The sequence below is a fragment of the Salvia splendens genome, chromosome 10 (genome assembly GCF_004379255.2).
Source record: "Salvia splendens isolate huo1 chromosome 10, SspV2, whole genome shotgun sequence".
Taxonomy (NCBI): domain Eukaryota; kingdom Viridiplantae; phylum Streptophyta; class Magnoliopsida; order Lamiales; family Lamiaceae; genus Salvia; species Salvia splendens.
In genome coordinates, this window is record NC_056041.1 from 9,708,118 (window position 1) to 9,848,914 (window position 140,797).

At 38.6% G+C, this 140,797-nt stretch overlaps 15 protein-coding genes, 1 non-coding gene and 2 pseudogenes across 22 annotated transcripts; 9 read left to right on the forward strand and 9 right to left on the reverse strand.

The window, feature by feature from the left end:
• The first annotated feature begins 7,247 nt into the window (after positions 1–7,247).
• LOC121752428 (arogenate dehydrogenase 2, chloroplastic-like) lies at positions 7,248–9,739 on the forward strand. The gene is made up of 2 exons (XM_042147497.1): positions 7,248–8,560; positions 9,404–9,739. The coding sequence occupies exon 1, from the start codon at positions 7,397–7,399 to the stop codon at positions 8,534–8,536; it is 1,140 nt and encodes a 379-aa protein (XP_042003431.1). The 5' UTR covers positions 7,248–7,396; the 3' UTR covers positions 8,537–8,560; positions 9,404–9,739.
• Positions 9,740–9,921: 182 nt separating this feature from the next.
• LOC121752430 (protein SRG1-like) lies at positions 9,922–11,516 on the reverse strand. Of its 2 annotated transcripts, XM_042147499.1 has the most exons (4): positions 11,141–11,513; positions 10,825–11,072; positions 10,416–10,737; positions 9,922–10,264 (listed from the first exon to the last, which is right to left on the reverse strand). In XM_042147499.1, exons 1-4 carry the CDS (start codon positions 11,372–11,374, stop codon positions 10,028–10,030), a joined length of 1,041 nt encoding a protein of 346 aa, XP_042003433.1. In that variant the 5' UTR covers positions 11,375–11,513; the 3' UTR covers positions 9,922–10,027. The 2 variants fall into 2 exon arrangements, with proteins under 2 accessions (XP_042003433.1, XP_042003432.1); XM_042147498.1 differs by having other exon boundaries at positions 10,416–11,072; positions 11,141–11,516.
• Positions 11,517–19,270: 7,754 nt separating this feature from the next.
• LOC121752431 lies at positions 19,271–21,700 on the forward strand (annotated as a pseudogene).
• Positions 21,701–23,357: 1,657 nt separating this feature from the next.
• On the reverse strand, positions 23,358–26,301 carry LOC121752432 (protein SRG1-like). 2 transcript variants are annotated; one of them, XM_042147501.1, is made up of 3 exons: positions 25,987–26,301; positions 24,391–25,894; positions 23,358–24,254 (listed from the first exon to the last, which is right to left on the reverse strand). In XM_042147501.1, exons 2-3 carry the CDS (start codon positions 24,592–24,594, stop codon positions 24,018–24,020), a joined length of 441 nt encoding a protein of 146 aa, XP_042003435.1. In that variant the 5' UTR covers positions 24,595–25,894; positions 25,987–26,301; the 3' UTR covers positions 23,358–24,017. The 2 variants fall into 2 exon arrangements, with proteins under 2 accessions (XP_042003435.1, XP_042003434.1); XM_042147500.1 differs by having other exon boundaries at positions 24,391–25,615; positions 25,703–26,301.
• Positions 26,302–27,421: 1,120 nt separating this feature from the next.
• On the forward strand, positions 27,422–34,057 carry LOC121752017 (probable anion transporter 6, chloroplastic). The gene is made up of 15 exons (XM_042146887.1): positions 27,422–27,945; positions 28,332–28,477; positions 29,138–29,237; positions 29,437–29,489; positions 30,146–30,220; positions 30,524–30,604; positions 30,780–30,841; positions 31,298–31,365; positions 31,680–31,795; positions 32,208–32,244; positions 32,648–32,743; positions 33,127–33,268; positions 33,350–33,402; positions 33,477–33,563; positions 33,652–34,057. Exons 1-15 carry the CDS (start codon positions 27,601–27,603, stop codon positions 33,751–33,753), a joined length of 1,563 nt encoding a protein of 520 aa, XP_042002821.1. The 5' UTR covers positions 27,422–27,600; the 3' UTR covers positions 33,754–34,057.
• Positions 34,058–34,080: 23 nt separating this feature from the next.
• LOC121752016 (heparanase-like protein 3) lies at positions 34,081–37,134 on the reverse strand. 3 transcript variants are annotated; one of them, XM_042146884.1, is made up of 9 exons: positions 36,543–37,134; positions 36,206–36,242; positions 35,913–36,096; positions 35,704–35,849; positions 35,382–35,612; positions 35,109–35,298; positions 34,883–35,008; positions 34,694–34,793; positions 34,081–34,558 (listed from the first exon to the last, which is right to left on the reverse strand). In XM_042146884.1, the coding sequence occupies exons 1-9, from the start codon at positions 36,759–36,761 to the stop codon at positions 34,193–34,195; spliced, it is 1,599 nt and encodes a 532-aa protein (XP_042002818.1). In that variant the 5' UTR covers positions 36,762–37,134; the 3' UTR covers positions 34,081–34,192. The 3 variants fall into 3 exon arrangements, with proteins under 3 accessions (XP_042002818.1, XP_042002820.1, XP_042002819.1); XM_042146886.1 differs by having other exon boundaries at positions 35,913–36,079; positions 36,543–36,679; XM_042146885.1 differs by having other exon boundaries at positions 35,913–36,079; positions 36,206–36,308; positions 36,543–36,674.
• Positions 37,135–42,508: 5,374 nt separating this feature from the next.
• Positions 42,509–45,004, reverse strand: LOC121752459 (DNA-directed RNA polymerases II, IV and V subunit 6A-like). Its single transcript, XM_042147545.1, has 6 exons — positions 44,876–45,004; positions 44,690–44,723; positions 44,431–44,606; positions 44,293–44,344; positions 42,984–43,051; positions 42,509–42,891 (listed from the first exon to the last, which is right to left on the reverse strand). Exons 1-6 carry the CDS (start codon positions 44,905–44,907, stop codon positions 42,822–42,824), a joined length of 432 nt encoding a protein of 143 aa, XP_042003479.1. The 5' UTR covers positions 44,908–45,004; the 3' UTR covers positions 42,509–42,821.
• Positions 45,005–45,744: 740 nt separating this feature from the next.
• On the reverse strand, positions 45,745–48,586 carry LOC121751407 (protein PHOX1-like). The gene is made up of 3 exons (XM_042146143.1): positions 46,504–48,586; positions 46,192–46,415; positions 45,745–45,850 (listed from the first exon to the last, which is right to left on the reverse strand). The coding sequence occupies exons 1-2, from the start codon at positions 48,476–48,478 to the stop codon at positions 46,267–46,269; spliced, it is 2,124 nt and encodes a 707-aa protein (XP_042002077.1). The 5' UTR covers positions 48,479–48,586; the 3' UTR covers positions 45,745–45,850; positions 46,192–46,266.
• A 1,239-nt stretch (positions 48,587–49,825) lies between these two features.
• Positions 49,826–49,899, reverse strand: TRNAN-GUU. The gene has a single exon. It is a non-coding gene; the product is annotated as a tRNA-Asn (tRNA).
• A 4,250-nt stretch (positions 49,900–54,149) lies between these two features.
• Positions 54,150–54,581, reverse strand: LOC121752588. Its single transcript, XM_042147710.1, has one exon. The coding sequence runs from the start codon at positions 54,579–54,581 to the stop codon at positions 54,150–54,152; it is 432 nt and encodes a 143-aa protein (XP_042003644.1).
• A 29,616-nt stretch (positions 54,582–84,197) lies between these two features.
• On the reverse strand, positions 84,198–85,708 carry LOC121751581 (protein RGF1 INDUCIBLE TRANSCRIPTION FACTOR 1-like). The gene is made up of 4 exons (XM_042146346.1): positions 85,616–85,708; positions 85,286–85,531; positions 85,064–85,204; positions 84,198–84,536 (listed from the first exon to the last, which is right to left on the reverse strand). Exons 1-4 carry the CDS (start codon positions 85,616–85,618, stop codon positions 84,198–84,200), a joined length of 729 nt encoding a protein of 242 aa, XP_042002280.1. The 5' UTR covers positions 85,619–85,708.
• Positions 85,709–99,155: 13,447 nt separating this feature from the next.
• On the forward strand, positions 99,156–101,478 carry LOC121752442 (probable flavin-containing monooxygenase 1). Its single transcript, XM_042147519.1, has 5 exons — positions 99,156–99,821; positions 99,991–100,219; positions 100,286–100,332; positions 100,421–100,552; positions 100,631–101,478. The coding sequence occupies exons 1-5, from the start codon at positions 99,393–99,395 to the stop codon at positions 101,333–101,335; spliced, it is 1,542 nt and encodes a 513-aa protein (XP_042003453.1). The 5' UTR covers positions 99,156–99,392; the 3' UTR covers positions 101,336–101,478.
• A 9,626-nt stretch (positions 101,479–111,104) lies between these two features.
• LOC121751387 lies at positions 111,105–113,765 on the forward strand (annotated as a pseudogene).
• Positions 113,766–115,330: 1,565 nt separating this feature from the next.
• LOC121752589 (cysteine-rich receptor-like protein kinase 29) lies at positions 115,331–116,100 on the forward strand. The gene is made up of 4 exons (XM_042147712.1): positions 115,331–115,523; positions 115,575–115,805; positions 115,879–115,947; positions 116,024–116,100. The coding sequence occupies exons 1-4, from the start codon at positions 115,331–115,333 to the stop codon at positions 116,098–116,100; spliced, it is 570 nt and encodes a 189-aa protein (XP_042003646.1).
• Positions 116,101–116,149: 49 nt separating this feature from the next.
• Positions 116,150–117,459, forward strand: LOC121751447 (probable serine/threonine-protein kinase PBL16). Its single transcript, XM_042146196.1, has 3 exons — positions 116,150–116,238; positions 116,321–116,646; positions 116,939–117,459. The coding sequence occupies exons 1-3, from the start codon at positions 116,163–116,165 to the stop codon at positions 117,335–117,337; spliced, it is 801 nt and encodes a 266-aa protein (XP_042002130.1). The 5' UTR covers positions 116,150–116,162; the 3' UTR covers positions 117,338–117,459.
• A 3,424-nt stretch (positions 117,460–120,883) lies between these two features.
• On the forward strand, positions 120,884–122,176 carry LOC121751147. The gene is made up of 5 exons (XM_042145864.1): positions 120,884–121,166; positions 121,255–121,316; positions 121,432–121,498; positions 121,609–121,667; positions 121,824–122,176. The coding sequence occupies exons 1-5, from the start codon at positions 121,109–121,111 to the stop codon at positions 121,980–121,982; spliced, it is 405 nt and encodes a 134-aa protein (XP_042001798.1). The 5' UTR covers positions 120,884–121,108; the 3' UTR covers positions 121,983–122,176.
• A 9,096-nt stretch (positions 122,177–131,272) lies between these two features.
• On the forward strand, positions 131,273–135,583 carry LOC121750389. The gene is made up of 7 exons (XM_042144916.1): positions 131,273–131,345; positions 131,483–131,654; positions 132,351–133,322; positions 133,568–133,741; positions 134,149–134,291; positions 134,959–135,069; positions 135,187–135,583. Exons 2-7 carry the CDS (start codon positions 131,517–131,519, stop codon positions 135,230–135,232), a joined length of 1,584 nt encoding a protein of 527 aa, XP_042000850.1. The 5' UTR covers positions 131,273–131,345; positions 131,483–131,516; the 3' UTR covers positions 135,233–135,583.
• An 81-nt stretch (positions 135,584–135,664) lies between these two features.
• Positions 135,665–137,654, reverse strand: LOC121750390. 3 transcript variants are annotated; one of them, XM_042144919.1, is made up of 4 exons: positions 137,153–137,648; positions 136,285–136,986; positions 136,148–136,210; positions 135,665–136,065 (listed from the first exon to the last, which is right to left on the reverse strand). In XM_042144919.1, exons 2-4 carry the CDS (start codon positions 136,780–136,782, stop codon positions 136,060–136,062), a joined length of 567 nt encoding a protein of 188 aa, XP_042000853.1. In that variant the 5' UTR covers positions 136,783–136,986; positions 137,153–137,648; the 3' UTR covers positions 135,665–136,059. The 3 variants fall into 3 exon arrangements, with proteins under 3 accessions (XP_042000853.1, XP_042000852.1, XP_042000851.1); XM_042144918.1 differs by having other exon boundaries at positions 135,665–136,210; positions 136,285–136,958; positions 137,153–137,654; XM_042144917.1 differs by having other exon boundaries at positions 135,665–136,210; positions 137,153–137,652.
• Between the last annotated feature and the right edge of the window lie 3,143 nt (positions 137,655–140,797).

Genomic DNA, 140,797 nt, shown 5'->3' on the forward strand with positions numbered 1-140,797 from the left:
AAATAGCCCAGCCATAGCCTAGCCACATCATAAAGAGCCCAGCCACATCAATAGCCACTCACTAATAACAATTATATAAAATGACATAATTAACAATCACACAATATACGGAATTAAATTTACGCCACAAAATGAGAAAATTCACTAATATTAATAAAATTTAAAAAGTACATTAATTAAAAAAAATTACATAATTAAAAAAAAACTAACGTCGTGCAGTGTTAATACAAGTGCATCGAATGAAAATGACGGACAAGTCGCGTATATATAGTGTTTTGGAAAAAAAAAATTTAAAAATTCGCGCTAGGCGGTGCGCTAGGCGATCCGGACGCTGCAATAGCGCCTAGCGGATCGCCTAGCGCCGCGGAACCGACGAGCGCTAGGCGTTTTTTTCCGCGAAATCGGCTAGGCAGCTGCAATAGTTCGCCTAGCGCACCGCCTAGCGCCGGCGCTCGGCTAGGCGGTGCGCTAGGCGCTATTGTGGATGCTCTAAGGCAATTTATTCTTTCGAAGTAAGTGAGCAGTTTATGTCAGAAAACAAATATCGATTACTGGAGTACTAGTAAATAAGGGTAGACTTGTCATACAAAATTATTACCTGTAAGGTGAATCGATTTTAATCAAACCGTCTAAGTTTTTCAAAGAAAAACTGAATTATGTCGGGCCATAATAGGACTATTTGTAGTAGAATTAAAATATGATGCAACCTAATAATTGTGCAGGCTCTTGTCGCTTGCTGGACTATGCTGCACGAAATTTATTTTACAAAATCGCTTTTTATACCACAAACTATACATATATTGATTTATGATTCAAACTTAGCTCACTACTTTTTTGTAAATTTGTTTGATAATAGATTCAATCTTCTTGCCACATGATGTATATTTCGTGTAAGACTATCTTAATTCTTATAGGTAGTCTCTAAAATAAAACACATACGCTCCGTATATGTATATGCGGAATAATAATGTATGTAATTTAATGAATATGCCCCACCAGATTTGGTGTTTATGTTGTAGCTAGTGAGTAGTGACCCATAATTATGAATTTATGTTATACCCCCTGCATTGCATAGTAATATAATCATTTTTGAACGTTCCATAATAATAGAGTTATTTTCTTTTTTAGTAAAAGTCAACATATTTTTCCACACCTACTTTACTCTCTTACTTTTTTCTCTTTTCATCTCTCTACCTTTTTCATTTTCCACTTTATTCTCTCTTTACTTAACTCACTTAACACAAATTTTTTTAATCTCCGTGTCGAAAAGAAACGTCTCTATTACTATGGAACGAAGGGAGTACTATGTTGGACTTTTCAACAACGTTGTATGAATTTACTCAAAAATCGAAAAGAAAAAAGGAAATTAATATTTTCTCCTATGATAAAGAACAGTCCTATTATAGATGAAATTATTGACATTGGTAAAATAGCAGAGTGGAAACATAAAAATAGATAAAGTTAATAAAAGAAAAAATAATGAAATTATGTTCATACTAATGAAATGAATATTCTCTCCGTTTCTTGTTAATTGACTTGTTATTTTGTTTCATGTTTTAAAATAATGGAATCAAGAAATAAAATCCAACTAACTCTATTTCCCAAAGTTAGTTATAACCGCTGCTCGGCTAAAACCGAACTGCCATTCTTGGTTAGCAACCGAACTGCATTTCTCGGCTATCAACCGAACCGCCTTTCTCGGTTACCAACCGAACTGCCTTTCTCGGCTATCAACCGAACTGCCTTTCTCGGCTAGCTCAAGCCGAGCTTTATTTCTTGATCTCTTCTCGGAGCTGCCGAGGCTCCACCACTCGATCACAACCGGACTCAAAGCCGAGCTTCATTTCCGAGCTCAGAAGCCGAGCTCCAGTAGTTTGCATGGACACACTTTCACAGATATTAGTTTAGATTGATATACCAAATCACTAGATTAGCTTCATGTAGTGATATACGTAATTTAATTTGTATAGACTGAAATAGCAATTAATTAAATTAATAATTTTCTTATACCTTTTAAAATATTGTAACTCTATCACTTTTCGTTTAATACTTAGTAGTAATATTATATTTTTTTGCATTTACATGACGTCATCATTATATGATAAACGTCACACAAATTTTATTAAAATAAAATCCAGAACCTTGTAGTTATCATACAGTACTAAAAAACATAAAATAGAATGTGTTTATTTCAGAATTCCCAAAACATGTCAAAGTTATTAAATCAATGTGTTATTTCTAACGAATACTGTTATGCACTCAATTTTCACCTCGGTTATGTGAACAACTGGTGTGTGGTATATAGACTAAATGGACTCTCTCTCCTAACAGGCTAGTCTTTTGGGATGAGTTCTCATATTGGTCTGTATCAATTGGTGCTTTCATTGAGAGCCCAAACGGCTCGGAGTGGTGGCCGGGCAAAGAATCCGTCGTGACCAACGTGGCCGTGAGTCCGTGACCAACGAGAACTCGGAGTGGTGGCCCACGGAGTGGCCTTCTGGCAAAGAACCAGCCGTGACCAACGAGGACGTTGGCCCTTAAAGGAGGGTCGAATGTTCCGGACTCAATTCCCACATCGGTTGTGAGAACAACTGATGTGGGTCATATAGACTAAATGAACTCTTTCTCATAACAGACTAGTTTTTTGGGATGAGTTCTTATATTTGGTCTGTATCATACCTCTTAAATCTATTCAATTCATCCTTTTTCACAGTGTACAACAAAATTAATCTTAAATAATCTCATAGACAATTTCAAAGCAAGTAAATATTGAGGCGCCCGAATCTTTGATCTAAAATGAAAAAAACGAAATCAACAAATACAAAATGATCAATGAATCAGTATTAAATACATTGCATTCATATTTTGCATTAATATGACACAGCATAATACTTTTCGTATCGTTGTTGTGTGACACGATAATATTTAAATTTGGTTTGAATTTATTACTTTTTCATGTGGTGGTGTAATTATTGTGCACATATAAAAGCGTGTCACTTTAATGTTCTTCTTCGTGTTAGTACAAATTGTATTATTAGTATCACGTTGACACGACAAATATGGTCTGCGCCTTTGTTTTTATTGAAAACTGTATAATATAAATTTAATTATGGTATGGACCGCATAGAATTTTCATACGTGTGCGATTATATTATTCCCGTGTAAAATGCAAATAATCAGAAACAATTTATAAGGATTAATTATAATTTGTGATCAGATATTTATTAATGATCATTTTTAACAAAGTGTGTCTAAATTTTTTAAAAAGGCGTTAGGTGAAGATTAATTCCCATGGAAATTGCATCTACAAATTTTGCGTACACGACAATTCGCTCACTATTAGTATAGTATTTAGAACTTTGAGCAGAAATCATATAAATTTTATACTTAAGCAGCTTAAGAATACCAAGTTTACTTAAAATATGTTCTGACAAACAGCTTCAAAATATCACACACTGCTTTTAAGTTTTTATTGTTGAACTATGTATGGAATATCTACAAGTTACAAAACTGTATTCTAAGTTTCTAACCTTTTTCATTTCCATGTGATCTACTCGGTAATATCAAGTGCCAACGGATATCAATTATCAATTAATCCTAGTATTATTTATGTTCCCAATTAATAGTGTATATTTTATGCATCCAACTATAAGTTATCAAATTTTTATTTAGAGTAATTTTCAATTAAACCACTTCATCATATTTACCTAATTAATATATGGTCAACTTTGGAGTTCGGATGGTATTACAAAGAATGGCTGGAAAAAAAGCCTCTACCTACCCAATTAATTCACTATTTATCAATCATTAAAACAAAAAACGAATAAAGTTGGATCGACCAAATCGATTTTTGTATTTTACAATTTCCATATTATTATATCGGATACAATTAAATGGGCAAAATGATGAGTTGAGAATCATTAACATACTGTATATGTCGACTAATTGGGATTGCGCGTCGGGGTCATCATAATCGGCTTGAAATGCGAAGCCAAAGTTATGTTGTTGAGGAGGGGGGGTCTTCTGACTTGGTGGGTATTGTTATACTTGGTTTCATATTCGGTGTAGAGAGCATGCAAGTTAAACTCGAAGGTTTGTTGGATAATTGACCGGTCCGGGAGGTTTATTTGAAATGTTTCCAAGAGGACTACTCCGAATTCGTCACTGGTATCCGATTGCAATGTTTTAAGTGGACCAAGATCATTAGAACTCAAATTGTTATAATAAAAATCTAAAATCTTGGAGGTAGAACTCAAATTTTTATAATAAAAATCTAAAATCTTGGAGGTACCGGCTAATTTCCATTTTGGATCCAAGACCTTTGCAATCAAAAACACCGTTGGAATCTCTCTGAAATACTTAAGCAATTTCTCAATCATATAATATAAAACACACATCAATTCAGGTGAAGAGTAAGCATTTTTCATCGCAGTTTTAAAACCAAGTGATATATACATGCAATGCTCTAAAACACGAACAACAGTGCAATAATAAACACCCGATAATTCAACAGTTGTATTTTTGAAATATTTAAACAATTTAAATAAAGCCACGCTATGATCCCAACAACTATGCGATAGATATAACTCAGAAACGGGATAGGTTCTAAAAAAATCACACAAAGTATCTTTATGCGTCAAAGTAGAATTCAGACAATCGTATGTCGAATTCCATCTATGAGACACATTCATGGTAAAATTCGTATTTCTTACATTCTTTTGATAGCAATACTTCTTCCAAGCTTTGCCAATAGGTGGCTTTTGATGGAATAATCTAACTGCAGTTCTAATAGGACTAACATGCTTTTGTCATAATTCAAGCGCATCTTGCACACATAAATTCAAAATATGACATATGCATCTTTGATGAAAATACTTACCTCCAATAACCGGAGCACAAGTCGCAATCAAGTCATTAATACTTGTAGTGTTAGCAGTTGCATTATCAAAACCAACAGAAAATATCTTATTGCATAATTGAAATTCATTCAAAACTTGAATAATTAAAGAAGAAATTTCGGGTGCAATGTGTGGTGTCTCAAATTCTCTAAAATCAATTAAACGTTTGTTCAAAGTCCAACTATTGTCCACAAAGTGAACCGTAATGCCCATGTATGAATGCCTGTTAAAACAATCAGTCCATACATTTGAGCAAATGTTCACTTCGTGTCCCAAGTTTAGTAAATAACGTGATAATTCAACTTTTTTCTCCAAACATTGTCTAACGGTAGATCGTTGAACGGTCATTCGACCTACTCTTTTGATAGCTACATTCAAACCACTGTGCATAGTAACCTCAAATTTTTTGTCATCATAAACATTAAAAGGAAAATGCTTCATTGCAGCCCATCTAGTCATAACGTCAGCAAATTTTTTTTGATCATATTTAAAAAGAGGCGTACCTGACGAACCTAAGCCATTGGGTTGGAAGTTTAGTTGGGTTTGGGTAGAGGTAGTGCCACATTCTACCGGATGCTTTGTCACCAAATGACGACGGAGGGTGCCATATCCCCCACCACTCGCAAATTTGTAGACTTTATCACAATAGTTACAATATGCATGAAACGCCGACGTCTCTTCTTGAGACTGCAGATCATGAGGACTTGGAATCACCACCGGGACCTTCTTGTAGTGTTTAATAAAAATATCTGATTTCAAAGCTTTTGTAGTGTTAGTGGGTGGAGGGGGAGGAGGCATGTCCTCATTTCCGCCGGTGCTAGATGGAATACGAGAATGAGATCTATCATCTTTGTTGTCCGAGTCCGACGATATAGACACGTAGTACTCGTCATCTTGTTGGGAACCACCGCCCCCGCCCCCGCCCCCACCTTGATGCATTTCAGCGAGTAGCACGACGGTCCTATAATCTTCTTCAATCTATAAATATTATATAAGTTGAAGTTTAATTAGGAACACCAAAAAAAATTAAAAAACTCAATCTTATGAAATTATGAATTGTAAAAATAATTTTATTTTTTAGAACTTACTTGCATGCATTCAGCCGCCACTCGGGAAACCTCTTCCATTACTTCTCGACGACTAGGTCGCCTTGATTTTGAGGGAGACTACTTTGATCTTGGGCAATTCCTTTGCCCCGATCACCACGTCCCGATCCACCACGAGAAGAAGACATAGTGCAAAATGAAAGTAGTATGGAATATGGAGTATTGAATAAATGGTAAATTACGAACACAACAACAAATATAGAGAAATTAGAGAGAATGATGAGAGAATAGAGAAATTGAGATTGAGAGAAGGAAATCCTTGTTAACACACGAATGTGGTGAGTAAAAATGATGGGGGAAGTAGGGTATTTATAGGAGTAAAATTGGAAGAAATAAAAAAAATTCAAATTTCAAATTCGGTACCGCCTGAACCGGCGGTCAGTCCAAAACCGGTGTTTCACTCCACGGTTTCTGACGAAAACCAGCAGTTTCTGACTGGTTTTTAGGCTTATACACTGCCACCTATGCTTTGCCACCTGAAAAAGCACCTGAACCGGCAGAAACCAACGGTTTCTGACGAAAACTGGCGGTTTATGTCAGAAACCGCCGGTTTTTCAGCACACCTAGCCGGAATCCCACCGTTGGAACCGTTGAACCGCCGGTTACGGTTCACGATATTCCCGAACCTGAATCGGCCCGCTTGAACCTCCGAACTGCCGGTGCCGATTCCAGTACCGGTTCATGAACCGACGGTTTCGAACTGCCGATTAACCAGCGGTTCGGTTCGATTTGTGCATGTCTAGGTACTACAATAAATATGATGGATCCCTAGTCTCCACATAGTTGACATTTTATGCTTAATTTTATACGCAGAACGTGGCGGATGAATAAATTAAAGTGAAAATTTGTAATTGGTCGTATATTCTATTGTTTTTCTGGATCTCGAAATCTTTTTAATTTTAGTCATGGAATAGGCACATTGCCACTTGTGATGAAATAATTTACAAAATACAAACTGGGACGTTAATTTTAGAGTTATATTTTGTTTGGCCTTTATAACCAAAGTCACTTTTAAACTTATTATGAGAAAAAGACTAATATGGTGTGAAAATGAGAATAAGAAAAATAAAGATTCCTTTTTTTATAAAAAATGAGGCGAAATGATTATTTTAAAGAAAAATAACACTTATTTTTCATTTTGTCATGATAAATTTACAGCAAAAAAAACACATTTTAATGTGGAAGAAAAATGAAAAATTGCAACCACCTGATTTGATTCAAAGCTCAACTACCAAAGCAGCAGGACACCAAACCTCCTCAAACTACCACCAAAACCCACACGCACAAACACATTTCACTGCGGGTCAGCTTACACACATATATACACCATAATTACTCTGCTCATCCATAATCAACCGCATAAACCGTAAATAGCACCTTAATTCAGCAGCAATGGCTTCCTTCTCTTCAATCCAACCCGCCGCCGCTCAGCCGCCGTCCTCCACCGCCACCTCCTCCCGTACATCTCACCTCCTATCGCACCACCAACACCCCGACCAATTGTCGCTCCCCTCGCCGCCCCCTTCCCACCGCCGCCTCCGCCGCCGCCCGCACTGCATCCGCGCAATCGACGCCGCGCAGCCGTACGACTACGAGGCGTACCTGTTCAACCGGTTCAGCCAGTCAAGCAAGCTCAAAATCGCCGTGGTAGGGTTCGGCAACTTCGGGCAGTTCCTCGCCAAGGCCTTCATCCGCCAGGGCCACACCGTCTTCGCCCACTCCCGCTCCAACTACCACGCCGTCGCGCAGTCCCTCGGCGCCGCCTTCTTCACCGACCCGCACGACCTCTGCGAGCAGCACCCCGACGTCATCCTCATCTGCACCTCCGTGATCTCGACCGAATCCGTCCTCCGGTCCCTCCCGCTCCAGCGCCTCCGCCGCAACACGCTCTTCGTGGACGTCCTCTCCGTGAAGGAATTCCCCAAAAACATCTTCCTGCAGGTCCTCCCCCACCACTTCGACGTCCTCTGCACGCACCCGATGTTCGGCCCGGAGAGCGGGAAGGTGACGTGGCAGAATCTGCCGTTCGTGTTCGACAAGGTGAGGATCGGCAACGAGGACTCGAGAGTCAACCGCGTCGAGACGTTTTTGGACATTTTCAAAAAGGAAGGCTGCACGATGGTGGAGATGAGCTGCTCGGAGCACGATCGCTACGCCGCGGGCTCGCAGTTCATCACGCACACCATGGGGAGGATTCTCGAGAAATTGCAGCTCGAGAGCACTCCGATCAACACCAAGGGCTACGAGACGCTGTTGAATTTGGTCGAGAACACCGCCAGCGACAGTTTCGATTTATACTACGGGCTATTCATGTATAACAAGAATGCGATGGAGCAGCTGGAGAGATTGGATTTGGCGTTTGAGGCCTTGAAGACGGAGCTCTTCGGCCACTTGCACGAGGCCTTGAGGAAGCAGTTGTTTGGGAAGTCGGAGGAGGGAGGTCACCGGAGGCCCATGCTGGCCAAATTGCCCAAGAATGGGACTCCGTTGTTGCCACCTCAATCGGAGGCCGTTGCCAACAAGAACAATTAGGCTGCTTTGTGTTGTACTTATTAGGTACGCCCCTGTCTTTCGATCATCGTATATTGATGGAATCGGGCGAGAGATGTTGTGAAATGATCGAATGCAATGTATAGCATGACAAGATTCATATTGCTTGTGTAGCATTAAAAGAAAAGTAAAAGTCTGATTTCCAGTGTATGAATCTTGTTTAAAGTTGGAAGTAGATATCTCTAGTTCATTCTTGATCGTTTGTCAGTTCTAAATAAAGCAGGAGATTAATGTGCAAAGCTAGAATTTAGTAAGAACTTGTCAGATTCTGTAATTCGGAGTATTTGTCTTGAATGATAATGCAATATGTTTAATTTGAGGTATATATAGGAGAACAGTGAGAGGAACGACTAGTGTCTTTATCAGAGTGCATGGTTGTTAACAAGAGGGGTATCTTTATCTGTGCACTGTACTCTTTTTGGGTTGTTTTCGTTATCATTTACCACTTTTTGTGTACTATGTGCTATGTGCTCTGTTGGAGTTGGACCCTCCTGATAAATGGTTTGTTATTGAAAAATTGTGATTTTGAACCTTGATGTGCTCTACTTTGAAATGGAAGCTGTGCGGTAACTGTCGATCACCTTTATGCTTGGTGATATATTTATTATCTACCTTGTTACGTACTATAAAACTTGTAGTGAGTGCCTTGTGATAATAATGAACAATGCTGTAAGATCCATCATATCCATTTCCAAAGACTGGAAATGGATAACATTCAATTCTAGATTGTTTTGTTTTACAAATCATGAGAATGAGTAAATGACTTGACTAGGACTCATTTGATTTCCATAGGTACTTGCTGGTAATATGTAGCCCATATTTACAGTATCTTTTTCATTTTTACCTCAGGTGTCAAGCACCATTTCCTTGTTCTGTATGTTATCCTGCTGATAGAACTACAGACAGTGGAGAATCTAGTTGTGTACAGATGGAAGACTAACTAATCGATGAGAGACTCTATCCTTGCAATCTCTCTAGTTGTTCTTTTTTCTTCTTTTGATCTGTATTCTGTTTCACTTACGCTCTATGTCTTAATTTTACATAAGATATTGTATCGGGTGAGCTTCATCAGGATCATGCTAGCTCCCAGTGCCTTTTATCATGTAGTTCTAGATGAATAATTCTACGTTGTAATGTAATGTCTGATTATATCAGTTCCTTTCCCGGTGATTCTCTCTTCATTAATTATATCATGTTCTGGGCTTCCAAACCTGCTGTGAGGTGCTGATGATTTAGTTTTGGCGGTTCTGCTTGATTTTTTCATATGTTTGTTGGATATATTTGAATTATAAGATTTTCCTAGTGAGGCATTAACAATATGAATTGATCAAAATAACCCATACAAAAGTTGGAAGAACAATGAGAAATTTTGTAAACTCTTGAGTAATTATTTATGGATCATATGAATATATTTTTTAGGATCATATGATTATTATATGCATACTGCATATGTATACTCAAGATGAAAAACCACTATATTTTAAGTGCATCTATACCCCTTTTCTCTTGGTGATAGTAGTTGTAATAACCCCCTTTGTAGTTTGTTACTTTGTTGAACATTTTTGGTCTTTCTTCATCAACAAGTTGATCCAGTGGTCCAATCTCATCTGCAATATCAGGAAAGAAGAACATAGCCACGGAGATCCTCTCGGCCTCTGAGTTTATAACTACTCTGTGCCATGTACTTTTGAATATTCCATTACTCATTAACTGCAGGAAAACAATCAGGAAGAACATGTTACAAGATTGACTTCTCAAGAATTGCTTTACTCCCTAATCCAAGGTAATCCCACTTATTTTCCTTACATCGTAGCTTTCCTTAAGTATTACATTATATACATGTATATATGTATGCACATACCTCGAGCTGATCCCCTGGCAGAACGAACAGTGCTTGAGGTATTATAGGAACTGATAACCACTGATTGTCTTTAAGTATCTGAAGGCCTCGTACTTGGCTGTCCTGCAACAGAAGAGTTATTCCAGTGCCATCTGTGTGTGGACGGAGACCAATAACCTGATCATGTTTTGAACATGGCGGATAGTAGTTGAACTGTGCACACAAGGTGGGCATCTTTTTCACAAAGCAGTCTTCATCAGTTAAGCTTAATGTCTTTGCTATTGCCCTGAAGATTTGCTCTTCCACATGTCTTATTTTAGCAGAGTAGTCTTCCAATACTTTTCTGCAGGTACATGGAAAATTGTTCTCGATTAAATCAATTGTGTAGTCAGAACTCAATTTTATGAGAGGACCTGCATTTTTTTTATACCGGAAAGGTTCTGGATTCTGAGGCCAAAATTTGAGTTTTCTACCGTCTTCTGGAGCGACTTGAAGATGCAACCTATCGGACCATTCGAATTTTTGGGTTCTGGCAACAGGCGGACAGCTGCTGTAACCTTCAATATCATTTCCTTCCCTCGTGTATCTCTGCTTCTCCAGCTCCGGCAGGTGGAAGAATTCTGTGATAAGAAGGCGCATTTCATCCAGGGAGGCGCTTTCTATGCCATGATTAACTGCCTGCAGTCAAGAATCGGTTCATTTTTCCTGGTGAATAGCATACATATAAAAGGAAGATAAGCTAGAACCTGGAAGCAGCCCCATTTGGTGAGAGCAGAGTGGAGCGCGGTGAGCTCAGCATCACTGGAGGAAGCCAGCAGGCTAACATCAATGACTGGGATGTCTGTGGCCAAAGGTGCATCAATTTCTATTTTATTTGTCCAGATATAGCTTTCCGGTGGCCCGTAGCCGGTTTTAGACAGTTGATGAGCTGTTTTGCCAAAGATTGCTGCTTCTTCTGGAAGATCCTTTGTTTCAGCCATGTTGAGTTATCCGTGACACTTCAAAGCTCGATGTTGTGTAGATTTTAGGCCAATATCTCCCTTTTTATAGACTGAGGTTGTGCCTCAAACGTGTTAAAGTGTTTTACATGTTGATAATCATTTATGAAAAAGCAAGAGTGACTTGAGTAAAGGCCATTAAAAAATAAAATTTGTTAGTATAATCAAATAGAAAAAAGTAAGGACTACTTGAGTGAAGGTCATTAAAAAACAAAATTTATTAATATAATCAAATAGGGAGTGTAAGAGGAACTCGAGTGAAGGTCTTTAAAAGACAAAATTTGTTATAACCAAACAGGGAAAAATAAGAGGTACTTGAGTGAAATTATTTAAAAACAAAATTTGTTTGTTATAACCAAATAGAGGAAAGTAAGAGGAACTTGAGCGAATGCTTTTAAAAAACAAAATTTGTTATAACCAAACAGGGTAAAAGTAAAAGGGACTTGAGTGAATGCCTTTTAAAATAAAATTTGTTTTAACCAAATAGAGAAAAGTAAGAGCGACTTGAGTGAAGACCATTGAAAAACAAAATTTGGTAGTATAACCAAATAGGGAAAGTAAGAGGAACTCGAGTGAAGGCTTTTAAAAAACAAAATTTGTTATAACCAAACAGGGAAAAGTAAGAGTTACTTGAGTGAAAATCATTAAAAAACAAAATTTTGTTATAGTAACAAAATAGAGAAAAGTAAGAGGAACTTGTGTGAATGCCTTTAAAAAAACAAAATTTGTTATAACCAAATAGGGTAAAAGTAAGAGGGACTTGATTGAAAGTTATTAAAAACAAAATTTGTTAGTATAACCAAATAGGAAAAAGTAAGAGGGACTTGAGTGAATGCCTTTAATAAACAAAATTTGTTTTAAACAAAGGGAGAAAGGTAAGAGTGACTTGAGTGAAGACCATTAAAAAATAAAATTTATTAGTAAAACCAAATAGGGAAAGTAAGAGAGACTTGAGTAATGACTTTAAAAAGCAAAATTTGTTTTAACCAAACAGAGAAAAGTAAGAGTGACTTGAGTGAATACTATTAAAAAACAAAATTTGTTAGTATAACCAAATAGGGAAAGTAAGAGGAACTCGAATGAAGGCATTTAAAAAATAAAATTTGTTATAATCAAATAGGAAAAAAAGTAAGAGTGACTTGAGTGAAAACTATTAAAAGGAACCTGAGTGAAGCCTATAAAAATCAAAATTTGTTATAACCAAAAAATTAAAAAGTAAGAGGTACTGAAGACCATTAAAAAACAAAATTTGTTATAACCAATCGGGAAAAGTAAGAGGGTCCTGAGTAAAGGCCATTAAAAAACAAAATAATTCATGTCATCATGGCCGTCTCCTTCTGCAACGCCGCCTACAAGCGCCTCCCCTCGAGGACGACGAGGCGCCGCACTTAGATGATGAGCGATATCAACAGGGTGGAAAATCAACTTTTCCGATGAGAATTCAGCCGTGAAGTTGTCGGTGTTTAAGTCTCAGCTTAAGCAGTTGTTTGACCATTATGTTCACCAATGTCCTCTAGATTTCGTCCTAGCTCGGTCTGCTTGGATAAAATAGTTGAGAATTCCATGGAGGATAAAAACGAGCTCCGCCGCCGTGAAATGCGCACGCAACCGCTGCAATTGCTTTAACGACAATAGCAATGATAGCTCCGACGGTGAGCTCGATTTCTTCTCCATTCAATTTCTGCTAATTCCTCCTTAAGCGATCCATCGGATACTCTCTGCATACAGATTCTCCTATAACAATTTCAGCTAATTCCTCCATTCCAGCTAATTCTTCCTTGAACGCCATTTAAATTGTTTATATTAAAATATTTAATATTTTTTGAAAATAATGATTTTGATCAAACTGACGTATCGCCGTCCAAAAGGAGTAAATCTGGCCCGTTTCCAATTGTGCGGGATAAAATAATTCAAAAGATATTTTTAACCAATATCGTAAAATCATTATATGTTTACCATCACTTGTAACCCTTACTCTATTTTCTAATTTAAATTTTCAATTAAATTGGGTGCCACATGTATACAAAGAAAATCGTAGCAAAGTATGTTGGTCTACTTGTCGTGTTCATTTCAGCCGCTCATCCCATGATCACACACGTTGATTACATTCACGTTCAGCTCTTCACTTCTCCTTCAATCCAAGCTCAGATCCTCCAATTTTCTCCGAATCAAGAAATGGCGGCCCGAATTATCCCGAACTTGGATAGCAATTTCTTCAGCTTCTCATATGGAACAGACATTAAAACTTCAATCCTAAGAAGTCAGCCGTTGATCGGATTTCAAGAAAAGATTGAATTTTGAGGCTCTTTGCCGCATTAAAGAGAGAGAGAGAGGGAGCGCGAAATTGCTGCAGAGAAGCAAAGCTTAGCAAATGGGGTCGTAGTGGATGACGAGCTCAAGGAGAAGGAAGGAGTTGGGGGAGTGGGTTTTGATTTGGAAGATTCAGCGCTGAGATACAAGCTCATTGGGACAACATCCTTAACCTTCGTTTTTGCAACATGGATAAGGTCGATTTAGCTTTTATTTATACATGTGATGTCCGAATTGATTATAATTATTTATTGTAAATTTGGATGTGATTAGAAAATAATTCATCTGCTATTTCAATCCACATGCAATGTAGAATTGGGGAAAATAGTTTCAAAGTGGAATTGGGGAAAATAACTTCAGAATGTGAGCTAATGTAAAATTTATTTTTCCTATACGGCCTTAGCTAAAGGGAAAATCGGGTTTATGGGGAGTTCACACTAAAGATTACGTAAATGTACCCATTTTGTTATCTATTCCATAAATGGGAAAAACGCTAACCACATTGGCGTTTCTATTAGTAAATACGCCAACATCATTGGCGTTTTATTATCGCGTCGTATTTTAGGTGTATTTTCACAAAATACAGCCATTTAAAAACGCCAACTTAATTGGCGTGTTTTAGGATAAAACGCCAATATAGTTGGCGTGTTTACTTATTAAAACGCCATTGAAGTTGGCGTATTTACTATAGAAACGCCAATAAGGTTGACGTGTTAAACTTAAAAACGCCATTTCGGTCGGCGTGTTTCTGTTGAGCCATATACTTATCAGATCTCCCCCAACATCGCGACCCTAAACACTTTCCCTCCCCAAAACGTGAAAACCCTTCCCAAGGCAGAAAAACCTTTCGCTCGGGTCGACCCGGTGGTGGATTTAAGCGTGGATATTTTGAATTTGGCTAATTCTTCCAAACATTAGTCCTTCTAATCGGTTAGTATATCAAATTTTAGACTCATTCTTCTAAACATTAGTCTTCCAATATTTGATTGATTGTTGTGATAATATATATTGTAGTGTAATTAATATAATAGTTTGACCAATTGTTATGGGCACACTAATATTTTGATGGATTATTATGATAGTATATATTTTAATAGAAATATTTTGATGGATTGTTGTGACCTAATTTTGTTACCAATATTTAATGGATTGTTATGATAATATATATTGTAGTGTATTTAATAGAATTATTTTGTCAAGTGTTTGGCTGACTCTACATAATGATGAATGTAAAAATAATACATATTTATTTGTGTTTTACATTATTGCAGATAGTATGACGTGGTGTGTCAATTTATATTGGGGTGGAAAGATAATTCCCGGAGCAGTTATTTCGTATGATCCTCCTTTTGCTAAAGGATTCATTATGTTGGATGAAACAATTTCGTACGATGAGCTTGTGGAAAAAATTTGTGAAAAGAGTAGTTGGAGGAAGAGTAGTTCCACAGTTCCCACAGCCTGGAATCAACTACTTTCGCACCTTACCAGGTCCATATGATAGTTTTGATCCCAAAAACTTTGAGCGTGATGATCCCAGTGTGCATTATTGGAGTGAAAAAGATCCTACCAATGTCGGTTTGCATACTAAATTTAGAACGAAGTTGGAATTGAAGGCAGCTGTGACTCATTGGCATTTGGAAAAAATCCGACAATATACAGTTGTTGAAAGTAAAGGAAAGAGATGGCATGCAGTTTGTAAGTGGCCACAAGGAAATCCGAAAGATACGTCCTTACCTAAATGTTTGTGGGAGTGCCGAGCAACACTGAGGAAGCATGATGAACACTGGCAAATTAGAGTGTTCAGCACTGCTCATACTTGCATGGGGGATCGTAACTATAATGGCCACGCTAATCTTTCGTCGGGTATGATAGCGTTGAGTGTTCGCCATCAGATAGAAAACGATCCTTGCTACAAGGTAAAAGCAATTGTGGCGGATATTGAAAATAGATTTCATGTCAAAGTTAGTTACAAGAAAGCATGGTATGCTCGGAGGACAGCGATTGAGCTTGTATACGGTGAGTGGTCGTTCAAAGTTTTACCAGCTTATTTGAATGAAATGCAAAGACAAAATCCTGGCACAATTGTGGAATGGATGCACGATGACATATTAAGCAATGGTATGAACAAGGTATTCAAGTACGTATTCTAGGCTTTTGGACCAGCTGTGGAGGCTTTTCAACTATGCAAACCAGTTTTAACGGTTGATGGAACTCATCTACGTGGACGATGTCGAGGTAAAATTCTTATTGCCGTTGGATTTGATGCTAATAAGAAACGTTTGCCTGTTGCATATGCCATTGTTGATGAGGAAACCAAAGAAAGTGGATGTAGATCTAGGGATCCTTGAGGGAGGAGTATCTTGAACAACAACGTTCTCAAGATCCTCCTGCACAGACGACCGCGGTGGAGAAGCGGGGACATCACTGAGGCCAATATCTTCTCCGGTACCACCGGTATGGCTAATAGAATAACGGCCTCGAAGTGCAGAGCTCGGTGGAGGTGGTTCCTCAAAATCGTCATCGGAGTTGTGTACGAACTGAGATGACGACTCTCCGCGGGCGGTTTTCTGCTTGGTTCGTCGTTTTGCCTTTTGCCTTATGGGTACGTCCACGTCCATTGCAGAGCGCTGCGAAGGAGGGTAGTCCATCAGCTGAGGCTCCCCGGATATCTGCAGTCCTTCTTCAACCATCCTCGAAATGGTTTCCATATCCGGACAGAAATGTCCTGTCGCAGCTCGGCCACTTAGAAAGTGGCGTATTTTGTGAAGCGTCTCCACCTACAATTTTTCAAAGTTAAGTACATATCATAATATGAATTTAAATAAGTAATCAGGGTTTAGTTAAGTATAAATAATGTACCGTAAAGTTATGAGAAGATGCCGTTTCGTGGAATCCCTCTTCAGCATGCACGCCGGGTTTGGTTAAATACACCACAGTGATCTGGCGAAACCAATTCATATATTCTTCCGTTGCAACAGGCTCAGTACTGTCCTCCAGATCAGTCCATATCGTAAAGTGCCTGCTGTCCCACTCCTGTATATAATTGGCGTGCCATTGAACCCAATTTCGACCAGATTTTCCACGGCGATCCTGTTTCAAAAAATCAGAACCGTGGAACCGGGGGAGATCCGGGATATACGGTTGGACAATCCCGAATTGGCGCAACACTCGGTGTGGCAGGTGTGGCTCAGCCAGATTCCAACAAATAAGCGTTGTTATCGACATCCATATAGGACGACCGGCATCACAACTTTCCGGCAACTCCCGGTGGAGATAAGGCCTCCAAATAAACTACATGTGATACAAATTTTTCAAAATAATTTCCATAAAAACAAAAAACAAAAAACCAAAAACATTTTATAAATATATGAAGTACCTGATTAGGATGCATCATGGAGAACTGATCTCGGAAATTTTCAATACAATGTCCGGGTGCTTTTACATATGACGCCGGGCCATTCCATCTAAAAAATTTAAATTATGAGCGAAGAACACAAAAATTGATGAACATTAAGTTTCAAAAATGAATAAATGAACAACTTACGCGCTTGCACATGGTAGATAGTCTGTATGCACGGGATCTAGCATCCTCGGTCTAATATTTGGGATTCTCTCCCAAGCCCAAAGTTGTAATAGAGTTAAGGCTCCCCCTACATCCGTCCTCTTAGCAACGGCCGCTTCACACAAATTGTGGTACAAGCAAGCAAGCGTCGCCCCACCCCCAGCTATATGTAAAACACCGTTCTATATCCATGAAAAAGTGTAGGTAGAAGAACGGAATTTTATTTCCGGAGGCGTTGGGGATCATCAGACCACCAAGTAATAGCAGACAATATATACGAGCCCGCTGAGTATATATGTAGTGTTCGTGGTCACCAGACAGCTCAATCCTCAATTGGCGCGATAAGCTCGTCTGCTTAAAAGCCATTTCCTTCAACTCGGATGCGTCCGGTATGAATCCTAGAAAATCCAAACACCTGTCCGTCCAATATCCCGCTTCCGTCGGGGGGATGTAAGCTGTCAGAGCCTCTCCATCAACTTTCAGGCCCCATAAGACCTCCACGTCTTCCAGTGTCACAGTCGCTTCACCGACTGGAAAGTGAAACGTGTGAGTCTCTGGCCTCCAACGTTCAATCAGAGCTGTGATAAGATGGTGGTCAATGTCTTTTGGTTTACCACACCTTAATATACCCCCAAACCCCATCTGGTCCACTATTGCCAAGACATATTGATGGATGGGAACATCCCAAATTATTCCTTCATATCGTCGGCAGCGTACATATTCGGATGGAACTCCTGCCCATATATTGTTAGAGACGTGTTGTCTCTGAAAATATAATACAGATGGATCCGCAGGACCACATGCAAGCCGACGACGAGAGGTTGAAGATGATGCCATAATTTACCTACATAATCCAAATTCAACAATAACCAACCATAACATTTAATCCAAATTCATAATCCAAATTCAACAATAACCAACCATAAACCATTTCAATAATTAGATACAATTTAATCCAATATCACAAAATTGAACACCAACATCAAATAATTCACTTACACAACATTGCACATTCAAAATCATAAACCAATTCACCTACACAAAATTAACAATTTCAATTAACAATTCGCCCAACCTACCAATTTCAATTTTGCCTAACCTAACATTTTCAATTTGTCCAATTTCAATTTGACAAACCTAACAATATAAACAAATTTAACAATCTAAACTAATCAACATACATCAACCAAAACCCACATAAACCAAAACAATTTGCCTAATTTTTTAGCTATAACAACCCTAGGGTTTAGGTTTATAATCAAATTTATACACAAATTAACTTAAACCCAAACAATCCAACATAATAATCAACAATAATATCATTCAACCAATCTAAAATGCATAATATTTCTACTCAATTCACAACCCATTACAAACCCTAGCTATCCACCAATTACTCTAATAATGTAAAAGGTAAGCATACTAACCGAATAAAATAGATGAATTTGGGGGAGAATAGCACCGATTGATGAATGTAGGCCGAAATCACGGAGAGGAGGCGCGCCGCTGGAGAAATCGCGAAGGGTGTGTATGGTGAGATTTTCGCGATTTGGGGGAGGAACGCCTGCTATATGACCCTGAGTAAACACGCCACTCAGGTTGGCGTTTTTAATGATTTAGTAAATACGCCACTCGTGTTGGCGTCTTTTAGGAAAACGCCAATCTGTTCGTCGTTTCAACAACGATAACACGCCAATTACAAAGGCGTTTTTTTATTTATACACGCCAACCAAGTTGGCGTTTTTTATCGTAATTGCAATCGGAGAGAATACGCCCAAAATACGACACAAGTATAAAACGCCAACTACGTTGGCGTATTTACCTGAAAACACGCCATTACTATTGGCGTTTTTACTTAAAGACACGCCAATTTCATAGGCGTTTTTCCCATTTATGGAATAGATAACAAAATGGGTACATTTACGTAATCTTTAGTGTAAACTCCACCATAAGATTTTCCCTTAGCTAAACATGCTAGCGTTTTAGATGCAAGTATATAGCCACATTTCTGTGTTGCGCAGTTATGGTTATTCATTAGATTTTCTTGCCAAGATTCTGACATTTTGCAATATCATTAGTAGGATGTGTGATTTTAGGTTAACCATGAACTGATTTTAACACTGAATAGGTAAATTTGAGTATTGCTATAATTCCAATGTCGCATCAATTCGGTTGGAATGCTCCTGTGGCTGGATTGGTGCAGTCGTCTTTCTTCTGGGGCTATGCTCTTAGTCAGTTGCTATCGAAGATATTTGGTGGGAGGTTGTTGTTGAATTTGGTGGAGAACACAGCCAGCGACAGTTTCAACCTATACTATGGGCTCTATATGTATAACAAGAGTGCGATGTAGCAGCTGGAGAGGTTGGATTTGGCGTTTGAGGCGTCGAGGTTTGGGATGTCGTAGGAGGGAGGTCACCGGAGGCCGATGCTGGCCAAATTGCCCAAGAAAGGGATTCCATATGTTGCCAACAGGAACAATTAGGCTGCTTTGTGTTGTATTAGGTATGCTCCTGTCTTTTGGTCATCGTATATTGCCAACAAGAACAATTAGGATGCGGTAACTGTCGATCACCTCTATGCTTACTGATATTTATAATATAAATTGTAACGTATAAAACCTGAATGTGAGTGCCTTGTGATAATAATGAACATTGCTGTAAGATCCATCATCGACTGTGGTGTGGTCCAAAGATTGAAAATTGATATCATTTAACTATGCATTTGTCTCATTATTAGTTCTTTCTTCTTTGTGTTGCTTTACAAATCATGAAAGTGAGAATGATTTGACAAGAATTCATTTAATTGCCATAGGTACCTGCTGGTAGTATGTAGCTCATATTTACAGTATTTCTTTTCATTTTATACCTCAGGTATCACCATTTCCTTGTTCTGTATGTTATCCTGGTGATAGAGCAACAGAATCCAGTTGTGTACAGATGGCAGACTAACTTATCAATGAGAGATTCTATCCTTGCAATCTCCGTAGTTGTTCTTTTTTCTTCTTTTTATCTGTATTTTGTTTCACTTACATACGATATTGTATCAGGTGAGCTTCATCAGGATCATGCTAGCTCCAGTGCCTCTTTTGGTCATCGTATATTGCCAACAAGAACAATTAGGATGCGGTAACTGTCGATCACCTCTATGCTTACTGATATTTATAATATAAATTGTAACGTATAAAACCTGAATGTGAGTGCCTTGTGATAATAATGAACATTGCTGTAAGATCCATCATCGACTGTGGTGTGGTCCAAAGATTGTGGGAAAGTGTACCTTTAGGGACTCTAGGGAATATTTCATTAATATGTAGAGTCCCAAGTTCATTAGTTTCTAGGTACATTTACTTCTATAGTCCTATAAATAGGGATGTAATATGTATCACAAAAACAATTCAAATCAATAAAAATGTAGTCTTCAAGAGTTCTTGAGTTTTATTTTCCGCATTTCACTTTTTAACATGGTATCAGAGCGGGTTCGATCCTTGCATGGATTGACCTGTCTCTAAAAAAAATGATTAGTTGAATCTGTCTTTATCCTAAACCCCTATTCAGCCCGTCTCTAGGTCTGATAAACTCAAACAATTCTCCTGCTCCATTTCTGTGTGTAATTTACACGCACTCGAGGTGTATCGCTCCAATGGGCGAGGAAAAGCCAACTGAGGATAAAAAGGGGAAGCTCTGAAGGCGGGGGCGGAGGAGAAAGGGGAAGCTCCGAAGGCGGCGGAGGATGGGAAGAAAGAGGCCTCAGGAAATCGTTTTGAAGGTGTTCATGCACTGTGAGGGCTGCGCGAGGAAAGTCCGCAGATGTCTCAAAGGATTTGAAGGAGTTGAGAATGTGATAACTGATTGCAGAGCGAGTAAGGTGGTGGTGAAAGACGAGAGAGCAGATCCGATTAAGGTTTTCAAGCGAGTGCAGCGGAAGAGCCACCGCCATGTCGAGCTCATTTCTCCGATTCCGAAGCCTCCGACGCCGCCGGAGGAGCCGCAGAAGCAACCGGAGAAGGGGGAGGCCAAAGTAGAGGAAAAAAAGAGGAGCCTTCTGTGATAACTGTGGTGTTGGGGGATCTTATGCACTGCGATGCTTGTGCGCAGGAAATCAGAAAGCGCATTCTCATAATGAAAGGAATTGAAAGCGCAGAGCCGAATCTGGCGAACTCACAGCACCGTGAAAGGAGTGATGGGGCCCGAAAGCCCTCGCTGATTACGTCTACAAAAAAACCAGAGGAGTCCTCGGTTTGTCCGTCCGAGGGGGAGAAGAAGTATCCGACCGAACAATCCCTCTCCAAATTTATGTTGGATGACCGGAGTATGAATCACGAGAAAGCTACAACAGTGAAGCCGTCATGTCATGTCTGGAGAAGGCAGACAAGAGCCGCTTCAGCAGAGGGAGCAGCAAATGCAAGAGGCCGGCTAAGGAGGAACGAGCAGGAACCCACCAAGAGAGGAGAGGCTACTGCCAAAGAGGGTGCAGCCATGAGAGGCTAATGGATGAAGTGTTTGGTCGAGGGGGAGATATCAGCCACCGCCAAACCATTCATCTCCGAATCAAGGAGACAATCGCCGAGGACGAAGGCGGGCAGCCAGCGAGGGGGAGAGAGATAGTGTCGCCACACAGCCGGCATCAGAAAGTTTCAGATCCATTGGTAGACCCTTCATTAGGTAAATTTGAGAGGGATGGTTTAAGACGTTCTCAGACCATGATTTCTGGGAAACACGGGGATGAGCAAAGCCGCTTTTGAGAGAGATTTTCCATCACTAGGAGTAGATGAAAGAGCAATTGTGTCAGATATTGGAAGAGTGCCATCTCCTGGTTTAAGTAGTGCTATTCAGAGCTTACCTATTGCTACCTCAGCTTCTTTAGGTGGGGAAAAATGGACAGCAGCTTTGGCGGCAGGTTGCTGTTGGAGATGAAAATAGGAGGAGAAAAGAAAAGGGAGGCGCTGTTAGTCCTCTTCTCAATTTGGGTTTGCAAGAAAATTTGGGCCTAGTGTTATTGGGCTCAAGAAGGAAAAAAAGAAATGAAAAATGGGCTCATAGTTTGAGCTGGAATGGGCCGAGGAATGGTAAAAAAAAAAAAAAAAGCTCCTCGACATGAGCCAAAACTGTCTGAACGAGCTCCTCGATATGAGCAAAAACTATCAGAATTAGCTCCTCGACACGAGTAAAAACTGTCAGTCAGAAAAAAGCTCCTCGACACGAGTCAAAACTGTCCGAATGAGCTCCTCGACAAGAGTTAAAATTGTCTGAATAAGCTCCTCGACAAGAGTAAAAACTGTCAGTCAGAAAGAAAGCTCCTCGACACGAGTAAAAACTGTCAGTCAGAAAAAAATGAATTGGCTCCTAGATACGAGCAAAAACTATCTAAGATAGCTCCTTGACACGAGTTAAAAATGTCAATATAAAATTGAAGAGCTCTATGACACGAGTTAAAACTGTCAATAGAAAAATTGAAGAAACTCCTTGATAAGAGCCTAAACTTTCAATGGAAAAAAACTCTATGATACGAGTATAAACTGTCAATGAAAATTGAAGAACTCCTGAATATGAGTATAAACTATTTATCAAAGTGGAGATCGTGCAAGTTAAGTATCGAAAAGTTCGATACTCAACTTGAGGGGGAGTGTTGGAAATATAATATGAGAGTTTCAAGATTGTGGGAAAGTGTACCTTTAGGGACTCTAGGGAATATTTCATTAATATGTAGAGTCCCAAGTTCATTAGTTTCTAGGTACATTTACTTCTATAGTCCTATAAATAGGGATGTAATATGTATCACAAAAACAATTCAAATCAATAAAAATGTAGTCTTCAAGAGTTCTTGAGTTTTATTTTCCGCATTTCACTTTTTAACACCTTGTGATAATAATGAACATTGCTGTAAGATCCATCATCGACTGTGGTGTGGTCCAAAGATTGAAAATTGATATCATTTAACTATGCATTTGTCTCATTATTAGTTCTTTCTTCTTTGTGTTGCTTTACAAATCATGAAAGTGAGAATGATTTGACAAGAATTCATTTAATTGCCATAGGTACCTGCTGGTAGTATGTAGCTCATATTTACAGTATTTCTTTTCATTTTATACCTCAGGTATCACCATTTCCTTGTTCTGTATGTTATCCTGGTGATAGAGCAACAGAATCCAGTTGTGTACAGATGGCAGACTAACTTATCAATGAGAGATTCTATCCTTGCAATCTCCGTAGTTGTTCTTTTTTCTTCTTTTTATCTGTATTTTGTTTCACTTACATACGATATTGTATCAGGTGAGCTTCATCAGGATCATGCTAGCTCCAGTGCCTATTATCATGTAGTTCTAGATGAATAATTCTACGTTGGAATGTAATGTCTGCTTATATCAGTTCCTTTCCCAGTGATTCTCTCTTCATTATATCATGTTCTGGGCTTTCGCCATTTGCTTTTACTCGTCTCGTAGTCTGTTCTTCTTCCAAATATGCTTCGAGGTGCTGATGATATAGTTTTGGGTGTCCTGCTTGATTTTCATGTGTTTGTCGCGTATATTTGAATTATAAGTTTTTTCTTAGTGAGGTTTTGGCAATATGAATTGATCAAAATACCCCAGTCAAAAGTTGGAAGAACAATGACAAATTATGTAGACTAGACTCTTGAGTAGTTATTTATGGATCATATGATTATATTATTTATTGATCTTATGATTACATTATTTATGGATCATATGATTATTTTTATGCATACTGCATCACACAGTATACTGAAGATGAAAAAACACTATAATCTTAGTGCATCTATAGCCCTCTTCCCTTGGTGATGGTAGTTGTAAAAAGTCCCAGCATAGTTTGTTACTTTCTTGAACATTTTTGGTCTGTCTTCATCAACAAGTTGATCCAGTGGTTCAATCTCTTCTGCAACATCAGGAGAGAAGAACATAGCCACGGAGTTCCTCTCGGCCTCCGAGTTTATAACAACTCTATGCATAGGACTTTTGAATATTCCATTACTCATTAACTGCAGGAAAACAAGCAACAAGAACATGTTACAAGATCGTCTTCTCAAGAATTGCTTTGATCCCAAAACCGAGGTAATCCCACTTTCTTTTCATTACATCGTAGCCTTGTATCCATGTTTATATGTATGCACGTACCTCGAGCAAATCTCCTGCCAGAACGAGCAGTGCTTGAGGCATTATAGGAACTGATAACCACTTATTGTCGTGAAGTAGCTGAAGGCCTCGTACTTGGCTGTCCTGCAAGAGAAGAGTTAATACAGTTCCATCTGTGTGTGGACGGAGACCAATAACTTGATCAGGTTTTGAACATGGCGGATAGTAGTTGAACTGTGCAGACATGGTGGTGATTTTTCTGAGAAAGTAGTCTTCATCAGTTAAGTCTTATCTTAGCATAGTAGTCTTCCAATACTTTTCTGCAGGTACATAGAAAATGTTACTTGATTCAATCAATTATGTAGTCGGAACTCAATTTTAGTAGATGACCTGCAATTCTTTTATACCGGAAAGGTTCTGGATTCTGAGGCCAATATTTGAGTTTTCTCCCGTCATCTGGAGCGACTAGAAGACGCAACCTATCAGACCATTCGACTTGTTGGATGCTGGCAACAGATGGATCGCCGCTGTAACCTTCAATATCATTGCCTTGCCTCGTGTATCTTTATGGTGGTCTGTAATCTTTTTGGGTTGCTTTCGTTATCATTTACCATGTTTTGCATAATACCTTATCAGCTGGAGTTGGACCCTCCTGATAAATGGAGCTAAGGAAAGTCATGATTTTGGACCTTCATGTGGTTGTACTTTGAAATGGAAGTTGTGCAGTAACTGTGGATCACATCTATGCTTGGCAATATTGATTAAAACTTGTATGTGAGTGCCTTGTGATAATAATGAACAATGCTGTAAGATCCATCATAGTCTGTGGTGTGGTCCAAAGATTGGAAATGGATAAGTTTTACAAATCATGAATATGAGTACTTGCTGGTTATTTGTAGCTCATATTTACTGTGTTTTTTCATTTTTTTTTTACCTCAGATATCACAATTTCCTTGTTCTGTATGTGAGTAGAGAATCCATTTATGTACAGATGGCAGACTATCTTATCGATGAGAGATTCTATCCTTGCAATCTCCGTAGTTGTTATTTTTCTTCTCTTGAGCTGTATTCTGTTTCACTTACGATGTATGCCTTAATTTGACTTAATGCTAGCTTCCAGTGTGTATTATCATGTAGTTCTAGATGAATAGTTGTACGTTGGAATGTACTGTCTGATTACATCAGTTCCTTTCTCAGTGATTCTCTCTTCATTACTCGTCGCTCTTCCACTTGTCTTATCTTAGCATAGTAGTCTTCCAATACTTTTCTACAGGTACATGAAAAATTGTTCTCGATTCAATCAATAATGTAGTCGGAACTCAATTTTAGTAGATGACCTGGAATTATTTTTTACCGGAAAGATTCTGGATTCTGAGGCCAAAATTTGAGTTTTATCCTGTCTTCAGGAGATCAGACCCCATTCGATTTGTTGGATACTGGCAACAGATGGACAGCTGCTGTAACCTTCAATATTATTTCCTGGTGTATCTCTTCTGCTTCTCCAGCATCGGCAGGTGGAAGCGGACTTCATCCAGGGTGGCGCTTTCTATGCATGCCATGATTAACTGCCTGCAGTCAAGAATCGCTTCATTTTGTTGTGCTGAATAGCATACATATAAAAGGAAAATAAGCTACAACCTGGAAGCAACCCCATGTGGTGAGAGCAGAGTGGAGCTCAGCATCACTGGAGGAAACCAGTCGGCTAACATCAACGACTGGGATTTCTGTGGCCAAAGGTGCGTCAACTTCTATTTTGTTGAGCTGATTGCTGCTGGTTCCGGAAGAGCTGTTGCTTCACCCATGTTGACCTATCTATGTGTTTTCTTATCGATGTTGTGTAAATTCTGTGCCAATATCCTACTTTTATGGACTATGGTTGTGCCTCAAACGTGTGAAAGTGTTTCACATGTTGATAAAAATGATATTACATGGAATAAAATATTTGGTTTTTTGGTTTAAGCAAAAAGGGCAAAATAACAAAGACCAGACCCTGAAGAAAGGCCATTGAAAATGAAAATGAAAATGAAAATGAAAATGAAAATGAAAATGAAAATGAAAATGAAAACATGGATTCATTTTAATATATCTGCTTTAGTTTGATATGTTTGGGTTTGAGATTACCAATTATGTGTGGTTATTTTAACTTCTAAGTGAGAATAAGTTTTTGATTTGAACTTACTCTTAAAAAATATGTTTGTGAAATTCTAGAGCCTTATATTGGGATAGTTGAGATTAGTGTTTTAAAGATTGGACCGGCCAATCGAAACGGTTGGACTGACCAGTGCAACCGATTTGATCGTAAATCGGTCTGTAATCATATTAAGGTGTAATCGGATTCAAATCTTATATTTTGTCATAACATCAAAACATGGACAATTGGACATTGTATACACTCTTAATGAACATTTTATGTTTATATAATGAACTACCCCATATGATGAACATTATTATGTTCATTATTTTAATCTTCATGCTCAATTTAGTTGGGACAGAGGGAGTAATATAATATTCTCCACGTCCAACAAAATAGACTAGTTTTTGCATTTTGAATTGTACCCTAAAACTAGACAGTCTAAATAAGACAAGTTTTGAAGGAGCACTAATCACATGGACCCACAATCTACTAATACTATTCCCCTACTTTCCCCCCTCTCTTTTACTTTTTTCATTTATTTCTTAATTTACCAATTGCATATTAAAACATGTGTCATATACTCCTTTCATCTCACCAAAGATGATCAACTTTTTTTTGTCCCATCGAATATGACACATTAGTAAAGATAGAAACTCATTTATCTTTATTTTATTTTCTCTACCTAATACATAAAATAAAAATTGCATAAAATTCTTTACCACTCAAAGGGGAGTAATCTTCCTTGAAATTGAGGGAGTACAACTTTGTTATTTTTTCGAGGACGAATGGAGCAGTAATTTGATTCTTTGTCAATTTATGATGCCTTACTCCAAAAATTTATTTTAAACTTTTTATTTTATTTACTGGAAAAATTTGTATTTATTTCCTAATTCCAATTAAATTGGGCGCCACACATAAACAAGGAATATTCGTGGCAAAGTTTCGTCCGTTTCTCAAATGTCGTGTTTACTTGAGCTGCTCTTCCCTTGATCACACACACCAACACACACTGATTACGTTCACGTATCCCACGTTTCAGCTCTTCACTTCTCCTTCAATCAATGCTCAGATCCTCCAGATTTTCCTCATCTTCCCTCTAGTCGCCCCCGAATCAAGAAATGGCGGCTCGAATTATCTCCAACGTGGATAGCAATTTCTTCAGCTTTTCATATGGAACAAACACTAAGACTCCAATCCCAAGAACTCAGCCGTTGATCGGGTTTCCCTTTAAGAAAAGATTGAATTTTGAGGCTCTTTGCAGCATTAAAGAGAGGGAGCGCGAAATTGCCGCAGAGAAGCAAGGCTTAGCAAGTGGGGTCGTAGTAGATGACGAGCTCAAGCAGAAGGAAGGTGTTGGGAGAGTGGGTTTTGATTTGAATTGGCCGCCTTGGAAGAGTCTGCCTCAGAGATACAAGCTCATTGGGACTACATCCCTAGCCTTCGTTATTTGCAACATGGATAAGGTAAATTTGTTCGAGTTGAGTTATGCTTTTATGTATACATTTGATTTCCGAATTGATTAGCATTAATTGTTGTAAATTTGGTTGTCATTGGAAAATAATTCGTCGACTATTCAATGCTCAACGAATGTGGAAATGGGTAAACCAGTTTCAGAATGATATTGGAGAGATAGTTTCAGAATATGAGATAGTGTAATTTCTGTTTTTTTCTATACGGCCTTAACTAAACATGCTGCTATAGGTGCTTGCGTTTTAGATGTATATAGCTACATTTCTGCGCTGCGTGGTTATGGTTATTCATTGGATTAAGATTATTACATTTTTCAATATCATTTGTAGGACGTGTGATTTTAGGTTAACCATGAACTGATTTTTCATACACCGAATAGGTGAATTTGAGTATTGCTATAATTCCAATGTCGCATCAATTCGGTTGGAATTCTTCTGTGGCTGGATTGGTGCAGTCGTCTTTCTTCTGGGGTTATGCTCTTAGTCAGTTGCCTGGTGGTTGGCTATCGAAGATATTTGGTGGGAGGTTAGTTTCTTAGGCCAACCTACACATTGTTAGTATGTATTAACTACATTATTTTTTAGTTATCTTAATCATGGCCTGGCTGGTTTTAGAAGCCATGTGGTGAATAATCATGCATATCAATAATATTGTTATATTCTGAAATATGTTAATGCCCATGTTATATAGAGAGCCTGTAACTGACTTTTATTCTTTTTACCACAATCAGATATCTTGTCAGATTTTTATAATACAGCTTTTGCAATACAATAGTGTTCAACCAAAGTCTCATGGTTGGAAAAGGTTGACAGATTAATTATTTATAATGCTAGGAGAATTGATGTGTGATCAAATTGTTCTGACAATAGTTATTTTTTCTTTCCGTGGACCATATTCAAAATGGAAAATTTTCTACTATGCAGTCATTAGGATGCAGCGTTGTATCTTTTAGCTTTAGTAATTTTTTTTCTTTTCCGAGATGATTGCTTCTCTACCATTACCATAAAGGTTGTATAGGTTCTAATTCTCCTCTGTGCGTGTTTTATTACTACTGATAAAGGTCATCTGATTCTTCTCCATAAAGGAGGTGATGACACTCATTTTTTAGAACAGGAGGGGAAAATGTGTCATCACCCATTTACCACGAGCCTTGTTCTTCTAATTGATCACCTTATCTATGTGCAGAAGAGTTCTCGAAGTGGGCGTCCTGGTGTGGTCATTGGCCACAGCAATGGTTCCTCTACTTGCTGGCTTTATGCCAGGACTTGTTTTGTCCAGGGTTTTGGTATTTCCATGGCCACCTACTCTTCTTTATGCTATTTGTCTTATCTAAGATAAATACTGGTTTCTTATTACTTTATCGGCTATGAGAAAAATAAGATTATTTTGGCTGGCTATGACTTCATCAACTGGATTTCTTCAAATAATTGTGCTTGCAGTGTAAATTTATCTGCTCTTTCTGACTACCCTAATAAATGACCCAGGTTGGGATAGGAGAAGGTGTTTCACCATCTGCTGCAACTGATATGATTGCTAGGTACTTCTTTTTTATGTGTTTCTTGAAATCGAACCAAAAGCAGAATGGGATGAAAAATGTGTAAATTAAGAGAGGAAGTTGGAATAAAAGAAAATAAAAGTTCTATAATCTATCTATAACTATAAAAATATTTTGTCATTTCATAGTATATCTGTTTGCCTAATTTATGATGTCTCTGATAAACACCATTATAATCCACATTTTTCTCACCCAACCTAATATTTTTGTTGTTCATTGGAAGTTTTGGGGCTTCTGTTCAATTTGGTAGCTTATTCATGTGGTTATGTGGTTTCTGCTAATAACATTTAAAAAAATATTGAGATCTTTCCTCTAATGCAAACTCTCGGCTATAAAGGTTTTCAGCTAGGTGGCTATTTCATTGTATTTTTGGCTATATAATATCCCAATGCCGACCATATAAATGCTTCTACTTCATTTCCTTAATCAGTTTTTGACTGTGAAGTGGGTAAGGAAGGCCGCAATTGTGCTATTTAGGAGTACGAAAATTGGTACTGTAATTATTGTAGAGTATATGCTTTCATCTGATTTTTTTGTACTGTAACCACATCATCATGTTGTAGCTTTTGATGGATCTCTTTTTTTTATATATTTTATTTATTTGTGTTGTATGTTACATTGATATGTATTATTTTCAGGACTGTACCAATAGAAGAACGTTCCCGTGCAGTTTCATTTGTTTTTGGTGGTTTAAGCTTTGGAAGTGTCTTGGGGTAATAATCATTTAAACAATTGATTTTTCTATTTCTCTTATTACGCTCCACATTTTTAAAATTTTGGACAATCATTATCGAAAAAGAAAGATACCGCATATAATATATTCCTTCCGGGTAGAACTTAATTGATTAACAAGAGGCAGCATGAATATAGTTGGCAGCGTACAAAACTGCATGAAGTCTCTTCCTAACATGCTACTCCTACTATGCTTGCTCTCTTTACACTATTTCCTAGATTATGTTCTGTAGAGTGTTATCATTAAGCTTCTTTCTCTTCACATTTGGATCTTCAAACTGCAGACTTGTTTTGGCTCCCCCATTAATCGAGAATTATGGCTGGGGATCTGTATTTTACCTTTTTGGCTCTCTGGGTATAGCATGGTAAGTATATACAGTTCAAACAAGTTTGCTTTTGTCTCTTGAAATCTGAAAAAGTCACATAAAAAGCGAAAAAAATCCTTTGATTGCTATGGCAATCTATCTCAAGTTCCAGAGGTAGAGTATATATGCAATGCTACAATACTTCCCCCACTGATATGTTTTCACTATGTTTCAGGTATTTGATATTTCAGGTGATTAAAGAAGATGATCTTCCTTTTGCAGCTTCTCACCAATCATGTATGTCTATTTTTCTCTTTAGTGCCCAATTGTAGACTTATATTAACTGTCCTTTTTTTGTATGTAGTTGTCTTAATGTTCAAAATCTTCATGTAGCTCAAAATTATCAAAATGTCATGTTTATTGTTGATTAGAGATTTCTCACGAATCCTTTCTAATAAATAGACTAGGCACTTTTTTGGTTCATCTGATTTCCACTTGTTTAAGCTTCTTCTGCCTCACTTCATCTGACAAATACCCACTGATTTTTGTTTCATTATACAATAGATTGAGAAATCTTATGTTGGGTACATTTTATAATGGGATGCAACTGCATATATCAGTTTTTTCCTGAATGACATTGCAATTTGAGCTATTTTGTTTATTTGAATTGAATTAGTTAAATATAAAGAACAATGGATCTTAGAATAACATTTTCTCCATTCTTGCACAATTCTGACTATTTATCTTCTGCAGGGCCTCAGACTGCCCCTATGAACAAGTCATGGACTTCCACTTTGCAAGAATTGGGCGGCTCACTGACGGTAGGTCTTATTTGTTCCATGTACATGGCATCATATTATGAAATCAACAGCATTTATCACAATTTTGTATCTCATACATTAAATCTCAGAATCTTAATCTTCTATTCCAGAGTCCAATCAAATCAACAGAATTAATCATAATAACAGAGATTCAATATTTGTCTCTGGTTAACACACCTGCCCTTGTACTAATATTGCATAGAGCGAGGAATGGGTGGAAATCGAGAATCTGTTAGTCAACCTGACCAGCCGATGAGAAAAAAATAATGTTGTGGCTTGCAAGTAATGTGTTTCCATTTTTGGATGATACACAGGATGTACCTTGGGAGGAATTTTTCAAATCAAAAGCTGTATGGGCGATGATATATACTCATTTTTGTGGAAGTTGGGGGCACTATTGCTGCTTATCCTGGCTTCCAACTTACTTCAGGTGCTTCTCCAATTTAAAGTATCATCTTCGAACCTTTAATTCTTTCAGGACATTGCTGCATAATTATTTCCTCAAGAAACCTTTAGAGCTTTGCACTGATGGGTTTAAAAAAAAATGCTAATTGTATTAAACAGCAGTGAAATTGCCATGGTTAAGTTTCCTGTAGAAATAGGAAATGTAATTATACCCTATTAATGAAATTTGAAATTTAAGGCCTCATATTTGTTGAAGAAATAGGTGTATTATATAATTGTTGTTGGTAATCTTTACTATAAGATCGGAACATCAGATTGTTAAATGAAGTACTGTTCTCTATCGGTCTATCCTGTATTCTTGTGTTCTTTATCAGTTCGATAAAGATATTCATTTTGATGTCTTGTGCTGTTTAAACATCATGCAATATCCCTTGCAGTGAGGAGCTGGACCTTGACCTGACAGAAGCAGCATGGGTATGTATAAGAATCTGTGTTTAACAAATTTCCAAATGACAATATTTTCATTAGTATAAGAATATGATATTTTTTCAGTTCATCTCGAGGTATTTTTTGCAACAATCCAACAGCCATTTCATGTTCAGGAATGTCAAATAGATTAGCTGAACATTAATAGATAAAGTGGTTCATGAACTTAGACACTTAGTTGTTTACTGATCTGTATAAAATTTAGTTCTTCACTAATGACTAATATTTTTTAGGCCTAAGTAATGTCAAAACGGGATTTAGGATTACGTTTACATCTCTCCGATGTGTTGGGGAAAGATTTCTTTTTATTGTAACGGCACGAATATAAAATGATTTTTATGCTTTCTTTAACTAGGAATAGGATCTTTCTTATCTTTTTGTGAAATTACAGGTTTCAGTTCTTCCTCCACTAGCATCAATCTTTGTGACCAGCATTGCATCGCAATTGGCTGATTACTGGATCTCGAACGGGGTTGAAACAACAGTGGTAAGTTGAAGACTTGACCCTTGTTTATGTTATATGTACAAATATCAAATTCTTTCTTGAGTTCAACGAATACACTATGGGGGTGTTCGGTTGGCAAGATTAAATCTCATGATTAAATATGTATCATGTTTGGTTCATAAAATTGAACCCTTCAACTTAATCCTAGATGAATAGTCTCATGATATTAGTCATTGCAACCGAACGCCACCTATGTGAACAATCTTACTACAGTATAATGCCTAACTCGTGATGAGAATGCCTGCTCAGTTTTAAGTGTACGGTCACCAGTCCTCTGTTTTGGGTGTTCCTTTAATGAGAAAAACATCAGTCTTCTGCATTTGGGTATGAAAAACCAAAAACTTGCGCGCTTTGTGTGGAAACAGGTTCGAAAGGTTTGCCAAGCGATTGCTTTCCTGTCTCCTGCAACTTGCATGATTCTTTCTTCTCTGGACTTAGGGCTGAGTCCATGGCAAGTCGTAGCTATTCTTACGAGTGGTTTAGCACTATCAAGCTTTGCTTTATCAGGTTCGAAAGAAGACCCTTTACTTATATGGTGAAGTACATATGTATCCTTTAATCAAATATATTAACTTCATATCTAAACAGGACTATACTGTACCCACCAAGACATTTCGCCGGAATATGCAAGTGTCCTATTGGTACGTACCCGAACAAAATTGCTCCATTCGCCTGAAAAGTTTTCCTAAAATTTTCTGTTCAATCAATGTTGCAGGGAATTACCAACACCGTTGGAGCAGTACCTGGAATTGTTGGTGTTGCTCTCACTGGCTATCTTCTCGACACAACTCACTCATGGGGAGTAAGTTTGTTTTTTTCTTGAAACTTTTGACCTCTTCTGCACAATTTTTTTCTTTAGTGCAAGCATTTCATGCTGTTTCTCCATGTAGATGTCGCTGTTTGCTCCATCAATCTTCTTTTACCTCACCGGCACAGTTGTATGGTTGGCATTAGCTAGCAGTAAACCACAGAGCTTCTCGAAGAGTGATTAACTCCATCGTTGCGAAGTCTCCCATCATCCTGTTCAGAAGTATTTTTTTATCTGAACAGCAATTTTGTGCTGTAGGTTTGATTACCTAGGTTACTTATTTCCACATTTTTCACTCTACACCAAGATCATCCATATTAGGCTTTTCCACATTTCATTAGCCATTATTGTTTGCAGAATTAATGTCAATGTATAATTTGTATAGCTCTTTATGATCATTGCTTGTAAGACTACATTTCTATATGGTAGGATAATATCAAATCCATATTAATGCTGCATTATCAAGAATGTAACTCAATTGTCATAAACATGAAATCGACTCTGGTCAAACTAAGCAGGAATATTTTCCTCTGTTTGAGTTGAACAAATGGATAAAGAATTAAACACCTTAATTATTCAATCAATCAACAATGGGAATTGAATAATTCCTACTTCCATTGTATCTACATGCATGCTGGGATAGAAACATTTGGCATGCTAACAAACACAATGGAGTAAGGAGCGACTGTTATCAGCTCCGATGAATTCACCCTAACAGGTTGTAGGGAAGGTATAATCCCCGTCGAGTCGACAGTCAGCGCCTTCCCGTTCAGCAGAACTGTACGGCTCCGTATGTTGCCATCCATTGGAGTCAGATGGTACTCTTCTCTCGCAGCTTCAGACACCTGTTTCCGGTGACGCAGCAGATTCCCTCTTGATCTATGATGCCTATGCTTGTGGTGGTTGTGCTTCAACGTCCCATTGAAGTCGACTTTCGCCCTCAAGGTCGTGCTTCCATCGATATTTATGAGTAACAGTGTGACCCCTTTCTGCAAAGAGCAGGTTTCAAATATGGATTATAGCATGAAGGGTGTAAATTATAAGATTACAAATAAACCAAAAAAATAATAATTTGGGGGTGCTTGCTTGAGCCCACGCCAGCTCCCCATGGTTGTAGTACTCACAGAAAGCTTTGCACAATGTGCGTATGCTCGGATTGTCTTGTTCCCGTTGAAGGAGGTTGAGAGGACGTTCTTCCCCATCAACCGGTGCCAGAGAAGAGCGCTGCAGCACGGCCAAATGACAAACAATAAGGGGGAGACGACGCGATAGGAAATAGTAACAATTCTATGAAAAAATATTATGTAGTTGACCTATAGTAGTCTGGATTTGGTATGAATGTGGTGGTGTTGAGCAAGCCATAGTTACCCCCAATCAACGTCTGTCTGCAGTATGTTTTCGTATCGTGGGTCGAAGCTTGACCAAGTTGATCCAAGTACCTATCATCCATCAACAATGAAACCATGCTTTGTTAAGTTCAACTACAAACAGCCAAGCCCAAAGATAGTAGTTTTCTGCATATGCTGCAATGGCAATTACCAGAAACTAAACACAAAAGCATTTGTGACACCGTCGCGGCCACTGTTATAAGCCCCTCCGGCCTCACCAACCCAGGCGGCAGCTGAGTTTGGCGATGTCCTGATGACATTATGGAGGTTCCTGAACACGTCGCCTCCACTCTCCAGAACAGATGGATTTAAAATCCTATCGATAACGTGCTCGTCACTTCCTATCAAAGGAGAAAAGGATAGATGTGAAATCTGTTCAAATATGGATTATATCTTTCTTGAATTACTCTGCTTTGTAAAGTACCAGGGCCAAGGTTATAGATGTGGTGTGTGATCACATCCAATGATCCAACTGTTTTAGCCAGAAACTGCTGGAACCAGCCAGCATCGAAGAACCCTCCAGGCGCGATGATCTGTGGTCTGACATCAAGCTCCTTGTACACCTCCTTGACTAAGTCATGTAGGGCGATTGTGTCGGATGCATACTGATCCGCAGCAATTCCAACCCCGATCCCACTTCCACTCAGTTCATTCCCTGATGGAATGGAAGCAGCATGATATGAACTATTCCACTAAATACAAGTTTTCAATCAAATTCAGTTCACATGATCTCATCCCATTCTTACCAAGTTCCCAACCATAAATCTTGTAACCCTTTTTCACAGTATAACGAATGAGAGATGCAGCATTCGTGGAATCCCACGGGCCTACAGCAGTACCCGATTGTATAGACTTTCCGCGAAGAGCATTCAGTCCAAAAACAACAAGAGCCCTAGCATCAAACAAACCCATGAAATGTGTTGGTAAGTTTGAATTTTGGTTTAAAAATTCATACCCTGATTCATTGAAGAAGGAATTTAGCTCATCCCATCTAGACAATGGCAGGCAGCCTTGCGTGAAACCGAACATAATGGAGGAATTCTTGGCAAACGGAACGCATGGATGTGGATCATCTTCTGTCTCGTAGACAACTTTGTCTTGCAAGGTGCCACCCAATCTGATCTTCAATGGTGAAAATGCTACATGAATATGGGGCAAAAAAGAGCAGGTTTTGATGTATCATTTTTATCTAACATGAAAAAGTTAAGAGCTTTCTTGATAGAGAATACATTTTGAAGGATATAATACCTTTAACAGCATTTAGGAAGACTGTGTTCTTGAGATCCTGCACAAGATTTCTTCATAGTTCATGAACACAGTATACGCATTTCAAATTGGTGCCAGAAAATTCCTTCCAGTAAACATCACAGCACAACAAAAACAAATGTATTTAGTCAAACAAACCATGAGCCAGTTCCCTTTTCTTGATTCTACAATGTTATTCACATAAAGCACTTCAATATCAAACATTTCTGAATTTCAAGAACAGAAATAGATTTGTTCCTAACACCAAATCTCAACTCACACAAGACACACATTCACACACAAAACAGTAAACAAACATGAGATAGAGAGAGGGAGAGACCAAGTTGAGCAAAGAAGCATGTCCCCAGCTACAAGTCCCATAATCACACTTCTCAGGTGGCCACCAGTCCAATGTTGCACAAATGAAATCCTCATCTGTCTTTGCAATGGGCACACTCCCATCAATAAAAACACTACCTTCAATGCTCACAGTAGCCTGCACAAAGCTCACGCACACCACCAGCACCCAACACCCCATTTGCATAACCAAAAATCCCATCTTTCACAAGCCCAGAAAGATTTAAGAAATATATCTTAACACCTTTTTATAAAACATTTATAGAGTTAAGAATAAGAACAGCATTACTGGAACTAGTAAGTGAATTCAAGGTTTTCGTGATGCCTTCCTTTATGGCGTGGGAAACAACTCTGAGAATTGCGTGTATTATCTCGAAGTTGGTTGAAGTGGGGCCAGTTCAAAAGTGTGCTTTGCTTCACAAAAGTGACAAAGATTTGCAGAAGACAAGGGGAAACCAGAAAGCTATGTTTATAGAGGAATAAGAATGAGAGAAATTAGTAAAAAATAAAAATACCGAATTCAGAAACAAAGATTAGAGCTTTATTAGTGATACTTTATTTTTTTCACTGGGGAAATGTAGAGGTGGGATTTGTGCAAGCAAAATGCTGTATAAACAATTAAATTTGCGTTAATATAAAAAATACAGTAATATATTCCCAGCAACCGATGAATAGTATTATTTCAAACTAACAAACTATTACCAAAATGCCCCTTGTGACATTAAAGGTGATTAATCGGCCCCCTTAATTAAATAGAGAAAGGTATTTATGTTACTTTAACTACAAAGCAAGGTTCTCTCTCAAAAACTTTAATAACCTAGTGTAAAAATATTCGCTGTTCAGCATAATTTATTTCACAACTAATTATGTAAGTATAACAAAAGATCCTTTTCTATTCTGTTCGTGGGAATAAAATGACGTGGAAATTAAATAATGCTTTATAATTACTCTCACAAAAGTAGTTTTCATTAAAATTCTAATTTTTCATCTCACATAAGTTTGAGCACTTTCAAATGTGTGTTGGTGAGCAAGATTGGAGACAGCGAAGTTTATTGTTTAATATCGAATTTTCTAAATTTCGGAATTAGAGATTTTGAGAAGATTATTTTAAGCAATTCAATTTGGTGATAATGGCTTTTGAACAATAATTCATATATAAAATACTGAGAATTTGACAATTTTATAAATATAAAAAAATTAATTGGTTTGTGCGTGTGGGCGTGTCCACGTTTTAGTATAGGAGGTATAATATGACAGCATAATTGAGCTGAAAGATTGATTTTTGATCAAATAATTGTACTATGATTGAATTGTTTGAAGCTAAAACAAACATAGATTAGTTTTCAACAGACCTAACTCATTTATAGATATGAACATACTTGAGATCTTATCATGTGAAATGTCAGATCATTAACCTTTGTAGCCCAATTAATTATGACAGTTGAATACCTTTTACTTTTTGGTTACACAAAAAATATTCAAACCCAATTCAATAAACAAAAATACTTAAAATTATATCAAATTCATACTCGCAAACAAAGTTAGCAACTTATTAAGTTCTTAAAGAGAAATGGTGTTTATCAATATAGTACCCCTATTAGTATCCTCTCAAGTCTCACATATTAGCATTTTCCAATAATTTTGAGGGAAAGTTGTTGTGTTTACATTGTTTGGAAGACGAAAGTAATAGAAAATTGTAAGGTTGACATCATTTGCCAAATCGTAAAGTAGTTATCAGCTAATTAACAATAATATATTTATGTGAACAATCAATATCTACTATACATGAATTTGGATAATGGTCCATCTACATACTATAACTAATATTTAAACTACCTATCGTTATTTTACCGCATGGTTTTCGTCATTTAAACGTCATACTTTAATTTATCATTCCATCTCTTCTTTTAGGTTCACATCGGATTTCTACACAATACCAAACACATACTAACAAATAAGAGTACACTTTAATTTTTAGTTGAGCTAAAAAAACATACCTATTCCCAATAATAGTAATCGAAGCCAAATCACCAAACCCATGTGTTTTTTAGGTGAATCTACAACAATCGAAAAATGTCACCACACCTAATCTAAATGTGTTTTGACCCAATTTTATAAGCTTTAATAAAATTAACGGACACCAAATTATATTGGAGTGCATGCATGTTTGGTATCGTGATTATTGTGAATTCTAAGTTATTGTTTTTCAATAAAGAAAAAAGGAAATTATTCTTGGAAATAATATAACTGTAATTATAGCTTGAATATTGATTAATTGTGTAGGCTCTGTGTTTTTTAAATTGTAAAGAAAATAATCAACGCAATGCTATAGCAAAATGCTAATTTAATTCTATCATAGTAGTAAATACATAATTGTAAACTAATATAAACTTCAATTATCTGCAACAATTCATGGAAATAGAAAAGAATTAGTACTACGTGATGCCGAATGCTCATAATTTGGGTAATGAAAATAAGGCAAATTAAATGAGCAGTTTCAACAACCAAGGAAAGTGCATCTATGGATACACCTTTATTTGATTTAGAGATATTTTTTTCTAGAAAATTAGGTTACTTACTTCAACTGTAACACATTCTAAACACAGGCTTGTAGTACGTTTTGTACACACCCGCATACGCTTACTTTCTAGAAAAAGTTACCTCGAGACTAATTTTGATAGATGAATCGAAATGGAAAAGTATGATCGACTTTTTTTCCGTTATATATAATTTTATGGCATTACTCTATATTTAATTAGTCATAGTTTTATAGGCTCAAATTAATTAGATGAACTATTTCGTATTTCATGTCGTGTAGAAATTAAGGGCATACATACATTTTTAGGGACTTACAGTGAAAATGTTTGTTTCAGATTAAGCAAATTTATATAGTTGGTGCACCCAATCTGATACGATTATATCTCCCGAAATATCTCTCGTATCTCTATTAATATATTACCATATCTTTTCTGTATCTTTATTATCTTGTTCATCAAGTTAGGTTATTCATAGGAGTATTATAAATATGAGTCTTTGTTATCTTTTGAAGGGATCATAAAAGATATGTAATTATCTTTATCGTTCCGTCTTTTATTTTTCTGCAATTTACTTTTCCGTCTTTGTTCATCGGTTGCTCGACGGGAGGATCCCGCGAACGGACCTTCAATATCCGGCGAACTCTCGCCAATTATCATTGATACGGGTTTCTCCGTATCACAATCCGAACTCAACTAACTTGGTGATGAATTGTCAAACTTAGATTTTATTCTTTCTTATGAAATACACCAACAAAATGTAACACAATTAAATTTCGTAACTTCTAATGGGATATGGTTAGTTAGCACTTAGCAGTCAATGGTTTATGGGTTTTTGTTATTCCATAATTAGCTCTTAAATCTTGTACTTACTAATAATTTTTGGGTTAATTGCAAAACGAAATCACTAAATTTTGATTTTGTGAACGCTTTATAAATATAGCAAAATAGACACACCTTAAATTGTTTGGCAGCCGAAAAAATCTCTTTGATACAATTTCTACAAGATCTGATAATAGTTACTATTTCTGAAAGAATTCCAATGCAGTGAAAAAAAAAATCATATCAAAGCATTTGCGAAAAGATTTTGGGGCTATCTAATTTTCTCGGAAATGAAATAAATTAGGATATTAATGCAAGTTATTAAATGTGAAAATCAAAATCTGATTAGAGCTGGTGAACTTTTTTTCCAACTAACCTATATAATGTTTTTGATTTGATCGTTAAAATTCCTTGGATTAAAGATCGAGCAAAAGAAGAATATATCGAGTCATTGACTACGGTATGCAAATGACATATGTATAACTCACGGATCATAATCTTCTACGCAATTTCGAGTATCTAATTTATGTTGAAATTAAGGGTGTTTGGTTCAAATATGGTATAGGTTAAATTGATCAAAATGAGAGATAATTAACACTAAAATTATACTGTATGAATTTATATGGGTCAAATTTTGAACTAAATGAAAAGACATCATGGCCCACCTACTCACTTTGACCTGGCATGTGAATCTGCGCATCGGCTCGTACACCCGACTTGCATGTGAATCTGCACATCGGCTCGTGCACCCGACTTGCATTAAGACTTGGCTACAAGACCTGACATGTGAATCTGCGCATCGGCTCGTGCACCTGACTTGCATTAAGAGTTGGCTACAAGAACTAACACTTTGAATCTTTACCTCAAGCGCACCTACACACTTTTTTAACATGTTAACTCTTTCACATTAGTTAACCACATTATCATATTAACACTTATGCCTTAAGAGCCGCACTAGCTTTGATTGAGACGGAAATCTCTGGGCAAATCTGAAAAATCAAACCTTTGTGAACTGAATTTTACTAAATTTTAAAAGATATGAGACAGATTTTAATTGCAACGATCCCTGAGATAATCAAGATGAACTCCTCATTGATTTTAATGTATTGAAATATTTTAAGCTTGTGTAACTATTTTAATCTTCAATTAATCGATCTTATAATACATTCTATGATAGTATAAATTAAACGCCACCTAAATAGATAGATTGTATATTTGTTTATTGCATCCGAAATACACAAATCTAATTTAACCAGCATCATAGACTATTGTTATAGTAAAACATAACATATGCGGTTGAGGCATCTGAAAGTTATTACTCCTATGTATCCTTGCATGCGAAGTGTCAGAAGAAAATCAGTGCAGAGACTGCATGATAGTATCTCTCATGCTCAATTTAATTTTCATAAATTTCATAATCCCTCATGGGACCATTAATGCAATAAATAAATTTGGAAACTCGGCTTTTCTTTATGTTCGATACAAATAGTACTTCCTCATTTTTCAAATAAATAGTCCCTCCATCAGTGAAATGTTGTTCAGTTTTCCATTTCGATCCGTCCGCGAAACATTGTCCACTTTACTTTTTTTTCTTCTATTTTTGATAAATGGACCTCACTTTCAACTAGTAACTTATTGCACTCATATTCCCTTATTTACTTATTTGGACTGTCTCATGCATTTCATTTTCACCATTTTTAGTAATAACCCTACATTCAATTAATTTATCATCACTCGCATTTTATCATAAAACTAATATGGAGTATAAAAGTGAGATTCACATTCTACTTACTTTTTCTATCCACTTTTACTAACAAAGTAAAACAATTTCTTAAAACCCGCACAAATCAAATATGAGATATTTAATGGGGACCGGAGGGTGTATAATTCTGTAATAAATTTCATGTAGCACGTGAATTGCTAGACAAGTACAATGTGGTGGGGATGCTTGCCAAAAAGTGATTCTCTTTCTTTTCATGTTAATTGAACCATTTTTTTTATTCTGAAAAGTTTTAAGATAATTGAATCATTTTTCTTTTATGCTAGAAAGTAACTCTCTTTTTTACTTTATTTTCTTCTTCATTTCTCTTACTTTATTCACCATTCATTTAACACATAATTCTTAAACTCCGTGTCGAAAATAAATAGCTCAATTAACAAGATACGGATGGAGTATCTTAAAAGCATATATTTATAAATCAGGTTATTTTCACTTTGTAGATCATTTTAATTTAAATTAGATCGTATTTTTTTATATATCAGGTTATTTTCACTTTGTAGGTAATTTTTAATTAAAATTAGATCGTATTTTATTTATATTGATATTATAATATTTCATATTTAATTTTTCTTAAAGTTTGGACTAGATCCCCTTTTTATAGTTTAATGTATTAGTATCATCTTATTATAAAAACTGCGGTCTATTTCTTTAAAATAGACATCTCAGTACAAAAATATCAGCTCATATAAATTTGTAATAAACACATGCAGAAAACATTAAAAAATACACAACATGATTCTACTTGCATTCTCTTCTGCCCGAAGATTAACATGCTTATTTTCTTCAATTAAACCTCGTTATGCGATCCCGCAATTGATAACATTGATAACTATTAACGCAATGATCCTTCACATAATAAAATTCTCCTTTTCCTACAGAACCGTAATAAAAAAAGACACAAGAACCTAAGATTTACTAATGTCATTTAGATTCATCGGAAAATCAAGAGTTAACATTCCTTAGTAGGATAGCTGGTAAAGTGCCAAATATCAATTTGAAGATAGAAAGTTGGGTTAATGACAGAAATCAGTATCTCCTCACGGCTTAGATTTGGTTCACACATGTTTTGTTCTCTGCTTCGATTCAAAAACCAGACCCCAAATATCTTTACAGATGAACAGTTGTTTCAGTCGCCTCCAACTTGCCTTTTCCAGGAGTCCTCCACGATTAATTCATCAACCCCCCAATCTTCATAGCTGCAGTTATCCCATTAAGATAAGACGATTAATAACTAAAACCGAAGAAAGGTATGGGGGATGAACTTCTGCTAGAATAAAAAGAATCTTGCCTTCCATCAGGGAGATAACGACGGATTGTGAAAGGTATTTTTCGCTCTCGCAACTCTTTCATTGCAATCTGAATGTAGAATGGACAAAATACATCAAAACCAAATTAGCAATGTTCATCACTTTAAAAAGGAGAAACACATTCAGACCATCATAACACTTACTAGTAAAAAATAGCAGTGAGCTATATTATCACAGTTATGATTTGCTTTTAACAATCATGTGTGATTAATTTGATATGCACCCTATCATAACAACTCATATAAATCCCGGTGAGCAATTAAGAGAGAAACTGTGTATTAAATATGATATACATACTGTAAAGCTTCAGGAATCTATGTGTAGCACAAAGTCAGGCAAATATCTAAGCAAAAAAGAACTTCAGAACAATTTTATTAGAACATTGTGATGCTCACCAGACAGATGGCCAGGAAAAAGATTGAAAAAACTGCTACCAAATTGCCACCAGACAAACAACAACACAATTCAAGCTTTTGAATTACATGTTAAATCAGCCCCAAACAGAGACAATAACAGAAAACAAGGACCAGAGATTGAAGCTGGTTTACGAGTGTCTAATAACAGTAAAAAAATCAACAGAAACTTGCCTTGCGAAACAACCATATTACAACAGAAATCTGTAGCAATATGATCATCTTCTCATGAGACACTCTTACACCAGTCTAATAACTCTATCCTCACTTTTTATCAGACAAGATTATCTTACAAACTCAAAACCAGAATATCAACTAACAGTAAAAAAGAAAAAACAGCAGGGGCTTGCTTAAAAAAATGACAATATTACAACACAACAATCTAGTGATATGTAAAGTTTGAGTAGAACAAAAGAAGTTGCAGTCCTTCTCTTGTTGAAAATGGTTATTCTTTTTAACTGTCTCACATAAGCTGGATGTCAACAGAATTTCACTTTGCCACAATTTATTTTCATCTTCAAAATCACTGCTGTCTACTTATGCTACATCTTCCCTAACCTTGATCTTAAACAATTTGTGAAAATTCTAACTCCCACCTCTTCAATTATGGGTACTTTTATACAAGAACCTAACCTATATCATAATTCAGTTTTGCCTACTTATCCAGATTTAATTCTCACCAACCATCAGACACAAACAATTCCAGCCCTTCAAATTAGTAATTTTTCAGTAAGTGAAATCAAGTAAGGTCCCTCAATAACATAGAACTTTAACCACAACTCAAAAACATTAATAACTTGTCGATTCAAGATCATAGGAAAGATTACTTAACCTAAAAGAATAATTAAGTACATATCATATACATAATCAAACTAACCTCCAGTGGATCAGTTTCTCCCTCCAATTCTACCATCACCGGAGCATTCATGCTGTCAAAGCACACACCCAAATATCACATAATTATCTCAAATAATTTCAACATGAACAAGCGAAGTACTCATCTAGATAAGCGAACCTAATCTGCAGCGCCCGCGTGCCCAAAATCCGTGCCCGCTCATACTTGGTCATATACTTGGACGTTTTTCGAGGGCGTTCCACCCCCTCCTGTTCCTGTTTCTCATCTCCGTCGCCTTCGAGGGCATCCGGTATGTCCTCTGCGGCGGCGTCATCCTCCTCAACCTCTGCTCCTTCCTGCAAAATACATGATAAAACCAACACTATCAGCTATTAATAATTACTCCGGTGGTTAACAAAAATACACAGTTAGAACTCACATCGAGCTCGGGCTCCGGTGGCTCATCCTCGTACCTATTGAATATCAATACGTTTCGGTTATTTAATTTAGTTTATTTTTCGTAAGCTTAATAAAACCCTAATTTTGATTGGTAAATGTTTTTGGTTCATTTAGGGTGAGTAGAAAATTGAAAAAAATAGAGAAAAAAATCGAAACGTTTACGAACCCTCCATCCATATCATAATCTTCATCAGCCATGGCGCCTAGGGTTTTCGTCTGTTCTCAAGCGTTTGGTCTCTTTCTCTTCTCTCTCTCTCTCTCTGCTCACTGCGATGTTTTGTAGTTGCAATGCAAATCGCGTGAACAATTTCTATATATGTAGTCTTTAAAGTTTCAAGTTTGGGCTATAAAATACCGTGGTTTGGACTTTATGCTACTTATTGGGCCTATGAATCATACAAGATATAGTGTGGGCTTCTTTTTTGTGTTCGGTTAACGATATTTAAAAGTTTTTTTTGTATCTCTCTACATAATATTTTTGTCGAGTTATATATTTTGTTTGTTTAGTTTATCACCACAAACCCAAAATTATACTTACGAATTGTCAATAAAAAAATTAGGGTTAACCCCAATTTATGTCCTTGATTTAAAAAAAAACTTCTCAAACTCCGTATTCGCTTAAAAATCCCACCTTTCAGAATTGTGTCATGCGCCTCTATAACACTTCCTTTTACAACACTTCCTTTTGTTAATGTTTTTCTATCACCGGTCATTTATCTCTACGCATATTAAATAAACTAGACTCATTAAATATCTATAATGAGTAATATTCTCTACTTGAACTTGTACTAATTGGAATGGAGGTCCAAGCCAATATTGAGACAGGAAATGAAAAAAAAAATGCAACTTTAAATATACAGAAAAAATGGCATGATTCGGAATGACCTCTATACATGAAACAGACATCAAGTCTGAGAGAGAAGCACTGTCTATGATAGTTCCCCATTTGAAATGCAAAGAAACGTATGTAACACCAAAAGCATTAAAAAAAAATCAATTTTCATTAATGCAATGCTCTTAGCCAAAAAAGCATCACTTGATTCTCTGCAACAATCCCTCCAAACTGGAACACTTGTAGCCTTCACTCTGTCGTCACATCTTGCTCTCGTTAGCCAAAACGAGCACAATCAACGTTCTGTTCCTGGACAATGTACAAAGACCTTTGCAAATGAACATCAATAAACATGTACATGTATAGATGCAAGTATAATCACACCATAAAGCAGTTAGCTAAATCCAGTATTCTGAGTCTCTCATTTTGATATGATGATAATTTAATGTTGCCATTGAAATACAAACTTAATTTTCTTGAATGGTTCAGTAAGATTTTAATCTATAATTAAGACCTAACCATGCAAGTTTTTATTCACTGAAATCCCTTAAAACATTGATTTAGTATGATCAACATTTGATAGCAAGTTTCTAAGCACTGCGTATTAATAAACAGCAAAAAAAATGGCCAAGATGGATGAAAGCTCTTACTCTCGATGTAAGAGATAAGCCCAATGGAGGTGTTCAGTTGAGTAATATGTTATACTCTCTGTGGACACATTCCTTCTATGCAATTTCGAGGGCAGTATAAAGTTTGGAAACACGTCTACGGAGAAGTGGCTCCAATCGGAAGGAAGAGATGTTTCTCTGCCATTTTTTCGCTTCGTACATTTCGTTCCATGCTTGTACTATCTCATCAATGTTGAAACCACAACCTGGAACGAAGTAAAAATAGGCAAACAATTAAGAATCGACGAAAGTAAGAATTTTTCTCTTCGTAAGATGATAATAGTTGTACATTACATTCCAATCCTGTGTCATTAGAGCAATGGTTCTTAATCATGACAGCAATGTCAGCCGAAGAAGCTCCAGCTTGTTCAAATTTCTCAACAGAGACCTCCAAACATTCTTGCCACACGGGAAGTCCTAGTTTGTATTCCATGACCGATCTTTCATACAACATGGTACCCCACAATACGAATATCTGGGATCTAATGTTGTTAGCCTGTTCCTCCAGTTCGTCTGCGGATACCATTTTGAACAAGTTATCGAGCTTCATTCTCTGCAATAAACTTTCAATGCTATTCTCCTTGTGGAGCTCGGCCATACGCTGCTCTTGCAGGTCTTCCCACATCTGCATTCCCTTCTCCATGTTTTCCTCTGCATTGTTGTAAAGCATAAGAACTTCTCCCGAAGGCCACGACTCTATATTTTCCTCTGTCGCGACAGCATAATACCAAGAAAGCTTTGCTTGCTCAAACTGCCCCTGCCCGTGGGCAAGAACAGCCTCATAGAAATTTGGTTTGATTTTCAGAGCCTCTTCATATCTCTTTCCAGCGATGCTGAACTCCTTCTGCGCGTAATCAAAAGCAGTCTTGATTTGTTCGAGCACAGATTGCCTGGACGAATCATCCGTGAAGTACACTTTCTTCCTCGCCCTTGACATATGAACATTGCCCCAATTGAACATGGCTAAAGCAGCCAGCTCTTGGAACTTATCTGCAGCAACAGTGAAAAGGCCTTGAGCCTCGTCACTAGTGACAGTCTCTTCCATTGCTTCCGAGTAAAGCTTCACTCCCAGCTCATGGAGATCTATGTAAGCATCAATGTCAAAACCAACATGGTTCTTGAAGAACTGAGCAAACTGAATTATCCAATCACTGATACAACTTGATTCACTTCTCATCATCTCCTTTGATTTTGCCTCCTTTCCACTTGTGCTCGCCTGCTTCTTCTCCATCTTTTCCTGCCACAACTTCCTAAACAACGGATCTTGATCCGGGCTGACTTCAATAACATGAAGCTTTATCGAGGCATCATCTGCAGACGATTCAACCAGCCTCATCTCCTCTGTAGTGCTGATTGTCACCATATCGCCTTCTTGATCCTTATACTTGATCATGACGGCCTTTGAGGAAGGAAATCGCTCACCAATGATCTGCCTCAGCTTCAAAATATCGCACTTGACAGGAATCTGAGTCCATCTAATATCTTCCTTAAACACTAACTTCACTGTTCTCTTCAGCTCCTCCTCTTCACTACTCCTAAGTTTCTCTACCTCAACAACCACCTTATCTTCTGAACTCTTCTCAGCTCGACTACTAGTAGGCGCCCTAATAAAGATCGAACTAGCAGTTCGTTCCTCAAATTTTCCCTTTAACTCTCTCTCATTATAACCTCCCCTGCTTTCACTCGAACTTGAGGAAGGCGAGTCAGTGTAATCAGGTATCGGAACCAAATCAACGGGGATATCACAAAGCCTCGACCCCTGCCTCTCAAACACTCTCCTCAACCTCTCCTCAATCTCACAAGCCATGAGATTGTTCGGCTCCGACCTCAACACTAGTCTAATATCCCTAAGTGCCAAATCAGGCCTGTGCAAAGTCTCATGACACCTAGCTCTCTTCAAGAGGGCCTTGCAGTAGTTGGGGATGACCATAAGAGCCAAGTTACACTCGTGGATCGCCCTCGGATAGTCGGGCACGCCCAACTGCATATAGCATTCGGCCATGTTGCTCCTGAGATACGCCATATCCGCGTGGAAGTCCGGGAGCAACTTGATCGATTTCTCATATTTTAAGATGGCACCCCCATAATCCCTTTTTTGGAAAAGCCTATTGCCATCCTCTTTCAGTTTTTGAGCCATGGACATGAATGCAACTGTATCTATATCATAAGGCCTGTGGCTATTATAAGGTCTCTGGATATTATGCCTCGCAATTAGCTCTCTCCATTTGTCGCCATGAACGTCCTTGTCTCTTTCACTTTGGTTATCCATCGTGAAATCAAAATTTAAACACTAACTTCTAGCAATTCCCAATTCGAATTTCCTCTAACCCTAATAATTTGATTGAGACAAGATTCTTGAAATGCATCAATCCAAATTAGGGCAAAAACCTAATACCCAAATTAAATAAAGTAAATGTACAATGTTAAGAACTCAATCCTTACCCCAGAAAGCTGAGATTAAGGCTCCGGAATCCCACAAAATAACTTAAGTGTTGGGTTTGATGTAACATACACGAAGATAATAAAGATACAATCTTTTCTTTGTTTTTTTTTTTTGGTCACCTTTTTTCCCTTGAGAGATAATATCAAGAATATGATATATTATGTTGGGAAAGGGAATAATTATCTGCAAAAGCGCGCGCACTCTTATTCAAACCTTTCAAAAGTTTCTTGTGATTTTCATGGAAAATCAAGAAATTTGTTGGTTTGTTGAAGGAGATCATGCGGTTGCAGAGATACGAGAAAAGGTAAATTTTCACTTGTATTTTTTTGAAGCAGATGAAAATGCTGAAGCAGCAACGAAGAAAATTTTGCGAAAATTTTGTGAAGAAGGTTATGAAGGGACAAAAAGGAAAATGAGGGACCGCATTTCTCTGTGCTCCAAGATTGCAGGAGGACCACGGCGGTTGACCGTTTGACATCGTTCGTTCAAATTTCTTACCAAATTATTTTCTTTTAAATTTTTGTAATACCATCTTAAGACACGATTTAACTAATCATAACTGCTGCTGAGGTTTACATATATTCAATGAACGACATCCAAAAATATAGTAGTCCTATAAAATATGAGTTGCGGTTGTGGATTTTGATCTTTGAGTCTTTGACAGAATTCTTTACAAAATACGGTAATAACTTTTATCATTTTTTTATTATTTTATTTTTTAACTTTTATCATTTCAAAGTGCAGCTTTGAAAGAATATGTTTCTGAATCTGACATATAAGTATTTATATTCTAGTCATACATTAAGGAAAAATTTGTGCACAAATGCATGTATTTTACATTTGAATTCAACTGAGTCATTAATATTCATCAAAATTTATTAACTCTATTTTTTAATATATTAATATTAATTATAATCTATTACTTATGAGTATTAAAACAGATACACCATATCCAAGATACATATTTTAGTGTCATTTTAATCATATTTTGTAATCATTGAATATACATTTAACATGAATATTAGTTTGATTCATTATGAGACAATCTTAATTCGCACTCATAAGTTAGTGTCAATTTTTAATTTTCTCATATAAAAATTAGTAAGTTGTAATACTCATAAAATATTCACCCAAATAAATATGAAATAAAACAAAGGAAAAAAGGGAAAAAAACGCTAGAAGGAGGGCTTGAACCTCCGACCTTGTGGTTAACAGCCACACGCTCTAACCAACTGAGCTATTCCAGCATGTTGAAAGTATATTGAATTAGTGTTTACTAGACTATTTCTGAAAATTAGTTTTTCCGGCATACTATATTTTCTATTGCTTAAAATGGAGGTTAAACTCCCCAGATAAATTTCTTTGCAAAAATTAACCAGTTGATTAAATCAGATGTAAGATGAAGAACTCCGTCGAGTTAGCATAGTACTCCCTCCGTCCCGTGCTACTCGCACGTTTGCTTTTCGGCACGGAGATTAAGGAATGGGTGATTAGCAAAGTCAACAATTGTGGCTGTAGGTGATAATTTTTACTAAAAATGGAAAGAGTGCAAATAACTTGGGACGCCCAGAAAGGAAATAAGTGCAAGTAACACGGGACGGAGGGAGTAGTATTCTTCATTAAATAAAGTAAATACTAAAGTAGAGCACGCAGGCATAATGCATGCATCTAATATTAGTACTCCCTCCGTCTTAAGAAAGTTGAGACAATACTTTTGAGTACAGAGATTGAAAATTTATATTAAATAAATAGGAGAGATGAAAAAAGTAGGAAAGATAAAGAGACAGTAAAGTAAATGATGGAATAAAGGAAGAGTGATTAGATGAAAATGATGGAATAAATGAAGAGTGATTAGATGATTTATGTTTTGTTAAAAAAAATGACTTAATTTTAATGGGGTGGACTAAAAAAAAGTACTCAATATTGAAATTGTAAGCATTAGGCGCAGCTAAAAGATGAAGATACGTGCACAAAATTAGGTGTCATATGTTTGATTTGGAAAGAAACAAAATCGCAATCAAAAGCTGTTTCAAGTTGTCAGGTTTATCCAATACTGATACATCATCACATGGATTGCCGTAAATGTTACTACATCAACTTATCAACCAAATTTATGTATTATGTTGTTGGGATGCTCAATCATGGAGTATTAGATTTCCATTCGTCGATCATGGGTTTTATTCTGTGTTGGCTTCGATCATATAATAATGTACGTAATTTGAGATAGTATAAAATTAGCATGAAAGTTAAATGAACTTGTATAGTAGTAGTACGATAAAATTAGTCCTTGAGAAATTGATGGTCATAATCATAAATATGCAAATGGAACCCCAATCACCACAACTTGATCATCTCTTCAATAATCAATAATAATAATGGCCCACGTTACCGCGAGGCACCCCACCCTCACCTAATCACAACTTCCTTTTTTATTTGTTTATCGTTTCATAACTATATTCTTTAATAAAATTTCGATTGATATAATTCTCACATTACAAGTTATTGTCCGTGTCGACAACGGATTATGTTGGAATAAATTGGGTAAGATTGAGTTTCTCTTATTAATCCCATTGGAGCAGTTACTATTAAGGATCGGCCTTGCTAAATACTCTTTCCAAATGCCATTAATAAATGTCTTAGTTTGAATAGGAATGAGTTTTACAAAATGTAAAAAAAAAAAGAAAATTGAATAAAATAGACACTTTTAGGTAGGGCTGGCAATTTTTTATCCGACACGATAATCCGACATGAATCCGCACGAAATTAACCCAACACGAACACGCACGTTTAGGATTTGGGTCCTTATAGGGTCGACCCAATAAGAACCCAAAAATTTTGGGTTGGGTTGTGTTGGATTTGGGTCGGGTTGGGTTATCCGTTAAGAAAAAAAATTTATTTTGATTAATAAAAATAATATATTAAATCTTAATTTTTAATTATTTTTATTAATTAAAAAAATATTATAATTTTAATTTTATTAGTAAAAATATGATTAATACGGTTATCAATTATTTTTTATGATAAAAAAATATTACGGCATACTTAAATTTTATTAAAAAATAATTATTTTAATTATTTTAAATTTATTAGTTAGATTTAATTTTAATATACTTTAATTTTATAATTTGGATTTAAAAATTATTTAAATTAATTATTTTAATTTTGTAATATCTTATTTTATCGTGTAATATCAAATTTTAATTATATAATATCATATGTCGGTCGTTATCGTATACCGTATATATTGTGTAGTAACTTACTATTAGGGATGTCAATCGGGCCGGCCTATCGTATATTCGTGTAGCATATATATTGTGTAGTAACTTATTATTTACTATCATTAAAAGATGACCAATATTTTTTGGATGACACGAAATCCGCACGAATCCGGCACGAGCTATATTTTTTTGGATGACACGAAATCCGCACGAATCCGACACGAATCTGTTTGGGTTGAACTCGATAAGAACACGATGATTTGGGTTGGGTTGGGACCCGATAAGGTTGGGTCGATATTGGGTTGACCCGATAGCGACCAAATCCGCACGATTTGTCAGCCCTACTTTTAGGGCGGTTCTAGTTTTAATTAGTGTCATGTATCTAAATAAAATCACACTTATATAGTAGAGTAATATATATACATACATTTGAACAAATTAATACTATGGAGTAGTGAATTTTGAACATGCAATATTTCATTTTTATGGAGATATATCAGCAGTGGCGGACGCAGAAATATTTTATGGCAGGGGCTGTATAGTAATTTTTTTTAGTTAACATACACTTCTTTCGTCTTTTAAAAATAGAGATTTATGTTGCAAAACGAGTTTTAAAGTGAAATTGATATAGTATGAAACAAAAATTGATAAACTAGTTGAAACAATATTAGTCGTAGTGGAACCCACATCGTTACTAGGGTAATATGTGTGTTTTCAAAATTTAAAAATGAATAATGAATCAAAATTATAAACATTTAAACTTAATGTATACTCATATGAGTATGTATCGGTACATTTTTAACTTACAGTGCAACAATTGAACAATTTTAATACACTAAAAAGTAAGTACTAATAGAAGTAGAACACGCGATATAGCTAGGCGTAGCCTATAGGTAAGGGACTTGACCGTTGCTAATTTTACTATTATTATTAATTTAATTAGTCATGGTTTATCTCATCTTCTTCCTCAAGCAGCAACACGACAGCCATTTTTTTTAAAACTTTCTTATGCAATTTCAAACTTCAGCCCCTCCTTCTTATTCAATCTTTTGCATTTTAGACTTCATATACTATAGTTTGGTGAGGGCTAAAGATATTTTTCAGAAATTTTAAAATTTTTTAAAGTACAAAATATAAAAAAAATAATTTGGGGAGGGCTTAAGGCCTTCCTCCCTTGGCTGTGTGTCCGCCACTGTATATCAGTACTTTGGGTAATTGGAATATATCGTTGAAATTCAGATTCATACACTTCGCTGTACCACAGTTCATTGGACCAAATAAACCCAATGTGCTCTAATTAATTACTAACAACTTCAATTAAAACTAATAATGTGCCACGTGGATAGATTACTTATATGGACGGACTCGATCCACTGATTTAAGCCTATGAACTTCAGCATATCATAAATACATTGAATTTAAATACTAATGATAAAAATCATAAGATAATATGGATGCAACGTTAAATTTTCCGTCTCTTACTTGACTAACTCTAGTGGCCTTTCGCTTTCGAAACCTTATCTTAATTAACAGTTTATGAAGCATATAGATATGCACTAATGTCACATCACCTCGACAAAAAGCAATATCAGTCAGAAAAGATAACAATGCTATTTGCAAATAATATTATCATTAGTTGACAGCCCATTTTAATAATGATATAGCAGCTAACTCGCCACTGTAATTTCAATAGTTAAATCCAATTTCTCCAAGGCAATTTAGTGAATGATCTAATTAATTACTAACGTCTCTTCAAATTATTAGGAAGAAATAATGGGTGTAACGGAATCAGGTTCAAATTTTGAATTTGGATCTCCATTTTTTTGGAACCAAGAAAGATAATTAAAGGGAGGTTCAATACATCTTCACTTAAACAATTTCTCCAAATATTAATGTGTTATGTTCTATTGCTGTTTACAATTAAATTTAAAATATTTGTGGTTGATTAAATTAATTAGTTACCGGTCATTATATTGAATCGGGATATGTTTTTTTCTCCTGACATGAAACACAATAAATTGATGTAAAATCTAGAAAAGCCAAGATCCCAATTTCTAATAGATAACATAACAATACAAAACACTTAATTAGAAACGAAAACTCGTTGTAACAGAATTTAAGTCTTGTATAAATTCACTAATTTAATAACGAAATAGAATATCGGGATCTCCGGCCACCGGACTAACAAAAAAATGTCCGGCCCCGATGAGGCTGACGTCATAGCCGCCGCTCAGCAGCCTTACTCTCCACGTTCAGAATACAAAAACGGCCGCAAAAGCCTAGGACACGACGGATAGACGGGTGGGGCGGCGCCTGAACTCGGTGCGGCGGCGCTGCTGATGAGACGACGGCCGAATCAAAGCGGCGAGCGCTCTCCTAACCCATTCTCCTTTGACGGCGCCGATCCGGACGAGAGAATTCTTCATGGCGGAGCGCCTCATATTGAGCCTGCCGGAGCTCCCGCAAGGCGGCGTTTGGGGTTTAGTCGTGAGTGATTTGTGCAGGCTGCACCGGAACGAACCAGGGTGGTTCGTTGGAGAGCACATGCACGCGCGCTTCGGACCGGCGGCCGGTTTTTTATCGACTCGGCTGGTCATGGAGATGGACCGGTTGTAAAGGTCTGTGGTGGAGTAGTGGCGGTTGAGCCTGCCGGAATTGGAGGTGGATCCAAGGATAGGTCCAGTGGATCTGCGAGGTGCGTACGCCGCCATAGTTGGGGATTTTGGGGAATATTTGGAATTTTAGTATTTTCGGGTGTTGGGAGTTGAAACTGGCAAACGTAAGTTTAATTTGCGGTATGTATTTATAGGAGTGGGATCCGAATGCCGGCGGTTTAATTCTTAACTCTATCTCACGGTGTTCACTATAAGGCGGACACGCCCAATAGCTCCGTCCCAGTTTTTATCCATAGCCTCAATTTTATTGTCCATAGCCCTAAAATTTTGTGTCCGCCACTATGGTGGACACCTCCAATAGCCCCCAAATTTTATAATCAACTTTCATTTTATAATGTTTCAAGTAATTATGAACAAATTTATCGGGCTATATGTAATTAGAAGAACCTGACTATACGAATTTAAAATAAAAATAAAATACAAATTAAAATTAGAATTACACACTAAATTAAAATTTAAATTAAAATCACACACTACATTGAATCTAGTACAAATCACTACCAAGTTTACACAATGCCACCACCTCCCCTACGTGCCCACACTTCTTCAATCAAATCGGCCTGCAGTGTGTTATGTGATGTGGTCCTGCGCATATCAGCGAAACGTTAGATCAAATATTCATTGCTCCGTGGTACGCCCATCTGGATCGGCGCGGAGGCGACACCGTGACTTGTACTTGCGCCCTCTTCCGGCGCCCATCGCTCTGCCGCAAATCCTTCATCTTCTATTATCATATTATGCAATATGATACAGACTAACATAATATTCGCGACATCATCTTCGTGCCAAACTCGTGCCGGACACCGTATAATAGCCCACCGCGATTGGAGGACACCAAAAAGCCCGCTCAACGTCCTTCCTAGCACTCTATTTGTGAAAGTGTGTCCGTGCAAACTACTGATTTGATCGAGTGTTGGAGCCGAGCTGCAGCTCAAAGAAGAGATCAAGAAATGAAGCTCGGCTTTGAGCTAGCTCGGCTAGAAAGGAGTTCGGCTAGAAAGGAGTTCGGCTAGAAAGGAGTTCGGTGAAAGGAGTTCGGTAAGCTCGGCTTACCGAGCTGGAACTAGCCTGGAACTAGCCGAGAAGAAGAAGGCAGAAGAAGGAAGCTCGGCTTTGAGCTGGAACTAGCCGAGAAGGAAGAGTTCGGTTTTGAGCCGAGTAGCGGTTATAACTAACTTTGGGAAATAGAGTTAGTTGGATTTTATTTCTTGATTGCATCTTGTATAAATAGCTCGATAGAGCTCAGTAGTGAAGTAGCAGAATTACACCATATACACACACACCCAGAGAGATTAATTCTCAAGATAGCGAGCGGTTGTGAGCGGTAGAGTGTGAGTGTGAGTTCATTGTAATTGTAAAGAGTTCATCAATAAGATTCCGGTCATCTTCTCCGTGGACGTAGGTGGTTTATCACCGAACCACGTTATATCGTTTGCGTGCTTTATTTTCTCGATTACGTGTGTGAGATCAGCGGCAACGCAACCCAACAGGTGGCGCCGTCTGTGGGAATTTCCCAAAGGAGTTCTTGATTGCTTTCTGGGATAGTTAGGGTCCAAGAATTCCGGTACTTGAGCTGATCTTGGCGATTGCCCACCGTCTGTTTGAGAAATGTCTACAGCTAAGTTTGAGGTGGAGAAGTTCACCGGGAAAAATGACTTTGGGCTGTGGAGGTTGAAGATAAAGGCCATCTTGATGCAGCAGGGCCTATGGAATATCTTGAAGAATGAAGTCGATGCCGAGAAAGAAGCGGAGGTCGATGAAAAAGAGAAAGGAAAGCTTCAGGATATGCAGTATAGAGCCTACAGCACCCTAATCTTGAATTTGTCAGATAGGGTTCTGAGGGAAGTCTCCAAAGAGGAGACAGCTGCGGGAGTATGGACAAAACTTGAGTCATTGTACATGACCAAGTCCATTACAAATCGTTTACACCTGAAGCAGAAGCTCCTTGCATTCAGATTCTCAGATGCGAGAGGAATTACAGAGCAACTTGAAGAATTTGGTAAGTGTGTAGATGATTTGGAAAATATCGATGAAATGATCAAGGATGAAGATAAAGCCTTGATGCTGCTGAATTCGCTTCCTAAGAGTTTTGAACACTTCAAGGATGCGGTGTTACTTGGAAGAGAGTCCAAGGTTACATATGAAGAAATTCATTCTGCTCTGAAAATGAAGGAATCGCATAAGAATGATTATTCCACTTCTACTAGACAAAATGATCCAGTGGCTGAGAGTCTTTTCTTGAAGAAGGGTCAGAACAAGAAAGTTTTCAACAAGAAGAAACAAAACAAAGATAAGGCTGAGGGAGAGAGGGAGACTAGAAGCTGCTACTATTGCAGAAAGCCGGGTCACTTGAAGAAGGCATGTTTTGCTTGGAAAAGGAAGCAAGAACAAGCGATCAATGCAGGTTCAAATACTGCAGATCTTGCTCAGGAAGTGGAGGCCAATGAGGCCTTGAATATACTCTCAGGGGCAAGAATTGAAGAATGTTGGATCATGGACTCGGGTTGCTCCTTTCATATATGCTCCCACAGATCCTGGTTTCAAAAGTTGACAGCACACACAGGATCAGTAATGTTGGGGAATGATCAGACATGTGATGTTAGAGGGATTGGAGAAATCAAGCTGAAGGTGAGTGATGGTAGTGTAAAAACTCTCACAGAAGTGAGGTTCATACCTCAGATCAAGAGAAACTTGATTTCTTTAGGGCTGCTGGAGTCCAAGGGCTACAGGTTTGAGTCCAGTAACGGAGTGCTCAGGGTGACAAAGGGTCCCAGAATAGTCATGGAGGCCAAAAGAAAGAATAGCCTGTATTACTTGGTGGGTGAAACCGTGATCAATGCAGCAAATGTTACTCAGTCAGAGAGCCTGGATCTGTGGCATGCTAGACTTGGGCATGTGGGGGAAAAAGGCATCAAGGAGCTTGCTAAGCTGGGTGTAATGAGGCTGGGGACATCAGAGAGGCTCAACAAATGTGAGTCTTGTATTCTTGGAAAGGCAAAAAGGCTACCATTCTCTGGTGGAAAGCACACTACAACAGCTCCCTTTGTATATGCTCACAGTGACTTATGGGGGCCTTCTCCAGCAGAATCCATAGGTGGAGGTAAGTATTTCATATCTATTATAGATGACTATTCAAGAAAGGTATGGGTTTACATCCTCAAAGAGAAGTCTCAAGCATTTGAGAGGTTTAGAGAATGACATACTAGATATGAAAATGAGAAAGGGTCAGTGCTGAAGTACTTAAGAACTGATAATGGGATGGAGTTCTTATCTACTGAGTTTGATAGCTTCTGTAAAATGAAAGGGATAAGAAGGCATAGGACCGTGCCAAGGAACCCTCAACAGAACGGGCTGGCAGAGAGGATGAACAGGACGTTGCTAGAAAGAGTGAGATGCATGTTGTTCTACTCTGGAATGCCAAAGAAATTTTGGGCAGAGGCTGTTTCTACTGCAGCTGATCTGATTAACAAATGCCCCTCTTCGTCAATTTCTAATGAGACTCCTGATCAGAGATGGTATGGAACTTTGGGAGACTACTCAGGCTTGAAGATTTTTGGGTGTGCGGCTTATGCACATATCAAGCAGAATAAGTTGGAACCAAGAGCAAGAAAATGTGTGATGTTGGGATACCAAGATGGAGTGAAGGGGTATAGGTTATGGAATATGGATGAAGGGGGTCAGAATATCATTGTGAGTAGAGATGTAGTGTTCGATGAAGGAGAAATGCCATTCAAGAAAAGTAGAGCACCCCCTGGTGGTGACAGTAGCTCTAGCATTCAAGAGTTTGAGTTTGATGAGAAATCTGCTTGGTCTGATGCTGATGAGGATGTTGAAATCTCTGAACACCAAGAAGAAGGTGGAGCTTCCAGTTCTCAGTCAGATGAAAACACAAGAGGTGGAGATCCATCAAATCAAGGAAACAGAAGAAATCCAAGAAGGAATGCAGGCTTGCCCAGCAGGTTTTCAGATTATGATATGAGCTTCTTTGCTCTTTGTGTAGCAGAGGTGCTCATGTTCTCAGAGCCTTCAACCTATGAAGAAGCCATAAAATGCAAAGAAAGTCAGAAGTGGATCAGAGCCATGGAAGAAGAAATAGAGTCCTTGTTGAGAAATGGGACTTGGATTTTGGTGAATGACCCAGGGACTCAGAAACTCATAAGTTGCAAGTGGCTATTTAAGAAGAAGGTTGAAGTTGGGGAAGTTGAAAGCATACGTTTTAAGGCAAGGTTGGTAGCTAGAGGATTCACACAAGTAGAAGGTATTGACTACACTGAGGTGTTCTCTCCAGTGGTAAAACACACCTCCATTCGGATCTTATTGGCCTTGACAGCTCATTTTGATTGGGAGCTGCATCAACTCGATGTAAAAACAGCTTTTTTACATGGGGATCTAGAGGAGACGATCTATATGATGCAGCCTAAGGGTTTTGAAAGGCCTGGAGAAGAAAAGAAGGTTTGCTTACTTAAGAAAAGCCTATACGGGCTCAAGCAGAGCAGTAGGCAGTGGAACAAGAAGTTCCATGAGCAAATGGAGCTGATGGAGTTTGAGAGATCCAGCTTTGATAGCTGTGTATATGTCAAGAGAAGTGGAGATTTGATAATAGCCTACCTGTTACTGTATGTAGATGATATTCTACTAGCTGGATCAAGCTTGAGTGAATTGCAGATTGTAAAAGATGAGCTTAAACAAAAGTTTGAGATGAAGGATCTTGGGGAGGCAAAACGAATCCTAGGCATGGACATTGTCAGAAATAGGAAGAAGAAGGAACTGAGGCTTGTGCAAGCTGAGTACATCAAGAAAGTGATAAGGAAATATCAGGTGACAAATGCAAAGGCAGTCTCTACTCCATTAGCAGGCCATTTTAAGTTGAGCAAAGAACAGACGCCTAAAACCGATGAAATCAGAAGGGAAATGAGTGCGATACCATATGCGAATATAGTGCGAAGCATAATGTACTTGATGATATGTACAAGGCCGGATGTGGCTCATGCTATAAGCGTGGCTAGCAGGTACATGGCTGATCCGGGTGGAGAACACTGGATGGCTCTGAAATGGATCTTGAAATATTTGGGAGGATCTGTTATGATTGGTTTGAGATTTGGTGGAAAAGCATGGTCTGAGAAAGATGAGATTCTTGTAGGCTACTGTGATTCTGATTATGCGGCCAACTTGGATAATAGGAAGTCCCAAAGCGGCTACATATTCACTTTGTTTGGTACAGCCATTAGTTGGAAGTCGAATCTACAACCGGTGGTCGCATTGTCCACAACTGAGGCAGAATATATTGCACTAACAGAGGCCGCACAGGAGGGAAAATGGCTACAAGGAATCTTACAAGATCTGGGGATAGAGCTGGGAGCAGTAATGATTAATTGTGACAGCAATTCAGCCATATGCTTAGCCAAGCACCAAGTGTTCCATGAGATATCTAAACATATCGATGTAAGGAGGCACTTCATCAGAGACGAAATTCAGAGTGGGAAGATCAATGTGGTGAAGGTTCCCACTGAAGAAAATGCCTCAGACATGTTAACCAAGTCACTACCAACTTTGAAGTTCAAGCATTGCTTGAAGTTGGTGGAAATTGTGGAATGTTGAAGTATGGAACAGGATTGAGAAGGGAATCTAGATATTGATGGAGTTTTGCAAGGACAAGGTGGAGATTTGTGAAAGTGTGTCCGTGCAAACTACTGATTTGATCGAGTGTTGGAGCCGAGCTGCAGCTCAAAGAAGAGATCAAGAAATGAAGCTCGGCTTTGAGCTAGCTCGGCTAGAAAGGAGTTCGGCTAGAAAGGAGTTCGGCTAGAAAGGAGTTCGGTGAAAGGAGTTCGGTAAGCTCGGCTTACCGAGCTGGAACTAGCCTGGAACTAGCCGAGAAGAAGAAGGCAGAAGAAGGAAGCTCGGCTTTGAGCTGGAACTAGCCGAGAAGGAAGAGTTCGGTTTTGAGCCGAGTAGCGGTTATAACTAACTTTGGGAAATAGAGTTAGTTGGATTTTATTTCTTGATTGCATCTTGTATAAATAGCTCGATAGAGCTCAGTAGTGAAGTAGCAGAATTACACCATATACACACACACCCAGAGAGATTAATTCTCAAGATAGCGAGCGGTTGTGAGCGGTAGAGTGTGAGTGTGAGTTCATTGTAATTGTAAAGAGTTCATCAATAAGATTCCGGTCATCTTCTCCGTGGACGTAGGTGGTTTATCACCGAACCACGTTATATCGTTTGCGTGCTTTATTTTCTCGATTACGTGTGTGAGATCAGCGGCAACGCAACTCAACACTATTGTTTGCGCGCAAAATATTATTTCTTCGGTCCTACCGGTTGGCGGACAGTCTTCACGAATACGGGCCACCGCGGATATATTCCATCTGCCAAATAGTTGCCCCTACTGTACTGCGCACCGTTGGCTACAAAGCTGATTTCCCCGGCACTCCTCGTTGAAGAGCGGCGACGACTGAAGAACATTGATGTCGTTGTTCGAACCTGCCACGCCGAGGCGACACCGTGAGGCCAGTCGTCTCACCCATCTGTAGGTATTCATCGAACATGTCCGCTGGTCCGGCGTTGGCAAGCTGTCGGATTGCAGCGGTGCACTTCTGTTGTGTGGAAAGCCCGATTCGGCCAGCCGCATCACGCCGGAGGGTGAAGCACCGGTAACGCTCCGCCAAATTCGTCGCTATATAGTTGAACAGCCGCTGCGACATCCTGAATCTCCGGCGGAATATCTCGGGTGGATAACGGGGGTTATCCACGAAGTAATCATCCATTAGACGTTGGTGAGCACCGACGTGGTCTCGTGGGATTGTCCGCCGATGAGTAATGGTGCGAGGGAGCGGATCCTCCGCATCCTCCGCCAAACGGGCAGCTACCTCCTGGGCGGCCTGCTGTTGCACCTGTTGAATCAGAACATTCCAGCTGTCTCTCCACAAATTGTTCATTTCCGACCCCAAATTGTAGTGAGAGAAATTTGTATAGATGTTGTGTTGGAATGGTGTGAAAATAATGAATGGAGTGGGGTGTATTTATAGGGGAATTGAAATGTAAAAAAAAAATTGAAAATCGGCATAGCCGCGGCGGTTGGCGCCGCGCCTATAGCCGCGTCCACCCCCCCATAGCCGCGTCCTCGCCCCGGAGTCGGCGAACGCGCGTCCGCCGCATACCGCCCCCGAAATTAGGGCTGGCAATTTTCGACACGACACGATAATCCGACACGAATCCGCATAAAATTATTGGGTTGGAGTCAAGTCTTATTGGATCCGTGTCCTTATCGGGTTGACCCATTAAGAACCCGATAATTTTGGGTTGGGTTCGGGTCGGATGCGGGTCGGATACGGGTAACCCATTAAGAAATAATATTATTATTTTTATTATTATTTAAAAAAATCTATATTACTTTAATTTTTTAATTTCTTATAAATTAGGTTTAAATAGTATAAAATGAATTTTAATTGTGTAAATTAGGTTAAAAATCAAGGTTTAATCGTGTAATATCAGGTTTTAATCGTGTAATATCAGGTTCGGGTTGTTATCGTATCGTGTCAACCCATATTATATCGTGTCGATAATGGGTTCGTGTCAGGTGCGGGTCGTGTTCGGATTTGAAGGTAGCAGGTCGGGTTCGTGTTCGGATTTACAGTTTCCTTAACAGGTCGGGTTCAGGTTATACCTTATTGGGTTGGGTCATTATCAGGTTGACCCGATAACGACCCAATCCGCACTATTTGCCAGCCCTACCCGAAATGGTGTCCGCCCGTGGGGTGGACAACTCCGCCACTATAATGCGCCCGCCTACCGCCCCAACCCGCGGCTATAGCCGCGGGCGTCCCATAGTGGACACTCTCAACACGGTTGGGACTTGGGCTTTAGGGTATCCACTATAGATAGCCGCGAGTTGGGGCGGTCGCGGGGCGAACCATTCTGCGAAAGCGGGGCGAGGACGCGCCGGTCCGGGGCGGGGCAGGGCTATCTATAGTGGGGCGGCGGTCGGCGCGCCGGCAGCCCCCTTGAATTTTTTTTAATAATTTTCGATAATTTTTTGAGAGATGAAGGAAGAAGGAAGAAGGAATTTATTTTAATACACGTTTTTTTGTTATAATTGATTATAATTGGTTATAAAATTTTGGGGCTATTGGAAGTGTCCCCCATAGTGGCGGAAACAAAATTTTGAGACTATGGACAAAAAAATTGGGGCTATGGACAAAAAATGAGGCGGGGCTATTGGAGTGTCTGTCTTATAGTGGACACTCTTATGTTGAATAGTATTAACACCCGTGCATATACATGAAAGTTTTAAATTATAAATACAAAATAAATGAATATATAAAACCATAAATCATGTATGACTATATCTTTCACCCAACTATTACATTAGTATGCACAAAAATCTGTTCATTTTCATTTATGAAAAGTTATCCCAATTTATTACCCATATACACCAAGTTATTTATAACTTATACCACCATTAAAACATTACTTCAACTACTCTTCCCCCTCTCATACTTTACAAATTTTATTTTAATTTACATAGCATATTATATGTCTATATTTTTATTGAACGAAGAGAGTAATGTACATAAATATAATATTTTAAGAAGCATAAAATAGAAATAGGAATCAAAGTTATAAAGAACAAAATCTTATCTCATAAAAGAAATCAAAATCAAATAAATTGTACTTTTTCATACTACCTTTAGTGTCCACAATCTTATCTCATGACCCAAATTATTTTGTCACAATCTCATCCTATGAATATCATCACCCAAACACTATCATTTTACTTAATTAATATTTTAACATTTCTTGAATATATGTACTATGCAAGTTTAGAGAATTTGTTTTTTTTTCATCCAAAATAAAATTATAATAAAATTCTATATAGTTATACTATCTTAATAATAACTTATAAAAAAACTAAATGTCTCAATAAAAAATACTTAAATCGCAACAAATATTATAATAGTAAGTACCAAATGGATCTTTAACACTATAGGTTTTAATGACTTAGCATAACTTATGATGTATGGCCAAAGACTAAATACATGGTAATTATTTATAATAGATAAAATAAAATCAACTCAATTAAAATTATGTATACTAAATTTAACTGTAAAATTAACTGTAGAATTATGTATACTAAATTTTGTATTATCCGATAATCACATTTTAGTTGACTATTTATTTCTTCCGTTTAATTTCAGACCGTAGCATAACTTGATATATGACCAAAGACTAAATGAGTTGTTAATATTGGAAAGAATAAATTTCTAACTTCTCACCACATACACGTATGAAAAGTAAATTGCCACTTAAAATAATGATAATATTTTATGCATCTTATTTGTTTTGAATAATATGAAATTTACACTACTCTTATATTTAGAAGTTATACAAACTTTATAAGTTAGATTTAATTTTACATATATGAACTGCCTTAATTTTACACTACTCTTTATACTACTCTTTAGTAGTATTATTTAATTAATTAGAGACTAATTAAAATATATGAACTGAAAACTTTAATTGAGTAATTATAGGATGAAAATTGTAAACATTACATATTTGTGTTGTCGTTTAACTTGTGAATTAATTCAGAAAAAAAATATTACAATAAAGGATTAAATTGCAATTTTAACCTAAATAAATAGAAGGCCAACTAAACTCTATAGCACAATTCCAATTTTAATCCAAATATAAGGCTAATTAACATATACTGCTACTTTTATAACTAAATTGTAAAAAAATGAAAAATATATATGAAGTATATACTAAATCCAATTAATTAATAGTCAAAATTAAATCTAACTTTTAAGACACAATAATACCTAATTTAGGACTATATTCAATTAAAAAAAATCAATCAATAGAGTATAAATTTTCCAAAAATCCAACTCAATAAAAACCTAAATAAACCCTATCAACCCTACGATAAAAGTTGTGCCTCCCTATTCTCCATCTCTCTCTCAATCACGCATCTCTCTTCCTATCCTGCGCCTCCACACTCTCTCTCAATCGGCCTCGCACCTCCCTCTCATTGCCTTGCCTCGCCACCCCCTCTCTCTGCCAATCGACGCCACCACGCCAACCGCCGTGCTCGTCGGGTTTCCTTCCATCCTGCTTAACTGTCTGTTTGGTCGGCCATGGTGTCGCCGGATGGCTCTTGCAGAGTTGCAGTGCCTGCACCGCCGCCGCTGCCTCCGTCTCTTCCGCCGGATGGTTCTCTTCCAGCCGCCGCTGCTACCTACGTCCCTTCCGCCGTCGCCGTCGCCGCTGCCTCCGTCCCTTCTGCCGCCGCTGCCTTTACTTTCCGACCATGCATCTCCGGCGCTGGCCTCATCCCCGATGAAGTATCTTTTTCATGTTTCAGAATATAGAATTTAAAACCAATATTAAGTTATTCAAAGTTTCAGAAATGTATAAATTGAAAGATTCTACATAGATTTTTGCTAATTTGATATGTTTGTTCCTTTGCCAAAGCCATTGCCGGAGTTCTCGCCAGAGCCATCACTGGATTCCAAGCAGAACCACCCCCTATTTTGCAATCAGAAAATTAGAAAATTAGTCCATGATACATAAATGTAGATTCAACTAATGACATACTCTATTTAAAAATGTTTCAAAACTTTCTCAAGAAGCTAGAACTTTATTGAACAATGCTCAAAATAAAAAGAAAAAAAACCACTTCATCTCTCCATTTTCCCTCCAAAAAGGGTTTCATTGTCTTTTCACCAAACTGACACTTTAGATTATGATAGATTTCAAAACAGTTAATATAATTATTTAATAAATAACATCCAAATAATCTAAGTAGGAGTATAAATATTTAAGATATTTCTTGATCGTGCACTACTAGAAAAATAGGCTATTCTTACATTTATCTTATCACACTTTGTAAAAGATGACATCACATATACCTTATCACTACACCATCCTTTGGCCACATTTATATTCAATACTAATATTACATAACTAAATAAATGTGAGAATAAGACTTCTTTTTGAAAATGCCAAGATAAATATACTCATAATATGAGTATAGATAAACTGTAATGTGAGTTGCGCTGCGCGTGAGAGCATCTGCAACGGTGGACGGACGGCGTCCGTCCGTCCGTGCCAATGGCACGGAAGATGTCGTCCGCCGCTACGCTCACGTCACTGGCACGGCGCTGCTCGATGCATCGAGCACGTCCGTGCCAGCGAGCAGGCGACGTGACAGCGTGTGATTGGCCAACGGCATATCCGTTGGAATTTTTTTTTAAATCGAAAATAATACCAAAAAAAAAATTCCCAATCCCGAAAAAATGCCCGTTATTTTGCCCGTTATTCTTTAATTTTTTTTATTTTTTCCCCAAAATCATCTATAAATATACACATTCATGATCCATTTTTCACATCAAATCATCTCTCATTCATATTTTTCATACAACTTATCTACACCTTCATCTCTCACTCAAAACTTCAAATGGATTTCACCCATCTCATTGCGAAAGTCGAGCGCGAAGAACAAGAATACTACGAACAACATCGCGCCGCTTATGAAGCATATGTCGCAGCGAATACCCCCGCCCCTCCTCCTCAACCAACTAGGTCAACTCGCTGCTACATCCATCATAACCGGGAGGGAGCCCACGAAAGGCTCGTTGCCGTCTATTTTGCTGACCCGCCGCAGTTTCCGGCAAATTACTTCAGGCGTCGTTTTCGCATGTCAAAGCGTTTGTTTATGCGTATTGTCAACACATTGTCCGCCCGTGTTGAATTCTTCCAAACAGGTGTAGATGTAGTCGGTCAGCAAAGTATCTCGACGTTGCAGAAGTGAAAGTGTGCCATCCGACAACTCGCTACTGGGCAGACGACCGACCTCTTCGACGAGTATTTGCATGTCGGTGAGTCCACTGGAATCCTTTGTCTTAAAATTTTTTGCGAGGGCGTTCGTGCAGCTTTCGGTGATGAATTCCTTCGGGCACCCACCACTGATGATTGCCAACGGTTGCTTCGTCTTCACGAATCAGTCCATGGCTTTCCCGGAATACTTGGCAGCATTGACTGCATGCATTGGAGGTGGAAGAATTGTCCGACTGCTTGGAGGGGGCAACACTTAAGCGGCCCCAAAGGCGGCGGCCCAACACTTATCCTTGAAGCGGTCGCCGACTACCGCCTATGGATTTGGCATGCATATTTCGGCGTTGCCGGATCCAACAACGACTTGAACGTGTTCTATTCTTCAACCCTCTTCAATGATGTGTTGAATGGTGTAGCACCGGCGATCGACTTCACCGTCAACGGAAATCCATACCACATGAGTTACTATCTCGCCGATGGTATCTACCTAAGGTGGTCGACTTTCGTGAAGACGCTCAGCAACCTGCAAGGGTTCTTTTTGCGCAGCGTCAAGAGTCCGCGCGGAAAGACGTCGAAAGAGCCTTTGGGGTCCTTCAAACCCGATTCAACATTGTGAAGGCCCCGGCTCGGCTGTGGTACTTGACCAATATTTCCGACATCATGTACACGTGTATTATCTTACACAACATGATTATAGCCGACGAAGGACCGAGAGTGACTAGCTTCTACGACGAGGATGAAGCCGGAAGCTCAAGCGCGAGGTTTCCCCATGCCGAGGTGTGCATACGACGGTGGGTGAGAGGATCGAAACAAGGCACACAATGCGCGATACCCGAACCCACGTTGAGCTACAAGAAGACCTAATCAAACATATGTGGGCGAAATTCGGCAACGCGTAGTGAGTTTTTTTAATTTTACGAATTTAATTATGTAATTTTTAATTTTTAGGATTTTAATTATGTAATTTTTAATTTTTAGAATTTTAATTATATCTTCTTTATTTTATTTGTAATTTGTAATATTATTTCAATTTTTTAATGAATTGGATTGAATTGAATTGAATTGAATTGAATTGAATTGAATTGAATTGAATTGAATTGTGATCGTCCTTGCGAAAGAGCACAGCTGTGGGTGTTATGCTCTTGCCTAAGAACAGATAGAAAAAGTGGAGCTGGGCTCACAACCGTGCTCGCTGACAAGAGTACGGTTGGGGGTGCTCTGATAAGGTAAAAGTAAAAGCACAAGTTTTAGTGGGGGGCCCGCGAAGAGCGGGGATACTTCCACGTACGAGCTGATGACTCAGGAATTGGCAACACGTAGCTAACTCAAATAAAGCTGGCACAAAAGATAGGGCTCACTCTCTTCGCACCATCAAGAGTTGTGTTTCGCATGTGCTCTGCTTTTAATTCATGCCTATTTTGGTACATATTGTTGTCGCCATAATCAATGTGATGGGATCGGATCCTCTGTTACATGTACTAACTTATAACCAAATATATAGGGAATCATTTAATTGATAAACCTAATGTATTGGAGCGTTTATAAATAATTAATAACCCGTAAAATTGATAGTATTAAAATTAGTTCTATTTTTGTTTATGAAAATTCTCTTATCACTTTTTTATTTCTCTCATTTATTTGACCCCTGATGGATCCGCGAATTTCTGACGTTAGTAAATGCTGGTAGAAAATGAAAATTACGACACAAAGAATTTACGTGGTTCGATTTACTGAGGTAAATCTACGTCCACGGGAAGAAGGGAGGGCAAGATTGTATTGCTTGATCTGGGATTACAGCTTACAACACAGACTTGCTATATGGTATTTTATCTCTAGAGAGCTTAACCTTCTTCTATCTGATCTAAGTTCTATTTATATCTTGAACTAAGATCGTGGCTTGCATCACCACCCTAAGTCGTGGATGTCGTGTAGGTCATGGCCTAAGATCGTGGATGTAGCGTAGGTCATGGCCTACGATCGTGGCCTGAGTTGACACCACGTGGTAGTGGGTGTGTTGGACATCCTGTATGGGTCCACTAACTCCTTGTTCGGTCGAATACTGAGACCGAACTGCTTTGGTTGCCGATCTGAGAGTAGAGCTTGATGCCGACCTGAGAGCAGAGCTTGATTGGATGGCTTTTACCGAGCTGTAGGCTGAGGCCGAACTCTTTGGTAATGCCGAACTCATACTCCTGCTTTGGTTGCCGATCTGAGAGCAGAGCTTGATAGGTTGGCTTTTACCGAGCTGTAGGCTGAGGCCGAACTCTTTGGTAATGCCGAACTCATACTCTTCCTTGGGCTTTGGGCTGATGGGCCGTCATTGCTGTTGGGCTTGTTTAGTACGCACCCCATCACTACCCCCCCCGAAAAGCGAAGTGAATCACTTCGGCGAAGCGAGTCACTTCGGCATTCTGAAAAAGGGGACGGGGGAGGCTGAAGTCAGGGGACGTGCCCTGCGCGTGACTGCATTAAATGCGGCATTAAATGCGACAGTAAAATCCGGCCGTCGAATCCTGAAAAGGTGGGATATGAAACGGTGCGATGATTTGAAATCTTTTCCAAATCTGATAAATACCGCCTTTCTTCATCATTTGAACACCTTTGCTATTGGCTTCTTCTGCACTCTCTATCTTTTGCGTGAAAAATTTCCTTCCGCTTTCAAAAATTTCCTCAGGATTTCTTCAAACTTTCAAAGAGTAAGAACCATGTCTGCTTCTTCTTCGTCTGAGTCTGGTAGCGGTAGAAAAGGGGGTAAGGGGTCTTCTAGCCGGAAAGAATCCGGGGAGAAGACCGTAGAGTATTTTCACAGTATCTTGAGTAAGGATACTGTGATATCCCTTTACGAAAAATACTCTTTTCCTGGGGGGAAGGCGGTGGTTCCCGACGATGATCATAGGGCTAACGACCCGCCGGAGGGTTATGCCACCGTTTACGAAGCCTGCTTAGAATGCGGGCTTCGTTTCCCTCTTCCCCCACCTTTTGTAGAGCTTCTTGATTTTTTTCAACTCCCTTTAGGTCAGGTGACTCCGAACTCTTGGAGGCACTTGTCGGCTTTTGCTGCCGAACTCCGTAGGTTAGATAAGGATCTGTCTCTGCGGGCAATCCTTAATTTTTTCCAATTTAAAAGGAAGGGATCTTGGTTTTACTTGATCCCCTTACAGCCTTTTAGGGCATTCTGCAAAACCAAGTGGCCGAAATGGCAAAACCGCTTCTTTTTTTATAATAGGACAGCGGCTCCGGGCTTCCCCTGGAGAGGGCCGAAGTCCGTGATTCCTCATCCTCGGTTAGAACCATTGGCCGAGCTCGATGGCGAGCTCAACAAGATTCCCGTAGTTAGGAAACAATACACGGAGTCTGAGCTCGTCAAGGGCGACGTCGTGTTCGACATCTCGTCTTCGGACGAAGAGGCCGAGGGTGAGGATTTTTCTTTACCTTTATGTTCTACTGCTTTAACGAAGAAAACTAACCTTGCTTTCTTGCTTTTTGGCAGTGTACATGCTGAACAAGGCTACCCGAAAATCTTCGGAGTCCAAGGAGCCGGAGAGGCCGAAAACCACCAGCTCGGCGTCTGATGCCGAGAGGACTCCGAAAAGGCAAAAAACCTCTTCGGATCCGAAGAAGCCGGAGTCAACTTCGGCAAAGGGGAGGGGGAAGGCCCAGAAGCCCCCGAGAGCGCCAGAGAAAGACGTCGTCTTGGCGCCTCCTTCGGAACATATCTGTGAGCCGTTTTTATGGCCCACGGACTTCGCCGAGGTGAATTCTCTTCTTGATTTTCTGGCCTTGCTTTTTTCTTGTATTTTTTGTGGTCCCTTTGTTGACTTTTTTCTTTATTCATTTTCAGAGGAACGATATGCTCTCCAAGCTCGTCGCCGTCGAACTCTCCAAAGCGTCCAATGACTATGCTGAGATGCAGAGGAAGTTGGCGGCTGCTTGTCATCGGGCCGAACAGGCTGAGGCTAACTTTGAGAAGGCCAGAGCTGCTAGGATTTCGGCCCAGGATGAAGCTCAGTTTGCCAAAAACCAGCTCGTCATCCAGCGGGAGCAGACGAAACGGAGGGATGCTGCTGCCGTGGTTGCCCAAGGGGAGGCTCTCCGTGTTTACACGGAGAAACTCTTTTTGAGCAGCCAGTTCTCGGCCTTTGTCGGTAGTCTGGTAAGGCTAATTGCCGATAAGGGCGAGCAGGGGGCCGATGTCGTGCTGCCTCTGTACAGCCGAGAGATAGCGGCTCGGCTTCAGAATCTGCCGCTCCTTGAGGAGCTCGCTTCATCTTCGGTCCTGCTTTCTGCAGACCAAGTCCGGAGTTGTCGAGCTGATCGGGACGAGAACCTGGAGGCTATCTTTGCCTCCGTGGGACCCGTTTCACCCGCTTCGACTTACAACGGAGAGGGTGAGGCCGAGCCGCTGGAGCGGGAGGCCGAAGTCGATCAGGCCGGGCATCCGGAGAAGGAAGCCGATCAGGAGGCGGAGGCGAGGCCGGCAGGAGGCGAGGCTGAGGCTGAGGTAGCCCAGGAGAAAGAAGCTGTACCAGACCGAGGAGCCGGAGACGAAGCTGGCGGAGTATGATTTCGTCTCCCTTCTCTTAGTCTAGTTTCTTCCTTGTAAAATGGCCTTGAAGCCCTAGTGTAAAAAATTTTCCTTGTGAATGAAAAATTCTCTACACTTGTCTTCGTATAGCTTTTCGTACTTGCCTTTATTCCTGTTGTATTTTACTATCTGCTCGGTACAGCTGCCGAACTAATATAGCTGCTTTGTACCCAAGGAGATGGAGATACTTCACTGGAAACGGCTGTACTCTTCGGCTTTGGACGAAGCTGAGAGAAGAGCTATAGCCGATCAGACGAAGAATGACGAGCTTCTGGCTCGTTTAGTGAAGCTGGAGGCCGATAATAAGGACTTAGAGTCCGATAAGAAGGATCTGGAGGCCGAGCTGAATACGGCCATTGCTGAGAGGACTGCGTATGAGGATTACATCCGTGTGCGCGGGGGAATGACCATATCAGATGTTCAGAGTCGAGTTGACGAACTGTGGGAGGAATATCATGTACTCCGTATGAACAATGTGCTGGAGAGCCCGGCTTGCCAACAAGTTGTGACATCACTGCGGCGTTGGGCTTCTCGGTACAACATTGTTCTTTCTCGGCGCCCCTCCATAGAAAGATTCCTTCGGCATATCGCGCCAACAGATGCTCGCACTCCAGATCAAACCTCTGGTTCCCTTGTTCAAAATCCTACTCCCAGCCAACAACGAACTCCGGAACAGCCGGAAACGTCAAGACGAGAACGGGCTCAGGAGCAACCGGAATCGTCAAGACAGGGACGGACTGAAATTCGCCGAGGAGTTGTGACTATGAGCGAGCAAGATCAGCAGATGCTTATTGCAGAGACTCTTCATCGCCGAGGTGTTAGGACTTCTCGGGCTCGGGGAAGAGGCGTTGGGTCGAGGATAGCATCTCGTCGACCTGCTTATTCTTCATCTGCTCGGAACAACCGAACTCGGCTTCCAGAGGATTTTGCAGATAGGTGGCTTAACTTCAGCAACCCTGGACAGTAGAATAGTCCTTTGTAATAGCGTAACGCCATTTTGTAGGGTAGCTAAGTTGCATGCCGAACAAGATTTGAAAAATGAAATTTTGTTTTCGCTTCTAACACTGTATTTACAGCTTAGCGAAAAAATTTCATCGTACTCGTCCTCGGTCTTATGAAGTAAACTTCTTTGACCGGACTTGGGCCTTGGTCTTATGAAGTAAACTTCTTTGACCGGACTTGGTCCTTGGTCTGATGAAATAAACATCTTTGACCGGACTCGTCTTTGGTCTGATGAAATAAACATCTTTGACCGGACTCGTCTTTGGTCTGATGAAATAAACATCTTTGACCGGACTCGTCTTTGGTCTGATGAAATAAACATCTTTGACCGGACTCGTCTTTGATCTGATGAAATAAACATCTTTGACCGGACTCGTCTTTGGTCTGATGAAATAAACATCTTTGACCGGACTTGGTTTGTGTTCTAATTTGGCGATTTTTGTCGCCGGGATCGAACTTTCCCTTGTCCTAATTCGGCGAGTTTTATCGCGTGGATCGGACTTTCCCAGTTAACCGAAGTGGTCTTATGCAGTAAACCTCTTTGACTAGACGTGGTCGTCCCCGGCCTTATGAGGTAAACTTCTTTGACCGAGCTTGGTCGTCCTAATTCGGCGAGGTTTATCGCGTGGATCGGACTTTCCCTTATTGCAGTTCGCTTCAGACGAAGTGCTTATTAAGCTGAATTGCGGTCTTGTATCCTCCTTGGAAGCTTGGACTCACAATCGTTGGCTTATTGCAGTTCGTTTCAGACGGACTGCTTGTTAAGCTGAATTGCGGTCTTGTATCCTCCTTGGAAGCTTGGACTCACAATCGTTGGCTTATTGCAGTTCGTTTCAGACGGACTGCTTGTTAAGCTGAATTGTGGTCTTATATCCTCCTTAGAAGCTTGGACTCACAATAGTCTTTAATAATCGATCTAAAAAGGGGATCAGTCTTTAAAGAACGATATACCTTGGTACCATTTGTAAGAGACGACAAGCACATAGAGACAAAACACATAGAGAAAAAATGAAAAAGACGAAGGAAAAAAACTTTAAACCTTTTTTTAAAACGACAAGTAAAAGGTACAAGTAAAAAACAAACAAATAAAAACACATACCCCTATGACCGAACTAGACACGAGACGGACTGACCGGACTTTTGTCTCTTACAAGTGGTACTTCTTGAGGTTGGAGACGTGCCATGTTCGGGGTACTTGTTCTCCTGACATGTGAGTCAATTTATAAGACCCTTTGCCGAGGACTTCGGACACCCGATATGGACCCTCCCATGTGGGTTCGAGTTTGCCCAGCTTTTCTGCTCGGCTTACTTCGTTGTTTCTCAAGACGAGATCTCCCACTTGAAATTGAAGCTTTTTCACCCTTTGGTTATAATACCGGGCTACTTGCTCCTTATACTTGGCTGCTTTTATGCACGCCAATTCTCTTCTTTCTTCGGCGAGATCTAGTTCTGCTCTCAGTCCGTCGTCATTCATTTCTGAGGAGAAATTTAGAGTTCGGGGACTGGGTACGCCGATCTCCACCGGAATTACGGCTTCAGTGCCGTACACCAGGCTATACGGAGTTTCACCGTTGGAGGTTTTGGGTGTAGTTCGGTAGGACCATAGGACTTGAGGGAGATTTTCTACCCATTGTCCTTTGGCTTGTTCTAACCGAGCTTTTAATCCTTTCACCAGAATCCGGTTCGTTACTTCCGTTTGTCCGTTTGCTTGGGGATGGGAGACCGAAGTGAACCGCTGTTGAATGTTCAGCTCTTGGCACCAATTCTTGAACGTCTTGTCGGTGAACTGAGTCCCATTATCCGAGATGAGGATGTGGGGTATGCCAAATCGGCACACTATGTTCTTCCAGACGAAGTCCAATGCCTTTGAGCTCGTTATCGTAGCTAATGGTTCAGCCTCCACCCACTTCGTGAAGTAGTCCACGGCAACGATAAGGAATTTCATTTGCCGAGGAGCTTGAGGAAGTGGTCCCACTATGTCTATGCCCCATTGCATGAAAGGCCAAGGGCTTTGCATAGTGTATAGATCGGTCTGCGGCATCCTTGGGACATTTGCATGAATTTGGCACTTCGTACACTTCTTGACGAGCTGCACTGCCTCTTGTACCATGGTTGGCCAATAATATCCCCATCTCAGAACTTTTTTAGCTAAAGCTCTGGCTCCGATGTGGCTACCGCACGATCCTTCATGAACTTCTCTGAGGATGTAGTCCGTCTCTTCTGGTCCTACGCACCGCAATAACGGCTGGAGGTAAGACTTTCTAAAGAGGACTCCTTCATGAAGTTCGTACCGAAGTGCTCGGCATGTGATCTTCCGAGCTTCTCTCTTATCCTCGGGCAATTGTCCTTGATCCAGATACTGCAAGATCGGCGTCATCCAGTTCGGCGAGCTGGATACTGAATGTACCTCGGCTTCATCAATGCTTCGATGCATTAATTCTTCCGCCTTTGAGTTCGGATCTGAGGCCAACTTACTTAAGGCATCTGCTCGGCTATTTTCCGCTCTGGGAATGCGGATTATCCGAAAATAGGAGAAACTTCGGCTGATGCTTTGCGCTTTGTCCAAATACTTCTTCATTCTCTCGTCACGAGCTTCACTTGTACCCAACATGTGATTTACTATGACTTGTGAATCACAATGGACTTTGAGAGATTTGACGAGCAGACTTTGCGCTAACTGGAGTCCGGCCAGGAGGGCTTCGTACTCGGCTTCATTATTAGTAGTGGGGAATAGGAAACGAAGTGAGTAGGTTACCTCGTGTCCGTCGGGAGCGACAAGTAAAATACCAGCTCCACTTCCCATCTTGTTTGAAGCTCCATCTACGAATCCGCTCCAGCAGTCCGGCGGCTCTACTTCGGATTCCAAGGGCTGTGCTAGTTCGGCATTGGCAGAATTCTTCTGTTCGGCAATAACGGGAATTGCTTGATCGAACTTCGCTTCTGCAAGAAAATCCGCCAAGGCTTGTCCCTTGATGGCTTTCCGAGGTAGATATTCAATTGTGTGCTCTCCCAACTCTATAGCCCACTTGGCGATTCTGCCTGATGCTTCTGGTTTGGTCAACACTTGCCGAAGTGGCAGATCAGTTAAGACGCATACCTTGTGAGCATAGAAGTATGGCCGCAGTCTCCTTGCTGCATTTACTAATGCTAGAGCAATCTTTTCCAGAGGTTGATACCTGGTTTCTGGACCTCTTAATGCTCGGCTTGTAAAATAGATGGGAAGCTGCTTTAGGCCTTCTTCTCGTACGAGCACCGCGCTGATGGTTTGATCCGATGCCGCTAAGTATAAGAATATTACTTCGGCTTCGGTTGGAGCAGAGAGAATAGGAAGCTCGGCTAGATAACTTTTGAGCTCGTCAAAGGCCCTTTTCTGCTCGGCTCCCCACTCGAACTTTGGTGCCTTTTTCAACACCTTGAAGAACGGCAGTTGCTTTTCGGCTGCTTGGGAAAAGAATCGATTCAGTGCGGCTAGACATCCGGTTAGCCTTTGCACGTCATGTATGGACTTCGGCATTGCCATGTTCTGAACGACTTGAACTTTTGAGGGGTTTGCCTTGAGTCCGTCCTTTGAAACCCAACAACCCAGAAACTTTCCCGAATCTACCAAAAAGGTACACTTTTGGGGATTAAGTTTGAGGTTGGCTTTCTTGAGCACGTTGAGAGTGGACTTGAGGTTGTGCTCGTACTCCGAAGTGCTTTTGCTTTTGACGACTATATCGTCAACATATACTTCGACCTCCTTTCCAATCAGGTGCCGAAAAAGCTTGTCTACCATCCTTTGATAAGTGGCTCCGGCATTCTTTAAACCGAATGGCATCTTTTTATAAGCGAAAATGCCGAAATCAGTAATGAAGGCCGTTTTTGAAGCGTCAATCTCATCCATTAAGACCTGATGGTATCCTTTGTATAGATCAAGAAAACAAAAAATTTCAAAGCCTATCAGAGCTTCTACTTTTTTATCTATGTTCGGAAGGGGATAGCAATCTTTGGGACAGTGCTTATTTAGATCGGTGAAATCTATGCACATCCGCCATCCTCCTTCCTTTTTCTTGATCATGACAGGATTGGCCACCCACGAAGGATACTTCACTTCGAATAACACATCCGCCTTCAATAATTGACGGACTTCGTCATGGATGACTTGACTTCGTTCTGCCGCAAAGAGTCTTTGCTTCTGTTTTATCGGCCGGACCGAAGGATCAATATTTAAACGATGAGTGATTACCTCGGGGGGCACTCCGGTCATGTCCAACGGAGACCATGCAAAGACGTCTTTGTACTCCTTGAGGAGCTGGATGGTTTTTTCCCGAAGTAGAGGCGTTCCCGCGAAGCCGATCTTAACCGTTCTGGATGGATCGTCTTCGTACAGCTGAACTGTCATCGAATTCGGCTCCGGTATGACTTCGGTCATTGCCTCTGACTCCGGCTGCTGTGATTGCTATGCTTGGTGGTGCCGATCTGACTGCTCGGCACTTCTAAGCGCAATTTGCAGACACTCCTTTGCTCTCTTTTGGTCACCTCGGATGACCGCTATCCCTCCTTTAGTAGGGATCTTGATGGTGAGGTGATAAGTGGAGCAAATGGCCCGAACTGTGTTGAGCCAGTCTCTTCCCAGGATGACGTTGTACGGGGACCGAGCTTTCACCACGAAAAACTCAATCATCGTACTGGAGCTAGTAGGCGCTTTCCCCACCGTGATCGGAAGGCTGATAATACCTTCAGGGCGGGTGTCCTCCTGGGCGAAGCTCTTCAGGGGAAGCGGAGCCGGGCTGAGCCGAGCTGGGTCCACTTCTAGTTTGTCGAAGCACTCTTTAAAAAGAATGCTGACTGACGCTCCTGTATCCACAAACACCCTGTGGATCAGTTTGTTTGCCACTCCGGCTTGGATGACAATGGCGTCTTGGTGAGGAGAGATGGCCGGGACGGGATCAGCATCCGAGAACGTAATCACTTCGTCCTGCTTCAGCCTTTTATGCGTTGGCTCTTCTCGATTGGAGCCTCTGCGTTCTGACTTCAGGGACGACTTGGTCTTCCCGGCAGGGAGAGCGTCAATAGTCAGGATTACTCCATCATATTGCGGATCGTCATCGTCTTCGGGATCCGGCTGCCTTTTCGGATCCTGAGGAGCGCAGTTCGCACCTCTCTGCTTCTTATTCTTCTTTGACTGCTTGCTTTGGTATTTTTTCAATGTCCCTGCCCTCACAAGAACATCGATACCTGCAGCCAAGTTTCTGCACTCCTCGGTATCGTGACCGTGGTCTTGATGGTAGGAGCAGTAGTTATCCTGGGGTCGGCGCGCGGCAGATTTCGTCATCCGCTTTGGCTTTTCGAACAGGTCAGAGTGTAGTTCGAAAATTTCCGCTCTCGGCTTGTTCAGCGGTACGAGCTGAGCGGGCGGCTTCTCGGGATTGAGACGGGGTCCCAATCTGTCTTGCACCGGAGTCCTTTGAATCCTTTCAAAAGGAGTTCGGCGAGGATGTCCCTGATCGCCAAAAGGAGTTCGGCGAGGATGTCCCTGATCGCTATGATCGGGCTTCCTCCTGTCTCCTCGGGACGATGAGCTGTCTAACGACCGTTTGCGACGGTCTGCCTCATCGGCCCGGGAGTACTGGTCCGCAATGTCCCACATTTCCTGAGCTGTCTGCGGACCGCACTCAACGAGCTTCCTGTAGAGAGCTCCGGGCAGGATTCCATTTTGGAATGCCGAGATGACAAGCAGATCGTTGAGATCGTCTACTTGCAGGCATTCCTTGTGGAATCTTGTCATAAAGTCGCTGATTTTTTCGTCGCGACCTTGACGAATGGAAAGCAGCTGAGCCGAAGTGATTCGGGCTTCCGCTTTCTGAAAGAACCTCCTGTGGAAGGCATCCATTAGATCTCGGTAAGATCTGATGCTGCCCTGGGGGAGGCTATCGAACCACCTTCTCGCGTTCCCGATGAGCAGCTCGGGAAACAGCTTGCACATGTGGACCTCGTTGAGACCCTGGTTCGCCATGTTATACTGATAGCGCCCCAAGAAATCGTGAGGGTCCACGAGCCCGTCGTAAGTCATCGACGGAGTTCGGTAGTTCTGTGGTAGGGGAGTTCGGGTGATGTCGTCCGAGAACGGAGTCTTCAGTGCTCCGTACACGGCGAATCCGATATCTCGTCGGTATGGAGGAGATTGAGTTCTCCTGTGATTCCGGTACCGAGGAAGAACAGGAATATGTCGGGGTTGAGGATTCTTCTTCCTGGAAGACACGGCACTACTGCGGTAGTGACTTTCATGTCTGGATGAGGAAGGAGAATCCTCCGCTTTCGTCTTCGGCTCTTGGCTCTTTTGCAGGAAGGCTAAGAACTCATCCTGCTTCTCAGCCAAGAACAGCTTGACAGCCTCATTCAAATCAGGCTGCTGGGAAGACTCAGTGGGACGATTTTTGGAGCGGCCTGTTCCTTCGCCATGAGAACTGGTGGTGGATTTATCCCTAGGCTGTTTTCCAGACCTATGGGATGGATTGGCTTCCTCCTGGTTCTCACGGGCAGGAATACGGGTACTCTGCGATCTGGTATGCATTTTTTGGGTGGAAAAAAATGGATCAAAAATTCGCTTTATCACAAATTTTGTTCTCTGGTTCCCACAGACGGCGCCAGTGATGGATCCGCGAATTTCTGACGTTAGTAAATGCTGGTAGAAAATGAAAATTACGACACAAAGAATTTACGTGGTTCGATTTACTGAGGTAAATCTACGTCCACGGGAAGAAGGGAGGGCAAGATTGTATTGCTTGATCTGGGATTACAGCTTACAACACAGACTTGCTATATGGTATTTTATCTCTAGAGAGCTTAACCTTCTTCTATCTGATCTAAGTTCTATTTATATCTTGAACTAAGATCGTGGCTTGCATCACCACCCTAAGTCGTGGATGTCGTGTAGGTCATGGCCTAAGATCGTGGATGTAGCGTAGGTCATGGCCTACGATCGTGGCCTGAGTTGACACCACGTGGTAGTGGGTGTGTTGGACATCCTGTATGGGTCCACTAACTCCTTGTTCGGTCGAATACTGAGACCGAACTGCTTTGGTTGCCGATCTGAGAGTAGAGCTTGATGCCGACCTGAGAGCAGAGCTTGATTGGATGGCTTTTACCGAGCTGTAGGCTGAGGCCGAACTCTTTGGTAATGCCGAACTCATACTCCTGCTTTGGTTGCCGATCTGAGAGCAGAGCTTGATAGGTTGGCTTTTACCGAGCTGTAGGCTGAGGCCGAACTCTTTGGTAATGCCGAACTCATACTCTTCCTTGGGCTTTGGGCTGATGGGCCGTCATTGCTGTTGGGCTTGTTTAGTACGCACCCCATCAACCCCTTTTTTTCTTTCTTTTCCACATTTAACTACTTGCATTTAAAATTTGTATTGTCCAAAAATCAGATGTGTTGTTTATATACAACTGAAGTTTGTAGACAGCTCATATATGTATTTATTAAAAAAATGAAGAATCAACTATATATTGAGTAAATAAAGTTGATGAGTAAACTATCTATTTTATCTGGTTTGCATGCAATATTATTTACCACTCATTTATATGTGTTGCTTCATGCTTGTTATTCATAGAAAGCTATACTCATTAATGTTGCTTGTTACTCATAAAAAGCTGCAGGTAGCTCATATTTTTTGAACCAATACAAAGTATGATTAATTTAATGAAGATGCTATGCCCTAACGTAATGAACGGGGACAAATTAGACCGAATCTCTTGTCAATAATTGAAGCTTAACTTTGTTTAATCTTGTGAATGATTAGATGATCTGTATCACAATTATTTTAGTAACTGACTGTAGACCAATAGTTTAATTTGTTTAAAAAGGTACTCCAGAAAATATATTTTTCCCATGTTAAAAGCGCACGAAGCCTTTTACAACAAGCGTCTCATTTGAACTGGTATTCAATATACATTTTTAACTTAGACTGATATTCAAGTCTAAAAGATAAAAAAAGCTTGAGAAATACATTGACTGATCGATATATTTGATAGAATAATAAAGATCGAAAATCAGCATTGGTCATCATCTGCACCTAAAGTGATTGGGCTTGGATTTGGCCAAATTGCTTTATTATACTATTAATATGATACTAAATGCCAATCATTGGTCCTTAACAAAATGAAACCCCATCCCAATGCAATTAATTTACAACACCAAATATCTTTTCCATAACAAAAGAAATTCAATAGAAGAAAATATATAATTCCAAATTAGAAGAAAAAAAAACAAAAATCAAGTCAGGGCGGATAAATAAAAACTCTAATCATGCCAAGAAATTCAAAATCAACAAGAGAAAATCATTAAATAATATACCCCAACGACTTATGCAACTCAATTAATACACAAAAAGGAAAATTACTACTTATAGTTAATCAGGGTGTGCATGGGTAAGATTCACGTGCCACCTTCCATTCCTACAACATCCCGATACGAAAATCATGAATATCCGAATCCAACATTTACAAAATAAGTAAAAAAAATTAAAATAAAACACAAACGAAATTCTCAAGGAAGACCGCCAACCACCGGTCTTTTCTTGAGGTGATATATCTGAAAAATTAACAAATTAATCAGTATATATGTACGACAACCCGTAGAAGCCGCAGCGACTGGGACAGCCCCCGAAGTTGGCGGACCGTCTGAAATACGCGGCTGAGGTGCCGAAGGTGAAATCTAAGACGGCGGCCAAGAAGGTCAATGAGGGGGGCCTCCAAGGGCTGGAGCTGGAATCAAGCTCAAGTGCAACAAAAAGAAAGAACCTAACCCGTTTTATCTCGAATAATTATAACAATTGATAATTGAATATTTGAATATTCCTATTACTACTTTTTTGAAGATGGTTGGGAGATTTAATGCAATTTGCAACAGAACAGGGCTCAAGAAAAAGGATGTATGCTTGTTGATTGTGATAGTATGTATTTTCTTGTAACATAGTTTTGTCAACGTTTTGTAATGTAACATAGTTTTGAGATTTGTGTATATATTTATATTTAAAGTAAATTGATGATCTCATTCTATTTTTATGAATGTAATTTATTTATGTATGCGATTATTTAATTTGGAAATCATACAAAAGAACAATACTGCATGTAACTAAATCAATCGGATTATAAAGACGGATTGAGAAACACAGTACTAACTGTTGTACGAAATTTAATTGAAGTCATGATATATCAGGTGTCTCAGACTCTCATGTCTGCTATTTAGAGAAGAAGATCTCTCCATTTTATGAATAAGACATGATCATTAATTGCTTGTGTTTCTTCAAAGGGACTTCGAATTTTGCCCCCAATCCAAATACACCCCTCAAGAAATCACACATCGAAGAGGAATTCTTGATCTACTAAATTTTGAATTCTACTGCAAATTTTTCCAAGCTAGACAGGAAAAAAATTGAACAGCTTATTTAGTATACTTTGTGACTTCAAATTAGCATATTTGCTGCAGGAAGAATTATACTTAAAAATAAAATTGAAATATTGTTTCTCAAAGTTCACACAAATACTATAAAGAGCAAGTTGATGCAGAATCAAATAGTAGTAATATACATGTGTCGATCTTAAAAAGAGTATTGTAGAAATTCTTAATCAAATATTGTCCTGTAAAATGTGAAGTAAAAGTAGTGTATAATTAATAGAGGCAATGTTGTCGCAATTTATAATAGAAATATATATATAGGCAGCTTTTTATTGAGAGTAATCAACGTCTGCATACTATGTAGGCGACTATGTATATAGTAACATGAGTATCTCACTCCTATTTCTACATAACTATGTCAATTGTGTATAGAAGAACTATCTATAGAAATAGTAACTCTCACATATGTGTCTTTTGTGGTGTTGATAAACACTCACATCACATACACCTGCACATGTTTCTTCATGCTGCAGGCGCCAATTTTTTGGTGTCATCACCGTCATCATCGTCATCATCATCGTTGTCGTCTCCTTCCCTACATGATATGCACAAATCCCAAACTGTAGCAGCCCCAAATCCCCCAAATACAAAATTAGGGTTTTCAAGATTCAAGAGACTAATCTCAATCACCATCTTGAGAGACACAAAATGATCTTCACACAAGTTTTATTTTGGATTTGGCTCGAATTTTTTAAGGGTTGGGGAAAAACTCTCACCGTATTTATAGTAATTTTCCTCAGATCTCAACATCAACATACTCAAGCCCTAGAATTAAAAATGAAGAATGCAAATAAGGTGTGTGACCCACAGGATCGAATTTTTGTTATTCGCGGAGTCTGTATCATTGCCATCATCTCTCTATGGCATTGCGATTAATTTTTCGGATGTAAAATTGTTTGGAGCAGTTTGTGGTATTGAAGAGTGGGTATTTGGAATGTGCAGCATCTATGATGGTAGGGCAGAGGAGGAAGAATGTTGAAGTTGCAGCCACAAGAATGGCATGAGAGAGGCTCATGCTAGGGTTAGTTGAGCACGTGCTCTCCAAGAGTCTCTCCATGAATTTCGTGTGTGAACTTCTTTCCACCTCATTACACACTCCAGATATACAACTATTAACCTTTTTTGTTTTCCTAAAACGGGCTCATAGATCTATGCAATTTTTGGTGAAAAAAACCGGAATTTGGTTATTGTATATCGCCATATATATCGGACAATTTATTTATGCGTAAACAATATATAAGAATTTAAAACAATGCAAAGGACAAATGAATTATCCATATAATTAAGCTTCATTGGGGCAGAATTATAAATTATCCGCTAATTAAATAGTAATATTTGTGTAAGTTATATTTACAACATAGAATTATCAAAATACACCTAGGATATTTTAAAATTGTTGGGGATCCATGTGCTTTCCCACAACTCACCACCATGTAGCTACATCCCTGAATGCAATATGCCTTGCAGTTTTAGCAGTATCTAACAATACTCCCATTTATGACTTTTCAGTCGATATTTGTGTTTGTGTGGAAATGAAACTAAATAAAAGAAACAATTGTTTCCAACATGACTACCGAGCACCGGGAGTTCTTGCAAATTTCTGACTACATTTCTCGCAATTAACAATAAAACCACCGACTCCAAGCATTTTTCGAGCACATCATGCTCGGAGAAATATTATTGGTTGTGTTTTCTTTCTTTTTGGAGTTAGCACTAGTGTGTGCTTGAAAATAAATATAAGTTGGAGTAATTCTATTCTAGTTATGTCACCATCCATAAATAGACAAAATTAAAGAAGACACAAGTTTTCAAGAAGATGAAATGAAAGGTCACGAATTTTTTATGCTGTGCAGTTTGTAGATTCTCCACATTGTGACCCCAATTATGAAGTCTTTAAATTACATATTTATATTAACTTGTAAACTTGGGCCTTTGAGTCGATCCAGTGTTTTATATATTTATAATTCGGCCTAAGCAAAACAAAATAACGTGGCCTTGCTTACATGACATAACGTATTGGGCCTATGGAGAGAGGCGATTAACGTCCAACAGTGGTGCAGAGAAAGCTAAGTATGTAAAGTAATTATGAAATTATTACTCCTATAACTTTTACATAATAAATTATAATGTAAAGTAATTTTCTAAATGTGAAATTAAGTTTATCGGTTTTACTTATGGATATAATATATGTATATAGTGATTTATCGTGGAAACTCAATAAGATCACCAAGTAATTAATGCTAATAACCACGAATCATCAGTTGTGAATTTTATAAACACTACTTTGTACTTAGCTCCTCTATTTTTCATTTGTGCTTACTATATATGCGGAAATTAAAAAAAAAATTAAAATAGAAAAACAAAAGAAGCAGGAGTACTAAAAATTACACAACATATGTTAAACTGTAAAAAGCATCCACCAAATAAAAACAAGTGGTAGAATATAATATTCCTTTCATTAATTTGTCATATTCTTTTTTTTCGGTGGTTCATTGCTTGAGACAAGAGATGCATAGAAACACCCAAATCGACTCAATACAATCACCATACAAAACTGTTATTTCGATAATTAAATTTGCAAAAATGTACAAAACCCTAACTTGGGAACTGGGACACCACGTGATGCCATTAAGGCAAACCCACCGGACAAAGTGTTTTAATTAATAATTAACCCAAAATGTCTCAAGAAACTCAATGTGATTCTTTTAATCTCGATGAATTCCCCCAAAAAATTACTAATTTAATAATCATTAACGATTAATTATTATTCTTATTCCTTTGTTTTTTTTCCCTAACACAAAGGTGACCTATGCGGAACTCCTTTCCTTCTACTCATGCTAGTGGCCATGTCCTCTTCTGTGATCTTATTAGCTAATCTCCCACACACATAGAGCCCACTCCTCTTCTTCCTCACAAACCCGGTGCACGAGAAGCTCATGTTGTCGGACCCTGATGAGCCCGAGCTCAGGGGCTCGTCGCTGCTATCCACCACTATGGAACGAGGTGTCTCGTTGGTCATCTCGTCGTCCCCGATGTCTTGTGGGATGAAGAAGTCCGGACCAAGTTGGAGAGTCTTGCAAATTCTCAAGAATGGGGATAGATCATAGTAGTGCTTCAGCACAAACTCCACCTAATTAATGTTATTATAATCAAGAGATTAGAAATTTATTGGGCACCTTTTTCACATAATTTAAAATTGTGAGCACGTACGGTAATCTTGTGATTCAGTTAGTCAAGATATGCCAGCATAGAAATATTCATAATTACAGTGGTCAAAACCCTAGACTGACAAGCACCCTAATTCAGCCACTAGAATTATGACAATTGTGATTTTTTTTTGAATTAGTGCTTAATATATCATTCCAAAATTCAGATAATTACTAATTGTGGAAACTGAAACTCTAAATTCAGATAATCCTTTCCAACTTCCATCAAAAACTACTAAACTATGCTAATAATGGAAAATGAACTCAAAATTCAGATAATTCCAATTTCAATTGCAATTCACTAACATATGCTAATTGTGGAAGCTGAATTCAAATTTCAGTACTTGAGCACTAAAATTACTATCATAAAAACATGCAATTCAACTAAAAATTAAGAGATTAAGTAATGAATTTCACTAAAAAAAGAAAAAATTAATCGAATTGTACATACCTTGCAACCAAGAGAGCAATGGATGAAGGGTTCTTGAAGACTCCTATCACAAGATGTGCAGTAATTTCCAGACCCTTTGAACTGCCGATTTTGAGGTCTCTTCTTTATAAACAACACCTTCGCAGCGTTGATCGTATACGCCTGAGTTTCATTTTACCACATTGATCATAATCAAGCAACTCAAAATTCTGCTAATTAATTATGTAAAAAAAAAAAAGAAACCTGGATGTTGGAGCAGTCCATGAGCTTCTCGAGATCCTCCAAGCGGACCACCTCGTGGTATACATAGCGACGAATCTGCAGGAGGCGGTGGGAGCGATGGGAGAGGACACAGTGAGGGCAGATGCTGGTGCAGCAATCCAAGCAGCATATATTCTTCTCATTCTTCTTGGCAGCGTCGTGAATCGAGCACGGAGCGAAGAATTTCTGCAGGTAGAGAGCCTCCAACCATGCAGGTTTCTGACCTCCCTATTGCACAATTCAGATCATTAACACACAATTAATTAATTATGATCAAAATTCCCCTCAATTTTAAGTAGGGTTAGTACGTACCATGATGATCGAGCTAGAAAATGAAGTAGCTAGTATAATTGATTTGTGGAGTGGAGGGATGAGTGGTGGAAATGTGGATTAAATGAGAGCTCGAGGAGGAGAGGGCTTAACGGTATGCTTGCTGCGGTTATTTATGGAAGTATTTTCAAGGGGCGTATTTTATTTTATTCATTATTTTATAACAAATCATGTATAAATCATACCAGTGTTACAGTCATCATCATTTGGTGTGCACTTATACATCTTTTTTTGTTTTGCACACGCATACAAATTATGGAGGTAGACACGCTTAATTAATCATTGTTGCATCAAAATTAATAGTATTTCATAAATCATTTAATTGGGGCTATATTCGATATTTGGAGACTTGGAGTGATAATCGTAAACAAATACTCTACTACTTCTATAAATGAAATTGGGATTTTTGTCAAGAAGCTTAGGTCGAGTAGGTTTCATTTGATTGGGTTTCCTAAGTCTCGATTTAACTGCAATTCATGTTTTATTGATGTATCAATTTCTTGAATTGTGTTATATTTTGGGATGTTAACAATGAAACACAATTTAGTTGATAATTAAAGCGCGTCCTCTTCAATTAATAAACAAGGGTTCAAGTCAACACGAAAATAGGCCAACAAGAAACAATTGTGGATCCTTAAATAAAAATAATTTTGGGGTGTTACTTTTCAGAAATTAGTTAAATATTTGTTTTTTTAGGGGATTTTACAAAAACTATGTACATATTTGGTTTGTGTATAGTTGAACTAAAAAGAAATAAAGGTTGAAAAGGAGTAAGATAAGAGGAGGAGAACGTGGGCGCTGTTCCCGTGTCGCAAAATGGCCCAATAAACTAATTTCTCATCACCTAGTGTTAAGTGCTCTAATGCTAAACTAAATGACCCATTCTTGAAACAGCTGCAATTCCTATTTTATTTTATTTTATTTTTATCCTTTTTAATGGATTCTAATCTCTCGATAACCACTCACCAATGTGTGCTAGCAAGGCCTCATCTTGTCCTTGTAATATTTGTCCATTTTTAAATGTGCATAACACTGTAACTCTCTTTTGTCGTAAATACATAGTTATTCGCTCATATTTTGACTCATCCATGTTCTTGGTCGTCCTCTCCTTAAAGTTTGCAGAATTTCTTTTTATTGTTTTAGTTCATCTATATACTAGTATAATATTGGTCATTCAAAGTTGTTTGACGACTGCAAATCTTAATGAGAACAAAAGCTATATATATTAGTAAATTGATATCATTAAAAGTTTATTTATAGAAAATTGTGTTAAGTATAGCTTAACATATACTATAGAGCACTAGTTTATCGGTCTATTTGTGCAGATGGAAATGTATGATGGAAAATTTTCAGTGATGGAAATCCCAAATGCAGCTAATGATCTTGAAAAAAATATAACAAGGGTAAAACCAAATTGGGTTATCATAGGAAATTCAAGTACATGTCTTAAAATTGAGCAATGAATTCATCACTAAATCAATGGTAGTAAAGACACGACATGTAACAGGAAATTGGGTTCCTGCGATATTCAACATGACAACAACCAAACCACAACCACTCCACTAATTATTTTTCTTAAATTTTTGTCTAAATTAGTGGAAATTATTCTGCTTAAAAGGGCTTGGCAGACAGAAAACACAACTCATTAAGCGCACTAATTAGTCACATTGATGTGCTAATTGTTTATATAATTAATTAAATCCCATTTTTTTGGATTCCTTGTTATGGGAGGTGCCTCTAACCTTTTATCAAGACCAATATATAAATAATTCTTTGATTTTATAGGCTTATTACTTATTCCTTGGGATTATTTTCAAGTTAAACAATATATACCATGGTCAATGTAGCCATATACCATTATGCAAGCTAATTAGCTAAACATGGAAAAAGTATCATTAGTATTTAGTAAGACAATAATTTATTTATTTTTACAAACAACATTACAGATTTCACGTACGCACAAAGAGAAAAGACTGACTATTAATGGAGACTGGATATTGAATAAAGAAGTCGGAATTACTGCTTTGGGTTATAATCACACTTATGTTTGGTCGAAAGAATAAGACAGGTAAATTCATACTATAGTTGTAGCCTTGTAGGGAATGTAGAGTTGATGTGGCACAATTTCATTTGCTCTTCAAAATTAAAATATGTTCATATAATTTTTTTTGGCAAAAGATATTGACCTTGATATTTTCGCTATTGGATTTCATTTCTAAATTATCACTTTATAAGATTACAAAATATATGGAGTACTATATAAATCAATCATAAAAATCCATTCATATTCTCGTCCCTACAAATACGACGAAAAAAGATATAACTCCCTCCGTTTTTTATGCTTATTTAAAAGAGGATATAATAATTAACAAGGATAGTGTTGAATGCAAATATGCATCCATCTTTTCCTTTGTATATTTCGAAATTTAGGTCATAAAAATTATACTAATTGTTTTAATAATAATAAATAGGAATGATCAATTGCTAACTAATTAGCAATACAAAATTAAGAACCCTTTTTAACCATTAAATTATGAGATCTAGTAGTTGATATAATATCAAGGGAATTATATTTTAAATTTAAATAATTATTAAATAAAATTAAAATGTATTAATGTCAATTCTTTATTATTAAAATTATCCTAAAACTTTAAATTTACTTAAATCTCTGGATTTAAATTATTTTTTAGCAAAAAATATATCAAATTAAAGGTAATTTTATAAGGATTCTAACGAGATCTTAATTGTATATGTTCCGACGATGTTCGGATGATGAAATTTGATGATTTTTATTTCAGTTTTCGTATATGTTGATAAACAGATTTTTTTATCAACAAATGCATAAAAAATCTCAATTTATAAAATTTCAATATAATGCATGTAAAATCTCAATAAAACTGTGTTGATATTTTCGAGTACTTGTTTTGAAATTCGCATATAATTGTGTTGATATTTGTAATACACTATGTTGATATAAAAAAAAACATGAAATTTATGATATAATAACAGAATGACGATCTTACCCTTTTGTTGATATTTTGTCTACTATTTATTGTTTATAATGCTATAAGCATTTAAGAGGACCCATCATTATTATTCTCTTATTTATAAGAAAAAAAATCATGTTAAATACGGATTATGATACAGATCAGATTGCAAACTGTAAGCGAATTCCCCACATCCAAGAAAAGGTATATCAGTAATTTAGTAGATTGGACCATTCCTTAAACTTTCTTTTCCCCTTTTTTTTTGCGCTTTTTACCTTGGACTGAAAATGTATTACCTGTCTGTTTTTGAAATAATAAATGGGGGATGAGGGAGTGTTAGAGTTAGTCAAACATCCTGAGCAACACACAAATCATCCTTCATTATTTAAACTTGTGCAAATATACACTTGCCTCGGAAGGGTAAGGGCGTCTTTTCTCATTCAACTTCTCTTCAACTCCGGGGGCAAATAGGTCTTTTCTGGGTTCGCTTGTCTTGCGCCTAAGGATGTTGTTCATCTTCGAAATAATCAACTTGTACAACCACTTAATTGGTGGATGATAAATCCAAGATGATAACCACTTAGTGTAAGACAAGTCCAAGATGATCACGTACTACTTGTAGAAAGGTAAATCAAATCCAGTATCCCCTAATCCTATACCTTAAATATTCCCTAATAATATTTCTCTTCCTTTATAAATCACACATACCTCCTAGCATACAGAAGTACCTCAAATTTGCTAGTTATAGACGAATTTGACACAGATTCAATAATTGAGAAGAGAATGCTCCTAAATCATCTAATTAGAGTATCTAAATAAAGGGATGTATGATTTAGCTTTGAGTGAAATAAGAGACATGTGAAAGTAATAATATGTATTCGTTTATTTTTTCATATCTCTTTCAACAAGCAGTGATCATTTTAGTTTTTATTCCGCCAAGTGGTTGTGCAAGTTGATTTGTCCAACGGTTCATATTTTTCAAGTACATACTATGGTTTCTTTTTTCATAACTGGCCATCAAAAATTGAAAGTATTGGGCAAAAGTTCGAAGATGAACTCAAAAAATATATATCTTCCCATAACCATGTGATGAAGCAGTGAGTAATGAAGCTCACGTGCAAAGGATCTGACCCTGACTCTCACAAACGTGTGATTTTGCCTTGGACTTGCCAAATATTCCTATCCGTTTTTATACTACTATCATCTATTTTTTGTGATTAAATAAATTACCTTAATTTGCTATTAGTTTTGGTTGGCTAGTTATCGAACATGCCCTATAAAATTTCTGAAATTTAATTAAGAGCTACGTATGGGCAAATGGTTTATTAATAGTGAAATAAGTAAATCTTGAAATACTATACGATTACAGACTAACTTAGAAAGATAACGCATTTTATTTTCTTAATATCTTGGCACTTTCTGACTTTCCACAAATTAATTTTGGTACAATACATTAATTAACCATTTTTCTTTTTATGTCTTTCGGTAGATACTTCAATATTACACATACCTGAAAATATTTACAAGCAATTTTTGAAAAGTCTATCTTGACGAAGCCTCCATTATTCCATATAAAAAGTAATTGCAATACACACGAGATTAACTCTTCAAATTTCTTTCTATAGTCATCTTTAGATTGGAACTAGTTATGCTAGATGTACAAAATTCTATATATTCCGCGAACTAGAGATTTCGATATTGAACTGTATTCGATGTTAAATTAATAGTCCATTAGATTGTAAAAATTGGACAGATGAACCAAATTAAAGTTTTAGGTTTGATATCCAGTGGAAAAAGAAATACTCACTCCGTCCCCAAAGAATACACTTTAGAGTCGGCACGGATTTTAATGCAAAATTGGTGACGTAAGAGAGAGGTAGAGATAAAAAGTAAATAATGTATTGTTAGTGGAGAATGAGTCTGTTACGATCCCCCTATATCTTAGGATTCCCCAAATATTTAGTTATCTTTTTATTCCCCATATCTTTTGATTCATAGTATATTTTCATATCTTGTTTTCTTGTTCCCTAAGCTAGTATTCTAGTATTATAAATAGGGCTAGGTTGTTACCTTTTTATTCATTGAATGAAAAATTATTTTGCCCACATTACTTGTGCAATACTCCTTATCAAACCTTGAAGACTGCCGACGGAGAAAGTTCTCCGCGCCAGCCACGAATTGAGCCGCCGACCCCAACGTTCGGGGCGCCGGATTGGTGTGTTGCGAGTGTAATCGCAGGATTTCTTCGTTAAGAGAATTGTGCTCTTAACAGAGTCTCTCCTCATTAGAGAGAAAAGACTTTCTAAAATTAGAAAGTGCATAATCTTGTGAAACGGACTAAAAAGGAAATAGTGCATATTATTGAGGGACGGAGGAAACTGATAAAGTAATTTGAGCGATCTCAAAATGGGAACAAATTCTAAAAGGATTATAGCCATTTAGCTTGCTTTTCCATGGGTTTAAAAGCATAATACTACGTATTATTAAATTACAAAATTTTAATTTTTCTCAATTATATCGTTAGTCATAACATGGTTTCATTCGGTGTCACATTAAAATAAGAAAAGGAAAAAAAAATATATGGTAATGTGGCGACATCATTTTAAGCATTATTGAAAGATATCGTTTGGAATACGGGTGAGACAATAATAAAAAATAAATTTTGTGATTTAATATTCGGTTTACCAAATCGATCGTAATTTGATCAAATTTCGTGAACGAGTTAACCTTATCCCAATTGGAGTATAATTTAAAATTATGGATTACTAAAAGATAAAGTGAAAGAGTCAAAGGTGCAAAATAATGGGGGAGATAGATGGAGAACTAACAAAGTGGATCAGCGTTTGAGGCGCACGAGGGGGGATCTTTCATCTTTCTCATTTCATTAATTTTTATTTCAATTTAAAACTAGTGATTCAGACTAACTATACTTTTCTCACTGTCAACATATATAAATCATATAATTATATATATAATATAAGGTAAATCCTAACTAGATTATGATTAATGACAAACTAATTTCTAGCACCGAACCCTTCATTTTTAGTTCGTTTTAGTTTATTTTAGAACATTGCTAGATAATATGGAGTCCAATTTAGATCATTTTAGCTTGTTCCAGAAATAATGAACTAAAACGATCTTAAAATATACTCCATTTTATCTAATGCTTCCTCAATTCCACAAGAATACACACTTTCTAAATTTGAAAACTCTTTTCCTCTGTAATTAGGTAAAATTCATTATCCATTAACAATACTTTAGATATTTTTTCTTTCTACTTCTCTCTTATATTACCAATTGTGCATTAAAACTCGTGCCAATTAAAAATGCATATTCTTGTGGGACGGAAGGAGTAATAAACTCATTGTTAGTTCGACGATTCAGCACTAGGAAGTAGTTCCACGTACTCATATATCACATTCCTAGTTCTACATACTCCTATATCACAACTCTACTATAACTTATGTATGTTTGTGTTTATTCATTTTCCTACATTTTAATTTTTACGGTTTTACCGGAAATACGTACAATTTGAGGACTTGTTTATAAGGCTCGTTCTAGAAGTCCAAATTTAGTCATTTGAACAATTATAGTCTTCAATACAAAACCTACTTCATTATTTAAGGATGGCAGTATTAGAAATTTTTGTAACACCCCGACTTTTTCTACATTTTTATTTTTATTTTTTTTAAAGGGACGTCGTTTGTGTAGTCAAAAAATTTCCTTCAATTCTTTTCGATGTTGATAGAATGGGCTAGAATTTTTATTATTGAATTTTGGTTAGAATTTTTTCTTTATTTGTATCAGGCCCAGTTCCTTTCACAAGCACAATTCCTTTTCTTCTTGAGAGAACCCACGAGCCCATATCAGTTTCAATCAAGTCAGTCTTTCTCTCAACACAAAACTGTTACAGTAAATCACTCCTTGCAAAATCTCAACAATTAGAGATTAACCGTTTTTTTATACATGTATGTCTTCCTAATCCCACGATCTTTAACACATAAGTTCAATACTGAGAAATCGAGAACGAGAGGAGAAAGCGAGAAGCAGAGAGGGAAGTTGCTGCTCAAAATTTTGGGACTCTCGTTTGTGAAGATTGAATGGGATTTTTAATTAGGAAAGGGGACTGCATCATGGAGAATGAGAGATGAGGTTTTGCAATTAAGGATTTAGAGAGAGAGATTAGGATTTCCGATTTGGAGGCGAAATCTGGTGGAGCGATTTGGGAATTGGATGTGAGACCGGACTCGAGATGACAGTGCGGCGGCGGTGGCTTGCACACCGGTGCTGGAGTTTCACGGCGATGATGACGGCAAAAAGCCTGTTGGCCGAGAATTAGAAAGGAAGAAGATCGGCGGAGGTGGAGCTGAGCAGTTGAGCTCGCCGACGGAGTTTAGATCGGAGGGCAGAATAGTGAGATATTTTATTCAAGTTTCAAGTTGTTGATCTTGGTGTGTTGACCGTGTGATTAAAGGAGAAGAGGGAGAGTTGGGCCTCATTTATTAGTGGGCTTGTTTTGACTAATAGATTGATCAAGGAAAAATAAAGTGACGAAGGGAGGTGGTTTGTCTTTGGCAGAAGGATATACGAAGCTCGGGGCGGCAGCCTCAAAAATAATTGAAAGCATAGAAGCATGGACTCGAGGAAAGGAGTTCTCTGCCGATAAAATTGCAGTCGAAATAAGGAATTTAAATTCAGAAAATTAAACGAACAAGGTGGGCTTTTGAACTAAAGTTTTACCGTGGGCTTTCGAACTAAATTATTTTCAAGAGCTTGCGATTTATTATATCCGGTTTGAGCATTTTTTTTAAGTGATGAATTGCTTTCTAAATGTGATTGCCAATTATTATTTCATTCCATGACGATGCGATATATGTGTTTAAAGTGTGAAAGTGATTGTCATATGTTGTGAATTGATTGTGAAAGTGATAGCTTTTGAGTGGTTGTGAATTGCTCGGCTTTGTGGATGTGATATGATGATGCTCGACCTTGACAGAAAAATGATTTATGTTTTAAATATGTTTTTGAGGAAAATAAAGTTTGCAAAGGGTATGTCATGCAATGTTTTTGTTTTGAGAAATGTCTATCTGTTTGTTTAGCAAGGGAGTTGTCCCTACTAGACCTATTGAAATCGAATTTGGGTCTGACTAGGGAGTGAGTCCCTACTCAGGCTAGTGTAGATCGTGAACTGTCTTTTGGGTCGGCCGGTCCAATGATCGAGTTTGAGACCACATTCTCGTTTCACGAGTTGATGAGATTGTTGTTGTTGATGAGGTTGATGATGGGCTAGGGAGAGGAGTTACCCTACTATGCCAGATTATGGTAATCGAATTCGAGTCCTAGCAAGGGTGAGTCCCTACTCGGACTAGTGTACACGATGAGGACCGTGAGTCATCGAACGGGTTGGCCGGTTTTCGTGCTCGTGGAAAGTGGCCACCTTACACGGCACCCTAAAGAACAGATATGACAGTTTCTTAAATAACTCAAGGAGAAATGGTTGTGTTTTTGAAATAATGAGGAAGAGGATTTGCAGATGAGTCGAGAGTTTATGCTTTATGAAATGTTTTAGTGACTCGGGCCCTTTCAAAGTTAAAACCCTGAGGTCACTCAATGACGGCATGACATAACTGTTTTTACTAAAATTGTGTTGGCGTATGTTCACTGAGTACATCAAGTACTCAGTCCTGCATGTGTTTTCCCTATGTGCAGGTTGAGCTGTGACGAGCGCTGTGGGTGTGTTGAGCAGAGCTGGTGAAGATTTGTGTTTGCTTTTAAATGTTCCGAATATCTTATGTCTTCATACATAATATTATTCTTCTCTCGAATGCTTCCGTTTAATGTTGTTTCTTTTGAGTTTATATATTGATGAGATATTGTATTCCTTTGAGTTTTCAATTGTTGAGATGATACTCTGATTTTATTCGTGTTGTTGGGTTGTTTTTCCCCTTTCTTCCCCACTTTTTTAACCCTCCCCCGATCGAGATTACCGTGTTTTTTATCCTTAGAAAATGCGGGCGTGACAATTTTGAACCTAGTTTAACTATAAAATTAATATCACAGTCAAAAGATTCCATATCTGTTGTGGCTCAACATAATCTCTAAAATGTAACAAAATCCTAGATAATCTTTAGAATAGTTCTTATAGCCCCCGTTCGGTTGGAGGGATAACCCAGGACTTCTTCTCTCCAGCCCCACTAATCTGCCGTTCGGTTACTTTTACCCCCACGACTTGGCCCATGACAAAACTATCTAGGCCCGTCTTGGCCCGCCTGCGCTGTGATGTTTTGTGACTGTTATCACACGACTATCCATCCGGCTCCTACCCCTCCGACTAATTAGTCCCAACTATATTTTTTCTTCCTCCCCACTCATTTCCTCACATTCTTGGCGATGGCGAATTATTGGATGTGAGGCTGTCCAGGAAGCAGAGAAGAAGGTGAATAATGGGAGAGAGGGTGAAAATAGAAGAAAACAAGCTTTTGTGTGCATAGAGAGAGAAAGTAGCATTTTGTGTCGGTCAAATCAACATCTTTCTCTCTGTAATAATTAAATAAGTTTTTTATTCATATTTTATCATATATAATTAATTAATATTTATTTACTGTATCAAATAATGAATAGATTTAAATTGTGTTGTAAATTTTATAATAAATAAGCTTAATTAATGATGATTTTTATATTAGTTTGATTAATAGAACTTTTAACTAATATTATGTCTTGGACATAGTCTCTTCAACCGAACATCAATATAAAATTTAGTAATACTAATTTAGTCCAAGACAAGACCCATCTTATCTTATCCTATATTGAATCTCATTATTATTTTATCTTTCCAACCGAACATGCCCATAGTAGTGATTTTCTGATATATGTTACTCCCTCCGTCCCCGATAAATTGTCACTCTTTTCCATTTCGGTCTGTCCCTCAATAATTGTCACACTCATTTTTACCATAAATGGTAAGTAGGTTTTACATTGCCACTAACTAACTTCACTCACATTTTATTATACTCCCTCCGTCTCGCACTACTCGCACTTATTTCCTTTTTGGGCGTCCCAAGTTACTTGCACTCTTTCCATTTTTAGTAAAAATTTTCACCTACAGCCGTCATTTTTGACTTTCCTATACACTCATTCCTTAATCTCCGTGCCGAAAAGGAAAGGAGCGAGTAGCCCGGGACGGAGGGAGTAAAACAATTTAAAAAAATGAGTCACACATTCCACTAACTTTTTCAATCAACTTTTCTTTACCTTTCTTAAAACCCGTGCCCAGTCAAAGAGTGACAATTAATCGGGGACAGAGGGAGTACTATGTTACTCCCTCCGTCCCAGAGTATTAGACTCACTTCTTTTGGGCACAGGAATTTAGGAGGTGGTATTTAAATAGTTAAAGTGGAGAGAGTAAAGTATGAGAGAGAGAAAAAGTAGAGGAGGGAAGAGAGAATAAAGTAGGTGGATAATGATGTAAGAGAGATGTTTTTTTGCCAAAAGAGGAAATGGGTCAAATAGATTGGGACATCCCAAAAAGGAATGCGAGTCTAATAGCTTGGGACGGAGGGAGTACTTGTGAGTTGACTCATAGTCATAGAGGTCCATAAAAAATGCATTTCAATCAAGTCGGGATAAATCTTAATAACCATGGCAAACACTAAAAACGTTAACATTATAATACAAAAAAATGATAGAATAACTTAATTCAATGTTCTTTGATAATAACGACCCCTTAAACATTAAAATGACCTTTGTATTGCTTTTTGGCGAGCATTTTGTTTTTAATTGTTAGAGATTTTGAGCCCATTTACGAGCTACATTTATACTACGATATCTTATTGGATATTCTAAATCGGCTTTCAGCCCATTTTTAAGTATATATTAAAGGGCCCATTAGCAATCAGTTTTTCATTCTGTATAAACTCTTTTTGAGAACAGAATGTCCACGATATTGACTTCTTTTCTTAACAGCGTCACAGATTTTAAATTTTGATTAGTATAACTAATTTTTGTTAGTCTGTTGTATTTTATAAAATATTTTACGATAATGTTCTGTAGGTTATAAATATTTGTTCGGTAATTGCTTTCATACATATTGGCGCCTAATTTTATGAAATTTCCAAAAATTTATTTTTTTCCCACAAATTTTAACTTGACGTCTGTCACGAATTTAAATAGTTGTTTAAATTTTCCACCAATGGCAAAATTCGGCAACATTTTATTAGTTATTACATCGCATAAGATATAATTATCACTGAAAAATGATAGTGACGTAATTACAAAATCCATGGAAGATAAATATTTAATGTAGTTAGATTTTGTTGTTGGGAAAAATTATTTAAATTCGTGATATTATATGTTAAGTTCAAAGTTTATAGAAAAAATAAATTTTTTAAAAAAATTATAGTACGGGGTGCCAATATCCGTTGCTTTTATGATGAAAACTTTGATAAGGTTCTCATTTCTCTATTTTATAAAATAATACTCCCTCCGTCCCGTGCTACTCGCACGTTTGCTTTTCGGCTCGTCACAAAGTCCTTACACTATTTATAATTTAAGTTAGAATTAATGCATTTAATTAATATGTTAGTTTAAGTTAAGAGCTCTTTTATTAAGTGATGTCTCATTACACCTAAAATTCTTTTTTAATCACACAAAAAAATCAATCCCAAATTTACGGCCTAAAATGAAAAGTGCGAGTAGCATGGGACGGAGGGAGTAATAAATTTGGCTATAGATCAAGGATATATATTTGAACTGATAATTGTTAATAGATTTATAATTTCATTAAATTATATTCTCCTATTCATCATTTAAAGAAACATTTTGTCATTTTAGATTGTCCATGATTCAAAAAATTATATTTTTCATTTTAGTATACGGACCACACATTCCACTATTTTTTACACACACATTTAATTATAAAACTAATATACAAATCAGTCTCACATTCCATTTACTTCTCCCTTTATTTATTTTTTAACAAAGTCAAATAATTTCTTAAAACGCATACCGAATTAAAATAACTCTTTAAATGGTGGACGAATGTAATACTATTCAATTTAGTCAACGTCTACTATATTGATTAATTAGTGTTACTATCGTAATTGGTATCGACTTAGCCGTTCAGATTCATATTACTAAAATTTTGAACCCTCTTTAATTTCTCTTAATTAATTTAAAATTTAATGCTAACTTAAAATAATTACTTTCCTTTTTAAAGTGTATTAAAGATTAAACGAATGTGTTATGAGTAAAAAGTCTAAGATTTAGGATTTGTTTATTGTTAGCTAGCTTGAAAGGTTAAGCTTTTTTTTTTTTACAATAGAATTCAGCCTTCCTGGTCTATTAAATGCATAAAGCATCTTCAACAAAGGCCTGATCAGCCATTTAAAAAAATGAGAAACCCACGTGGTTACCCGTCAGACTTATACAAACGGGCCATGCTTAAATAACAATTAAATTCCTCATTTATTATTCGATTTATGTGCGATTTAATTTATATCGTAAAATCAGCCGAATGAGTGGAATCGAGTAAAAAACAATAATATCCTCCTCTGCCGGTCTGCATGTGCATTTAGAGGCATTTGAACACGTAACAAGATATTAACATTTTACAGTGAACAATATTTCTAAGCTATCTCTATAGGAGTATTAAGGAATATCGAAGAAGAAAACCAAGAAAAAAGAAGCTACTACTATCTATATCTGAAGAAAGCTACAAAAATAGTAAGTAAAATTTTTAAGGTTTCATTTCATTATATAATTGTTGTTGTTTATCTATATGGAGTAGTACCCAAAGTCAAACCGTGCCACAAACAAGATGAATGATGAGTCATGAAATGAAAGAATGATGGAATTGAAGGATTATTTATGTGATTTGAATTTTCAGATGTTATGGACTTATGGTGTTGTTGTTGCGTGTTATTTCTATTATTAGTTATTATGAATGTTATGACTTACTTATGTGATTTGATGTTTTGGTTTTGGATGTTATTATGGATGTCATGACTTGTGTGTTTTGGTGAATTTGTGTGATTTAGAAATTGGAATAGGTTGTGAGATTGTAATAAGGAAAATAAATATGTTTAAATTTTATCTTGAAATCGGATTTTTGGATACTCAAATTTTTGGAGCCAGATTCAGAGTTATAGGCGCTCCGAAAATATTTGTGGTAGATGAAATAACAGATTTTGGATTGGGATACACTTTTTTGGGTCCAATATGCTGATAGCAACTGGAGATATACCAAAATGATTTTACGAGATATATAATAATGACAGACGAATAATATTTTCATATTATTTCATATTTATTGAATGAATGGATGGGATATCCTATCACGTAAGTAGATGTGATCTGCTTGTTGAATTAATAAAATGTATAGTTTGATTTCCTCTTTGAGCAAAAAACTAAGACTTTTCTCCTTTTTCTATTTTATTTCTATCTTTTTTACTTTATTCATCATTTTTTTAAATATTAGTGGAGTATTTCTTTAAATTTATTGTCCAAAAGAAATTTTATCAATTGTTGCAGAAGAGAGGGAGTGAGTATGTCCGATGTCCATTATAGCTGGCAAAATATCTTCACGAGGCTTCCAATTATTATCTACCTAATGCGGTGGTTGATGCATTGCTACAAATTTCGAAATTATTGCGAGATTGTGTGTTGGTGCTGTCTGTCATTTTTTGTTTTGTACTAGCACATTGTAACTTAGATACACGTGTACAACTGTGTAGCTAGATAGATAGATAGGATAGGAAGCTCCATCTCATCCAATAATGGAGAAACGAGTAGCCATCGTGGGCGCCGGAATCAGCGGCCTCCTCGCCTGCAAATACGCGGCCGCGAAGGGCTTCACTCCGGTGGTCTTCGAAGAGCAAGACAGGGTTGGCGGGCTGTGGAATCACACATTGGAGTCCACCACCCTCCAAGTTCCTAAGCAGTTATATGAATTTTCAGACTTCCCATGGCCTTCTTCTGTCAAAGAATTGCTTCCCCACAACACACAACTCACCGAATATCTCCAATCCTACGCCCACAAATTCCAGCTGTTGCAGTTCGTCAAGCTCAATAGCAAAGTAATCGATGTTGACTATGTGGGAGAGTCTGCAGAAGAGATGAATTGCTGGGGTGCAGATGGAAAGGCCTTCGGATCCAACGGGAAATGGATTCTCAGAGTTTCCCACGCCGGAGATGACTCCATCAAGGTATCAAAATATATTCTTTTCCCATCCCCCCAACTCATATTAGTATGATATTTTCCGCTCTTACAGTTTTGTTTCTGGGGCACGGCCTTATATTAATCGAGACATATTTTTAAATTCTCCAATATGAATTGTTTGAACCTCAACAGTGATAAATATATGATGAATGCAGGAGTATGAAGCAGAGTTCTTGGTTCTGTGCATTGGGAGATTCAGCGGGCTTCCAAATATCCCGGAGTTTGATGGGAGCGATGCATTTTCCGGCAAAGTAATGCACTCCATGGATTTTGGCAACATGGAGAATGCTGCTGCTGCTCAATTCATCAAAGGAAAACGTGTCGTCGTTATCGGTTCTGGAAAATCAGCAGTTGACATTGCATATGAATGCGCCAATCTAAATGGTAAGCATTCTGTTTTTGAATTGAAAAAAGGAGTGTTATGAATTTGAGCATATGCTTGATTTGCAGGAAGAGATAATCCTTGCACTATTGTCCAAAGAAGAATCCATTGGATGGTTGGTACTTATATTTTATATAGTATAGTGGTTTCAGTTCTCTTTGTGAGATATTTGTTATGTTTATTTTTGTTTCATTTGCCAACAGGTACCCCACGACGCGCAGCCATGGGGGCTAAGTTTCGGCTTTCTGTGCTTCACTCGCTTCGCTGAGCTCATGGTCCACAAGCCCGGCCAGAGCTTTTTGTTCGCCGTAGCTGCAGTCTTGCTCACTCCGCTGGTAATACTACTATATTTTTCTTACATATATTCAGTTGGAGAAATTTATCACGTTAATCAACTTCTCTTCATGTTTCAGCGATGGCTTGTGAACAAGCTCATCCAAATCTATCTCAAATGGCGACTTCCCATTCAAAAATATGACATGGTTCCAACGGAAAGCTTTGTCGGAGAAGCCTCGTCCTGTCAGATACTCTTCCTGCAGCCTAACTTCTACGAGAGAGTAGAAGACGGCAGCATTCTGATGAAAAAATCGAAAAACTTCACCTTCTGCGAAGAGGGTGTGATCCTCGAGGGAGAAAGTGTCCCGTTGCAAGCAGACGTGGTCATCCTTGCAACGGGATATAAAGGGGAGGAGAAGCTGAAGAACATGTTCGCTTCTCCCACTTATCAAAACTACATATTTGGATCCCCGGACTCCATTGTCCCTCTCTACAGGCAGATGATCCATCCAAGGATCCCACAGCTGGCAGTGATAGGCTACTCGGAGTCGCTGTCGAATATATTCACGTTCGAAATGAGGTGCAAATGGCTGTCGCATTTTCTTGACGGGGGGTTCGCATTGCCAAATACAAGAGATATGGAGGAGGAGATCGAGGGGTGGGAGAAATATATGAAGAGGTATGCAGGAAATGAGAGTTTCAGAAGGTCTTGCATTGGTGGGCTGCCTATTTGGTACAATGATCAAATATGCAGAGACATTGGGTCTACTCCCAAAAGAAAGAATGGCTTCTTTTCTGAGATGTTTCACCCTTATGGCCCTGCCGACTACCACCACCTATAACTATAATATTCTCCACTTAATTGGTACCACACTCTTTTTTTTTATCTATCAAACATGCATTCTCATCAATGCGTACATGTACGTATTTTGAATAATGAAATAAAGTACCAGAAGACAATAAAGGATGATCAAATTGAATTCAATTCTGATGAAGACCTTGTGATGCTTTGATCTGTTTTTGACTTGTTTTGCTCTGAGAGTTTTACAACCTTTGCTTTGAGAATAAGATCAGATAAATATTTTTTGCTAAAAAAGAAAATGACTCGTTTTATGTGAGAATTTTAAAAAAAAATTGACTTGCACAGAGGGATTAGGTTATTTCTCTTATCACTAAAATTTGGATGATCCTCCTTCACATATAAGGCGCGGTTTAATAATCGACAAATAAGTTAGTTAGTGATCCACAAATGTGTTCATCTCTATCGGAGGAGAGTAATTGTTAGATAGGAAATTAGCACTAATCCAAATAGCTATTAGGGAGGAGTAAAAAATACTAATCCTTAGTTAGGACAAGGGGATGTCAGAAAATTAATTAACAATATTGGGCTTCGCTCTATAGGCAGCCACGTTGGTCTGTAAATGGCCGTTAGAATAGCAATATGAGTTGTTTATTAAAATATTCCATCAAAATTGGGCTCTTGAGGGTTGTAACAAGCCCCAACACCCTTTAGGTCTTTACAAAACTCAAAAGATAAACTATACCTCTTCTGTCCCATTAAAACAAGGGCATTTTCAATTTTGGAAAACATCTTCGGTTTGGAACCGTAACTATAACCGCAAAACACTCTCATAGTTTAATTCCGATTTGGCAATTTCCAAAACCGGAACCAGCGATTTTGAATATATGTAATCTTTAATTCTTAATTTGAATATGTGAGTCTAAATTTAAAGGAATATATACTTGTAAACAATGTAAAGTATAAAGATGCTCTCAAAGGTGAAAAATCATTTTAGTGGTTTCTTATCTCTGGGTGACTAGGTGGTGAGTAATACTTCCGAGTTGAAGCAATGGTAATATAATTTGTATGTGTGCATAATGCATTGCTACAAAATTCGAAATCAAGATTGTGTTTGAGTTCCAGTAACAATGATACACGTGTAGAATTGTGTAGATAAGCGCTTCTATCTTATCCAGTAATCAGGCATGGAGTCAGCGGCCACCTCGCCTGCAAATACGCAGCCGCGAAGGGCTTCTCTCCGGTGGTCTTCGAAGAGCAAGACAAGGTTGGCGGACTGTTGAATCACACAGTACTGGAGTCCACCACCCTCCAAGTTCCTAAGCAGTTGTATGAATTTTCCAATGGCCTTCTTCTGTCAATGAATTGCTTCCCCACAATACCCAACTCACCGAATATCTCCAATCCTACGCCCACAAATTCCAACTGTTGCAGTTCATCAAGTTCAATAGCAAAGCCTTTGGATCCAAAGGGAAATGGATTCTCAAAGTCTCCCACTCTGGAGATCACGACTCCATCAAAGTAGTATCATCAAGGGAAAATGTGAAAGTGTGTCCATGCAAACTACTGGAGCTCGGCTTCTGAGCTCGGAAATGAAGCTCGGCTTTGAGTCCGGTTGTGATCGAGTGGTGGAGCCTCGGCAGCTCCGAGAAGAGATCAAGAAATAAAGCTCGGCTTTGAGCTAGCCGAGAAAGGCAGTTCGGTTGATAACCGAGAAAGGCAGTTCGGTTGATAGCCGAGAAATGCAGTTCGGTTGCTAACCAAGAATGGCAGTTCGGTTTTAGCCGAGCAGCGGTTATAACTAACTTTGGGAAATAGAGTTAGTTGGATTTTATTTCTTGATTGCATCTTGTATAAATAGCTCGATAGAGCTCAGTAGTGAGAGACGCAGAACACAGATTACACACACAATTAGAAGAGAATTCTTGCACTAGCTAGCGTTTGCTTAGAGTGATAGATTGTGAGTGTGAAGTTCTTGTATTGAGAGTTCCATCAATAAGATTCCGGTCATCTTCTCCGTGGACGTAGGTGGATTATCACCGAACCACGTTATATCGTTTGCGTGCTTTATTTCCTCGTTCGTGCGTGTGTGAGATCGGCGGTATCACGACCCAACAAGTGGCGCCGTCTGTGGGAAGACTTCCACGATTTGCCGATTGATTGGTTTCTGGGTGAGTTCGTGTCTAGAGGTTCCGTTGTATAAGCTGATCTTGGCGATTGCCCACCGCTCGTTTTGAGAAATGTCTACAGCCAAGTTCGAGGTGGAAAAGTTCACCGGGAGAAACGATTTTGGGCTGTGGAAGCTGAAGATGAAGGCCATCTTGATGCAGCAAGGCCTATGGGATATCTTGAAGAATGAAGGTGACGCTAAAGAAGGCAAACCTGATGCTGATGAAAAGGAGAAGCAAAGGCTTCAAGATATGCAGTATAAGGCTTATAGCACCCTGATCTTGAACCTCACGGACAGGGTGCTAAGGGAAGTTTCCAAGGAGGAGACGGCTGCAGGAGTATGGGGGAAACTTGAGTCATTGTACATGACCAAGTCTCTGGCGAACCGGTTACATTTGAAGCAAAGGCTTCTTGCTTTCAAGTTTTCAGATGGGAAGAGCATTTCTGAACAGCTCGAGGAGTTTGGGAAATGCATAGATGATCTTGAGAATATCGATGAGGTCATTAAAGATGAGGATAAGGCATTGATGTTGCTCAATTCCCTGCCTAAAAGTTATGAGCACTTCAAGGATGCAGTGCTTCTTGGAAGAGAAACCAAGGTCACCTATGAAGAGATTCATTCTGCATTGAAGATGAAGGAATCGCAGAAGGCTAATAACAAACAAACTGATCCAGTAGCTGAGAGTCTGCATGTGAAAAATAATCAGAATAAAAGGGGTTCCAAGAAGAAGTTCCAGAAGAAGGAAGAAGGTGGAGTATGGAAGGAGAAGAGAAGCTGTCACTACTGTAAGAAACCGGGCCATTTAAAGAAGCATTGTTTTGCTTGGAAGAGGAAACAAGAGCAAGAAAAGGCTGGGAACATAGAGACTGCTGATCTGGCTCAGGATGTTGAAGATAATGAAGCTTTGAATATCCACTCAGGGGCCAAGATTGAAGAATGCTGGATCATGGATTCAGGGTGCTCCTTCCACATTTGCTCACACAAATCTTGGTTCCAAGAATTATCAGCTTGGGAAGGATCAGTGATGCTAGGAAATGATCAAGTGTGCAATGTCAAGGGCATTGGGAACATCAGATTGAGGATGAAGGATGGGAGTATGAAGACTCTCACAGAAGTCAGATTCATTCCTCAAATCAAGAGAAATTTAATATCTCTTGGAATGCTAGAGTCAAAAGGGTGCAGATTCAACTCTGGTGATGGGATCCTCACAGTAACAAAAGGCACCAGAATTGTGATGGAGGCCCAGAGAAAGAACAGCCTATACTATTTGCTGGGTGAAACCGTGGTTGATGCTGTGAATCTTGCCCAGACAGAAGACCTGCATCTATGGCATGCCAGGCTTGGACATGTGGGTGAGAAAGGCATAAGAGAGCTGGCTAAACAAGGAGTGATGAAGTTAAGTGCATCAGACAGCCTAAAGAAATGTGAATCTTGCATTCTAGGAAAGGCAAAGAAGCTGCCATTTTCTGGTGGGAAACACACTTCATCAGCCCCATTTGTGTATGCCCACAGTGACTTGTGGGGGCCATCCCAAACTGAATCCATAGGTGGAGGTAAGTATTTCATCTCCATCATAGATGATTACTCAAGAAAAGTGTGGATTTACATTCTAAGAGAGAAGTCCCAAGCTTTTGAAAAATTTAGAGAATGGCATGCTAGATATGAGAATGAAAAGGGCTCAGTGCTTAAATATCTAAGGACTGATAATGGCATGGAGTTTCTGTCTGCGGAGTTTGATAGTTTCTGTAAGGTGAAAGGGATAAGAAGGCATAGGACCGTGCCAAGAAATCCTCAACAGAACGGGCTGGCAGAAAGAATGAATAGGACATTGCTAGAAAGGGTGAGGTGCATGCTATTCTACTCTGGAATGCCAAAGAGATTCTGGGCAGAGGCTGTCTCTACTGCAGCTAATCTGATCAATAAGTGTCCATCATCTGCTATATCCAATGAGACCCCAGATCAAAGATGGTATGGAAGCCTAGGTGATTACTCAGCCTTGAAGGTGTTTGGGTGTGCTGCTTATGCACACATTAAGCAGAGTAAATTGGAGCCAAGGGCAAAGAAATGTGTGTTGTTGGGATACCAAGATGGGGTAAAAGGATACAGATTGTGGAATTTGGATAGAGAAGGCAGAAATATCATTGTGAGCAGAGATGTGACATTCAATGAAGAGGAGATGCCATTTAAAGATGATGGGAAGCCCTCTGGTGGTGGCAGTAGCTCTGAAATGCAAAACCTTGAGTTTGGTGGAGAATCTGCTGGAACAGACACTGATGAGGATGTTGTGATCACAGGAAATCAAGAAGAAGGTGGAGCAACTAGCTCTCAACATACTCAGAACACAGGTGAGCAGGAGTCACCAGTGCAGCAAGCTGCTGCAGCTCAAGGGGCCAGAAGAAATCCAAGAAGAAATGCAGGCCTACCTAGCAGATTCTCAGATTATGACATGAGCTTCTTTGCTCTATGTGTAGCAGAAGTACTCATGTTTTCAGAACCCTCAACCTATGAAGAAGCCATGAGTTGCAAGGAAAGTCAGAAATGGATCAAGGCCATGGAAGAAGAAATAGAGTCCTTGCTGAAAAATGGGACTTGGATTTTGGTGACTGATCCAGGGACTCAGAAGCTGATCAGTTGCAAATGGCTGTTTAAGAAGAAAGTAGAGGTGGGGGAAGTTGAAAGCATACGGTTTAAGGCAAGGCTGGTTGCTAGAGGATTCACACAAGTAGAGGGTATTGACTACACAGAGGTGTTCTCTCCAGTGGTGAAGCACACTTCCATTCGGATCTTATTGGCCATGACTGCTCATTTCAACTGGGAGCTGCATCAACTTGATGTGAAGACAGCATTTTTGCATGGAGATCTAGAGGAAACGATCTATATGATGCAGCCTAAGGGTTTTGAGAAGCCGGGAGAAGAAAAGAAAGTTTGCTTGTTAAAGAAAAGCCTATATGGGCTCAAGCAAAGCAGCCGGCAGTGGAACAAGAAGTTTCATGAGCAGATGGAATTGATGGCATTTGAGAGATCCAGTTTTGATAGCTGCGTGTATGTCAAGAGAAGTGGAAATCTAATACTGGCCTATCTACTGCTGTATGTGGATGATATTCTGCTGGCAGGATCAAGCAAGAGTGAGCTGCTGTCTGTCAAGGAGGAGTTGAAGCAGAGATTTGATATGAAAGATCTTGGGGAAGCCAAGAGAATCTTGGGTATGGATATTGTCAGGAACAGAAAGAAGAAAGAACTGAAATTGGTTCAGGCTGATTATATCAGAAAGGTGGTAGAAAAATACCAGGTAAGGAGTGAAAAGTCAGTATCCACTCCATTGGCTAGCTGCTTCAAACTCAGTAAAGAACAGATGCCAAAGACAGCTGAAGATAGAGAAGAGATGAGCAGGATACCCTATGCAAATATAGTGGGAAGTGTGATGTACTTGATGATATGTACAAGGCCGGATGTGGCTCATGCCATAAGCGTTGCAAGCAGATATATGGCTGATCCAGGTAGGGATCACTGGGCAGCACTAAAGTGGATTCTGAAATATCTGAAAGGGTCTGTCATGGTTGGCTTGAAGTTTGGTGGTGGAGTTTGGTCTGAGGAGAGGGAAGTCCTAGAAGGATTCTGTGACTCGGATTATGCGGCTAACTTAGACAACAGAAAGTCTCAGAGTGGTTACATCTTCACACTATATGGCACAGCAATCAGCTGGAAATCAAATTTGCAGTCTGTGGTTGCACTGTCCACAACCGAAGCTGAGTATATTTCTCTGACTGAGGCTGCAAAGGAAGGAAAATGGTTGCAAGGAATCTTGGAAGATTTAGGAATGAAGCTGGGAGCAGTGAAGATTAACTGTGACAGCAACTCGGCTATATGTTTAGCAAAACATCAAATGTTCCATGAGAGGTCGAAGCATATAGATGTGAGGAGACACTTCATCAGAGATGAGATTCAAAGTGGAAAGATCAATGTGGTGAAAGTTCCTACCGAAGAAAATGCATCAGACATGTTGACAAAATCTCTGCCAACTTCGAAATTCAAACATTGTTTGAAGTTGGTTGAGATTGTGGAGTGTTGAAGCTTGTAACAAGGATTGAGAAGGGAATCCAGATATTGATGGAGTTTTGCAAGGACAAGGTGGAGATTTGTGAAAGTGTGTCCATGCAAACTACTGGAGCTCGGCTTCTGAGCTCGGAAATGAAGCTCGGCTTTGAGTCCGGTTGTGATCGAGTGGTGGAGCCTCGGCAGCTCCGAGAAGAGATCAAGAAATAAAGCTCGGCTTTGAGCTAGCCGAGAAAGGCAGTTCGGTTGATAACCGAGAAAGGCAGTTCGGTTGATAGCCGAGAAATGCAGTTCGGTTGCTAACCAAGAATGGCAGTTCGGTTTTAGCCGAGCAGCGGTTATAACTAACTTTGGGAAATAGAGTTAGTTGGATTTTATTTCTTGATTGCATCTTGTATAAATAGCTCGATAGAGCTCAGTAGTGAGAGACGCAGAACACAGATTACACACACAATTAGAAGAGAATTCTTGCACTAGCTAGCGTTTGCTTAGAGTGATAGATTGTGAGTGTGAAGTTCTTGTATTGAGAGTTCCATCAATAAGATTCCGGTCATCTTCTCCGTGGACGTAGGTGGATTATCACCGAACCACGTTATATCGTTTGCGTGCTTTATTTCCTCGTTCGTGCGTGTGTGAGATCGGCGGTATCACGACCCAACAGAAAACGTGTCGTCGTTATCGGTTCTGGAAAATCAGCAGTTGACATTGCATACGAGTGTGCCAATCTAAATGGTAAGCATTCTATTTTCGATTTAAAAAAAGGAGTGTTCTGAATTTGAGCATATGCTTGATTTGAAGGAAGAGATAATCCTTGCACAATGGTCCAAAGAAGAATCCATTGGATGATACCCCACGACGCCCAGCCATGGGGGCAAAGCTTCAGCTTTTTGTTCTCCGCCGCCACAATCTTGCTCACTCCTCTATATATTATAAGGCCTTTTAAGGAGACAGAGTGACTCATTTGTCAACTTTTTCCCCTGTTTTAGCGATGGGTTGTGAACAAGCTGGTGGAAATCTATCTTAAATGGCGACTTCCCATTCAAAAATATGGCATGCTTCCAACGGAAAACTTCATCGCACAAGCCTCGTCTTGTCAGATACACTTCCTGCACCCCAACTTGTACGACAGAGTAGAAGACGGCAGCATTCTGATGAAAAAAAAAAAAAACTTGAGCTTCTGCTAAGAGGGGGAAGCTCTCTCCCGTTGCAAGCAAACGTGGTCATGTTTGCAACGGGATATAAAGGCAAGGAGAAGCTGAAGAACATGTTCGCTTCTCCCACTCATCAAAACTACATATTTGGATCTCCAAACTCGATTATCCCTATCTACGGACAGATGATCCATCCAAGAGCTGGCAGTGATAGGCTACACAGACACAGTCGCTGTCGTGTTTATTCACATTTGAAATGAGGTGCAAATGGCTGTCGCATTTTCTGGATGGGGAGTTCGGGTTGCCGAGCATGGGAGGGATGGAGAAGGAGATCGAAGGGTGGGGGAAATACATGGAGAGGTATGCGGTGCCTATTTGGTACAATGATCTATTATGTAGAGACATTGGGTGTGCTCCCAAAACAAAGAATGCTTCGTTTCAGAGCTGTTTCAGCACTGCCGACTACAATCACCTATCACTATAATCTCCTCCACTCAATTTACTTATTCCTACTCATGATTCATTCTTTTTTATATTTTGGTCCCTATAAATGCTACATTTCACTTTTACAATTTTTTTGTGCGGATCATATATGAAACATGTACTAGGATTGGAGGGAGTATATCTGTGATTAATAATTGATTTTGTGATTAAGCGTCACTGAAAATTTGGGTGATCCGGCTTCAAGTATAACGTGCGCTTTAATAATCGATAAATAATTAGTTATTGATCAACAAATTACAAATGTGTTCATTTTATCGGAGGTGATCCACAAATCAATCAAAGGGGATGGCAAAAATAACGTGATTAACAATATTCGGCTTCGCTCGTAAAGATTTGTTTATTAAAATTCAACCATCAAACAATAATATAAATTGGGCTAGTAAAGGGCTGTACCAAAACTCAATTAAGAAGCTAGAGTTGGAAATGTCGTGACTCGTGAGTTGGAAAGCCCAACACGGCGCGGATGCTCAACGGCGCCTCTTGGGTGGTTCTGGATGAGTACTCGCGTAATTGATTTTGTTTTTTTCTGCAAATTTTCCATATATTTTCATATTTCCATGCATAAAAATTCATTAATTACAATTTTCCATATTTATATGCATTAATTTTCCATTTATTTCTATATTTTTATTTTGTTTCCATATTTTGAAATATATGGAATTTTCCACTTATTTTCCATATTTCAATGCATGAATTTTCCATATAGTTTCATATTTTGAAATATATGGAATTTTCCACTTATTTTTCATATTTCCATGCATGAATTTTCCATATTTCCATGATGAAAATCGACTCATGGTAAGCGCTTTGATAAACAAATAAACTTATAAAACCCAATTTCCTTTTTCTTTTGTTTTAGAGTTTTAACTTTGACTAATGGGATTTTATTTTGATGATTCTCTACGTTATTCTTGCTTTTATGTTACTATTTATCCACTCTAACTATTTATTACAATTTTTTTAAACGAGTGTAAAAAAAAAGTCAATCCAATATCTTGAGACGGAGGAAGTATAAAGTATCTCCTATGCGTCATATACTCATACAGGATTATAATACTCCTATGAGTTATATATGTAAATTTATTTTTAATATATAGTATGGGAACTTCAAAACTACTATTACCATAAACTGGAATTATATATTAGTATTAAATAAAATGTCTAATTAGTTAGTATGACGTGGATCTACTTCCATTTACTCTGTCATACATGGATATACCTAAAGCACTGAATTTTTATTCCTTATGGAAGATGAAAATGTCTATTGTTCCATAATTTTTCCACAGTCCCCTTCTCAAGTTTTTATTTTTTATATTTTATTTTTAATATCGTGGAAGATGGAAATGTCTATTGTTGTTGTGACATAATAGAACAATTGTGTAATCGAGACAAACAGAACCATAAAGAGACACATAATTTACGTAGTTCGCCAATTGGCTACATTCACAAGCAGGAACGGAGAACAGATTTTATTCAAATTGTTTTCAGATTATGGTTACGGATTTCAGATCTCATAGCTACAGATTACAGAATTACATAGCTACAGATTTCAGATCTCATAGCTACAGATTATAGAATTACATAGCTACAGATTTCAGATTGGATCTCAGATCACAGAATTATGTGTCATACTCCCATATAAATAGGCACACATGAGATCCTATCACAATTCGAAAACATAATCATATCTCAATTAGGAAACAGATTTATGGCATGCTAACAATTGTTCTGTAATATTTCCATGGCCAGTACTCCATATCGGAAGATGAAAATGTCTATTGTTTCGTAATTACTATTCCACAGTCCCCACGTTTTGTCTTTGTTTGTCTTAATAGCATCATGGGAGATGGAAACGGGAGTAGTATTTAAGGCTTTAGTGCTCAAGTAAAGGATTATTATAGATGAACTTATAGGTAGTCGATAAATCGTGCACTTGTTTGAGGCTGCATTATCCTTCACTCAAACCAACCATTATTATCCATGGACAAAAGGGTTGCCATCGTCGGCGCCGGCATCAGCGGCCTCCTGGCCTGCAAATACGCGGCCGCCAGAGGCTTCACACCCGCCGTTTTCGAAGCGCAGGATCACGTCGGCGGTGTGTGGAACCATACCATTGAGTCCACCAGGCTGCAGAATGCGAGGCCCACCTTCGAGTTCTCTGATTTCCCATGGCCTTCTTCCGTTGAAGACATGTTCCCCACAAACTTTCAAGTTTTGGACTACCTCCAATCATATGCTCACCATTTTGGATTGTTACCGTACATAAAATTCAACTCCAAAGTGATCAGCATTGATTACGTGGGGGACCGGATTCGTTCCTGGGACTTGTGGGGTAAAGCTTTTGGATGTCAAGGAAATTGGATTCTCAAAGTTATCCACACCAAAGATAACTTCACTAAGGTAATTCTTTATTTCTTTAAGTCTTTGTTGTTGTTGTTGTTGTTCTGTGTTGAGCTAATTATGAATTGATTTGATTAGGAGTATGAAGCTGAATTTGTGATAATATGCACTGGCTGGGAGATTCAGTGGTTTCCCAAATATTCCAAAGTTTGGAGCTGGATTTGGGGCAGAGATATTTTCAGGCAAAGTGTTGCATTCAATGGACTGATTTCATCAGGGGAAAACGAGTGGCGATTATAGGCTCAAGCAAATCAGCAACCGACATTGCGCTCGAATGCGCCAATGCAAATGCTAACCATATTTATTACTACTGCATTTCAGAATTTGTATTATAGGAGTAACATTCAAATTTAACTCCACTCTAATGAAAATTAATTGGTAACTGAAAACTAATCAAGATTTATTTGATATTTACTTTCAATTGATGCTTTTATTAATGAAGCTTAATATATTTAATGATATCATACAAAATCATAACATTATAAAAAAAATTGAGAGTAGAACCATATTTAATACTCTATCGGTCCCTAAAAATAGAAATTCTTTATTTTTTGGTTCATCCTCTAAAAATAGAAACTTTTATTTTTAGAATATTTCTATCTTTCTAATAAAGTAGAACTCATTTTCTACTAACACACTTTTCTTTTTCTCTTACTTTATCAATTTTGCATTAAAATTTATGTCATTTCAAATATTTTTATTTTTAGAGAACAGATGGATTATACTAAAGTCTAAAGATAACCAAACCATACATTCAAAGCCATCTATCTGTGGGTCTTCGTGTGTGGTGTGCGTGCTCATACGTGTGTAGTACACCTTCAAATATGTGAAACGTGATGAATTTTGAAATACTACCACACTTCCTTGGTCCCATATTTTCTAAATTTGTACTGACCCAAATAAATCTCCTATCTCATTTTTCACTTTTATTACTTTTTTAAATAAATGAACGCATTTTACTCACAGTAATATACTAAAAGTATAGCCCATAAATTATTTTGGTGTTAGAGTTTTCAATTGCAAATTTAAACCTCTAATCGATCCATGGTACAAAACACACCCTTAGTCCCGATCATATTTGTTAATCAGGGCCCGAAAATCCTTGCACGATGATCCAAAGAACAGTGCATTGGGCACTCCCGGATGTATATCCATGGGGTGTCCACTACGGTTACATCTTCGCGACGCGCTTTATGGAGCTCATGGTCCATAAACCAGGCCAAGGACTGCTCTCTACCGTCTTAGCCACCTCACTTACACCCTTGGTAATTAATCTAATCCAAATTCAAATTCAAATATGGATGATTTGTACTAAATGTTATTGGGATGACTTAGCGATGGGCGATGTCCAAGTTCGTGGAGAGCTACGTAAGATGGAAGCTTCCCTTGAAGAAGTACGGAATGATTCCTAAAGAGAGCTTTCTCCGAGAAATCTCGTCTTGCCAGATCTACATGCTCCCTGAAACATTCTACGACAAGGTCGAAAACGGAAGCCTTGCCCTGAAAACATCGCAGAATGTCAGCTTCTGCGAAGACGGCCTCATCATCGATGGAGAACATCGTGTAAAAGCAGATATAGTAATATTTGCCACGGGATACAAAGGCGACGAGAAGCTCAAGAACATCTTCGCCTCTCCAACTTTCCAAAACTACATCCTAGAGACTCCAACCTCCACCATCCGTCTCTACAGGTACATTAGTATGATAATGTCCACTTTGGGCTAAGCCCTCAAGATTTTGTTTTTGGGACAGTTTCCCAAAAGACCTCGTACTAATGGAGTTGTTATATTGCAGACAGATAATTCATCCTAGAATTCCGCAGCTGGCGGTGATAGGCTACTCGGAATCGCTCTCGAATCTGTATACGTAAGAGATGAGGTGCAAATGGGTGGCGCAGCTTCTTGATGAGGCGGTGGAGTTGCCGAGCATCAAGGAGATGGAGAAGGACATCGAGAAGTGGGAGAAGTACATGAAGACGTACTCCGGTAACGGGAAATACAGAAGCAGTTGTGTTGCTGGATTGCACATATGGTATAATGATCAAATATGTAGAGACATTGGTATTAATCCCAGAAGAAAGAATGGGTTTTTTGCAGATATGTTTCAGCCTTATGGTCCACAGGATTATAATTGAGGTGGTGACTGGTGAGAGTATAGGGAGTTTTAAGTCTAAGGTAAGGTGTGTATTGTGTTTGTGAGTCTTAATTGTGTAAATTTTAGTAGTACTTTGTTTTCTCAGTTCGAGGCTCACTAATGTAGCTGGTTCATGAATTGGATTTTACTAAGTTATTATGTTGTTTTCAGTGATAGTTGCTGAGGTCAATTGTAATTTGTAATAACTCGATGATATTTACAGTTAATTGGGCTAAGAGCATCAGCAATGACGCCCGTCCCGGCGGAATTCCGACCGGCGTGCCGGAAGTCCACGTTGGACGTCCGCTATTGTGCAAGGGAGGCATGGATACGGACATCTGCTGCGGACACTGGAGTTCCGCGGATATCCGTCGCGACGTCCGTGCGGACATCCGCCATTGCGTTGACTCCCACGGACGTCCCGATTATTGCATTAATTTTTTTTATTGTGGGAAGCCCGTCGGGATGTCCTTGGGGATGTCCGCCACTGTGAGTGTGATGTCCGTATGACGTGGCCTCCGCAGTGGGATATCCGTATGACGTGACAGGAGATGTTTTTGGGATGTCCGCGGGGATGTCCGCCGGACGTCCGCACCACTGCTAATGCTCTAAATTAGCTCTTGGACTTCATAAAGCCAATCTAATTAGTAGTTGAATTTTAGTTGGTCAAGCCCAATAGTACTCTCAAAATCATCCTCACCAATATTTATGTCACCAATCTTAGATTGTTTTCTCAGTTCGAGGCCCACAAATGTATGTGGTTCATTGAATTGGATTACTATGTTTTCGTGTTCTTCTATTGAAAGTGTCTAATTAAGTTGGAGACAACGTTTGCCCATGTGTATAAAAAAAGTCATCTGCTACATCAAAAGAAATGACGGAATTCTTGCCAAAAAAAATCATTTTTCGTGATATATTCTTTAGATTTGGAAAAGTGTGAGATAAACCAATGCTAATTTTCCCTAATCTTTCTGATAATTATAACAAGGATCCTTTGCAATTATCAAGTAGTAGTATACATTAAAATACACAATCAAACATGAAAAATTACTTTTGTTCGATCAGAGGAACTTCTATAGGAGCTTTACCCCACCCCTTAAATTATTGACATCAAACTGGAACATTTGTGGAGCTCTTTCAAACCTTATCTTCATCCATTTGTTGTTAACTTGTTGCTCTATATCCTTGTTAAGTAGTGGAATATGATATCACTAAAAGAGATTAACATATCATTAGTTAGTTATCTTGTCTTAATTAATATGCAATTCAATAATCACACAACAAATGGTAGTGCAAAAAGAACTACATAAAATGTTGTATTTTGTGTATAATATATATGTTGATTAGCATGTCTTTTTTTGTTTTTTTATTTGCCGCTAGACTAACTAATGACTAAGTCTATGTAACATATCAATCAAAATTTAATAACAATAGTAATTATTAACATGCAGTTGGCCGGCTATACAAAAAAGTAAATTGACCATTTTTCTCCAATTTTTCTCTCATTTCAAACAACACCAACCGCATTTCTTCTTTCTCTTACTCCTACTATAGGCAATTCCATGCAAAAAAGAGGAAGATGATTCAGTAGTTGATATTCAAAGCTCTTGTACTTTGAAGATAAAACATGGCAAATAGACAATATTTTTCACCAGCTTCAGCACCTTTAGTAGCTCTCAACCTTGGAAATGGATCAAGCAAGAAACCTATATTAGGTGGAATTTTGATTGCCATTATACTAGTATTTGTTGCAGGCTGGTTATATTTTTGTTTCAAAAGGAAGTTGTATCCCAATCTCAGGCTATACAGGAAGCAGAAAGGTTTGTTCATATACATAAATTAATCTTCAGTTTTTTTATTAAACAAAGTAGGTCACTCTAGTCCTTGTGAGCAAGCAGGGAAACAAGACGCAAAGAAGATGAAGTTGAGGCGATTTCGTTTGGAAGAACTGCAGAAGGCTACAGAGAATTTCAGCCAAGAATTCTTGATTGGTCGTGGATCGTTTGCTAACGTCTATCGCGGTACATTTCCTGTGGAGGGAACTCTAGCAATCAAGAAGCCTCATTCTGAAGCATACACAAGCATTGAAGATTTCAGAAATGGTAAATTTATTCATTTAGTAAGTAGTTATCTATAAACTATAGTCATTCATTTTTGTTAATTTTTTGGAGGCAGAAGTGAGATTGCTGTCAAAAGTGAAGCATGAAAATCTGGTTGCATTGGTGGGATTCTGTGAAGAATCAGGCAAGAAAAGATGAATAAATGTTGGTATATTAATTAGTTGATTTCACTAATTGACTTGGTGATTAATTTCTTGCAGGGCCAAAGGAAGCAAAAATCTTGGTCTATGAATATGTGACTAATGGCTCATTACTAGACTACATCATTGGTAATTAATTAAGTCAAGAAATACCTTAATCAGCCACAAATATCCAAACTTTTCAATTGATCTTAACAAAATGTGTTTGTTAGGGAGGGGAGGGAGGAGTTTAACATGTAGGGAGAGAGTAAAAGTAGCCATTGGAGCAGCTAAAGGTACGCCCGCGATCCCCTACAACTACAGCATCAACATTTTGTGTGCAGCAAATCTGTACATGTTTGTTGTTGGTGATGCCAGGAATAGGCCATCTGCACGAAGGGATTAGCCCGAGCATCATCCACCGCGACCTGAAGCCGAGCAACATCCTAGTTGGAGAGGGGTTTGAGGTGAAGGTGTCGGATTTCGGGCTTGTTAGAACAGGGCCAGATGGTGATGAATCACATGTGACCAGCAAGGTGAAAGGGACAATAGGGTACCTTGATCCAGCATATTGCACAAGCTTTCATCTCTCTCCATTCACTGATGTCTATAGCTTTGGAGTCATACTTCTGCAACTTCTCACTGCTAGACCTGCACTTGACTCTGCTAGGGCTACTAATTCTACTTCTCACATCATTGATTGGGTATGTCATACTTTAAATATCCTAGCTACTATGCAAATATATGTCTATTTAGGTCATAATTTACTTATATGTTAGGAACTTTGAGAAGTGAAAATCATATGATCAGTTCTTTGATACATTAATATCACTTGGTATCACAAAACATATTAGTTCCTTATATAGAGTCACAAGTGATATTCATGAATCATCGAACTGATATGTTTTTGGATAGTTATGTGTTCTGATTTTAAGAAAAGTTATAAAATAAACTATCTCTTATAGTGAGATCATAAATAATTATGATTATATGCAGGCAAGATTGAGCATTGAGGAGGGCAAGATTATAGATATCTTGGACACAAATCTTCTAGTGCAAGGTTGCTACATGGAAATGATGCTGAAAATGGGAGAGATTGGTCTAAGATGTGTGGTAAAAGTGCCCAAGGAAAGGCCTGCAATGACTCAAGTGAGGCAAGAACTGGAAGCGGCGTTGGAGGCGGCCGAGGAGGCATCCCCGGACCACACTCCGCGAGACGATCCGGCGGTATCAGTGGGGGGAGATGGGTGGGAAAGTGGTAGGACTCATCGTTCATCTCATAGCGTTGTGAGTGTTGATGGGATTGGGCTTGAGAGGTTTCATGTGGACATGGATAGTGTGTCTTTTCAGAGTGTGAATTTGAGATGTTTAGAAACAAGTATTAGTATGGATTAGTATTTTAGGACCACTACAGTCTACATATAAACAACCACGTGTACTATGTTGTTTATCAATGTCTTATTTAGATATACGACAAATAATTAAGCATGTAATTTTGTTAGTTTAATTTTCTGTTTAGTTGCCCATATGTTAGTTTTTGAAAATTGATTGTAATACTTATATCACCCTTTAACCTTAATTTAGTATCAGTAATTAATCTTCCTACAAATACGATATCCAAATTATATTACGTAGATCAAATTCAATAATACTTTAATAGTCTCCTACTATAAGAGGGGGAAAAGAGTTGGGTATTCCATTATGAGAAAGAAGTATACATAGTCGTTAATAGTTACTTATAGTAGAAGACAAGCTCTAACAACATCAATGTATATTTAGTAATCGGTAGGCCGTAGGCGGTAGTTGCTAAATAGAAAACTAAAATGATACGACGAGGGCAAGTTAATTATTAGCAATATTTTGAATATAATACTCCCTCTATAAAAATTTAAAAAGGTTTTATTCTGTTTATTAAGTGGAGAGGAAAAATTTTTTAAAAATAAAAATATAATTTTTTTTAGAATAAACTAAAAATAAAATATATACCCTCTTTTTATAGAAGGAGTATACAGTACTAATAAATGACAAAAACATTAAATTAGCAAGGTGACGTGGGGGTGTTTTTGTGCTCCCTTGGGACAGCGCAGTTATATCATGTTATTAGTTGGCCACGTGGCAGATGTGGGGCCAAGACGTGGACATCCACGTGGAAGATGGGACTCTAAACCCAACACGTCATCGTTGCATTTATTACCCTGTCACTACTTCCGCATTTCCATCAGGGCACCCGCAACACTGTGTCGTTGCTGTTCCTATGCCGTTCCGGCGGAACGGTTCCGCGGCAGCACGCGTTGCGGGGTTCGTTCCGTCGCCATTCCGTGCCCATGCCGTTCCTATGCCGTGCCGCGTTCCGTTCCGGAGGAACGCGGAACGAAACGTTCCACCACGCGCTGAGGCGACGTAGCGGCCTCCCATTCGACGCGTGAAGCCCACTCGCTGCCCCGCGAGTGGGCTTCGTCCCGGTGACGCAATAATTCAATTTTTTTTAAAAAAATTCGAATTTAATAATAATAAAAAAAATTTGCAACGGTAATGTGACCGTTTTTTATATCCGTTTTGTATTTTTTTTATTTTTTATTTATTTATTTACTCTATAAATACTCCTATTTCATACTCATTTCAATCACAAACACACATCTATTCCTCTCTATAAATTCGAATTTATTTTTTTAGGATTTTAATTGTGTGCTTTTTATTTTTCTAAAAGTTTAATTTTTTTTTAATGTTGTGTGTTTTTTAATAAAGTGTGTTTGTTTTTTAATAAAGTGTGTTTATTTAAATTGAATTGGGTTGGAAATAAAAAAAATGAAATTGAATGAATAGTAATTTAAGGAACGGTTAAGGAACGGAGGGTTGCAGGTTCTGTTCCTTAGTTAAGGAATGGAGTAAAAAAGTACAGTGGGGCCCTCAAATAGTGGTTTAAGGAACGATATAGGAACGGTATAGGAACAGCGTTGTGGATGGCCTCAACACCGTCTCCTTTTATGCGTAATGCAATTTTTAGAGCATCCACAATAAGTATCCATAATAAGCACAGACTTCTGATAGGCTAGCTAAAAACTCATTTTACCACATTATCAAGGACTTGGCACATGCTGCCACATTATCAAAGACTTCCTAGTAAGCAAATAAATTCACTAATACAATTAATTCATTTTAATTATTAGTGTTTATTAATTAAAAAATGAAGTGCAATGAGTTGTAAATATAGAGTACTAAAAAAATAAAAAAAATCAGCTAGTCTATCGCTCGTCGCGCAATAGGCGGACATCGATAGGCTAGCAATCAACTAACGCCTACTGTCAGCGAATGAAAGCTCGTCCGTCGCGTTAGCCTAATGCAATAGCGAAAGTCCCCACGCCCTTCCAGCTAGCCTATGGCTAGTTCGTGCTGACGTCCGCTATTACGGATGCTCTAATAGAATTAATAATGGTTCGATTAATAATGGTTCGTCATCTATCTCGTGATGACTCGAGCCTCTGACTTAAGGTGAGAAGTGTCTTACGAATTGAGTTGCGTTTCATCATAGAGTGATACATTTTGTTTGAACTATTGTTATTGTTGTTTTGTTGATTTGTTTGTTGAAATAGTTAAAAAGCCAAATTGTGCTACAGCTTCACCATAGAATTCAAACATGATGTTGTTGTTGTGTGGGGTCCTACCCATTGCCCATTCCTGTTTGCCAGCTACGTTGAACAGACAAGCAAATTACCCTGTGCCCTAGCTCAAGAGAGAGAAAGTGAGAGGGAGATGAATGATGCCTTTACAACTTTACATGATGGTGGCTTTTGTCGGATTGCCTTAGGGTATCCGGGGTGGCGCTCCGGCCACCCCGGAGAGCTGCGGCGCTATCTATAGTGCGGAAAGAGTCTGCCCCGGCGTGGACGAATGGGAGGGGGCGGAAGGGCCATTGCCGGCTATCTCTAAAAATGCACGGTGGAGACGAAGAATCACCCAGCACCGACGAATCGGGATATGGCAACTATCCTCCTTCCCAGCCGTGGAGATCGAGTCCAACTCCCCCTCCATCTCAGCCGTAGAGATCGAGTCCCGCTCCCCCTCTATTGAATTATAGTCCAATAATTTTAATTATAATTGAATTAAAATATAAAAAATAAAATAAAGTGAAATGTGGCCTAAAAAAGTGTCCACTATTGCTGTGGAAACTTTATTTTGTAGCCGCGGACAAATCAGAAGTGACTGAGGACAAAAAAAAGTGGTTTGTCCAGAGGAAGTATCCTCCCTATTTTGGATACTCTTACTATAATCATATTTCATGCCAAATTCATATCGGCTTGCATGCCCTAATTTTGTATAAATGTCAAATAATCTGACATAAGATTCCCCTACATTTAAACGCGTTGTTGAAAATTCTCAATTTTGTCTCATTGATGATTTTATGTCATCTATATATTACTCCTTAACCCTCCCTATTGTTAGGCCTTTTAAGGTGGTGAATAATTCATTTTTATATGGTATCAGAGTAGACCCAAGTTGATATAAAACTCTTTGTCTTTGCGTGTTGAAGTCTGATGTGCATATATTCTAGAAGAAGCCCAGTGGGTCAAGACTCAAATCCAATTGCATGAACCATCTCAACCAATATGCGGTTGGTAACAGACAGTAACTCTTGTGAAATTGAGGTATATTTCAGGCATTGTTGCTGGTACCATCTTTTCATTTCACAACAAGCATTCTTGTTTGGGATTTTTAATGAAATATTTGCAAATTCAAAGAGAATGGAGCCCTCAATCTCAGTTTTGTCCACATGGGAAAACGACTTTGAAGCAACATTAAGTTGTTAACTATGCCTTATCAGGAATTTTCAACTCACTAATTTAGTGTCACTTTTCAAAGTAAGACTAATCAACTGAACAATAAATCTAACAATATTAATAAAAAAAATGATATATATGTGTCCAAATAGCATTAAAACCATGCATGTCATTGAGGAACTAGAATGGGACCATTAAGGTCTTGCACATTTTTGATTTTGCGATGTAACATGTTTGTGTATATAAACAAAAGATCTGAGCTTGGCTTGTTGTCATATATGTTGAAGGTGTAAGACATATTTTTCCTCCACATTCCAATTCTTGATTCATTTAAGATAGTTCTAAATCTGAACACTGTCCTATAAAATTATTGTTCTGTCCTAAACAAACAATGAAGTCTGCCATATCTCTGCTACTTCTATTGCTTCTCATCATTCATCAAGCTCATGGTATGTTATGTCACTAATTTTAATCATCTTCTTGAGTTTCGTTTCGTGTTCATATGTTTGAAATCTGTTAGTGTTATATACTTTGAAGGTATGGGAGTGACCAGAAAAGGAAGTTTATCTCATAGAAGTAGTCAGCAAGTCATGAGCCATGTAAGTATTTAATTCTCATCTACTTTGAGTCACACATTAAATTTTATTGAGTTTCATAACTTAGCAGACTTGATTATTAAAGAAAATCTTCCCTTTTTTCTCTTTTGTGCTATAGAAAACTCTCGAGGAAAAGACTGACAAAGATGTCGATAAGAGCGTGTGGGAAAGCAAGAATTTATCAGGTAGGAAAGAAGAAAATAAAACTTATCTTGAGCAATAGTTATCAAGATTTCTGAGCCTTAGAATGTCTTACCAAGATAACATTTTAGCCTACTATTAATCTTGTTTGCAGGAAGAGCTAGAAAACTCATGATCACACCTTCGATTCCAACGACTGCAACCGTTGCTAAGGTTGGTTAGTTTCTCAATCACATGCTGAAATTAAACACATGAAATATACAACTCCTTATCCATATATACATGATTTAATGAGAGAAAAATCTGGAGTATATAGTATGTTTGTGTTCTCTTCCTTATCCATACATGATTTTTGTGGTTCATGCACAGAATGAGAAAAGCACCAACAAAAAAACATCAGCTACAAAAGTGAATTCATCATCCATGGCCGAGCAACGGATGGCGGCTGACGAGACATATCCAGGTATACTAGACATAGCCGGAATGGATTATTCTCAGGCAAGAAGAAAACCTCCGATTCACAACTAAGCTTCATCAATTTTATGGAATAATTAAACTACGCATAGGTAAATTAGCTAGAGCAATCCTATATACTAATGTACGTGTACAAGTAGAAATCAAATATGTTAATTGTCACTTTTGTTTCGGGTTAGAAACTAAGATTTTGTAAACAAAAATATGCTGAATGCATGATTAGTTTATCGGATGTATGTTTGACACAATCTAATCTACTCTAACCCTTAGTAGTTCGTAACATAATTAGTGTAATGCTAATTGTAGGTGTAATTCATGGTGTGCTTATTGTAGCCGCCACAATCTTTTTACATGAAATCTTGTATGTGTCTCATATTCATATATCGTATTTTAATCCCCATTGATACAAAATAAATTTAGCTATTGTAATGAAGAATAGAATAGGCAAATTAAATATAGATAAATACAGGGGTTTTTTTATATAAATTAAGAATATGTAGAAGTTGTACTATAATGTTAGCAAAGAGCATCATAACATTAATTATACAGTGACATAAAGCAAATTAAGGGCACAATCAGACTAAAGAGATTATTATAGGACCATCCATGTCCCAGGTCCAGAGTAGAACAACCCAATATTGAATATATTTTGGTTTATTTATAACTAAGGGCAGAGAAAAATACCAAAATATTGATGTATCAAACTTATCATACCATAAAAATATTGAATTTCCAGTATATCATGTACGAGTAATTCTTTTTTATTAGAAGTCGTACTGACTCAGTACACATTATCTATATTAATGTAAAAGAAAGGCATGAGAAATCAATTGATAGTTCTGAAGAGTCTACATTGGTACAATACGAGTAATATTAATTGGTGAAAGAAAAATAAAGATAAAACGAATCTATTTCTATGATTAAGATTCTTGCATTAAATTAGGACCATATTGCGCTCACATATGCATACACTGTAGAAGACATGAAGTGATCAAAACGATTAATAGATGCGTATGTGTCATGTGCAATAAATATAGGTGCTTCTTCTGCACATAATAAATACTGGTAATAAATATAGATAAATTAAATGAAATATTGTATGTATCAATTGGCCATGTGTTGTCCTTGTATTACATGGATAAGAGTATTAAATGCATATGCATTGACTGTCTACAAATTTGATGATTCATCATTTCTATATGAATTGGGTTGATTTGAGAAGTGAAGCTACGATTCCGAATACAGTGCACCGTATGTAATATGTATCATTTCTCACCACATTGATGCAAGTGTGTATTTAAATCATTTCTAAATTAAATGTAGGAAAAAAAAAACCTTGCCGAAATGGAATCCACTTATGCATGCAGCATGTTATAAACTATTGTGGGGCTAATCATCCATAAACATGTTAACACATCAACAAAATATACATATTACATAGTAGTATATAGTTTATATTATTGTATGTATGTTTTTTTATTTATATTACAATAAATAATAGTACAGCATAATACATAAATGAATTCTTGGATATGTGCATTGAATCATTTACACGATAGCGTTATCATTTGTTGTTGCAGAATCGGTAAATAAATAACTGGATCAATTAATATAAAAAATCATTAATTATAAGATACTTATATTTATGCATTTTTCTATTAATAAACCTATAAAAATCATCTTATTTGAACTCCTTTGTAGTAGTAGTAGTATAATGTTTGCCTCCTCTGTGTGAGGGGATTTGGCCCGGTTTGGGCTATCGATTTTAATTGAGAGGGTTTTCTCTCTTGTCACTCTTTTTATATACTGTAATCGCTTACTATATTTTATAAAGATTTAGGTTGGAATAAATAATATATCCTCCGTCCAATAAAAAATATTATAACTTTATTTATGAATAATATGAATTTTAATACAATATTAGTAAAAGAGGATAAAAAGCGAGTAACAAATTAGAATAACTTTTTATTTTTAGTATGAAATTAATTTTGATGGATAGACGAAAAATAAAAAGATAAGATTATTTTTTGTGTACAGAAGAAGTGGGGAATATAAGCATGAAAAAAGTTCGATTAAAATAGAATATAAAATTTTGCCCAGAAAAAATGTTGTTTTTCTTTCTTTCTTTCTTTTTGAAGCAACATGTCACTATAATTTAGAAATTACTTCATTTTATTTCAAGACATTTCAACCAATAACCTTAACTTCTAAGAATCAGTCTTTTTTGGAAGAATGTTTTTTGATACGCATTACTTTAACCGCTCAAATTTTGTATACGCTCTTAATTTTATTCCCCATTTAATGTTTTCTCCTAATTAAAAACAGTAGTATTTCATTATACTAGCAACTAAACAAAATGTCCAATATATTGTCCTTTATCCTTTAAATTGCAATTGAATAGTCTCCTTTAAATTATACTCCCTCCGTCCGCCATTAGGAATCTCATTTATAGGCGGTACGAGTTTTAAGAAATGTTAAGAAAAGTAGGTGGAAAAAAGTTAGTGGAATATGAGTCGCAATTATATATATTAGTTTTAAATGAAATGTGAGTGTAATGAGTTAATGGAAGGTGGGACCCTATTATTATTTATGGTAAAAGTGAACCGGGACTCCTATTTGCGGACGGATTAAAATGGAAAAACGGGACTCCTATTCGGAGACTGAGGGAGTACTACTTGAATAACATGCAGTTAACTTATTGTCGTTTCCGTTGAATGGAAGTGAATCGATTCTTCCACATAGTGACTTAAAGCATACTCCTACAGTATCTTAATTTTACTCTATTAAAAGGTTTGAATTTGATTGCAAGAATTTCTTAATATGAGTGCTTAAAGCACACCCTGGAGCCATCATTATTTAAATGTAATTTTCCATCTAATTTAAATGATAATGACGTTAAATGAAATTTCATCTTCACTTAACTTTACTTGGAAGGCCTTTTAATTTACTGACCCATGGATAGCGATATAGCATTATATTACTCTCTTCGTCCCAACTAAATTGAATCATTTCTTTTTTGCATTTATTTTGAAAAAAAAATACTATAAATAGTTAAAATGGACATATAGTAAAGTAAAAGCGTGAATAATATAGGGAAGAGTTTTATCGACATTATTTTCGCCTTTTACTTTATTATATATCCACTTTAATTATTTTTTACAATTTTTTTAAAAATGGGTGTAAAAAAAGTGATTTAAGTTGATTGGGATGGAGGGACTAGGAGTACTTTTGTAATACCAAAAAAAAAAATAATAATAAATATAGAATTTTATTCTTTTAAGTAAGGTTTGAATTTTTGTGAATATCTTGTTTAAGATATGGTTGGTAAATCTTATTTGTTTACCTAAGCATTTGTTAGTTGGGATAATTAATTAATCAATGAATTAAGCATCCTAATTAACTAATTGTTTTCTCTCCCTCTCCCTCTCTCTTTTTCGAAAACCCCTCCCCCTCTCCCACTAATTTCTCAACCTCTCCCCACTCCTCACAACCGATCCAAAATAGAAAAAAAAAACTATCTACTCTCTCTCAACCTTTCCCTCTCACCGTCGCTCATTTCTCTCTCTCTCGAAGTTGTTCTCTCACCGGTAAGGCTTCTCTCTTTCTCCCCCTCGGTTCTCACCTTTTTCCTTTCACTCCCTCTCATCGAATCTTGGATTCTTCAAGGTGTTACTCTCTCTCGTTGTGAATCGGAGTCGGAAGAGGAAGTAAAGCGTTTGAACTACGTTTGAACTATCCGGGAAAGGTAACCCAAGACCCTAACTCATGATAATTTCGAAAACACATGCATTTAGGACGTTTTGAATGTTTTAGATGCTGAATAGGCTTTGTGATTATGTGTTTGTGTGGGGTATGTCTTCGGTGGTGACTGACAGTGGGTTCCGACCCCTTTTTGACTGAGCAAACGATCTCCTTTTAGTACGAAATTTTAACTGTTTAAACTTTGGTGTGTCTTCTGTGTGGTGTGTAAATTTCAGCTTCATTGGATGTCGGATGATTTTATAATGATTTTTGTAAGTGAACTGCGCTTTTCTGATGGATGTATGTTTTTGGGGGATGTATTTGTGTGCAATGGGGGTGATTCTGGGTGCTTCGATAGTGTGAGGTATGTGGATGTGTTTGGCCAGGGGATGGCTCGGGGAAAACAGCGTTTGGTTCGGGTGGTTTGTGTGTGTTGGCCGAGAGTTTTGGGGTTCGGCCTAGGGCAGTGTTGTGGAGAGTTTTGAAGGGTTGATCCCATGGGTTTGGGTGTGTTTTGGGATGTAGAATGTATGGTGGGAATGTCGTATAAGGTTTGAGAATCGTGGGTTGGGGGAAAACGGGTGTACACTTGATCGGGCCAGTGCCGAGCCAGTGCCGAGACAGGTGCCGCGCCAGGTGCCGAGCCAGATGCCGAGACAGACGCCGAGCCAGTGCCGAGCCATGCGGCCGAGACGGTCGGCCGAGGTGCCGAGCCAGGCGGCCGAGACGGTCGGCCGAGGTGCCGAGCCAGGCGGCCGAGACAGTCGGCCGAGGTGCCGAGCCAGGCAGCCGAGACGGTCGGCCGAGACACCGAGCCAGGCGGCGAGACAGCCGGCCGAGGTGCCGAGCCAGGCGGCCGAGACACCGAGCCAGGCCGAGACGCCGATCCTTTTTCCGAACCTTTTCCGAGCCAAGTGAGCCGTTTGCACAGTGAGGGTATGCCGGGAGTATGAGTGTTGCGTGTGTGTCGTGTGCGCGTCTTGAGTACGTTGTATGCGTGTCGGGTGCGTGCGTGGTGTGTTCCGGACGTGTGATTTTGTGTGATTGGCTTATAAGATGTTGTTAAGTGTGTGTACGTGTAACGTGCTAGATGTTGAAGTCATCCACGTAGGAATCATGCATTGTCGTTTAAACCTCGTCTTTCCTGACTCTAATTATGATATTTATTTATCTTTCAAAAGGGTGATCTTTTACGAGGAAATTGTGGTTGAAGAAGGGAACTATTTAAAAGCTAAGCAATTGAGGTGGGCTTTTCTACCCTACTATTTTGTGGGTTATCTTTAATACGGACGCTGTTCCGGAAATGTTTATGGAGATGAACTGTTTGTCTTGCCAACTGTTTTGTTTTGAAACCTATCTGAAGTGGTTTACCCCATATGTTTAATCGAATTCGGGTCTGTTGGGCTGCGAACCCTCAGGCTAGTGTACACGAGATCGGGAGCCATCTGAGAGCAAGTTGGCCGGTCTAGTTGACCTGGGGTGTGGCCACGCCCCTTGTCACCCGTTGGATCAGATAGTGTATGATGGTGGGAATAAGGGTGGCAATATCTGAAAATGACTGCGCAGTCGAATTTATGAAATATGTTTTAGTGTACTTGGGTTATTTTCTTACACTTAAAACCCCAAGGTTACACTGATATGGCATGACAAACTATGATTTTGGCGTGTGTCCACTGAGTGCAATAAGTACTCAGCCCTGCATGTTGTTTTCTTAATGTGCAGGTTGAGCGACGATGGGGATGACGGATGTTGAGCAATTAAAGTCAAAATTGTGTTTTTACTTTGCCTTTTGGATGGTGTCGTGTCGTCATACCCGACATTATCTATCTCTTGGTCTTTTCCGCTGCTTTGTAATCCGATACAATGTTTTCATTTAAACTCTGTTTACTTTAACTTTAGAAATGTCGCTACAGTACATTGTTTTGAAGTGAACTTCCTCTAATTAAACGTTTTCGGGTCAAGTATTCTTGTTCTCCCCTTTCTTCCCCGCTTCTTTATTCCTCCCCTAGTCGCGGTCACCGTACTTCCTATCCTTAGGAAATGCGGGCGTGACAACTTTGGTTGGGATGACTTTGTCGTTCTCGCGTGAGTGGATCAAGCTATATGAAAGATAACTGAACCGGATGGATCAGTTAGCAGATGTCGTTGCCACTTGATCAAGGCGATCTCGCTCTCGCCAGCCAACCAATGTAATTTATATAACTCCCGATTTGCACTACTTTAACAGTAAAGCGGCAAGTTCGGGGTCGATCCCACAGAGAAGCGTGTGTATCGAGTGTGTGAGTAGTGAATAGGGTTCGGCTGCTGCCACGCTTTAATTTTGGGAGTTTTAACTACTGAGTTTACACTAGGCACAAAGTAAACTATCTACTGGATCAAGTCACTGATTACTACTGGATCAAGTAAACGTCAGGCTGAAAATAAGAACTCAACTAACTAAGCATGCTACGGAAAACATGAAACACCTTGCCATTCAACATGATTAAACACTTGGTCAAAGATTAAAAAGCTGAACTGAACTTGAAAACAGTAAACACGAGAACGAAAACAAAACAACTCGATTTTATACTAAAAACTCATAACAGTACAGGGAACATGCGGAATGTAAAAAGATCGAAACTTTAGCTACAATGCGAGATTTAAACTAAGCTAACTCTTCGGAGAACAAAGCAAGTAAAACCGAGAGGTCCTCGGCGGGAAACTTGAGATAACACCAACAGATATCGAGAATTCTGTAGCGCTTCCTTCGGTCACCCTTTCTAACTAAACATTTATCTATCTAAATTATCTCTTGAACTGGGAAACTAAACTAAAACGTAAACTAAACTAAAGCGTCAACTAAAATGTAAAGGAAGGCTTTTTTTATGGTGGCACATTCTCTACTTATAGGCACTTCACACAATCTCCAGCTGGATAACGATCTTGGCAGAGGATATTGGCTCACGCTGTGAGCGACTCAGCGATTGCTACGTGCCTTCCTTCTAGAATGACGTCGCTTTTCAATAACAGATTCATGACTCAGCTCTGTCCTTGCGTCTCAAGTATCAGCACGTGTCCCTCTTCTATAACGCCGTCCTTGCTAATAGAATGATGCTCACCATCCAACTCATTAGCCTCACATGTCCTCCTTCTAGAATCCACTGGTCTCTTCCTTAACTGCTTGATTACTCCCCTTGATCAACTCCCCGATTTTTGGCCTTTTTTCGCCTTTTGTACTTGTTTGATCAGTTTGGCCTTGTTGCCTTGGTCAAGCGGCATTCCTGCACAATTAAGTAGCGTACTTTTTACCCCTAAACCGATGCATGAAATAGGCCTTATCAAACTTCATACACATGGACTGGTTGAAATTGTTATACAATGAGAATTGAAGTAGGGAAGGAACGAAGAAATAAATTGCAGAGAGAAAGAAAAGAATGATAAGGCCACCCGCAACGCGTTACGCGGGTAGCTCGAATCCCGTCCCTCCGTGACGAGACAGGCGCGGGACGCGTTGCAGCGTCCCGTCTCGTCCCCAGCCCGCCGAGATGCCCGGCTCGCCGAGACAGTCCGCGAGCTGTCTCACCACGCGCGCGCGCGACGTGGCGCCCTCCGGCGCGATGCGTGACGCCCACTCGTCGGCCCGCGAGTGGGTATCGTCACGCTGACGTAATAAATCATTTTTTAAAAATGATTTATTTAATAAAAAAAATTAAAATTCGAAAACAGTAATATTACCGTTTTTCGACCGTTTTCCCAATTTTTATTTTTTTATTTTTTTACTCTATAAATACTCCTATTTCATCCTCATTTTACACACAAACACACATCTATTCTTCTCAAATCATCTCTCTTTCCACTCTAATTTTCATCTCAAATAAACTCTTTTATTCTTCCCCCAAAGTTAATCGATCTAATGGATCCATATGAGCAAATGCGTCGAATAATGGAAGAATCACTTGAAGAAGATCGAAGCCGGGAGGCGGAGGAAGCCGCGTCGCCCCAAAGACGCTCCCGGACTTACATCCATCGTAACCGGGAGGAAGCTACCGCAAGGTTAGTACGCGACTACTTCTGCGATAACCCGGTATGGGGAGATACCTACTTTCGTCGCTGTTTCCGCATGCGGAAACCGCTATTTCTCCACAGCGCAAATTCATTGGCAGCCCGGGAAGAGTTCTTCCAAGAAAGGTTCGACGCCGTCAGCCGTCCCAGCCACACGACGCTGTAGAAATGTACTGCAGCAATCCGTCAGCTTGCGACTGGACAAATGGCGGATGTGTTCGACGAATACCTCCACATTGGAGAAAGCACTGGGAGAATGTGCTTGATCCAATTCTGCAAAGGCGTCCGGGCAGTCTTCACCGACGAATTTCTCTGGAAGCCAAGCACGACAGATTGCCAGTTTCTGCTCCACCTTCACGAAGAAGTGCACGGATTCCCCGGGATGCTCGACAGCGTCGATTGCATGCACTGGCAATGGAAGAATTGCTCTGTGGCGTGGAGGGGGGTCGTACACGAGCGGCCACAAAGGCACCCACCCCATTGTTATACTCGAGGCCGTTGCCGACTACCGGCTATGGATCTGGCATGCGTACTTCGGGGTCCCCGGATCGAACAACGACGTAAACGTGCTCCACCAATCCGACCTCTTCGCCGAAGTTTTGGATGGTAAAGCGCCGGTCATCAACTTCATCGCTAACAGCCGGCGGTATAAAAATGGGGTACTATCTTGCCGACGGCATCTTCCCGAAGTGGCCAACCTTCGTGAAGACGTGCAGCAGGCCTGGGAACGCAAAGCATGCTCTTTTTGCGCAGAAGCAGGAGGCTGCTCGCAAGGATGTGAAGAGGGCGTTCGGGGTTCTCCAAGCGCGCTTCAACATTATCAAAGCCCCGGCTCGTACGTGGTTTATGGAGAGTATGGTCGACACCATGTATACGTGCATAATCTTGCACAACATGATTGTCCAAGACGAAGGACCTGAGGCGGGAAACTGGTTCGACCCTGAAGCCCCCGGAAGCTCCACCTCGCAGTGGAGTGCATCCGTCTATACAAGAACGGTTGTCAATTCGAGCAAGGACACGTGACTCTACTGCCCACGCCCAACTCCAAGATGATCTAATTGAGCACATTTGGACAAAATTTGGCAACCGGTAGACACACATCATTGTCGTTCTTCTGCTTCTTTGAGCTTTAAAGATTTTGAATTTAGTGAGAGTGAGCGGAAGAAATTAAATTATGTATTTTTCATTTTTAGGATTTTTAATTATGTTTTTTTATTTTTTTAAAGAATTTTATGTTGTAAATTTATTTTATTTAATGAAATGTGTTTTTATTAATTGAATTTGTTGGAAATAAAAATAAAAAATGAAAATGAATGAATAGTAATTTAAGAGATGGTTAAGAGACGGATAAGAGATGGAGGGTTGCAGGTTCTGTCCCTTAGTTAAGAGATTGAGTAAAAAGTACAGTGGGGCCCAAGAATAGTAATTTAAGAGACTGTTACGGGACAGACAAGAGTCAGCGTTGCAGATGGCCTAAAGTGCATTTAAGAATTGGTTAATGAAAATAAAATTTTATTATGAATATCTCAGCCAAGAAACAAAAAATAAAAAATGAAAAACTCAGAAATTATATCCACAGATGCAAAAACAGAGACAGAGCCCTCACCGTTATTGCGATTAACATCACCATTTTTGGTGAGCATTCATTCATTCCTCGCCATTTCTTTCAATGCATCGATATATGTAGATTCTTTACCATCCCCACAAACCTTTCTTTCTCACATCTTCTCCTCCTCTTTCTCTAACTCGCCTTTTCTTTTCTTTGGTTGGAGAGAAAGAGAAACGAAGAAGACTTATCGTCACCTGATGGGATCGGGTATCAGCCGAACGTGCTCGGCCTCCCACTCTCGACACGCCCCCCGGAAATTCCCTCGCCCCACCATCAGCCGCTCTATCTCCTCCGTCCTCATCTGCGGCGCCTCCTCCTCCTCATCACCCACCGAGGTATCAAATGTCTATTCTACAAGGACGCTAATTCAATTTTGATTTACATTTTTTCTATCAGTGTTTCCTTCAATTGCCCTCATTCCTCAAATGTAATACTAGTATTAGGTTAGATTAAATCTACAATTGGGGAAAGCCCCTTTTTCATGGTTTTTGATTTTGCAATGTTAACATGGATCATTTAGTTTACCTTTTATCTTCGTGGTAGCTAACGCTAGAAAACCAGAAATTTTCAAATTCGAATAAGATTGATGGTCAACGCTACGCTACTAAAGTTTTTATGTCCCAAGTTATGTGGTACTCTCCGATAAAAGCACCAATGGTTGATATAAAGGCGTTTGAACAATTAGAAATTCATTATGTCAATTGATGCACTGGAAATCCATCCATTTTAAATGATTAAACTTGTTGGGTTTATTAGGATCATGATATTTATTATCAGGACTATGCGAGTTCTGGTAAGCAACATTAGTCCTTTTTCAACTCGATTTGGCTCTGGTATCCAAGAATGAGCTACATGTTAGTATGATAATCTCTTCAGGGCTTCAGTTAAATTGTCATTTAACGGTTTGTTCTTTCATATTCTATTGGGGAATGCATATAGCTTGTTTCTTCACTTAAATGTTTTTTATGCATCTATTGACAGGAGTGGGTATATTAGGTGTTAATTATATGGCTTGCCATTTTTTTCTGTAGATGGAAGACTATCCAGCTGAATTACTGGTAAATTCTGCAGAACATGGTCGTAGAAAGAAGTTGAAAGTGCCAAGAAGAAATTCTGATTCGTCAGAGGGAAAGGGAGATGACTTGATCAGCGTCAAAAGTGAAACTGTTGTCTCATCTAGAAGACTTTTGGGTGCATATGATAATTCTATTCTTGAAGTTGGTTCAAGCCATGATGATACTAGTGATAGAAGGAAATGGCTCCATGAAAGTAGGGAGTTGGTTCCTTCTCATCGATCGATAGGCACCTCAAGATGTGATGGAACTGCTAGTAGTTCATATGGAGGTCAACCATCTCCTATTTTTTTGCCTGGAAATGAAATGACCAGTATTGATCACATCAATGGCATAAATTGCAACCTGAAAGGTGATGCATCTCAAACTGGTCAAGGGTTCGATAACACTAGCAGAGTATATTGTGATGTTCTTAGAGAATCTTTTCTAGGTGAAGTTTCAGTTGAAAATACTGTCACTGGGGAAATAGATTGCTCTAGTACGAACTTTGGCTCTTCTTTTGTTTCTGAAACACCTTTGGAATTACATTTATCGAGAGGAAATATTCCTCAGGAAGCAGCACCTTCAGATTTGGATTTTCTGGTATCAGAAAGGGAACAAAATAGACAAGATGAGAATCTACATCATGTTGACGTGGTGAGTACATCAGATACTTTGACTGCAAATTCTGCTGAAATAAACAGCCATGAGGCTAGAAGGAATAGCAGAAGATTATTTTGGGATGCGTTTTCAAGGCGCGGTTCTAGGAGGCGTACAAATTCCCGGACATATCTGTTTTCGCCTGCTGGCTCTGATCATTTGAGATTTCCTGACAGACAGCTCCTTGATTTTAGTGGTGGATTTAGTGATGATGAGTTTGTAGGAGATTTAGGTTCTCATAGAAGTAGATCTCCAGGCAGTAATGATCAACATTTGATGCCTGGACATGAGGTACACATACAACTCTTTCAAAAATTTGCATTTTGGGGGATAATATGAAAATATACTGAGTAATGGGTTGTTTATTGATTTATTCTTCTTTTATCGTATCTTTTTATTTATTCATTTTGTTTCCAGTTCTTAGAAAACTTCAAGATCAATGTGTCGATCCTGTTCATGTGGGGCCTCTGAGAATATCATAATGTCTTTTGGTTCAGTATTTGAGTAGGCCAGTTATAATTTGATTTTCTGTACAGCTCTGGGATAGACTAGTTGGTACTCTTGATTCAACTGATTATCCAACCCCAGCTTGTCCTCGAGGAGTACATGCTGATGGTTCATGCTTGTGCCAGTCCAGTTCATTAGCTGAGGAATCTGTTCCACGTACTGGCATTTCTCGCATTGTTATGCTGGCAGAAGCATTATTTGAGGTAATTCGTCATAGTTCTTATAATCTTCAAACTTGCAATGCATGTGTAAGTAGAGGGAATTGTTGATTATGTGACATTGGATAGATGGAGTTGGAAGCCAATCAGCCATGTTAATGGTTGATAATTAGACTGCTTCATATTGCAAATTTAATGAACTTCCACATTCTCTGCACCTAAGCCCCCAATTGAAATCAGGCATAGCTATATGGATCTGAAATTGATTAGTTTATGTTGTATGTTTCCCGATTTTTCTAGACTGTTTTTTATACAAACATGTTAGTAAAAACTTATGTTTAAGATGTTACAAACAGCAACAGGGCTCAATTGATGTGTATATCCTTATTTAAGTTCACATCATTCTGATTTATCATAATAATTGACACCATAATTGTTACTTTGTGAAACAGGTACTTGATCAAATTCATCAACAGCCGCTGTCGCTTTCCTTGTTAGTGACCTCAGTTCCTGCTCCAGAATCAGTTGTTGATTCTTTTCTGGTGAAGATACATGGGAAGTCAGAAAAATTGGAATGTGTAGACGATGTATCACAGTAAGTTTTGTCCTTTCTTTTGCAATGTTCATCTACTGTAGAAAGGGAAATTTTCTAGAACTGGGTGGTGTGTTTCTTTATTCATTCCTTATCAATTTAGGAATGGAAATTTATTACTATGCTAGTAATACGATAGATAGAGAGAGTTGAAAAGCTAAAAGAATGAAATACCTCGCCTTTGGTGTTTTCTTTCACAAGATGGAAAGATATTTGGTTTTCATCGACTGTATCTTTAGTTGAGAATGCTAAAACTGTAACCAAATATCCAAATACATTCTCATTCTCCTTTCATTTTATCGTTCAAATTTAGCCGAGACTATATGGTTACGGGAAGAAATCCTAAATTTGGATATATAACGACACATATCACCCTTATGTACTCCATTAGACTCCAATGGCTTAGCTTTCCTAAAATGAATCTTTGCACTCACTCCACTTGTAATACAGTTAAAGTTGGATAGATACTACTGCAGTTATAAAGTGATAGATTTCAGAATGCACTAATGGGGTCAAAAGTCAAAACTCATGTGAAGAATCAAGAATTAGAGCATGGCCTTATTTGTAGAGTGTCCAGATAGTATGTTCTAGGCCGACAGACAAATGGTTATTTACGTTGATATGAGCTTTGCTCCTGATTGTTCCAGTGTATAATGAAATTGCAATGCAGGTGTTATATATGCCTGGCTGAGTATGAGGAAGGAGACAAAATACGAGTTCTGCCATGCCATCATGAGTATCATGTGCCCTGTGTGGACAAATGGCTTAAAGAAATACACGGGTATGTGATCATTACAGAGTGTGGACATATTCACCTGTTTTTATCCTGTCGTTTCCTGTTTTCTGTGTGTCTCTGCATTTTTCAACTGTAATGCCTGATTCATCTCCGGTGCACCAGTGTGTGCCCACTCTGCAGGGGAGATGTGAGTCTGGGTTCCACATAGGGCTAAGATTCGTTTGAGGTGGTTAGTTTTGTACATATTTGTTTGAGAAGATGGGTCTTGAAGATCACATGTATCTTGATGGAACAATTTTCCATTTATACTCTGGGATCATTGCTGACCCAATAGCAAAATCTTGTGTTCTTAACATGCTTTAGATTAGGATACCTCAATTAATCGAAATGTGAGTTGAGCATCCTTTGTTAGTGCTTGTGCTAAATTTTTTCATTCTTACACTGGGAGTCACAGTTTCCCAGTCCTGTATATTAAATTGTAGTTTGTGTGATCTTTGTACTATGATGGTGTCATTTAGCTGCACCGTTTGTGGTAAGGCACGCGATCCTTGTACTGAAATCATACGAGATGTATCTATTTTGCATTTTCGCTTCATTTTCTATTCTCTATGGTTTGTTAAGTTGTTGTGCATAATAGATCTGGTGAGAGTGCATATAAATTGAAATCCAAAGAATGGAACATAGCATCCACATTCTACAAGAAGTGACATTTCTGGGCTGATTAAGGTATTTCAGCCATGTCTACATATTGATGCTGCTACTACTAATATTTAAGGTTTGGATGTGAATTCTCATCTTCAATTTTATTGTGTCGTTGATTTCCCGTCTCTCTCATGTGCTCCTTGAATTCTTTCCTCACAACGTCTAAAACGACTTCGCCATGTTGATCACACCATGTTCTGAATCACCCAGAAAGGAATTGAACTATTAAGACCTTTCTCATTAGCTGTAAAATGAAACTAGATAGCCTTTGGAAATAACTTGCTCAAGTCTGCCTTGTCGGCAGGAAGCCTCGTCGAGATGGCTTCAATTTGATTATCTCTGAGCATAATATAGAAAGACAAAAAGCTTGTTAAGACAACAAACAACAATGGTGTATTGATTCTGAAACTGGGGGTCTTACGTTAGATGAGCGTCTGTGTCTCTTCTGATTCGCGAGAGCTGCTTTTATATTCTCTGCTACAACCTACAACCACATTTTCAAGCAAACAAGCTCAGCATCGCCTACATTTCTACAGAAATGGTGGGTTAATCACAGACCTTATCCACGAAGAAATCAGCTGGCGCCCCATTCGGATGCAACTTCCTCTTGATCTGCCTGGTGTCCGGTCCCTCCCCGACTGGATTCGGAACGAGTTTCCCGCCGTAACCTTCTTCCTCGTCCACGGATGAAAACTGAGCTATTTCGTGCTTGGTTTCATTCCTCCTCCATTTCTTCAATCCATCAAATCCCCACACCCTCTTCCCCAGTTTCACTTTCTCTTTGCCCTCAGCCTCGTGTAGGCCACAGCTACAGCTTCCCTCTCCCTCTCTCTGAAGGGCGGCCCTCAACGTCGCCTTCTTCACCTTGCCACTAACACTTCTCTTCCTCTCGTCAACCACCGGTGATGGCGAGCTCTCCTCCATGAGAATAGACTTAAAACCATCTCCTCTCTCGTCCGAACTACTGCTGCAGCCAGCACTAACTGCATTGTTCTCCTTCAACTTCCCACGTTTATCCGAAGATGCAAGACCTAAAACAGATGCAACTCCTTTCATTCTTTTCACTCTCTCAGCCTCCGAGCCTTTGTCATCCTTGAGATCTATTTCAGACCATTCGTCGTTTTTAGTCTCCTTGTGCAGCACCCCGACTATTACATTCCGTGCCTCGATCTCAGCTCCTTGAACTGCAAGCCTCTGCAGCAAAGGCCTCTTTGATGCATGATACTCTTCTTCTGATATGCATTTTGCATTGAGCAACTCCTATTAGGACAAAATTCATATTTCCTCATGTCTTCTCTAAATTTGAGACATCTATAGTAAAATGTCAAATCAAGATTTCATTTTTAATCCCACCCTAAACTTACTGAACCTAGTTAAATCCTAATTGTGATTAGCAAATCCATCAGAAAGCAGGTAAATGACTGACCTGTAAGAAGATCAACTTATCCCTCAAGAAAGATGGCGGCTCGTGATCGGCGGGCAAGGCAGCGAGGGTGTCGAGAAGGTGTGTTCTAAAAGCAGAGACCTCATTTGCAGGAACAATGCCTTCTTTAGAAAGTCCTATCAAGTTGAGTATCTGGTGGAATGAATCTTGCTGCCACTTGAGATTATCTGACTGCTGCTTGGACCGCGATGGCCGGATGCCGCCTCTTCTTCAAGGAGAAGGGGAGGATTGTCTTGCAAATCGAAGTGATGGAGTCTTGCAATGAGGTGTAGTAGGTGGGAGTGTATGTGTACAACATTTTTCTAGCAAATAGTAATTTGGTGGGATTTTCGTTCTAACTGTATTGAGATCGAAGCTGCTCGGATTTATGGAATTTTCACAATCTGATTTTTACTTTCTATTTTGAGACAGGAAGAAGTGGTTTTTGTTTCTGGTAATTTTTTTGCTGAAAGAACTTTTGAATTGTTTATTGGGTGAAAAGTTGGAACTAGCCGTTGGGGTTTTAAATTCTTGGTTTGAGCTGAACGACGCCGTTTCGGGGAGCTCATTATTCTTCATATACGTGGGCTGTTGGACTTATCGGCCCAAATGGTAAATAAAAACTAATCAATTTTAATGAAAACTTAAAATATTGAAGAATAGTTTTTTATGTGGAACTGGAAACTTTAGATTACTCCTAAACTTCATTTTATGTTTTGCGATAATCGAAAGGAAACTGATACTAATAACTAATAAGCACCACAACATTTTATAAACAAAAACAGAGACAATGACCGAGTCGTGGGAAATCATACAAAACAAAGAACAAGACAAAACTTTTGCAAGGATTCTACTCGTATAGCCTAGGTATTCAACACCACGGATGATATACAAGCCTATAATTCATATTGGTTTCAAGCAATATATAATCCATTAAGGGACGAGAGGCGCAATATATAATCCATTAAGGGATTCGGCCTCTCGTCCGATGCCAAAAAATACCACGATACAGCTACAGCAGTAGTTCCCCCTCTCCCGCTCTTCACTGTGCATAGCTATTGATGTGGGGTTGGTTGGCTTCTGATCAACAAGACCAAGAATATATCTGCCTGTTGCTTCTTCAAGAAAATCGCTCATTACTAGTTTTAGCACCTACGCCACTGTATGATCGAAGAATCAAGCAGATGGATGTGTAAACGTTTCTGACTTGGGAACACATGAGACTAACTTACCTCTTTCGCTTGCTTTTTGGAGTAGATGAAGAAGAGGGATTGCTGTGCCAATTCCTTTTCCGTTGATTGATGAACCAGTTATTTATCTGCTTTAGTTGCAAACCAGTTTCCTGCACCAGCCTTGCCTTGTCTTCCTCCTGGCAGATCATATTATATGATATCAACAGTTGAGATGAATAAAGGATTAGTTCGACACAGAGAAGTTGTTTGAGGTCCAGACGAGCTTACTGTAGGATACGGCCATTTAGAATGTGACTACCACCATGCTTTCAATACTGACGTGGTATCACCAGGCAGTTTTCCTGCTCTTCTTTTTCGTAGTATTTCTTCTCTAATATTCACAATCTTCTCCTTATAATCCTAGAAAGTGAAAGCTCATCTTCTTAAGATTAATTGAAACTTCTCTTTTTTTTAGAAAAAGATAAATTTAAACTCAAAACAGGGCAGGGCTCAAGGGAGAAGCAGTGTGTTCGAAGTTTTGTGCTCACCTGTTTGAGCTCGTGCTTTAGCTCTTGCCTCACACGCTCCATCAAGGATCTCTCGGTTTCACTTGGTACCAGGGGACCAAATCCCATGTTGTCTCCTCCATCACGGCTTTCATCAAATAAGTTGGTCTCACTATCGGCCTGGTCCTCATCATCATCAGACATGGTTGCTCCTGAACCTTCTCCCGGTGCTACACCTGTAGCGAATATACCCAAAACATTAATTCAAAAAGTTCGGGTCTGATCCATGAAGGTGCAAAGGGAAATGTAAAGAATGATTTAGACAAACTAAGTCAATAAAGTAGCATCTTCCATGTATGATGCTCTAACAATCAAATAGTGGTTTCATATCAACCAGCTGGAACTCAGTAGCAGTCTGCAGAAAGTTTGATCTTTTCACTTCAAAAGCATTCAAGTTAATCTCAAATATTCCATCCGTCCACAAAAAAATTGCCACAATTTCCTTTTCAATCCATCCACAAAATATTGTCACTTTCCATTAGTAGTAATAGGATCCACACAACTCACAATATCACCATGTACTTAAAGTTGGACCCTTACTTCCCTCACACTACCAACTATTTTATTAAAAGTCATGCTATCCACAATGTGGAAAATCTTTTGTAGAGGGAGTATTGAGTTGTCACTTATGTGATATAGGAGACCTGAGACTTACTTTAGTCCTTTGTCACTTTGGAAGCCAATTATGTAATTCCAACGTGTTAATTTTGGTGCATATAAAGATCCACATATAACAGGAAGATGGATGCAAATCAAGATGGATAATGAATAAACTTTATGCCAAAGACAATTATCAGCGGGCTAAGCAGGAATGTTCAGCATAATTGGGAGGAAATGATATTTCTACAAGAGAAGCTGCGTAGCCTCCAAAGCAGGAAACCAACCAAAAGAATGAATGACTTTAAAATATAAAAAGATCAAGCACGGAGCTAAAAGCATAACACGATAATTCAACACGAAAAAAAAAAATCAAGGAAACGGGTCTGCCCTACACAAGAATTTTGAAATTTGAGGTGAATGTGGTTTTTAAAACCATACTCCCTTGAACTGATAATGGAGCAATTTCTAGTCATCCACAAATTTTTAGAGACTGAACCAAGAAAGATGGTCTGTGACTAAGATATGGAGTTTTGGGGGGAAAAAATTGAAATGGTTGCAATATTAAACTAGAATTGGAAACATGGAATCAGATGATAACCTGTCAGGCTTTGCAGAGATTGCTCAAGCTCCCAACATGCCATGACTGCTTCCATAGCATGAACTCGGACATGTTGCTGCAGTTGTTCTTTAAAGGATGACAGCAATAGAACATAATGTGTCTGCAAAAAGTTAAATTTTAAGAATTAGGGATTCTGCAACATCATAATTGATAATACAACGAATTCCACTTCTCCCAATTATGACGATAACATTTCGGAACATCTCAGCTGGAGTCAGTTTGTTAAACTTGGAGTGCTTGTAGAGCACATCTTAGGGCCACAAATATTTATCACCAAAACAATTTTGAGCCAATGAGTAATATTTTCCAATCAGAAAAATGGTAAATTATTCGATTAAATGCTTGCCAATGACCAAAGTATGAATGAGCATTACTCCAATTTTAGTCAAATCAATGTCAACACATATGCACTTAGACAAAATGGATAGAGGGCCCTTCCATCTTTTAAGCTGTAGTTGAAAGAGTTTATAGCTTCTTACTTAATTGAGTGGAGAAGTCATATAGAAGCATGCAGATTGCAGAGCATGTCAGAAGTGGAGCTACCTCAAGAATGAGATTCTCGAAAGCACTAAAATATAGAGTTCCAATAATTAGGGTAGAGATAGTAACAAATTCCGAGTTTGATGCGACAAACAGATATACCTACACACATTACAAGAGTTGAACTCCAGCTATATTCCTTTAGGAATCA

Coding starts and splice junctions, on each gene's coding strand:
- LOC121751147 (XM_042145864.1), top strand. CDS start 121,109: ATGAAGTCTGCCATATCTCTGCTACTTCTATTGCTTCTCATCATTCAT. Junction 121,317..121,431: donor GTCAGCAAGTCATGAGCCAT/GTAAGTATTTAA, acceptor TTTGTGCTATAG/AAAACTCTCGAGGAAAAGAC. Junction 121,668..121,823: donor CGACTGCAACCGTTGCTAAG/GTTGGTTAGTTT, acceptor GTTCATGCACAG/AATGAGAAAAGCACCAACAA.
- LOC121750389 (XM_042144916.1), top strand. CDS start 131,517: ATGGGATCGGGTATCAGCCGAACGTGCTCGGCCTCCCACTCTCGACAC. Junction 133,742..134,148: donor TGGCAGAAGCATTATTTGAG/GTAATTCGTCAT, acceptor TTTGTGAAACAG/GTACTTGATCAAATTCATCA. Junction 134,292..134,958: donor TGTGTAGACGATGTATCACA/GTAAGTTTTGTC, acceptor ATTGCAATGCAG/GTGTTATATATGCCTGGCTG.
- LOC121752459 (XM_042147545.1), bottom strand. CDS start 44,907: ATGGCTGATGAAGATTATGATATGGATGGAGG. Junction 44,724..44,875: donor GATTATGATATGGATGGAGG/GTTCGTAAACGT, acceptor GATATTCAATAG/GTACGAGGATGAGCCACCGG. Junction 43,052..44,292: donor GAGAAACTGATCCACTGGAG/GTTAGTTTGATT, acceptor TTCTACATTCAG/ATTGCAATGAAAGAGTTGCG.
- LOC121752017 (XM_042146887.1), top strand. CDS start 27,601: ATGGCGGCTCGAATTATCTCCAACGTGGATAGCAATTTCTTCAGCTTT. Junction 30,842..31,297: donor TGCAGCTTCTCACCAATCAT/GTATGTCTATTT, acceptor TATCTTCTGCAG/GGCCTCAGACTGCCCCTATG. Junction 33,564..33,651: donor ACACAACTCACTCATGGGGA/GTAAGTTTGTTT, acceptor TTCTCCATGTAG/ATGTCGCTGTTTGCTCCATC.
- LOC121751447 (XM_042146196.1), top strand. CDS start 116,163: ATGTGTTTGTTAGGGAGGGGAGGGAGGAGTTTAACATGTAGGGAGAGA. Junction 116,239..116,320: donor AGCCATTGGAGCAGCTAAAG/GTACGCCCGCGA, acceptor TGGTGATGCCAG/GAATAGGCCATCTGCACGAA. Junction 116,647..116,938: donor CTTCTCACATCATTGATTGG/GTATGTCATACT, acceptor GATTATATGCAG/GCAAGATTGAGCATTGAGGA.
- LOC121750390 (XM_042144918.1), bottom strand. CDS start 136,782: ATGAAAGGAGTTGCATCTGTTTTAGGTCTTGCATCTTCGGATAAACGT. Junction 136,211..136,284: donor CTGATTTCTTCGTGGATAAG/GTCTGTGATTAA, acceptor ATGTGGTTGTAG/GTTGTAGCAGAGAATATAAA.
- LOC121752016 (XM_042146884.1), bottom strand. CDS start 36,761: ATGGGATTTTTGGTTATGCAAATGGGGTGTTGGGTGCTGGTGGTGTGC. Junction 35,299..35,381: donor CATCTATAACCTTGGCCCTG/GTACTTTACAAA, acceptor CTCCTTTGATAG/GAAGTGACGAGCACGTTATC. Junction 34,794..34,882: donor CCAAATCCAGACTACTATAG/GTCAACTACATA, acceptor GCCGTGCTGCAG/CGCTCTTCTCTGGCACCGGT.
- LOC121751581 (XM_042146346.1), bottom strand. Junction 85,205..85,285: donor TGGACTGCTCCAACATCCAG/GTTTCTTTTTTT, acceptor AATGAAACTCAG/GCGTATACGATCAACGCTGC. Junction 84,537..85,063: donor ATTGCTCTCTTGGTTGCAAG/GTATGTACAATT, acceptor AACATTAATTAG/GTGGAGTTTGTGCTGAAGCA.
- LOC121752588 (XM_042147710.1), bottom strand. CDS start 54,581: ATGGCGGCGTACGCACCTCGCAGATCCACTGGACCTATCCTTGGATCC.
- LOC121752432 (XM_042147501.1), bottom strand. CDS start 24,594: ATGTCTGCACAGTTCAACTACTATCCGCCATGTTCAAAACCTGATCAA. Junction 24,255..24,390: donor TGGCAGGAGATTTGCTCGAG/GTACGTGCATAC, acceptor GTTTTCCTGCAG/TTAATGAGTAATGGAATATT.
- LOC121752589 (XM_042147712.1), top strand. CDS start 115,331: ATGGCAAATAGACAATATTTTTCACCAGCTTCAGCACCTTTAGTAGCT. Junction 115,524..115,574: donor GCTATACAGGAAGCAGAAAG/GTTTGTTCATAT, acceptor TAAACAAAGTAG/GTCACTCTAGTCCTTGTGAG. Junction 115,806..115,878: donor CATTGAAGATTTCAGAAATG/GTAAATTTATTC, acceptor TTTTGGAGGCAG/AAGTGAGATTGCTGTCAAAA.
- LOC121752428 (XM_042147497.1), top strand. CDS start 7,397: ATGGCTTCCTTCTCTTCAATCCAACCCGCCGCCGCTCAGCCGCCGTCC.
- LOC121752442 (XM_042147519.1), top strand. CDS start 99,393: ATGGAGAAACGAGTAGCCATCGTGGGCGCCGGAATCAGCGGCCTCCTC. Junction 99,822..99,990: donor CCGGAGATGACTCCATCAAG/GTATCAAAATAT, acceptor TGATGAATGCAG/GAGTATGAAGCAGAGTTCTT. Junction 100,553..100,630: donor CAGTCTTGCTCACTCCGCTG/GTAATACTACTA, acceptor TTCATGTTTCAG/CGATGGCTTGTGAACAAGCT.
- LOC121751407 (XM_042146143.1), bottom strand. CDS start 48,478: ATGGATAACCAAAGTGAAAGAGACAAGGACGTTCATGGCGACAAATGG. Junction 46,416..46,503: donor TAATGACACAGGATTGGAAT/GTAATGTACAAC, acceptor ACTTCGTTCCAG/GTTGTGGTTTCAACATTGAT.
- LOC121752430 (XM_042147498.1), bottom strand. CDS start 11,374: ATGGCTGAAACAAAGGATCTTCCAGAAGAAGCAGCAATCTTTGGCAAA. Junction 11,073..11,140: donor CCAAATGGGGCTGCTTCCAG/GTTCTAGCTTAT, acceptor TCTTGACTGCAG/GCAGTTAATCATGGCATAGA. Junction 10,265..10,415: donor TGCCAGGGGATCAGCTCGAG/GTATGTGCATAC, acceptor GTTTTCCTGCAG/TTAATGAGTAATGGAATATT.